At 38.9% G+C, this 144,179-nt stretch overlaps 1 pseudogene; it reads left to right on the top strand.

Annotated features, from left to right (window-relative positions):
- Positions 1-103,628: 103,628 nt before the first annotated feature.
- Positions 103,629-104,614, top strand: LOC108945399 (probable purine permease 10; annotated as a pseudogene).
- The last annotated feature ends 39,565 nt before the right edge of the window (positions 104,615-144,179 follow it).

The raw sequence follows: 144,179 nt of genomic DNA, 5'->3' as shown, positions 1-144,179 counted from the left end.
ACAAGTAAACTGCTTGGAACCACCGTGCCGCACTATGTCTCTAAGGACAAGTAAATGAGGATCGTCATCCTGCCGATCTCTGATGCACTCAAATAAAGAAGACCGAGCGACCGTACAAGCTAGAACACAGCTGGGCTAAGAAATATCTAACCTCACGAACTGGTTGGCCAAGGCTTGAACATCCAATGCAAGCGGTCTCTCACCAACTGGAATATATGCAAGGCTAATCATACTGACCGACTTTCTACTCAAAGCATCGGCCACCACATTCGCCTTCTCGGGATGATACAATATGGTGATATCATAGTCTTTCAATAGCTCCAGCCACCTCATCTGCCTCAAATTGAGTTCCTTCTGCTTGACCAAATACTACAAGCTCCGATGATCAGTGAATACCTCACATGGCATGCCGTAAAGATAGTGCCTCCAAATCTTCAGCGCGTGAATAATGGCTGCCAGCTCTAGATCATGAACATGGTAATTCTTCTCGTGAACCTTCAGATGCCGCAAAGCGTATGCAATAACCTTTCCACCCTGCATCAATACCGCACCCAGACCAATATGAGATACGTCACAATATACTGTATAAGATCCTGAACCTGTGGGTAACACCAATACCAGTGTCGTAGTCGAAGCAGTCTTGAGCTTCTGAAAGCTTACTTCACACTAGTCTGACCACCTGAATGGGGCGTCCCTCTGGGTCAATCTGGTCAACAGGGCTGCTATGGATGAAAACCCCTCTACAAATCGACGGTAATAGCCCGCCAAACCCAAGAAACTACGGATCTCAGTAGCTGATGTGGGTCTAGGCCAGTCTTGAACTGCCTCAATTTCTTAGGATCCACCTGAATACCCTCTATTGATACAACGTGACCTAAGAAAGCAACTAAACTCAACCAAAACTCACATTTTGTGAACTTAACATATAACTGGCTGTCTTTCAGAGTCTGAAGAATGATACGAAGGTGCTGCTCATGCTACTCTCGACTGTGAGAGTAGATCAAGATATCATCAATAAACACAACCATAAAGGAATCTAGGTAGGGTTTGAACACCCGGTTCATCAAATCCATGAATGTTGCTGAGGCATTTGTCAGCCCAAATGACATCACTAGAAACTCATAATGCCCATACCGAGTCTGAAAAGCTATCTTAGGAACATCGGATGCCCTAATCCTCAACTGATGGTAGCCAGATCTCAAATCAAACTTTGAAAACACCTTGGCACCCTGAAGCAGATTAAATCATTAATCCTCGGCAATGGATATTTGTTCTTGATGGTGGCTTTGTTCAACTGCCGATAATCTATACACATCCTCATTGATCTATCTTTCTTTTTCACAAACAACACAGGTGCACCCCAGCGCGAGACACTAGGTCTAATGAAGCCCTTATCAAGCGAATCTTGCAACTGCTTCTTTAATTCTTTCAGCTCTGGCGGGGCCATGCGATATGGCATAATGGAAATAGGCTGAGTGCCCGGAGCCAAATCAATGCAGAAATCAATATCCCTATCGTGTGGCATCCCCGACAGGTTTGCAGGAAACACCTCTGGAAACTCATAAACAACCGGTACCGAATCTATGGAAGGAATCTTCGCACTAGAATCGCGGACATAAGCCAAATAAGCTAGACACCCCTTCTCGACCATATGCCGAGCCTTCACATAAGAGATAACCCTGCTGGCAGAATAGCCAAGATTCCTTCTCCACTTTAATCGAGGCAACCCCTGCAAGGCTAAGGTCACCGTCTTGGTGTGACAATCTAATATAGCATGATAAGGTGATAGCCAATCCATACCCAGTATGACATCAAAATTAACCATGTCGAGAAGTAGGAGATCTACACGAGTCTCAAGACTCCCAAGGGTGACCAAACTCGAACTATAAACACGATCTACCAAAATAGCATCTTCCACTGGTGTGGACACATACACATGAGAACTTAAAGAATCATGGGGCACAACGAAATAGGAAGTAAAATACGATGACACATAGGAGTAACTAGATCCCGGATCAAACAGAACTGAAGCATCTCTACTGCAAACTGAAATAGTACCTGTGATAACAGCGTTAGATGACTCAGCCTCATACCTGGCTGGGAAAGCATAACACCGGGGCTGGGCCACACCACCCTAAACTACGTCCCTGGGACGACCTCTAGCTGGTTGGTCTCCACCTCTAACGGCATGACCTTTATCTCTAATAGTCTGGCCTCTACCTCTGGCTGCCTGACCCCTACCTCTGGCTGCCTGACCCCTGCCTCTAACTGCCTGAGCAGGCGGTGCAGCAACTGGTACTGGAACCATGGCACGAGAACTCTGATGTTGTGAACTTCCCGTTGCCCGAGGGCAAATCTAGCATGGTGCCTCGAATCACCATAAGTATAACATAACTTCGGTTGCTGTGACTGCTGACTTTGAAACTGACCCTATCGACCTGAATAGCCACCCTGATGACTCTGGAGTTGAGGTGCACTAATAGGAGCTGGTGGTACACTGTAGGCTAACTGGTCGGAATAATGCTTCTGAGGGCCACGACCACCTGAGGCACCGTGAGATGCCTGAAGTGCTGAATGAAACGGCCTGGGAGGATGGCTTCTACCAAATGAACTCCTACCTCTAGGTGAGGCACTACTGAACTAACCGGAATGACGAGGTCTCTTGTCAGACCCCTGACCTCCCTGAGTAAGAACCAGTTCGACTCATCTGGCGACATTAGCAACCGCCTGAAAAGAAATCTTACTTCCCATCTCCTTAGCCATCTGCAATCTGATAGGCTGAGCAAGTCCATCAATAAACCTCCTCACCCTCTCTCTCTCTCAGTGGGAAGCAAAAGAATATCATGACGGGCCAAATCCACAAAACGGGTCTCATACTGAGTAACAATCATACTGCCCTACTGGAGACGCTCAAACTGACGGCGATGCTCCTTTCTCAATGTGATAGGCAGAAACTTCTCTATGAAGAGCTGAGAGAACTAGTTCCAAGTAAGAGCAGGCGACCCAGCTGCTTTGGTCAACAAGTAATCTCTCCACCATTTCTTGGCAGAACCAGTCATCTGAAATGCAGTGAAATCGACCCCATTGGTCACCACTATACCCATGTTCCGTAAAACCTCGTGACAGCTATCAAGATACTCCCGGGGATCCTCTGAAGGAGCACCGCTGAAGTGAACAGTAAAGAGCTTGATAAACATATCTAATCTCCATAAGGCCTTAGAAGACATAGCTGGCCCATCTCCAACCTGTGCCGTAATAATCAGCTAAACTAATCTGATTGGTTGAGCTGCTGGTGCTTGATACTGGGGACCTATCTGCTCCAGAGCGAGAGTGGTGGGAGTCTGGGCTCCTCCTCCAGCCTGAGATACTACTGGTACCATGGGAAATGTGCCAGTCTGGGCCACACTCTCCATAAGTCCACCAAACGATGGGGCTGATGTACTGGGGTAGCAATGAACCCCTCCGGAACATGAGTTGGTCCGGCAGGAACAGTCTGGGCTGGAACCTCCTTGTGAAGCTCTATCTGAGGCTCCACTAATGGGGCTGCTATTCGGGCCCTCTGCTGAGCCCTGCCACTGCCTCGGCCTCTAGCACGACCTCGGTCTCGACCTCTACCCCGCGTAGGAGCTGTCATTGGAGGCTCTGAATGCTGCTCGGCTGAGGAAGCGATACGTATTCTCGCCATCTGCGAGGGAATAAGAGTAAAAGAGTCCAATCAGCATTGAGAAAGCAAAATCGCACGACATGGAAGGGAAGAAGTGAAACTTGTTCCTAAACTTCATAGCCTCTAGAAGATAAGCACAGACGTCTTCGTACCGATCCCCCAGACTCTACTAAGCTTGCTCTTGAATCGCGAGACCTAAGCAACCTAGTGCTCTGGACACGCTCTGTCACGATCCAAAATTTCCCACTGATAGGATCGTGATGGCGCTTAACATTTCACTTTCTAGGCAAGCCAACGTTAGAGAATCATTTACCAATTTCTTTTTTCCATTCAGTAATTAACATTAATTTACTACGACAAAATATAATAAGTGCGGAATATCATAAATCTGTATTAACTACTACCACCCGAATCTGGAGTCGCAATTCACGAGCATTCTAGAATTTACTACAAGTAATAGTTTGAAAGAAATACAACTGTCTGAATGAAAGAAAACAGTAAGACATAATGGGTAGACGGGGACTTCAAGGTTTGTAAATGCCGACAGATCTACCTTGAGTCTTCGGACAGCGGACCAGTAGCAAATCTCGATTAACTTGAGCCGGTATCAAAATCTGCACAGAAAGTGCAGAGTGCAGCATCAGTACAACTGACCCCATGTACTGGTAAGTATCGAGCCTAACCTCGGCGAAGTATTGACGAGGCTAGGACAAGACACCCATATATAACCTAAACACTATAATCGTGCAAGTGGCAACAACAGAAAATAAGAAATAAAGCAGAAATAATGGGCAGGGAACATACAATGGGGGAATACAACATAAAGAGTGAGGATAAAGAAAAGACAACATTAAAATGGAAATCCTTAATACTATTGAGCAATTAAGACAACAAGGAAAACTGCACGGCATCACCCTTCGTGCTTTTACTCTCAACCTCACCAAGTAATAATTAAGACTGCACGGCATCACCCTTCGTGCTTTTACTCTCTTCCTCACAATATAAATAAATCATGCACGGCATCACCCTTCGTGCTTTTACTCTCTTCCTCACAATATAAATAAATCATGCACGGCATCACCCTTCGTGCTTTACATGCATGGCATCACCCATCGTGCTTTACACTCTTCCTCACAATTCATAGAATCAATAACAATGGATAGAGAGAAGTTTCACAAGAAATCAATATTTCATCAATTATTTCATTTCACAATTTTATCGACCTTGATGGAATCGGGTACAAGTCTCCCAACATTTCAACAACAACAATAAGCATGGATAACAAGATTTAAGATTACAAATTGCAAGAAAATGGAATTTCACTCGCATGTTATGAATCGACCACAACGTATAGATACTCGTCACCTCAACTATACATCGTATTCAACAACAAAACACGTAGCAATTACTCACACAATACCTATTCCCTCAAGCCAAAGTTAGATATGACACTTACCTCGCTCTGAAGGCCACTTAATTCTCAGTCACAACTTTTCCTTGGGAATTCACCTCCAAACCTCTCGTATCTATTCAAAAATGACTCAACAATATCAAATATTGCTAGAGGAATCAATACATTGCATAAATTTAGATTTCCTAAATTTTCCTCCAAAATTCGAAAATCTACCCCGGGCCCACTTGGTCAAAACCTGAGGTTCAGACCAAAATCCATTTACCCATTCACCCCCGAGCCCGAATATGTAATTAGTTTTGGAATCCGACCTCAAATTGGGGTCTAAATTCTCAAATTTTGAAATTCCTATGTTCTACCCAAAAATCCTAATTTCACCATAAAAATTCTAGATTCTAGGTTGAAATCTTGTTATAAGATGTAAAAGATTGAAAGAAAAGAGTTACCTATGATTTGGGGAAGATTTGGTCTTTGGAAAATCACCCCTTAAGGTTTAAGGTTCGAAAAATTGAAGAATGAAATGAAAAATTCCGTCTAAGTCCAAAGTTATCAGCTGCGGACATCGCATTTGCGACCTGAGCTTCGCAATTGCGAAGCTCGCAAATGCGAAAGAACAATCGCAATTGCGATGCCCTTCACAACCCCGTTGCCTTCGCAAATGCGAGGAAAGTGTAGCATTTGCGACCACTGAACCTCGCAAATGCAAGTAGATGTTCACATTTGCGAACCTGCCCTTCCCAGATTCCTTTCGCATCTGTGAAGGTAACCTTGCAAATGCGATAACTGTTGGCCCAGGCTTCTGATTGCAATTACGATGAAAGCCTCGCAATTGCGGACCCTGTTATGTTCGCATTTGTGATGCATGATCTCGCAATTGCGGGATCAGAGGCCTGCAACAGGTTTAGTTATACCAGAAAAATTTTCTAAGTACAAAACATCCTGTGGCCTATCCGAAACTCACCGGAGCCCTCGGGGCTCTAAACCAAACATGCACACAAGTCTAAAAATATCATCCGAATCACGTTAAATCAACTTTGTTTCTCACCAAATTTCACAAACAAGTCTTAAATATCATAATGAAACTGTACCGGGCTCCAGAACCAAAATACGGACCTGATACCAACAATGCCATGCATCAGTCAATTCTTAAAAACAATAAATTTTCAAACTTTTAATTTTTCTCATAAATTCATAACTTGAGCTAGGGACCTCCGAATTCGATTCTGGGCATACGCCCAGGTCCCATAATTCGATACGGACCTACCGAGACCGTCAAAGCACAGATCCGGGCCCGTTTACCAAAAATGTTAACCGAAGTCAACTAAAATTATCTTTTAAGGCAAAAATTCTTATTTTTATTAGTTTTCAACATAAAAGCTTTCCGGAAACCTGTCCGGACTGTGCACGCAAATCAAGGAGGGTAAAAATGAGATTTGTAAGGCTTAAGAGCGCAGATTCGAGTTCTAAAACATAAGATGACCTTTTGGGTCATCACACGCTCCTAAGTCAAATATCACCATACGAAGCTATTGGAATCTTCAAAATTCTATTTTGGGGTCATATATACATAAGTAAACATCCGGTGAACCTTTTCAACTTAAGTTTCATCTTGGAGACAAAGTGTCTCAATTCATTTTAAAACCTCACCAGACCCGAACCAATTACCCCGACAAGTCATATAACAACTTTAAAGCATAAATTGAGAAGTAAATGGGGGAACAGGGCTGTAATACTCAAAACGACCGGCCGGGTCGTTACATTCTCCCCCACTTAAACATACGATCATCCTTGAACATGCCAAGAGTTGTTCCTAAGCCTTTAAATCACTGTTCCACCTTATCATGCACATACCCGAGGGTGATCCCACGTCACTCTATTCTATGTATGCTTGACAATACAGCATAACTGAAAGTCATTAATTCAACCTCATCCCATAAACCTTGGAATTCAATTTCCAACATTTAGAATTTCTTTTCAATATTAACCTCACAATATAACGTAATAAAATCTGATAGTACCCATTCTACGTCCAATGACCATATATTATTAAACACAACTATCCCACAGACATGCCACACCAATACAACTCAAGCCACAATTGTGCAACCTTGTACCCAAAATGGAAGATGTCTTAAAGAAGAGAACTGTATTGCAAGTTCAACAAGCACCACCACAACTGCAATGCAATAAGCTCAATATATATAGTTGAACCAAGCACAAAAATTTAATAATAGTAACCAGCTCTTTTAGAGCTCACATTAACATCACTCGCACTGACAACTCACATGCTATAGTATCAATATCTGGACGTGCACGGATAACTCATGTACCAATAATATTAGTATATGGATCCGCACGGACAACTCACGTGCCAATAATATAATCTGCCTGGCATGGTCATAGGCCTCTAGTCCAAGCATATCATACATGAGCAATCAAATAAGTACACATGTATATGATAAATGAATTAAGATTCTCATGCTCCTGGACTGGTATAAATAACACGCCACCGAGTAGGTATGTGTAAAGTGTGCTATCACAACTCAATTCAGCAAGTTAACGCATGAATGGAAACTACCAAGGTTATTCAGGGAATTAGCCTCTTTGAAACCGCAAGTTAACGCATGAATGAATACTTGCCCCGATGCCCGCACATGGCTCTAACCTCCCATATGTACGCACACACTCATGGCGCGTAACTATCACAAATAATTAACGCAATTAGTGCCTCCACAGAGTTTAAATAAAATACTCACCTCAACAAGGTCGCAACCCTGAAACAATTTGCTTTTGAGAACTCCCAGTCCCATAAATTCATAGAACACATGAACCACCATAACTGATCACAACGCCAGCACTCGAATGATTATCATATCCTTCATGCATGATCATCCCACTAGGAATACTTCCAAAATTCTTCTATGTTGCATAGCGATAATTGGAATATCAACAGTCTATTACCCATATGAGTATCGCAATACCGATGAACATCCGTAAGTCAAAACATAATGCGCCTTCTGAAATACGCACCCTTCTCAGGGATTACCGAGCAGTTATACTATAAATCTAAATATTTGAAACTGACAATTCTATCCAGAATTCGTGAACTTCCCTTCATGAATAAACTGTCACCTTGTACATATAAATTTTAATCCCGCACAACACACCACATCTATCATGTCATCATGTGACAAGCACGAGAATCTCATTATCAACTCTAAATCACCATCAAATTTCATACCCGGTCAGTTAGAAACCTCCCTCTTTCTTTATTCCAGGAGAAAATCACAATACATAACACGTTCCCCGCAGCAGTAGAAAATATCTGTCTCAAACCATGGTAGAAACCATCAAGAACACTTTGAATTCCATTTGCACATAACTAAACTATCAAAACTGAATTCCTCTAACTTGACCAAGCCACGCAGGTCACAAAATCCAAGAATATTGCCACCAAAACATCTATAAAGTCCACATCATAATTACCCAAAAGAACCAAGCATACCATTACCATATTGGTCTAGCCTACTTCCTAATTGTCCTATTTACTACGAGTTTATTCTGAATTACCCTCAAGTTGACACTTCACCTTGTCAGAACACTACGATCATTACCCAAATCTCACTACTATAATCCTAACATAAAACCATACCGCTCTAAGGCCCATAAGCTATTGTATTCTTCTTAAGCACCACAAAAGTACCACAACCGATACCCCCACATTAAAAAGGCCTTTCGTGTACTTAAAATTGTACCTTTTTACCTTTCTTGCATTGAAATGTAGAATCCAAAGTCATATAAAATTACCGCAAGTCCCGACACCATCCAATGTAAATAACCGATTCTGGCGAAATACAAATTCCGTAAAACATTCAATTGACACATATATATTTTGAATCCATTAGAACCCTTTCGAAAGTCACCCACTATGCTTAAATCTAAATTGCACCACCCAAATGGGGCGAAAGACATATGCCCCATTAGCATAACAACCCCCAAAGTAGTAACCCTGCCTTAATACCACCAATCAAATTTCTACTTCGTGCGCACTACATCCTTAAAAATAACAATTTAATCATTTCATAATTTTTCATATTTTCATAAAGTGCAATATAACCCGCATTCAAGAAATTTTCTTACTCGAGTCATCCCCAATCTCAACCTCTGCAAATCATAACTAATCAACAAGTATGCCTCGAACGAAAACCAATACCACACACAATCGTGCATTACCACAATTACTATGGAATCACTTAATACTTATGAGTTTGAACTCAATAACACAACATGAAAATCTAATTCTCTCCACAATTAAACATCATGATAGATACGCACACTCAAGACCGTACGTCACATCAAAACAGAAATCAATTACCCAATAGCAAACTCTTGAGTCACAAGTAAACTTTAATTTTATCATTCAACACATCGGAACACATCCCTCATTCACATCATACTCATCATATAGTCATTCAACCGCTCATCGAGCCACAAATTCCACTCATAGGGATACTACTGAACGCACAAGTTCTCACAACCAAAACTGCCGAGCTTAAGTTGAGGTCTAACCCCAGCCTCAAGTTCTCCAGAGTGACCCATCACCAAAACACAGAATACTCATCTCAAATTCATGGAATCACAAGTCGGCGATGCACAGATGATACCGAGCGCACACGAATGCATTGAAGGGATTCAAAGAGTTACGTTTCAAGATGAATCAATGCCGTACAATAGAATACAAGAAAGTGAAATTTCCTAAGGGTTCGGCAGCCTCTCAAAGATAAGTACAGACGTCTCTGTACTGATCCGCAAGACTCTACTAAACCTGCTCATGACTCGTGAGACCTATGTAACCTAGGCCCTAATACCAACTTGTCACGACCCAAAATCTCACCTGTTGTGATGGCGCCTATCTCGATAGTAGGCAAGCCGACAACCTCAAAAAACCAAAATTTCTTTTTAAGTTTAAAAAAATATAATATTTAAGGTCAATAGTAAATCTAGTTAACACCGACATAAAACACTCCCAATACCCGGTGTCACTAAGTACATGATTATCTAAATGATAACATAGTCTGACGGATAGAACACTGTCTGAAAATATAGAACATTACAAATAACTAAAAGGAAAGAAAATCAAGGTCTACGGACGCCAAGAAGCTACCTCGATAGTCTCCGCAGATAGAGCTCTGAATAACTAGTAATCACCGTGAACGGAGGTACCTGGATCTGCACACGAGGTGCAGGGTGTAGTATGAGTACAACCAACTCAGCAAGTAACAATACTAAATAAAGAACTGAAGATAGTGACGAGCTTCACAACTAAGTCCAATTACAGTAATTTCCAACAAGAGAAGGTAGGCATGCTTTCCAATTTAACATTTCAAATTAAACAGTAATTTCATATCAAGTTCGACTGAAACAAGAGATAATATCTTTCACAAGTTTTCAAAACAATGATAAATCACAGCTAAAGTGCAACAATAATGAAATAAATGCATCCTCTCAGAACAACAGTCCCTTAGTCCTCCCATTCACTCCAACCTTACAATCACTCTTTCCTCACAATCACTCATTTCTCTCAAGTAATCGGCACTCGCACTAAGTAGGTACATGCTCTCAATGGGTTTGTATAGACTCCGAAGGGGCTCCTTCATCCCAAACGCTATAACAAGCCAATCATGGCATAAACCAATGAAACATGCTGCGACGTGCAACCAGATCCCATAAATATCCTCACAATTAGTCCCTCGGCATCACTCATCCATCATCCTCTCCAGTCTCTCGGGCTCAAGATGTTATGAAAATCAGCCCAAAATGATAATATGATGTATTAATAAATAGCATAAATAGCAACAGAGACTGAGATATGATATGAAATGAATCAGCATGGCTGAGTGTGAAATTATAATTTGAACACATAATTCAACTGTAGAAATGACCTCAGTGGGTACCAATAATAACAACATATGCCTAAGCATGATTTTTAAAACGATTCTCAGCTAAATTTCTCTATCACATGGAGGATACGCGGATAATAACATGATTCTTTAAGTTTACAATTCCACAGAATTTATTTAAGTCACAGTTTCTATGATGCACACCCACACGCTCGTCACCTAGCATGTATGTCACCTCCAACAATTGATATAACACAGAATTCAGGGATTCATACCATCAGGACCAAATTTAAAACGGTTACTTACCTCAAATGATGTAATTCTTTACTTCGCTATGCCTTTGCCTCACGAATCGGCCTACGAACGCCTCAAATCTATTCACAAATAATTAGATTCATTCAATACATATTATAGAAATTAATTCTATATGAAAATACTAATTTTCCAACACAAATCCGAAATTAACTCAAAATTCGTTAGTGGGGGCCACATCTCGAAACCCGACAAAAGTTACAAAATATGAACGTCCATTCAAGCACGAGTCCAACTATATCAAATTTACCAAATTCTGACATCAACTCAACCTCCAAATCCTCAAATCAAATTTTTAAATCCCTACGCCCAAACCTTCGAATTGCACCCCAAAAACAAGTAATCTAGTCAAAATATTCGATGATAATTCCATATTATTGACTAACAATGACCACAAGTGACTTACCTCAAGTTTTCCCATGAATTCTCGCTCAAAAATTGCCCAAATATGAAATTGAAAACTAGGGTATGGAACTTTACCTCATAGATGAAAAACTGGAGGATTTCTTGTTGGATTTCAAGGCTTGGACAAGATTTTGATGAACAAAGCACTTAAGCTTCTTCCTCTCTCTATAACACTCTCACTTCTCTCTAAAATATCAGATATTCCCTTCAAAAATAGTCCCTTACATCTATTTAACGAGATATGGTCGGGTTGTAAAGATAGAAGAATGGACCATCCAAATTCTGGACCAGGCTACAGACCATGCTAGGCACGCTCTGTAGCGAGCTACAGACCAATCTTCACGAGCTCTATAGCGAGCTATAGACCAGGCTTCATGAGGAATATAGAACTCTCTAGCGCACTACAGAACTCGCTTCGCGAGGTATATAGCACGCTACAAACCTAGCTTCGCAAGGTATATAGCATGGTCTAGTGTGCTACAGACCTGGCTTCGCGAGGTCGAAATGATTCAACTCCCCAACGCATTGTTCAACCCAAAAGTCCTAAAATTCAATACAAACTTAGTCGAGGCCTCAAACAGTGTCAAATAACATCGAAATTATGAATCGTGTATCGAATCGAATTATGAGTTTTTAAATCTTCCAACTTCTATATTTTGGGTCGAAACATATCAAATCAAGTCCGATTAACCTCATATTTTGCATACAAGTGATAAACGACATAACTGACCTATAAAAAGTTTTCGAACTAGATTCCGACCCCGATATCAAAAAGTCAACTCCCCGGTCAAACTTCCAAACTTAAATTTCCTACTTTCGTCATTTCAAGCCTAATTTAACTACGGACTTCCAAATACTTTTTTGGACATGCTCCTAAGTCCAAAATCACCATACGAAGCTATTGGAATCATCAAAATTCTATTCCGGGGTCGTTTACACATAAATAAACATCCGGTTAACATTTTTAACGTAAGTTTAATCTTGGAGACTAAGTGTCTCAATTCATTTCAAAACCTCACCGGACTCGAACCAATTACCCCGACAAGTCATATAACAACTTTAAAGCATAATTGAGTAGTAAATGAGGGAACAAGGCTGAAATACTTAAAACAATGGGCCGGATTGTTACACTAACACAAACGATCATATCCCGACATAATCCAGCTACAATGCGTGACCCTATCCAAACAAGGGTCCACATGAAATACCTCAAGATACCATGCTCAAAATCAACAACTACACGCAATTCGACATCAAATACACGAAGTGTATGACCATAACCACATAGAAGCACATAGCAAAATATACCACAATCCAGAGACAACATAACCAAGGCGCAATCAACCATTCAACGCCACAATAACCATCTCGCTCAAATCCCACTACAAGACCCAAAAATAACCGCACCATGTGTGCATATAACCAACGAATCATAACTCCTCGTAGCATAGAGGAGTTACACATAGATCATATCAGGACACGAATAAGATCAACTCTAACCGAATGGCACATCCCCCAACAATAGCAGTACATAGTCGACCAATCCAATCCGGTGTAGAATACATATCCTCGTTGGGCCTAACAATGGGCCCCAATCAACTCTGGTCATACACAAATAGATAAATAATCCTTCGAAAGTCCATAATGACCTAACCAAAACATATACCACCATCTGGCTAGCTTGGCCACATCTTCACAGTCCACAACCACGAAACAATCTGCTTCTAAGAACTCTCGGTCTCCAAATCCACGGAACACATGAATTGCCATATCCGATCCCAGCTCCACCGCCCGAATGTATGACACATCTCTCATACATGATCATCTCATAAGGAATACTTCTATAATTCTTTTGTGCCACATAGCAATATCTGAATATCAACTGTCTATCATTCAGGCGAGTACCGCAATACCAATGAAGCATATGTTAGTCAACACTAGGTGAAACTTATGAAATGTACACTCTTATCAAGTAATACCAAGTAGTAATATCATTCATCTAGTCATCTGATCGTCCATGTTGTCTAATAATTCATGACCTTCCCTTCAAAACTGAACTGTGACTTTGTACATGCAATCTCAATCCTACACAACACATCACATCTATCACGCCATCATACAAAAAGTACGAGAATCTCATAATCAACTCTGAGTCACCAGCATAATAAATTGTCAATTAGTCGGGAACCTTCCATTTGATCTCATCCAAGAAAAAATCGCAACCCGCACCATACTCCCCACGCTAGCAAGAAATATACACCTCGAACCGTGGTAGAAACCATTGAGAACACTTTGAAATCCATTTGCACATAACCAATCCATCATAACTTAATATTTGTAACTCAACCAAGCCGCGCAGGTCACCAAACCTAAGAGTATTGACACCAAAATACTTATAGAGCCTTACCACATCATAAGTACCCAAAGAACCGATTATATCCATTACCGTGTTGATCCAAGCTACTACCAAGCTATCTCATCTCTCTGAGTTCCTTCCGAATTGCCCTCAAGATGACACTTTTCCTTGTTAGAATATCGCGATCCTTACCTAAAGCTCATCACAAGAGATCCCAGAATAAAACCGCATCGCCCTAGGGCTCATAAGCTGTTGTATTCCCTCTCAAGCACCCCAAAAGTACCACAACCGAGACACCCACTCTAAAGAAACCTTATGTGAATCCAAAATCGTTTCCTTCACCCTCCTGATGCTGAAATGTAGAATCCATAATGATATAAAAATGCCACAAGTCTCGATACCATTCAACTTAAATCTCAGATTCTAATTATATACAAATTCGCAAAATTCTCAATTGCTACATATAAATCTTGAATCCATTAGAACCTTCTCAAGAGTCATCCACTTTGCTCAAATCTCAATTGCACCCCCCAAATGGGCCGAATGACATGTGCCTCATTAGCACAACAATGCATAAAGAAGTAACCCCGCCTTAACGTAACCGAGCAAAGTCCTACTCTGTGTGCACTACGTCTTCACAATGACAACTCAATCATTCCATGATCCCCATATACCCAAAAAGTGTGACATAACTTGTATCCAAAAATTTCATTACTCGAGTCATCATTGATATCAACCTCTACAAGTCACATCTGATTCACAAGTATGCCTCAAACCAAAACCAGCACAACACATAACCATGTAATCAAATCGGTGATAGTAGACTCCCCTGCTTGGCTCAAAGACATGGAATAAAACATCTGATAACTCATAATACCCATACTCTATTACTACCATAATCCCGTACCGAATGTCAACTCAATCCTTCATAAGCTCATGTAACACAAACCATCTAATACCTCAAATAATTTATAAATCTGGCATTCATCCTCACGACGGTCAGGTCAACTATTACAACCGATCCAAACTCATATCACACAAGTATAACCCACTGGTAGAAAAGAAAGCCTCCACACAACATCATAAAAATCATACATCTGTAGATTACCCCGCAAGTTATATCCCACTTGCTTAGCCTCAGACTAACATCTCTCTATACCCTTTCACAACCACAACTACTACGCAATCACTTAATCTCCCTAAGTCTAAACTCACAACAAGACATGAAAATCTACTTCGTTCCGCACTTATACAACATGAAAAATCTCTCAACACTCATAACTCGAGACTATACGTCATATCAAGACTGATTTCTAACACCCAATAGTCCTTCTTACATCTTAAGCAAACTATTCTCTCCATAATCAAACCATATGGACATATCCCGCAATCACATCATACTCATCATATTGCCATCCAGCCACTCATTGAGTAATAAATTCCACTCATATGGACGTTGTCGGACATATAAGTCCCAAAAGCACGTTCTCACACAGCCAAAATCCCCGTTCTCAAGCTACGGTCAAAGCATGTCCTCTAGATTGACCCATCATCAGCACACATAAATCACATCTCGCACCTCATCCATGAAATCACAAGCCATCGATGCACAGCCGATACAGAGCACTCACATGCGCATATGAATGCGTGGAAGGAATTCAAAAAGTTACGATTCAAGCTCAATCAATGTTGCATGATAAGGAAATAAAGATGGTAAGTTTATCGTAAATGACCTATATCCTCTCGAAGAGAGGTACAGACGTTATCATACCGATCTGCAAGACTCTGTTAGGAACTTCCTCAAGACTTGTAGAACCTATGATCCTAGAGCTCTAATACCAACATTTCACGACCCAAAATCCACACTGTCGTGATGCCACCTAACCCAACCCGCTAGGCAAGCCAATTAACAAAATAACATAATATAATAACACTAATGTGAATCAAAGATGAGATAACTGAATTTTCTATACAACTCCCCAAGGAATGATAGTACAAATCATGAGCTTCTAAGATTTAGAATTTACAAACCTGGTATGAAATAAAGTTCATCATATGTTTGAACTATACAGGAACAGATTAAAATTCTAAAACTACCAAGATCAAGAGGTAGCTATGAACAGTACACAGGTACATCTTCATATCCAGCTCCCACTGTACGCAGCTACATCATCATCCAACATATGCACGCAAGGTGCAGAAGTGTAGTTGAGTAGCACCAACCTCATGTACTCAATAAGTAATAAACCTAACCTTAGGTTGAAAATAGTAACGAGCTGGAAAAAGGTTCAGAGTCCAACTCCAATAACTAGGAATAGTCATAACAATAATAATAAAATGGTACATGAAAATAACTCAGAGGTAAGATGCTCAACTCGTTCACAGTTACGAAAAGATAGGCATGATTTTCAAGTATAACAGTAAATCCCAAACTTCCACTGAAAATACCAAAAGCATATGAATAAGTTTGAAAATTGTGATTTTTCCCAAAAACCATTCAACAATAAACAAGTTGTTTCATTTTCAAATATCATGAGTAAAATACATCTTTATACCTATATGTCATTAAACATGTGAGATCATGAATGTCACCAAAATCGGGTACCATGAGGAAATGCTTCTTTATGCCTGTAGCTCAAGTACGCATGTCAAATGCAATGCATCTCAAATGATGAACTCATGTACTCACACTCTTAGAGTGCTGAATCTCACTGTCCCATATTTTCACTCATCATGCTAAATACTCGGCACACTCAACCACTCGGCACTGTACAGGGCAAATCTAGCCCAAATATAAATGACAACTCGCACACAGTCACTTAATATTGTATATGGCAATCCAGTACAGGGTATATATATATATATATATATATATATATATATATATATATATATATATATATATATATATATATATAATAACTGACATTGAGTCACTGAGTACTGTACAGGGCCAATCCAGCCTAGGGAAAATCCATCCCTTAATATAAATAATTAGGCAAGATCCATGCCTAGGGAAGATCCACCCCTCAATATAATATCAAATGCGCTCGTTGTGGGTGTGCAGACTCCGGAGGGGCTCCTTCAGCCCAAGCACTATAATGAGCAAAATCTAGGCATAAATCAATAAAATATGTTGCGGCGTGCAGCTCGATCCCATAAACATCACTCACTATCAAGACCTCGTCCACACTTAGTCACAATGTCATGAAACTAGCCCAAAATGATGATATGATGTATCAATAAATAGAAACAGAGACTGAGATCTGATATGCAATGAATGAACATGACTGGGTACGAAATTACAATTTAAACATAAAATTTGATAGTAGAAATGACCTCAATGGGTCCCAATAATATCAGCATTTGCCTAAGCATAATTTCTAACATGAGTCAGGGCTCAGTTTCTCTCACACATGGGAAATACATGGAAAATACAAGTTAAGTGACTACACAGCTCTACAAATTCGACCGAGTCTCAATTTCTACAGTGCACGCCCACACGCCCGTCACCTAGCATGTGCGTCATCTCCAAAAAATATCACATCACACGTATAATCAGGGTACATACCCTCAGCTCCTACTCGCTTCTGTGACCAAGCTTCCGCAGAAGCGGTTGTACCAACAACCCAAACATTCCGTATGAAACTCACCCGAGCAAATCGGGACCTCGTCCGAATATACCAATAAGTCCCGTAACATATCACAGACTTACTCGAGGTCTTAAATTACATCAAACAACGTAGAAATGATGAATCATACCTCAATTTAAATTTGAATGAATTTTGAACGTTCAACTTCCAAAACTCGTGCTGAAAGATATCAAATCAACTCGGAATAAACTCAAATTTTGCACACAAGTCCCAAATGACATAACAAAGCTATTTTAATTATCGGAACCGCAATTCGAGTCCGATATCCATAAAGTCAATTCCAAGTCAAACTTATGAACTTTCCAAACCTTCAAATTTCTAACTTCCGCCAATTAGCGTCGAAACCGTCTGAAAATATCCAAATACAAATCTGGGCATATGCCCGAGTCCAAAATCACCATCCGGACCTAACGCAACCATAAAATCTCCAATCCGAGGTCAAACACCAAAAAGTCAAACTTTTTAGCTCTTCTCTCAAGTCATAATACATCATACCGAGCTACTCATGCACTCAAACTACCGATCGAAGTGCAAATGCTCAAAACGATCGATCGGGTCGTTATGACAACAACTCTCTCACGAAACTGACTTTGAAGATCCCGACATTTACTGCGGTACTCAGTATATTTTTCTTTAAACTTCACAAAGATATCTTTGCACCTTTTCTCCCTTTGGGCGCTCTCAATTTCCAAAATAACCATTTGCAAATCAAAGGAAAAGGTAAGAAATTAGAACAAGCTAAAGCATTAGAAAAGGGTCGTACAACAGTACTTACCCTGAGAGCAAGGCCGTTAATGCCTTTTGACATAGCACTGTTATCTATCTCCTTGAGCATCTTACCCTCGACGTCAGAACAGAGAGGACTGGGGGCAAGGACTACCTCCTCAGTGTTCACCAGCAAATCATGATCCATTAGGATAGTGATGGTCCTCGAACCTCCCTCCAATCTCACCTCGAGCTGGGTGAGTCCCTCATTGAACATTCTCAAGTTATCCAAATCAACATCGAAGCTCGACTCATTACTATCCTTTGCAATGACCTTCCCCCTACACCAGTAGGTGAAGAGACGTCTATAGCCGCTCGAGAGGTCGAAGCTTGCTCTTGCCGCAGAAGTGCGTGGCTGCCATCATAAAGCACCCCCTTAATGATTGCTTCCCCCCTTAGAACATGCCAACATGACCGTATCTACCTCTTCTCATTGTGAGGCCTCGAAATCTACCCCGGGGTTTTCTCCAACATGGATTACGATCATCTCACGGAAAAAAAAGTCTCCCTGCTCAGAATCAACAACCAATGGAACCTCTTCCCCAGCTTCTATGACTCTCCTCTTATGAGCCCGTAGACCCCATCATCAGGGGAGACATCATCGTACTCGTCAATAAATGAGAAGTTTTGAGGAACGGAAGTAGAAGTGGAGAGAAAGTTAGGCTCTTGGACTGTTTTAGCCAAGGCGGGGACATGTGCGGGGGATACGGTAATTACAATGGGGACAGAATCCAAATGCGTAGCAGCCCTCCTCCGAAAAGAAGGCACAGGTGGCCGGCTCCTCTGAGAAGACCCCCTACCTAGGAAACAAAGAGATGGAAGTTATTAAAGCGAGCCGATATATGCAAAATGTAAAACGACCACGGGCAAAGAAAGGAAGTTACCTATTAAATAAAGAGCCACTCTGAACTTCTTAAAAATGCTCGGCCGGTCGTGAATCCCTACAGCATGAGGGAGAACCTGCTCGACCCAATCGGTAATGCCCACGACTAGGTAGGAGGCTGGTTGTTGGCTGCAAGAAAAGGAAAATCATTTAACTCAAAGCAAGCAAAGAAACAAAGAGAAAACCAGGACACTTATGTATATATTTCCAAGCCTCAGGCAAGCCGTCGACCTAAGCCACAATGTCCTCAGTTCTAACATAAAAGAAGTCAAGCCAGAACTGGTGACTGGCCTTGTCGTCAATCATCACCACCAAGCTCTTTCCTCAGCGGTGGCGAAGGTTTAGCATCATTCCCCTATACAAGCTAGGGGAAAATAGGTGCACCAATGTTGCACCGTCAGTTCGACCCCGGCAAAATCAGAAAATTTGGTCGACATTTTGATAACTATGTAGACGTACGGTGCAAGCTGAGCAAGGCAAACGCCTTAATGGCGACAAAAGTTTTCCACCAATGGAAGAAGAGGGAATGAGTAACCGATGAGTAAAGTTTAGTAGTATAAAGCGCAGTACTCGGGATCGAAACAACATCTTAGGATATGTTTGACATACTTTGAGATAATGAAAAAGAATGCAAGAAAGAGAGATTAGGAAATGGTGTAAGGAAATGGAACAGAGAAAGAAGATTCGTAGAAGAAGGCTGATATCTCAAAACTTTAGGAGAGCGAAATTACAAATCCATGTTTAACAACTCTTATTTATAAAAATTGAGGCACCAAAACCCGAAACGTTTTGCCTTAATGGCACCAAACCCGAAACGACTCATCCTAATTGGCGCCGGAATCGAAATAGCATATCCAATCAAAGATCACGCGCAAATAGAAGCAATGCATCAAAAATAGGCATCATCATGATGCATGATGTCATGATGTCATCCCTCCACTTGGACCATATGGCTCCAACAAATCAAACGAAAAATTTAAGGGATTTGAAATATGCGGCCCAAAGAGAGCCATGTTGCCTGATTGCCACAACGACTACGGCCCATAATAGTCTGCTCGATAAGATCGACTACGACTGACATTATTCGCTCATTGAACTCAACTGACATTATTCGCTCATTGAAGGTTTAGCATCGTTACCCTATAGAAGCTAGGGGAGAATAGGTGCACCAAATATTGTAGTGTCAGTTCGACCCCGACCAGCTCAGAATATTTGGTCAACATTCTGATAACTATGTAGACATATGGTGCAAGCTAAGCAAGGCAAACACCGTAATGGAGACAAAATTCCTCCACCAATGGAAGAATAGGGAACTAGTAACCGATGAGTAAGGTGTAGTTGTATAAAGCGCAGTACCCGGGATGATAAACCCGCACCACATCCCTTTCAGCCGGGATCAGTTCGACATGGTTGGGAAGACAAAACTTGGCTTTGAATTCAGTCAACCCTTTGGATACCATCGTTGATAGAAAATTCCCGAGTGTCGCGTCCAGTGATCGGGTGAGATCAGAAGAATCGGGGTTGTGGAGGAGTATCTCCTCCACCGATGGGAAAGCTTTATCCTCAGAAATGGTGGAAACACTTTCCTTACAAATAGGAAACACACCCGCCAAGGGAGCAACGCGACTCCCTTCACCAGCATCTGAGGATATGTATGACATACTTTGAGATAATGAAGAAGAATGCAAGAAAGAGAGATTGGAAAATGGTGTAAGGCAATGGAACAGAGAAAGAAAATGCGGAGAAGAAGGTTGATATCTCAAATCTTTAGGAGAGCGAAATTTGAAATCCAGGTTTAACAACTTCTATTTATAGAAATTAAGGCACCAAAACCCAAAACGTTTTGCCTTAATGGGCACCAAACGCGAAACGGCTCATCCTAATTGGCGCCGGAATCGAAACAGCATATCCAATCAAAGATCATATGCAAATCAAAGAAATGCGTCAGAAATTGGCATCATCATGACGGATGATGTCATGACATCATCCATCCACTTGGAACAGATGGCTCCGACAAATCACCCAAAAAATTTAAGGGATTTGAAATACGCGGCCCATAGAGAGCCATGTTGCCTGCTCGCCGCGACGACTATGACTCGCAATAGTCTGCTCAATATGATCGACCACGACTGATGTAATTCGCTCATTGAACTCGACTGACATTATTCGCTCATTGAAAGTTTAGCATCGTCCCCCTATAGAAGCTAGGGGAAATAGGTGAACCAAATGTTGCAGCGTCAGTTCAACCCCGGCCAGCTCGGAAAATTTGGTCAACATTGTGATAACTATGTAGACGTACATTGCAAGCTGGGCAGGGCAAATGTTGTAATGGCGACAAAACCTTTCCACCAACGGAAGAAGAGGGAACGCGTAACTGATGAGTAAGGTGTAGTAGTATAAAGCGAAGTACCCGAGATGATAAATCTGCACCACGTCCCTTTCAGCCGTGATCAGTTCGACGTGGTTGGGAAGACCAAACTTGACTTTTAATTCAGTCAACCCTTTGGATGCCATCGTTGATTGAAAATTCCCGAGTGTCACGCCTGGTGATCCTGTGAGTTTAGAAGCATCGAGGTTGCGAAGGAGTATCTCCTCCGCCGATGGGAAAGCTTTATCCTCGGCAATGTTGGAAACACTTTCCTTACGAGTAGGAAACACAACCGCCAAGGGAGCAACGCGACTCCTTTCACCAGCATCTGAGGATATGTTTGACATACTTTGAGATAATGAAGAAGAATGCAAGAAAGAGAGATTGAGATATGGTGTAAGGCAATGGAACAAAAAAAGAAGGTTCGGAGAAGAAAGCTAATATCTCAAAACTTTAGGAGAGCGAAATTTCAAACCCAGGTTTAACAACTCTTATATATAGAAATTAAGGCACCAAAACCCGAAATGTTTTGCCTTAATGGCACCAAACATGAAACGACTCATCCTAATTGGCGCCGGAATCGAAACATCATATCCAATCAAAGATCACGCGCAAATAGAAGCAATGCATCAGAAATAGGCATCATCATGACGCATGATGCCATGACATCATACCTCCACTTGGACTAGATGGCTCCAACAAATCACCCGAAAAATTTAAGAGATTTGAAATACGCAGCCTATAGAGAGCCATTTTGCTTGCTCGCCACGATGACTACGTTCCGTAATAGTCTGCTCGATAAGATCGACCATGAATGACATTATTCGCTCGTTTAACTCGACTGGCATTATTCGCCCATTGAAGGTTTAGCATCGTTCCCCTATAGAAGCTAGGGGCGAATAGGTGCACCAAATGTTGCAGCGTCAGTTCGACCCCGACCAGCTCAGAAAATTTGGTCAACATTATGATAACTATGTAGACGTACGGTGCAAGCTGAGTAGGGCAAATGTCGTAATGGAGACAAAACTTTTCCACCAACGGAAGAAGAGGGAACGAGTAACCGATTAGTAAGGTGTAGTAGTGTAAAGCGTAGTACCCGGGATGATAAAACTGCACCACGTCCCTTTCAGCCGGGATGAGTTTGACTTGGTTGGGAAGACCAAACTTGACTTTTAATTCAGTCAACCCTTTGGATGCCATCGTTGATAGAAAATTCCCGAGTGTCACGTCTGGTGATCCTGTGAGTTTAGAAGCATCGGGGTTGCGAAGGAGTATCTTCTCTGCCGATGGGAAAGCTTTATCCTCAGCAAAGTTGGAAACACTTTCCTTACGAGTAGGAAACACAACTGCCAAGGGAGCAACACGACTCCCTTCACCAGCATCTGAGGATATGTTTGACATACTTTGAGATAATAAAGAAGAATGCAAGAAAGTGGGAATGAGATATGGTGTAAGGCAATGGAACAGAGAAAGAAGATTCAGAGAAGAAGGCTAATATCTCAAAACTTTAGAGGAGTCAAATTTCAAATCCAGGTTTAACAACTCCTATTTATAGAAATTAAGGCACCAAAATCCAAAACGTTTTGCCTTAATGGGCACCAAACCCGAAATGGCTCAACCTAATTTGCGCCGGAATCGAAATAACATATCAAATCAATGATCACGTGCAAATCAAAGTAATGCGTCGAAAATAGGCATTATCATGACGCATGATGTCATGATGTCATCCATCCACTTGGCCCAGATGGCTCCAACAAATCACCCGAAAAATTTAAGGGATTTGAAATACGCGGCCCATAGAGAGCCATGTTGTCGGATTGCCACGACGACTACGACCCGTAATAGTCTTCTCTATAAGATTTACCATGACTGACATTATTCGCTCATTGAACTCACCTGCGAGGATGACCTCAACAAGTAGAGAGACTAATTGTATGGGCCAGAAATTATCTTTGATATGATTAAAGTGAATTAGCATTAAGAGGGCCTTCATGGGCTGCCACGTATCGCCGGTATGACTTCGACAAAGGCCTGCCCAAGGTCGAAGCGGTCCCTTAGAAGATGAAGGTCAGAGCCGATGAGTTATTGAAGATCAAGGTCGAGGAGTTGTCGAAGATCAAGATCGAGGTCGAGCGCTTATCATAGACAAAGTAAATAACCGGTAGTTTTAGAATATGATACTAAAAGAATATTCTAGTGGATATTCTCTGAACTTGTATTATTAGGGTTTTTAGGTATATGTTCCCTATAAATAGAAAGAGACAGAATGATAGGGGATATAAGATATTCACTTGTAAGAATAATACATTGACTATCTCTATAGAATCTAACTTTATTGCAAACATACAATATATACCCTTTTTAAGATTCCTACATAACGTTTCCACTCGATCGAAGAACAATCTAAACGTTCGAAGGCTCATCAATAATTCATCATTGTGAGAAAGAATATCCACAGATCTCACCCATTTCGGGTGACTCACATATTCTTATCTATACTATATTAAAAGCACGATGGCACTTAATGAAATATCGTTCGCCTTTTTTACCCTTTTCAAATAGAGTTCACACAAGACAAAATAGTCATTTGATTATTCTCCTATCTAATATTTAGGTGTTTGAATCAAATCAAATTTATTATTTTTAAATCTTTCCTTATTTGAATTAAGTAAGAAGTCTTTATATTTAGGACTTTAAAATAATTAAAATTTTACCTAAAATAAATATCATAAAATACTAAATTAAAACACTTTGTTTCCAAGGCAATACCTTAATTTATTGTAATGCATATTTCCGTCAACTAGATGAAAAGGACTTTTTTTTGGTAAAAAAAATATTTATTACAAAATTTGACTTTAAGAAATAGGAATTAGCTTTAAAGTTTGTGTCATAACTAATAGGATCCATCACAAACCTATAGCTAAATTCTACTTAGAAATGAATATTTGCTTTTTAGCTACATAATTTGTTTGTCATTTTTTAAATTTTCTTTAGTTATTCGGTCAAGAATAGATATTACCTAGACAATTACTTTCATCCGAAGTTAAAACGAAATAAGGATAAATAATAGATTACTAAGCTATCAAAATTATTTTTGCTGACTAAATAAGATCAATATTTGTCATTTTCAAGATCTTATATTTTTTAAAAATTCAAATATATTATTTAATAATATTTATATAATTTATAAAGTTTATATAGGGTACGCGCGCAAAGCGCGTACTCTAAGACTAGTTTACTTAAATGTCATTCATTGCTATTTATTGTTATTTAATGACATTCCCTTCTTTTCGGGTCATTGAATATTGCTAGTGTTGTCAACATTTACTACTACAGTCAAACCTCTCTATAACAGTCTCGTTTGTTCCGATTATTTTTGGATGTTATAGTGAAGTGATGTTATATAGAACATATATTATAACATAACATGAAAATTGATTCCGGAAAATCTTAGCTTTTATAGTGAAGTGTTGTTATATATGAATGTTATTATAGAGAGGTATGATTGTACTTGGATAATATGTGTATCATCCCACTATAAAATCAGTTAATATATCTTTTGGACATTAATATTGGCCAAAATTGACTCTATTTTATTAAATCTAATTGTCCAAGCCCAAATCTAAATTTTGGGTCAAACAATGCATATGAATACCATTCTGAAAACTAATTAGCTGGCCGAAGGTCAAGCCATTGATTTGAGCTGAAAAGAGCAAGAAGAAGGAAAAAGATACAAACGAGGAGATTACGGACACATAGGCGGAGCCATGAAATTTATGGATTCTAATTTTTTTTTACGAAACTCATAGCTCGTCTTAAATATTAGATTCACGATTAAATTTGTATATATATTTAATAAATTTTCTAATACAAATATAATGTTTAAATAAAAGTGACTGGATTCAAATCGAACTCGCACCTAATAGACTAGCTCCGAACATGTATCAGTATAATCACTAAATTTTACCTTATTTTTTGTCACACTAAGGTAATTGAAATGTACCAATTACAATAGTAAATTCACAAAACAACCTTTTATCATATTAAAATAACTGAACTATGTGAAAAGACTCAGAAAATACAAATGACGAGGAGATCAAATTCCCGTCTCAGAGAACGCAAAGACAAAAATAAATAACATCCATCGTGAATAATTTCGAGTACCCACATTTATAGCAATTCACACATAGTATGCAAGTGAAGAGAAATGTAGGTGCTGATGCAGCTGTGGGTTCATGAACTGCTGCATCGGTCATGCTCGGTCCAGTGGCGAAGCTAGAATTTCATCAAGGGGTTCAAATAATAAAAGAATTAAACATAGGGAGAAGCCAAGGAGATTCGACATCTCACATATATACATAACAAATTAACATTATATACACAGTACAATTTCTCGGATAAATCGCCTTCCGCCCCTAGCTCCGCCACTGCTCGGTCCCCAGCAAGGCCGCATGCAAAGGCCTCAAATAAGAACCAAAACTTGATTCATTCAATCAAATACCAACAATAGCCCGGGTCTTAGCTGCAGCAGTTCAAGGAAAAGCAGAACAATCTCCTCACATATATTCCCTCGCACTACAACATTATGCATATACAGCTGTGAAGTGCATCATGGCTAAATATGAAAATTATCGTGGCATTGACACCAATGTGTTTAGGGAGCACAAGGGCGTATGTAGCACGCAAGTGACGAGTTCAATTGAACTCATAACTTTCGATACGGAGCATAAATTTATGTATAAAAATTTACGAAACTTACAACAAATAGTATATATGAACCCATAGCTTTAAGAATATAATGGGTTCAATCCTAAAAATATTAAAGGTTGAACCCATAAAATTTAAATTCTGGATCCGCCTCTGATGGATCAAATGTCTTTTCTAGAATTCAAGGCTGTCAAAAACATTACCCATTCTCAGGTTGGCTTAATTTACTCTCATGCAACTGTTAACATTGGGTTTTAATTAGTCCATTTATATACAGGTTTTTAGTATTGCATGCATACTAGCTCTATTTGAGTTTGAAGTTGAATTTTGGCATAAGTTTGAGTAAGCACATACGATTGGAGACCATATCTTTCAACTTAGCCAAAAGAATGTCTATGTTGGCATGGCATTTGCCATCCCCTTCATAGGCTGCTATTCAATGTTCTCGGGGGCTTCTGAGTAGACCGAAAAATCATACGCCGAAGAGATTAGAGAGTTAGACGCATGCTGGGAGACGAGCATATCTTTGCTCTTGTCTCTAATCATGAATCCGGTCGTTTTGCTGCTCCTTCTAAAGGCTTTGATATTCATGCCATTTGCTGCTCTGATACTGGGAATGTGCTTCTCAATTTATAATTTTTTGCCCGAGAGAGAAAAGAAAGAGGCAAAGGAGTTGAGGAAAACCTCTTCAAACAACAGTGGTTTTGGAAGAAGTTTCTTCCAAAAGATGGCAATGTTGAAGTCGTGTAGCTGTAAGCTATCTTTTTACTGTAAAACTATAATTTACATTGTTTGTTCTTATGTATTCCTGAGATTTTGGGTATATGTTCTTTTATAGGATGGCAGCGGCACTCTACGTATGTGGCATATCGGGAGCTTAATTATGCAGAATAACCAACTGATGGCTTTAGGGAGGTTTCAAGTAACACATTGCTACGGGGAAGCAAATATTTAGTTGATTCCTTGCTATTGTAGGCATAGTTGAAAGACAAGAGGTATTCCTTACATTGATCTACACTCATCTATCTTGTTTATTCGTTAATGTCATGTCAGGGTATAAGATTCGTATAAGAATTATTTCCTTTGAAATATATACATACCCAAGCCGTGGAGGTTGAATTAATATAGGTTTTAATCTTTTCTCCTTCCCAAATTAGCTGCTGGAAAAATATGAGACATATCAAAAGTGGTATCAAGAAAATATTTGAATTGACAAGAATCATGATGATACCACCCATATGCTTTAACGTATAGCCTTGGTAAGTTTCAAACCTCGCACCATTATCATACACCACAAACTTACCTCTACCGTTAGTGTTTTCCAACAATCATGGTAGACATTAAGCAATCTCTTGATCGTGCATTATAGGGAGTACCACAAAAAAAACAATAATAATAATAATAACAATAATAATAATAATAATAATAATAATAATATACGAGAAAAGTCTTTATGTAGGACAAGTGATTCACCATAATATGTTTTTCCATTTTCTAGCACGACAGTTGCTATTATCATTCTATCATGGGTGATAACGCCAAATGTAAGAATCCAAGGTATCTCGTTAGACAAGTAGCATTATTTGGACCATAATTATCAGTAAATGTGGTCACGATAATACCATTCTAATCAGAACAAAAGCACCAGTAGAAATGTATATTATCATCATAAAAGAATTTCACATTAGTAAATAATTAGTTATCTCTATCAAGTGACTTTGATTTTCTTTCCTATTTAATTGGAATCTACTAAACTATTGTACAAAAAGCCTAAAACTTTTCATATAAAATGTTAAATTGGTGTAACGATCCGACTTGTCGTTTTAAGAATTAACGCCTCGTTCAGTGACTTAAGGTCTCGAGCAATTTTGCAATATGTATTATGACCCGCGGGTGTAGTCGAGTTGAATTACTGAAGATTCGGAATTAAATTAAAAGAACAATCCTTATTTAGAAGCTTAAATGTAAAGAGTGAACCAGAGAGTTGACTTTTGAGCAAACTGCTCCGGAATAGAATTTTGATGATGTCAATAGCTCCGTATGGCGATTATGGACTTAAGAGCGTGTCCAAAAAATTATTTGGAGGTCTGTAGTGGAATTAGGCTTGAAATGGCGAAAGATGAAATTTTGAAAAATTTGACCGGGGGTTGACTTTTTGATATTGGGGTCGGAATCTGATTCTAGAAATTGGAATAGCTTTGTTGTGTCATTTTTGACTTGTGTGCAAAATTTGAGGTCATTCAGACGTGGTTTGGGAGGTTTCGGCGTTATTTGTGGAATTCGGAAATTTTTAAGTTCATTAGGCTTGAATCCGTGTGTAATTCGTGTTTTTGGTGTTGTTGAAGGTGATATGAAGGTTCGACTAAGTTCTTATGATGTTATGGGACGCTTTGGTATGTTTGGTTGATGTTCCGAGGACCTCGGGTGTGTTTCGGATCATTTTGGGCTACTTTGGATGCTGATATATGGTGTTGTTCTTCGCGTTCGCGAGGAGCCTCTCGTGTTCGCGAAGAAGGATTTGACTTCTGGGATTTTGTTCTTCGCATTCGCGAAGAAGGAAATCTATGTTGCAATAGTCTAATTTTGGAGGCTCATATCTCGCAAACTATAAAGACTTTGGAGATGATCCAAAAATTAAAGTTGTAGCCCTTTGTGTCTAGTTTTCATAAAGGTAACCATTTGTCATTTGGAGTTGTGTACCAAAAGTTATCCAGGTATTGGAGATATCGGACTCGGACAGAGTTAGAGTAGGATCGCAAGGATTCAAGATAGAGTTGCTTCCATTTTATTGTACTGTTATTTATTATTCAAACAGTATTGAGTATTCGATCCTTGCGATCATTTCATATATTCAGTTAGAGTTCGTGACTCAGTACTACCAGTCTTGGAAGATTTTAAAAATTATTTCCCCTTTTGGTTTCAACACGTGTATTAAATTATATCTTTAAAAAATGGCTTGAATTATGATTATAATCGGCTTACTTAGTCTTAGAGATTAAGTGTCATCACGACGCTTGTGGTGGGATTTTTGGGTCGTGACAAGTTGGTATCAGAGCTCTAGGTTCATAGGTTCTCCGAGTCACGAACTAGTTTAGTAGAGTCTTGCGGATCGGTACAGAGATGTATGTACTTATCTTCGAGAGGCTACAAAATTAGTAGGAAAATGTTTCACTTCTTTCATTCTTTATCGTGCAGCATTTATTCAGCTTGAAGCATATATCTTATGTTCTTTTGCATCCACTCGTGTATAAAATTGCGCACTCGGTATCAACTATGTGCCAACGGTTCGGGATACAACAGAGGGGTTATAAGGGAGCCAAGGTTGCTCAACCATTATTACGACGTGTCATCCAGATCGAGGATGCGAAAGTATTGAGAGATCATTTAGTTGAGCACATTAGGGTGCAACGGGTTCTGACATCTGGTTGATAAGTATGATATAAGGACGGTTTAATTAATTGCCTTATCATCACAATTGTGGTAGGGTCACGAGGTGGATGTAGATCTGAAATAGTTGGTGGTATTAGAGACTAAGTAGTTCGTATGGGATTTCTATTTAGCGAAGGGTACATACTGGTAGCCAAGGCACTGGAGAAAGTGATTTTAACTGTCACGAGGGTTACATGCATCAAATAAATGGCTTGAGGTGTCTTATGACCGGTAAAGGTTAGTATTATGGATCATCGGCATGTGTCTTATGGCTTCGCGCCAAGTGAGGGGAGTCCACTATCAACGATCAGATTGCGGGGTCATGTGTTATATCAGTTTTGGCCTGAGATGTATTTACGTGGTAATGAAAGGTTCTCTGAAACTTGTATATGATTATGGGGTGAGATTTGTGTGGGATGATACTGGGGCTTACGGTATTCCTGCGTCCTTAATAATTCTACATTTCAGTACCAGCGGGGTCACAACAACAATTTCAAAATATTCGTGGTGCTACAGTAAGTTCTTTTAATGCACCATCAGCACAGGGTTCTTACAGTGGTTATTCCAGTTAATACTCCACGTGCATGGTCAGTTAGGGGTGGAGGACAACCAGGTAGATGGTGCCTAAGAGGTGGAGGCCCGACCCGTTGATATAATCGCTATGTTTTTGGTTGAGGCTAATACACGAGATGGTGTCATTACATGTACGATCATATGATGACCCAAAATATCATCTTTGTATTTAATAAGTAATTCTGTGTTCTAAGACCTCTAAAAGCACCATTTATCATTTCTCGACTTGCGTGCTCAGTCCGTACAATTTTTCGAAAAGTGTTCATGTGAAAAATAAATTAAAATGTGAAATAGAGTTTTAAAATTCAAGTGAGTTGACTTTGGTCAACATTTTTAGCAAATGGACCCGGATCAGAGTTTTGACAGTTTCGGTAGCTCCATATCGTGATTTGGGACTTGGGCGTATGCCCGGAATTTAATTTGGAGGTCACTAGCTCAAGTTATGACCATTTAATGGAACTAGCAATTTAAAGGCTAAATATTCCAAGTTTGACCACGGGGTAGACTTTTTGATATCGGACCCGGAATCAGATTCTAGAAATTTGAACAGCTCTATTATGTCATTTATGACTTGTGTGCCAAATTTGATATCATTCCGGATTCAATTAATATGTTTTGGCACGAGATTTGCAAATTGAAAGTTTAAAACTCCAAGTTCGAATCGGGGTGTGAATTATAATTTCAGTGTTGTTTGACGTGATTTTAGACCCCGAGTCAGTCTGTATTATGTTACGGGACTTGTTGGTATATTCTAATGGGGTCCCGAGTATCCCGACAGTGAAACAGATCGAAATCGGAACAAGAAATAGACTTAAGCAAAATCTGAAATTTTGGGTTCTGGTGTAACCGCACCTGCGGAATTTTGACCGCAGGTGCAAGCTCGCAGAAGCGAGACTTCCATCGCAGGTGCGGTCTTCGCAGGTGAGGCCCTTTTGCGCAGAAGCGGACGTCGCAGGTGCGATATTTTTGTCCACAAATGTGAAGCCTCGCCTGGCAGCCCACTTCGCAAATGCGAGCTTTGTCTCGCAAATGCGAGACCGCAGGTGCAAAATTATAGCCTGCAGATGCGAAAATGTTGGGCAGAATACATAAAATCGGGTCTTAGCCATTTTTACTCATTTTTGAGTTTTGAGTCTCGGATTTGCGCGATTTCAAGGGGGATTTTCACGACTTTGGATTGGGTAAGTGTTCTATAACCAAAAGTGATTATGTTTCACAAATCCATATCTATATTCATCATTTATTTCGGATTTAGATGGATGAAATTGAAATTTTTGTAAAACTTTCCAAGAACAAAAAATTAAGATTTGAAGGTCCATTTGACATCGGAATTGGACAAATTTGGTATGGTTGAACTCGTATCGGGACGGGTGTTCGGATTTCGTGAGTTTTTTCGGGGGTTTGAGACGTGACTCCCACCGCCGAATATTTTAATAAATTTCGGATTTTTATCCGAAATTTTTTTAAATTCATATGGAATTAATTCCTATGATTCGTATTGAATATATCGAATTGTTTGTGAATAGATTTATAGCTTTTGGAGGCAAATTTAAAAGGAAAAATTGTGGTTGAATAATTGATTGGAATTTGCAAAGCGAAGTAAGTGTCATGGTTAACCTTGACTTGAGGGAATAGAACCCTTAAATTATTTGTTATGTGAATTGCATGTGAACGACGTATAGGCGAGGTGACGAGTGTCTATACGTCATCAAATTAATTATTTTCCTGCTTACTTGAAAAATCATAAATTATTTTTAATCATAAATTAGTTATTATAATAATTGTTTCTCTCTTATTCTTTGTCAAATATTAATACTTAAAATCCTGCATTAATTGTTACTTGCTATTTGAATTATGTGCCTTAATTGTTATTTGACATTTAGCATATTAAATATTAAACTGCCTATTTTCTCCCTGATTTTCATAATAAATTGCTATTTGTTATTGTTTGCTTCATAATTAAATCATAATTATTGTATGCTTGTTGTCTTATAATTTTATATTAATTGTTATAATTATTGGGAAAATTCCTTCTATAAGAATTGGTAAATGAATATGTTGGAGGAGCGGGTTGCATGCCGCAACATGATTGATTATAATGAATATATTGGAGGATCGGGTTGCACGTCGCAACAGATTTATTAAAAGTTAATATTGTGGATCGGGTTGCACGCCGCAACAGACTTATTAAAAGTCAATATTGTGGATCGTGTTGCACGCCGCAACAGACTTACTAAAAATTCAATATTGGAGGATCGGGTTGCACGTCGCAACAGACTTATTAAAAGTCGATATTGGAGCATCGGGTTGCACGCCGCAATAGACTTGATTAAAATGAATATATTGGAGGAGCGGGTTGCATGCCGCAACAGAACCGAATGTGAATATATTGTGAGAGTGGGTTGAACGTTGCAACAGAACTGAATGTGAATATATTGTGAGAGCGGGTTGCACTCTTTAACAGAATTAATGGAAATGATAATTGATTATGACTGCTGTGTTGGTTTCAATTATAATAAATGAGTTACCTAATTTAATTCTATTATTTTTGGTTGTTATTAATACTGCGTGCAGGTTAATGTAAGTGAACCACCTTAGGCTCGTCACTACTTCATCGAGGTTACGCTCAGCACTTACCAGTACATGGGGTCGGTTGTACTAATACTACACTCTGCACTTCTTATGCTGATTTTGGAGTTGGTCCCAGCAGTGTACCATAGACTTGCTCGGATTATAGCAACCAGAGGAGACTTGAGGTATAACTGCATGGCATCCGCAGTTCTGAAGTCCCCGTCTATTTTAATTTGGCTGTGTGTTTATTTCCAGACGGCTTTACTTTATTTAGACCTTTATTTGTATTTATTCTAGAAGCTCGTGCACTTGTGACACCAATTCTGGGATGGTATTTAGACACCGTTGTTTTTTTATGGATTATTCACTATATTTCAAACTTTGCTTTAGCATTTGTTTCCTTGTTATTAATAAATTTAAAATTGTTTTGAAATGGATAATATTGTTCTAACGTTGGCTTGCCTAGCAAGTGAAATGTTAGGCGCCATCACGGTCCGAAGGTGGGAATTTCGGGTCGTGACAGTTGGTATCATAGCACTAGATTACATAGGTCTCACGAGTCACGAGCAAACTTAGTAGAGTCTCAAGGATCGGTACGGAGACGTCTCTACTTATCTCTCAGAGGCTATGAAGTTTAGGAACAATATCACTTCTTTCTTATTTTGCCATGCGATTTTATTCTATCATCGATGATTGAACTATTCTACTCTTATTCTCTCGCAGATGGTGAGAACACGTAATACCTCTACCGATGGACAGGGTCCAGAACCCCCGGTGGCAACTATGGCCAGGGGTAGAGGTCGAAGCCAAGGTCGTGCTAGAGGCCGAGGCAGAGGCCAAGGTAGAGCTCAGTCCAGAGCTCGATCAGCTGCACCTGTTGTAGAACCTCAGTTAGGCCTTCAGGAGGAGGTCCCAGTTCATAATGTACCAGTTGGACCAGTTCAGGTCCCGGAAGGATTCATAGCCACTCTAGTGCTTCAGGACGTCTAGTCCGATTGGTGAGTTTTATGGAGCGCGTGGCCCAGAATGGCACATTTCCAGTGGCACCAGCCATCTCACAGGCTGGGGGAGGAGCACAAACTCTCACTACTCCCGCTCTGGAGCAGATGGCTCCGCAGAAATAGGATCCAGTAGCCCCGCCAGTTGGGGTAGTTCAGCCAATTATTGCATCACATATCGGTGATAGGCCTGCCATGTCTTTTGAGGCCTTATTGAGACTGGATAAGTTCACTAAGCTCTTTCTAGTGCACATTAGTGGTACACCTTCTGAGGACCCACGGGATTACCTTGAACGCTGCCATGAGGTGTTGCGGAACATGGGTATAATTGAGACCAATGGGGTTGATTTTGCTGTATTTCAGATAACGGGTTCCGCCAAGAGGTGGTGGAGAGATTATACATTGACCCGACCAGTCGGATTGCCTACACTTACCTGGGAGCAGTTCTCTTAGCTATTTCTGGAGAAGTTCCTCCCTATCACACTGAGAGAGGAATTCCGCAAGAAATTTGAGCGTCTACAGTAGGGCAGTATGATTGTTACTTAGTATGAGTCCCGTTTTGTGGATTTGGCCTGTCATGCTCGCCTTCTACTACCTACGGAGGGAGAGAGAGTGAGGAGGTTTATTGAGGGACTCACTTACCCTATCAGACTTCAGATGGCCAAGGAGACCGGAAATGAGATTACTTTTCAGGCGGCTGCTAATGTCGCCAGGAGAATTACTGAAGATTCGGAATTAAATTAAAAGAACAATCCTTATTTAGAAGCTTAAATGTAAAGAGTGGACCGGAGAATTAACTTTTGAGTAAACTGTTCCGGAATGAAATTTTGATGATGTCAATATCTTCATACGGCGATTATGGACTTAGGAGCATGTCTGAAAAATTATTTGGAGGTCTGTAGTGGAATTAGGCTTGAAATGGTGAAAGATGAATTTTTTGGAAGTTTGACCGGGGGTTGACTTTTTGATATCGGGGTCGGAATCCAATTCTAGAAATTGGAATAGCTTTGTTGTGTCATTTTTGACTTGTGTGCAAAATTTGAGGTCATTCAGACGTGGTTTGGGAGGTTTCGGCATCATTTGTGGAATTCGGAAATTTCTAAGTTCATTAGGCTTGAATCCGTGTGTAATTTGTGTTTTTGGTGTTGTTGAAGGTGATATGAAGGTTCGACTAAGTTCTTATGATGTTATGGGACGCTTTGGTATGTTTGGTTGATGTTCCGAGGACCTCGGGTGTGTTTCGGATCATTTTGGGCTACTTTGGATGCTGATTTGAGGATATCTGGTGTTGTTCTTCATGTTCGCGAGGAGCCTCTCGCGTTCGCGAAGAAGGATTTGACTTCTGTGATTCTGTTCATCGCACTCGCGAAGAAGGAAATCTCTGTTGCAATAGTCTGACTTTGGAGGCTCATATCTCGCAAACTATAAGGAATTTGGAGATGATCCAAAAATTAAAGTTGTAGACCTTTGTATCTAGATTTCATAAAGGTAAACCATTTGTCATTCGGAGTTGTGTACCAAAAGTTATGGTGGATACACTACAGGCTATCCGTAAAGAGTTTGGAAATCTCTGTTGCACAGGGCTGACTTTAGAAGTTTATATCTCTCAATATATAGGGAATGTGGAGATGAGCAACAAATGAAAGTTATATCCCTTTAAGTCTAGTTTCCAGAAAGTTAAATCATTTATCATTTGGAGTTTTGTACAAAACGTTATGACTATTATACTAGAGATTGTCTGAGAAGAGTTTGAAAATAGTTGTTGGAGAATTTGTTCATCGCGAACGCGAGGGAAGGGTCGCGAACGCGAAGAACAAATCCCTAGGCAGCAGAATAAAGTCCAAATGTGTCACATTCTTCCATATTTGGACCAAGGAAGCTCGGGTGAGGCGATTTTCGAGAGTTTTTCAAGAAAAATATTGGGGTAAGAATTCCTAACTTGATTTTGTTTAAATTACATGAATCTAGTGTTGTTTGTATCACTAAATTAGTGAATTGGGTTGAAAATGGTAGAAATCCTCTAGACTTTAATTTAAGATTTGAAGGGCGATCCGTCATCGGAATTTGATAATTTTGTTATGGTTGAACTCGTATCGGAATAGGTGTTCGGATTTCGTAAATATTTTGTCGGGTTCCGAGGGGCGGGTCCCGCGGTGACTTTTTAGAATAAAATTTTAAGCTGGTGTTTTATTATCCGAAATTATTTCTGATGAATTTTAATGAAGTGGTATAATTAATTTGGATAGATTTGAGCTGTCCGGAGGTCAATTCAAGCAAGAAGGCGACTTTGGAATATCGGCATAACTTTAATAAGGTAAGTATCTTGTTTAACCTCGAGTGGGGGAATTACTCCTTAGGCATTGAGTCTTATGTGGAAATTGTGTGATTTGAAAGCCGTGTACACAAGGTGACGAGTACGTACTAAGGCTTATATGTGCAAATTTAATTGGTTTAAAGTTTTAGGCATTCTTATGTATTAAATTAGATAATTGTTGGCATTAGTAAATCCTTGAATTATCATGCCTCATTCCTTATTTATCAAGTTTGTATTTTATATAATAACTTGGTGTTATTGTCATTTGGATTTTATGTGAATTATGTGTGTTTGTTGATTTGATATTTTTCTTGGAATTAAATTCATGATGGAATCCTTATCTGCAAATATATAATAAATAAGTTTAAATTGAGGACTTAATATAATTATCAAGAATTTGGATTGATGAAGGTGTTGCTCTATACTGAGTATTTTTTACCTCTATTGATTGTTTTGAGGTTTTATATACGTTTTGTGGAGCCTTGGGCTATTTGTTGAAGAATTTATTGATTCTGCTATATATTTGGAAAATATTTTTGGTCAGTGGAAAATTGTGATATGAATTGTTGTATTGTGTTGTAGTTTAAACACTCTCCTTGATGTTATTTATGCTTCCTACCTTGCTTGTTAATGATATACATGTGCTTGGTAAGGAAGAGTGTAATGCACGAAGGGTGATGCCGTTCCATTTGAACTATATTATCATGTGAGGGAGAATGTAAAGTACGAAGGGTGATGCCGTGCCATTTGAGAGTGTAAAGCACGAAGGGTGATGCCGTGCTATTTTATTTATATTATCAGGTGAGGATGAGAGTAAAAGCACGAAGGGTGATGCCGTGCAATTATTTTTATATTATCATATATTCATGGCACGAAGGGTATTTCTGTGCAGGCGAGGACAAGAGACATACATTATATTGTGATATCATTTTGTTGTGTATACATTTATGCCTTTATCTTGAGATGTTATTGTGCACCTTTATTTTTTATATGACTTGTAGTCGTTGTTGCTTCCTATGTGCCTCCACTTTATTTCTTTTATTGTTATTGGCATTTCTCTCTCCTAGTTGATACTGTTATATTTATGCACGGTGAGAAAGATATAAATTCACGAAGGGTGTTACCGTGCCAATTGATTTGATCTACATATATGTATTAGGTGAGAATGAGACAAGTGCATGAAGGTATTGCCGTGCCATTTGATGTGATACGTTGAATATATTTCTCATGCCATGAAAGTTAAATGAGGTGTCACAAGGTGACTTTTATTTGAAAGAATTATATTTAAAGGATATTTACTTGAAAGAATTATATTTGAAGGATATTTACTTGAAAGAATTATATTAGAAGGATATTTATTTGAAAGAATTATTTTAGAAAGATATTTTCTTGAAAGAAATATATTTGAAAGATATTTACTTGAAAGAATTATATTGGAAAGATATTTACTTAAAAGAATTATATTAGAAAGATATTTATTTGAAAGAAGTATATTAGAAAGATAATTACTTGAAAGAAGTATATTTGAAAGATATTTATTTGAAAGAATTATATTTGAAAGATATTTACTTGAAAGAATTATATTCGAAAGATATTTACTTGAAAGAATTATAATGGATATTTGAAGGAGGTATATTCGAAATATATTTATTAAAAAGGATTATATCCTAGAGACTTTTATTGAAAAACTTATAGATAAAAGATATATATTAAAAGACTTGATTAAATGGTTGTACCTGTGTTTATTATTCGTTTGAGTAATATTTTACGGTATTCCTGTTGCCTTGTTGTTTAAATCACTAGTTGATTTGTGTTGCTATCACTGCTGTTTGTTTTCTATTATTTTGTATATCATATTGCACAGTTATTAGATTAGTGAGTGTCTTGACTGTACCTCGTCTCTACTCCACTGAGGTTAGTCTTGATACTTACTGTGTACCGACCGTGGTGTACTCATACTACACTTCTGTACATTTTTATGCATAACCAGGTATTGGAGATATCGGACTCGGACAGAGTTAGAGTGGGATCGCAAAGATTCAAGGTAGAGTTGTTTGGTCGTCGCAATTCCTTGGAGTCTTTCCATTTTATTGTACTGTTATTTATTATTCAAACAGTATTGAGTATTCGATCCTTGCGATCATTTCATGTATTCAGTTAGAGTTCGTGACTCCGTACTACCAGTCTTGGGAGAGTTTTAAAATTATTTTTACTTTTGGTTTCGACACATGTATTAAATTATATCTTTATAAAAAAAATGGCTTGAATTATGATTATAATCGACTTATTTAGTCTTAGAGATTAAGTGCCATCACGATGCTTGTAGTGCAATTTTTGGGTCGTGAAAATTGGAATACGAAAAATCCCATAAGATTTTTACAATAGAGATGAAGGAAAAAACTCTTATTAAATAGCCTACATCCCTCCCTTTCATGTTTTACAGCAGGGGAATTGCCATTATATATTATCAAATTAAGAGAGGGGGGAGTAGAGTTTTTTCTTTATGTAATTTTACTACCTAAATCCCATAAGCTGTTTACAATAGAGATGATATACTAACGCCGTGAAGATGAAACTGTTGGGTTTTGTAAGCTTAAATGTAGCTTAAAAGAGGGCGAATGGGATATGGAAGAAATTAAAAATATTTGAGTTTCCCTCCTTGACAAAGGGATATTGTCCCATATTGGAAGAGGAAAAGATTTTTATGGGTATATATATACAATTACACTTCTTCTAGCTCTTAAAGAGTTAAGAAGAAGGCAAGCCTCGCGCCGTCGTCGCTCGCTCGCTCGGCTTCGGCTTCGGATTTTTGTAAACGGAATATTAATATTAAATCCAAACGTAATAGTATATGCCCTTCGCTTTTTGTAAAAGATATTTACAAAATAGTTTGCACCTCTTCAGATTTGAAGAACAGTTTGCACCTTTTCAGATTTGAAGAGTTGAAGAACAGTTTGCACCTCTTCAGTTTGAGCTCAACATTGGCTATAAATACCAGTCCATTCTCTCAGATTTTCCATACGAATTTATGACTTCTCCTCCTTTCTTCTGCATTATTTTAACTACAAGCAAAGTATCAGTATGTGTGATTTGCTACCGATCTTTGTGTTCGCTGAAACATTGATGCTTGAAGTATCGCTACACCAGTGTGTAATTCGTTCTATCCTAGGAGGAAATAATTAACAACCTTGGATACTAGGAGGGGATTAAATTCCTTAAGGAAACACTGTGAATTCAGTGGGCTCGGATTAAATTCTGTTTCTTTTACATTTCTGTTTATATGTTATTTTATCTTCTCCATAATTATTTTACAAATACAGATTTATAACAGAAACTGTATGTAATTTAACAAACAGTCGCAACCAATCGTTTACCCAATTTGAAAAAAAAAAAATGAAAAATCACCTTATAACTACACAGCAACGCACATAAACTGGGCAGCAAGAGAGAAGATTCAAAAGACAGGAAAGTTGGAGAGGAATTGAATAAATCGGAAAACATGGATAAAGAGCCTAGAGGCGTTCCTTTTTAGGGATATACGCGTCAAAAGACTCAGAACCGAAGAAACTACGAATTCCACCTATGTTAAAAAAAAGTTGCAGTTTTCCCAAAATGCCCCTGACGACCCCAAGCTCCTCAATTGTCCCTTATTAATAAGAGGAATATACCATGTTGACATCTCTATAGACAAAGATAGACGTATTATCCAAAGAAATCAGGATTAGCGTTTACCAAATCTATATATATATATATATATATATATATATATATATATATATATAAGAGGGACAAAAGAAGATGAGGTGGCACCTCTTAGAAACTAGGATTGCTATTTTGCTCTTTTCTTAAATTTTTGCCCTGCTCCTTTTTTAAGTGTTCTGTTAAAAAATTGAAACGTCACTTTTAAAACCCCTCTTTAATAAATTGAAACGTCACTTTTAAAAACCCTCTTTACTGAAAAGCCACTTTTAGTAGTCATCTTAAATATGCCTCATCCTTTTCCCTTTCTTCCTTCCACGTTAGAGGCCCGGTGTGTTGTTTTTTTTTTTTTTTGGGTAACGTTCTCTTCCTGTTATATCTCCAATTGCTAGAGGTAAATTCCTTCCTTTTTGTTTTGAGATTAATCAGTTCTCTTTCATGTTATGTTGATGTTTAATCTGATCACTTCTATTTTTTTTATATCAAATTGTTTTTATTTTTATTTTTCCTATCAATTTTTTGATTTACATCCTTCTCATTGTCAAGTAGTGAGACTAGATTTATGCCAGTATGTCTTAGTTTGTGCATTAAAGGATTTTCACCACCAATAAAACTTATGCAACGACAAGCAATATTATTATTGGTTAACCATTGCAAAAATTTCTCCTCGAAAGGTTTTCACTGCACCATAAGTATTCTTTTATTTCCCTTTTACACTAAAACAAATTTTAGAGTAATAGCATGATAGTATGAACACAATGATTTCTTCTTCTTGTAGTACCTTTTTGTGTGTTGGGAAATTAAGATGCTAAATGATATTATTTATGTTGGTAGTATTACAATTGTTCAGCAGTGAAAATAATTCTTTATAAAGCCATATTAGACTTCAGATATTACAAGTTCATTTTGCATAAGAGTTTTCTGAAGACAACTTTCATTGAAATATAAAAATACTATAGAGTACTATTACGTTTTGCAAATTCAAATGTATTCCAACTTGCTCTTGGAGATGCTAGAAATTTCCGGTGATGAATGTAAAAATTAGATTTTGGGGGAGAACATGAAGCAGAAATAACCAATGGTAAAAATCAGGTTTTCTATGCACTTGTCAAGGCTGGCGAAAAGAGTACATGGTTTTTGATAAAAAAAAGCATTATTACCATCCCTTTTTAATTTCTTCGTGTTAAAAATTAAATTTTATTGCCTATACATTTCCGGTGATAAATTTAAAAATCTGATTTTGGGGGAGAACATGAAGCAAAAATAACCAAAGATAAAAATCAATTTTCTATGCGCTTGCCAAGGCTGACGAAAAGAGTACATGATTTTTAATAAAAAGTATTATTACCATCCCTTTTTACTTACTTCGTGTTAAAAAATAAATTTTATTGCTTAAACATGATTTTCTTTATAATATAATTATTAACATAAAAGAAATATGGTAAACTATCCTCAAAGTATTCTCATACTTTGTTGTCCTCGAATATTTTTATTTTTATTATTTTTCTATAATTGAGCAGATAAATGTGATGATAAATTTAAGCTATCACTACTTACAAGTTAAATCGCAAAATCATGAGTTTTGAAATTATATATTAGAAAATATTTTACTCAAACGATTATGCAAAAGGAAAAAAAATAATGTGAAATATGTTTCTACAATAGAAAAAGAACAAGAAGGAATCTCCCATTTTTATGACAAATGTGTGCATGGAATATTTTTTTCCTACTTTTTTCCGGTTTCTTTGCTTTTAGGATGGTACTTGGATCTGTTTTCTCTTTTGAATGGTTATTTTGCTCAATATACAAGATGGGTGATGGGAATATTGAAATAGATAGACGATTTATTTGTTATATTTTATTAGGAGAAAAAATGAAGCATTGCAATTTACAAGCATTAAAAGGAGAGTTAAGCTTTGGATTAGCAGGAAAGTGGGAGAAAAGGGAAAGAAATAACCAAAAAAGAAAAAGAAAAAAGGTTGGAAGTAGCGGTAGGAAAGAAAGTTTTTTAACCTTTTCATTTCACGAAGTGTCTGAAAGACAAAAGGTCGATTATTTAATGAAAGAACGAAAATCAAATACCTTGTATGTATTTAATGTATATTGGACTAAGAGATCATGTATTAAAATCCCCTACACATATATTTAAAAGCGTAAAAAATAAAAGTTCTTTTTATTCTTAAATTTTTAAAGAAAATCTAAATAATAAAAACACAATTCATCTAAAGAAAATACAATTTTTTTGTTTCATAAAAGGAACTATTATTAAATCTTTTGATGTCTTATAATCGCGTGAAGCGCAAAAAATTCACTAGTTATATTATAAAATAGAATCGATATTGAAAGAACAATAGTGGACGTGCCGGAGTGGTTATTGGGATCATGTGGGCTTTTGCCCGCGCAGGTTCTCGAATCCTGCCGTCCACGTTAAATTTTTCAGCTATAATTAATGAGAATTTAAGTTATATATTCCACATGATTGACTTGATTGTGGTATTAATTTCATTAAACTATTTTCCTAATAAAAAGAGTTCCTCAAAGTATCATAAAAGTCAATAAATTATTTTTTCAGCTAAAACCTGCTCAACTTTGACTCAAGGATGTTTGGATTGGTTTTTAAGTACTCTAAAAGCCAAAAGCCTAAATCCAACTTTTGATTTTTGGCTTATTTTTTATATTTTTCATGCCTAAAAGTAAATATTTTTAAGCATTTTTTATTATTGTCAAACACCACAAAAACTATAATAGTGATTAAAAACCAATAATCACTTAAAATAAGCCAATTCAAACATCCTTTAACTAATAATAAAGTTACTAAGAGGAGACAAATGGGATACTCTACCTAGAAGACTGGAGATCCCAAGATCTAGGTTCAAGGAGATCAAACAAAGTCATTAATGACGGTTCAACATTGTCAAATAAAATTTTAGTCTGTTCTCGTGATGAGACAATGTTCAGTACCAAGGATAAAGTATTAAGGCTTTTTAATGATTTTTAAATTTGATACGGGGTATATCAAATAGTGTATCTACAGGATGACACGTTTAGGAATCACCTATGTAAGTGTAAAGTGTTAGCCGCTTCAAGGAGAACTTTGTAAGGCCAGTTCTCTACGCACTTATGAAACCAGGCGGTGTTCATGGCTGAAACGAACACAACAATGAGAACCAAAGACGGTTAAGGGTTGATTGTGTGACTTATGATTGTCTAAGTATACACCAAAGATCGACGGTTCAAAGATATCAAATCTACCGATTGACCGAGTATATCCGACATAAGTTTACTACGGAAAGTTCAAAGGGAAACCTACTTATTCAGATGCGATTAATCCTTGCTTGTAAATCACACAGTTTTTCCATGCATACTTCCGTGATATAGCCATTCCCCATTCATGTGGGAGATTGTTGAGGTTTTGTTTTTTTAAAATGAAATAGTCTTAAAATGAGGGTGAATGGGAAATGGAGGGAAAATAAAATTTTGAGTAAAATTTTAAGTTTTCCCCTCTTGACAATGAGACATTGTCCCATATTGGAAGAGGAAAAGATTTTTGGTGGGTATATATATAATTGCTCTTCTTGTAACTCTTAAAGAGTTAAGAAGAAAGCAAGCCTCACGCCTCACGCCGTCGTCGTCGTCGCTCGCTCGGCTCGGCTCGGCTCGGCTTCGGCTTCGGATTCGGATTTGGATTTGGATTTGGTCAAATGATCGATTGATTGATACCAATCCGTGTATTGACTATTTGGCAGCCGCCTAATGCTCTTCCCACCATGAATGTGCTTGCTCCACAAACATGAATGTGCTTGCTCCACCATGGAGGGTGGACGTTTGGTCTTCTTCAACACTGGCTGCTATATATATGTGCAGCAGATGTTGAAGAAAGACACTCAACACTCAATACTCAACACACAAACTGAAATCCTGAAATCGCTCAACAGATTTGGCTATACATTGCACTCCTTCCTCTCAGCATTTTCATACGATTTTTTGAGTTTCTACTCCCTCGTTCTGCATTGTTTTTAACTTCAAACAAAGCAACTGTAAGTGTGATTTGCTACCGAACTTTGTGTTCGCTTAAACACTGGGGTTTGAAGTACCGCTACACCAGTGTGTGATTCGTTCTATCCTGGGAGGAAATAATCCATTACCTTGGGTACTAGGAGGGGATTAAATTCCTTAAGGAAACACTGTGAATTCAGTGGGCTCGAATTAATTACTGTTTCATTACGATAACTTTTATTTTGCAGAATTATTATTTACAAATACAGCAATATTGGCGGGAATAACAGTTTTCGGATTGGTAATTGAAAAATAGTCATTATTTTGCTGCAACACGGACCGGTCCAACATAATATACCGGAGATTGGTGCATCTGTGTATGAACTTCCAGCATATTATGGTGGAACTCCAACACGCGAAAAGTTCCAGCATAATTTTCTAGAGATTGGAGAACCTGTGTATGAACTTCTAGCATATTATGCTGGACCGCTAAGTCCAGTATAATATGCTGGAATATTTTTCGGATTTCGAACAATGTTTTCGTTCATATTTATCTTTACATGAAAAGTGATTAAATTTCGATTATTTTTGAAACTGTGGTTATTTTTCAATTACCACTTGTAAATCTGGCTATTTTTGAATTTCTCCCTATAACATCGGGTTCATCTGAACCCAGTTGTTTCAACATGGTATAAGTTAATGCGTGAAAATTCACTTAGATTGCAACAAATAGTAGGTTTGAACCCATAATTTTCAAAATTTAATAGGTAGAACTTTTAAAGGCTGAATTCATAAAATAAGTTTAGCTCATCCGCACTTTATTTATAAAAGTTTAGCTTTTACAAACTGACTATACAAAAGAATTTTTATACTATCAAATAAAATAATTGACCTATGATAAGTGAGATATCTGAAAAATAAGAACATGTTAAAATACATGGATGCTATAAAAATCCTTTATATTGCCAATAAAACTTAAATCTTATACATATTACAGATAATTCGGATACCAGAAAACCACTGTCTACAACTACGCTGCTGAAATAGAGACCATCAAGCTTGTTAAGAATGGTAATGATTTAGTGCTTAAAATATCATGGCTCGTAATCAATGAAGTGTCGTCAGCACCAACTAGTGGTGGCAAAATAGATAAAAGAAAGCTATCCATTCACTCATATTATCCATTAAAATGAGTCGGATAATAAACTTTTTAAAAACGGATCAAATATGGATAAAAAATCATATTGTCCACTTAACCAATGGATAACTAATGGATTTAACTTTTACATTTGTGAAACTTTAAATTGGGGGTTCCTTAATTTTGGGAGACTAGGGATTCTCCCAAAAGTGATCATATTCAAGAAGTTATGGATAATTATATTATCCGTCATTAATCCATTTTTTTACCCGCATTAAATATGGCTCGGATCGGATAATTTATCCGTTTTTGCATTATCCATTTTCGATCCATCCCATAACTGACCCGACCCGATCGTTTGCCACCCCTAGCACCAACATATGGTCCCTCAAATGATTTACAACCATCATTAATTTAGAGGTGGCAAATGAGTTGTTTGGGTTGAATTTGGGTTGGTCAAGATGGCTGCTCTAATAAATGGGTCAATGTCCAACCCAAAGTTTGCTTGGGTCAAGATAGGCCGGGTAAAGATTAACTAAATAATGGGTCATAGCTCAACCCCCAACTTAACCCAAATATTTACAATGTTATCAACTTTGCATTTATTCCATGTAAAAGGAAATTATAATATTTTCACAAATTGATTTGCCTGATATAAATATAAAAGTTGAAATAGAATAAGATAGCAAAATCAAAAAGCATAGGACTATTTTTACAGCTATTATCATCCTGCATAGGAATTCAGGCAGTACGAAATTGCTTATTTTATGAAAAATGAAGAATGAAAAGGTGTATTAAAACTTAGGCGGTAAAATATTAAAGTTTCATTTTGCAATATTAAAGCATGGTTCTGCACTTCTGGTATAAGCATGTGTTGACATGATGAAATAACTCAAAAGGAAAACTAAGCCGATGAAGTAAAATGAACCAAGAAATTGACTGTAAGAACAAAAAAAGTTCAAAACCCAAACAGAAGACAGTAACCTAAATTTCATGATTCAGTTAAGAGCCATCCTCTTGTCTTTCAAACATATTCTCACATGTAATAACGCAGATGAACAATCTCTTGAACAATGTTAAAATGAAGCTGAGAAATAACACCTTGATAAGAGTTATTGTCCTTGAGACAATTTTATCCAAACATCAGTCAAACTAGTGAACTACTATAACAAGATTTTCTTTGAAACTAACAGAAAAAATACACTCATTTCATAGCTGACAACTACTAAGCAAAGATTCAAGCCAATATCTTCTTCAACACAAACTTTTCCTTTTTCTCTTTCTAGCACCAAAGTTATCCTGACAAAGCATCACTCAACAGAAGTAAAATGAGAAATCACAATTTTGGAAGGTGTGGATAAATGGAGAACTTAAATATACAATCAAGTGAAAAATCTGAATCATACCAAGATTCAAACTTTTTGAAAGTGTAGCGGCAATTTTCTCCACATCTATTGCAATGTCCTCCTCTTTAGAATTATTGCAAGCTAAAAATTAGAAAATTTAAAAAAATTATCAAACTATAAGAAAGTTCATAAAATAAAATACACGTGATATTGATTATAATGTAACTTGATGCCCATAAAATTTAATCTATAGAACACAACTTAGCTTCTGCATTCTTCGGTAGAATAGAACTTTGGAATTTGCCAATAACTTGACCACCAACACTAAAAATCGACTCAGATGCACTGTGCTGATAGGTATACTTAACAGGTCACGAGCCATCAATGAGAGTTCAGGATACTTACTCCTATTATCTTTCCAAAACGTAAGCACTTCAAAATTTTCATTTCCTTTGCTAACTAATACAAGCTCTTCCAAGTATAAATCTAACTGTGTCTTTTCTGAACTATACTCAGACAAACTTTCAAACATGTCAAATTCATCCATTTCGTCCATTATTCCATCATAGAATCCATGACTACTACTTCCAACAATTCCAACATCTGATATTTTCATGTATGCTTTAAACAAATTAAGAAAATTATCTTCAACAATCCTAACTTTTCATTGCAAGTCAAAGGATCAAGTTTTGAAAAGCAAAACTTTACCAATTTTAACTTATATCGAGGATCAAGGACGACTGCCATAGAAGCAATTGGATTGTAGTCGTCTTGCCAATATTTTGTAAACTCTTCTCCATTTCTATAGCCATCGCCTTGATAGTAGAATCCTCACTACCTGTCTCTTCCCTTATCAACATATTATTTTTCCAAACTTTATGAAAATATAAATTGGTGGTATAATAATGGCTCCCAGAAAATAGTGTAGTGATTTCATAAAAAGGCCTTATAAACTTAGTAATCGTTTCAGCTTTAACTCGATCCTCATCTGAAGGGCAACATGTAAAATCTTTGCCAAGTATCTTGAAGTCTGAAAATGCTCAACGATAAGGAAAAGTTGTATCAAGCATCAACTATGTATAGTTCCACCTTGTAGACACATCTCGGGCGCACTTTTTCCGTCAACTTTAAACCAAGATTCTTGATCCACTCAACAAATTTTACAATCGTTGACTCAAAACCTTTAATATATCTTATACTTTCTCTAATGTAAAAAGTAACACTTTCTATTATTTTCAACCCCGTTTTAACAATCAAATTCTAAATATGATTTGCACTCCTGATATGGACTAAGTGTCCATCAGAAAGCAAAGAATTCATTAGCTTAAAATGCTAAAACAAGCAACACTACTAAAAAAAAGAAGAAGAGAAAGTCGATTACCAAAATCGACCGATGTTGGTTGGTGATTGGCAAAAATCGACCGACAATCGACTGATTTGTGGAGGTCGGTAGAGCCAATCGACCGATTTTAATCGGTCAATTAAATTTCACAAACGACCAAAAAAGAAAAAATTACCAAAAAACCGATAGAAGTCAGTCGATATTTTCAATTATATAATTAAAAAATACACCATCCGAGAATCGAACCGGGGTCTATACTATGGCAGGATACTACTCTACCACTAGAACATTAGTTTATTTTGGTTTAAGACTTTCTTTTATTTTATTTATACTCTTTAATTGTATTTTCGCGCGAAAATAACCGACCGATTTTACTAAAAAAATAAAATTACCGACCTAAATCGATCGTTTTTTTGAATATTAATTTTAATTTATTTTAAATGAAAAACCGACCAAAGTTGATCGGTTTCTTGAAAAATAAATTTTGCGGAACTCAAAAATAATTTCCTGCATTTTTTGGCCAAAAACATCGACCGAGGTTGGTAGGTTTTGTAAATTAAAAAAAATATATTTTAAACATCGACAGAAGTCGGTCGGTTGGTCGCGGTCGGCTTTGGCCGAATTTCTAATAGTGCAACCTACAACACTATCATTATAACTTGCATTATCTAAAGTTATAGAAAATATTTTCTTTTTAATTCCCTATTCTTTCAACAGATTAATTAACTTTGGACCCAAACTAGCACCACTGTGAGGAGGAGGCAATGATGAAAGATTAGAACTCTCTTTTGTAAAATTCAATCCAAATCAACATAGTGTGCAGTAACAGAAATATATTCATTTGATGTGATTGATGACCATTGTAACGACCCGACCGGTCGTTTTGAACTCTTGCACTTCGCTTGATAGTTTACAGGCGTGAGTAGCTCCGTATGATATATTTTGACTTGTGTGAATCGTCGGTTTTGGTTTTCAGGTTATTCGGGATTGATTTGGAAGAATGATTCTCAACTAGGGAGCTTTAAATTTAAATGAGTTGACCAAGTTTAATTTTTTAGCATTTGACCTCGGATTGGAATTTTGATGATTTCAGTAGCTCCGTATGATGATTTTGGACTTAGGAGCGTGTCCAAAAAATTATTTGGAGATCCGTAGTGGAATTAGGCTTGAAATGACGAAAATTAAATTTTGGAAAGTTTGACCGAGGGGTTGACTTTTTGATATCGGGATTGAAATATGATTCTGGAAATTGAAATAGGTCCGTAATGTAAAATGTGACTTGTGTGCAAAATTTGAAGTCAATCGAACGAGATTTGATATGTTTCGGCATCAGTTGTGGAAGTTTGAAGTTCAAAGTTCGATTTAAGGTGCGATTCGTCGTTTTGATGTTGTTATGCATGATTTGAGGCCTCGAGTAGGTTCGTGTTATGTTATTGGACTTTCTGGTATATTCGTACGGAGTTCCGAGTGGCTCGAATGAGTTTCGGACGAGGTTTGGATCACTTTCGTTGCATAATGCATTGCTGAAGGCTGCTGGTTCTAGTGTGATCGCACCTACGGCTGGTTTTGCGCAGGTGCGATGGCCACAGAAGTGACAAAGGCATTGCAGATGCGAGATGAGAGCTGGATGAGGAGGCCCGTAGAAGCGGAGAAAAGGGCGCAGGTGCGGATGCGCAGGTGCGTTGAGTGGAAGCGCATGTGCGAGAGTCTCCGCAGAAGCGGAATTTGATATATGTAAGTGTGGGGGTTGCTGGGCAAGGCTATTTTTGTAGAAGCGTAGTTTTTACCACAGAAGCGGTGGTTGCAGATGCGATGAATTGTCCGCAAATGCGGAGTCGCTGGGCAGAATGTTATAAGTTCGAGGAAATTGGGGGGTTTTGGTCTAAAGTTTCATAATATGAATGTTTGAGTTTTGAACATTTAATTGGGGTCGGATTTGAATGAAACTAGTATGGTTGGAATCGTAATTAAATGGGTTGTTGAATTTTGTAAATTTTGTCGAGTTTCGAGGTACGGACCCGTGTTGGGATTTTGGCCGATTTTGGGTTTTTGATTCACGAGTTGATCTTTTTCAATCGGGATTGGTTCCTTTAACATTGTTTGATGTATTTGAGTTATTTTAGGTTAGTTTCGAGCCATTCGGAGGTTGCTACGTATGTGATGGCATCTTTGGAGCATCACTTGGCTTGCTCGGCATTGGTGTTGGCTTGTTCGAGGTAAGTAACGCTTCTAATCTTGGAGCTGAGTGTATGAAACCTCAAAAATACGTGTTATGTGATTTGTGTTGAGGAGACGCACATGCTAGGTGACAGGCGTGTGGGTGTGTACCATGTGAATTAGGACTTTGTTGCTCCTATGGCACTATATAATGGCCCTATTTTGTTGATATCCGTATTTTCACCATATGATAAAGTAATTGAGTTGTCAATCATGCTTAGATATCATGTTTAGGCTTTATGCCGATACTGTTGGGACCGTAGTGGTCGTTTCTTGCTGTCATTTCACTGATTTTATTGATATTTCATACTCAGTCATATTCATGCATTCATATCATATCTTAGTCTCAGTTGTTATTTATTGATACATCATATCATTGTTGTCAGGCTAGTTTCATGATATTGTGAGCCCGTGAATGAGACTGGAGAGATTGATGACTGAGTGAGGCCGAGAGCCTGATTATGAGTGACAGACATGGGATCGGGCTGCACGCCGCAGCATGCTATATTGATTTATGCTTGGATCTGGCTTATGATAGTGCTTGGGCTGTAGGAGCCCCTCGGTATAGGGCCGTATTGGCCTTCCTCGGTACTGAGTGACTGATGGTCAATGATGTATATATATTCTGGGATGGATCTTCCCTGGGCCGTATGGGCCATATACAGTACCGAGTGGTTGAGCATGGTGAGTGAAAAGTGTGAGACAGTGAGATTGAGTACTCTGAGAGTGTGGGTACATGATTCATCTCTGAGATACATGGCATTGGCATGCACACATGACATACAAGCATAGAGATGCTTTTTTTTCTCATGATGTACGATATCACGTCATTCATAATTTTTTTCCACACATTGATATGTGGGCATAGAGAGGTATTTCACACTTGCTATTTGGAAAGAAAATGAAATATTTTATTTATTGTGGAAAGAATATTTGGAAAAATTACAGTTTTCAAACTTACTCGTATTTTTGGCACTTTTGGTAAAAGATTTGGGTTTTCAGTAAGGTATTTGAAAAGCATGATTATTTTCTAGAACTGTGAACGAGCTGGGAATTTTACTTCTGAGATACATCTCTTATTACCTTTATTTTACTGTTATGAACTGTTGTGGAGTATTGGTATTGTACCCGACCTTGTGTTAGCTCCTCACTACTTTCAGCCTAAGGTTAGGTTTATTACTTATTGAGTACATGGGGTCGGTTGTACTCATACTATACTTTTGCACCTTGCGTGCAGATGTTGGTTGCTGATGTTGCTATGTTCGATGGGAGCTGGATTGAAGATATACCTGCGTCCCGGTTGTAGCTTCCTCTTGTTTGTGGTAGCTTTAGATCTATAAAACTCTGTTTATGCACTTTTCAAACAGACTATGTATTTATTTCATTTCGGCTTTGTAAATTCTATTCTTAGAAGCTCATGATTTGTACTACCAGTTCTTGGGGAATATATTAGATTCAGATATTTATTTACTTAATTACTTTATTAAATTATTATTGGAATTGGTTAGTGGTTAATTGGCTTACCTAGCGGGTTGGGTTAGGTGCCATCACGACTAGTCGGATTTTGGGCCGTGACAAGGTGGTATCAGAGCTCTAGGTTCATAGGTTCTACAAGTCATGAGCAAGTGCCTAGTAGAGTCTTGTGGATCGGTATGATGACGTCCATACCTATCTTCGAGAGGCTACAAGACATTTAAGACATACTTCCTATCTTTCTTTCCTTATCGTGCGATATTAATTCAGCTTGAAGCGTAACTCTTTGAATTCCTTCGACGCATTCGTATGCGCACATGATCGCTCGGTATCGGCTGTGCGCCGGTGACTTGTGATTCCATGGTTGAGGTACGAGATGTGATTTTGGCATGCTAATGATGGGCCAGTCTGGAGGACTTGAGGCCGGGTTTTGACTGTAGCTTGAGCACGGATATTTTGATTGTGTGAGCACGTGCTTTTGGAATTATACGTCTAGTAATGTCCTTATGAGTGGAATTTGTGGCTCGATGAGCGGTAGAATGACTATGTAGTGAGTATGATGTGACTGCGAGATGTGTTCAGATTGTTCGAATGTGACGAGAAGAGTTTACTTGAGATGTAGCAATGACTATGGGGTGTTTGATTTCTGTCTTGATTTGGCGTATGGTCTCGAGTCATGGGTGTGTTGAGGGATCTCTCATATTATTTAGTTGTGGAGTAAAGTAGATTCTCATGTCTTGTTGATGAGTTCAGAATCAAGAAGATTAAGTGATTGCGTAGTAGTCGTGACTGTGGAAGGGTATAAAGAGATGTCAGTTTGAGGCAGAGCAGGTGGGTCATCTCCTGCGAGGTGTCCTGAGGTTGTGTTGTCCTTATGATGTTTTGTAGAGAGTTCTCTTTTACCGGTGAATGATATATGTTGCAATTTGAGTTTGGATCGCTTATGAAAGTTGGCTTGACTATTACAAGGGTGAATGCGAGATTTGTAGATAATGTGAAGTATTAGATGGTTTGCGTTATAGGAGCTCAGGAAGGATTTGGTTGAATCTCACTGCGGTATTATGGCAGTAATAGAGTATGGGCATTGTGAGTTGTGTGTTTTGATCTATGGCTTTGAGCCAAGCGGGGGAGTCTGCTATCGACAAGTTGATTGTATGATTATGTGTTTTATTGGTTTCGGTTTGAGGTATACTAGCGAATCATCTATGACTGCAGGGGTTGAGATTGAGGATGACTCGAGTAAGGGAATTTCTAGATACGGGTTGTATTACACTCTATGGGTATATGATAATTATGGAATGATTGAGTGATCAGTCGTGAAAGATGTAGTGTGCATGGAGTAGGAATTTGCTTGGTTGCGTTAAGGTGGGGTTACTCCTTTGGGTGTCGTCATGCCAATGGGGCACCAGTCGTTTGGCCCGTTTGGGGTGGTGCAATTGAGATTTGAGCAGAGTGTATGACTCTCGAGAAGGTGCTAATGGATTCAAAAACGTATAAGTGGCAATTGAAATTTTTTTGAATTCGTATATCGCTAGAATCGGTTATTTACATATGGTGTCGGGACTTGCGGTAATTCTGTATGACTATGGATTCTACATTTTAGTATAAGAAAGGAAAGGGGGACAATTTTAAATTTACATAAGGTCTTTCAGAGTGGATGCCTCGGTTGTGGTGCTTTTGTGGTACTTAATAGGGCATTCAACGACTTATGGGCCTTAGGGCGTTGTGGTTCTATGCTAGGGTTCGTGGGGTGAGTTATGGTTAAAGATCGTGGTGTTTTAGCAAGGAGAAGTATCAATTTGAAGACAAATTCGGAAGGGACTCGGAGGAATAGGACATCTTGGTGGTAGGTTTGATTAGTATGGTAATGGATATGATCGGTTCTTTGGGTGCTTATGATGTGGGGGTTTTCTACAGGTGCTTTGTGGCAATACTCTTGGGTTTGGTAACCTGTGTGGCTTGGTCGAGTTAGAGAGATTCAGTTCCGATGGATTGATTATATGCAAATGGACTCCAAAGCATTCTCGAGGATTTCTACTACGGTTTGAGATGGATATTTCCTACCGGCCTGAGGAACATGTTGAGTATTGTGATTTTCTACCGGATGGGATCAAATGGAAGGCTTCTGGATGATCAGATATGTATTCTACTTATGACCCAGAATGATTATGAGGTTCTCGTATTTTTCATATGATGGCATGGTAGATGCAATATGTTGTGTGGGATTAAGGTTTGCATGTGTAAGGTCACAGTTTAGTTTTGAAAGGGAGGTCATAAATTCTTAGAGGGCATGGACGGTTTTTTTCGAAGTTTAGATGAATGCTAACTATTTGGTATTGCGTGAGTAGAGTGTACATTTTAGTAGGCGCACTATGTTTTGAATCATGGATATTTCATAGGTATTGCGGCACTGTCCTAGTTGTTAGACTGCTAATATTCAAATTATTTCTATGTGGCACGGAAGAATTACGAAAATATTTCGAGTGGGATGATCGTGCATGAAGGAAGTGATAGTCACTCGGGCAGTGGAGATTGGATCAGAAATGGTGATTCGCGTGTTCTAGGGATTGGGAGACTGGGAGTTGTCAAGAGTAGATTGTTTCATGGTTGCGGACTGTGAAGTCATGGCCGAAGCTAGCCAGATAATAGTATGTATTATGACTTAGTCGTTGTGGATTTTCGAAGGATTATTTATCTATTTGTGGGTGACTAGAGTTGATTTGGGGGTCCATTGGTAGCCTAATTAGGATGTATATTCTACAACGAGTTGGATTGGTTAGCTCCATACTGCTACTGTTGAGGGATGTGCCATTTGGTTGATGTTGAGCTTATTCGTGTCCTGAAATGATATGTGAGTTACTCTTCTATGCTACGAGGAGTTATGATTCATTGATTATATTCTTTCGGGTTTTGTATGGCATTGTGTCATTTGCTTCTCCGTAGTTATGGTAATGTACTTTGGGTGCTTGATATCGAATTTCACGTGGTTATTGATTTTGAGCAGGGTGGCTCGAGGTATATAATATGGACCAGTATTTGGATGGGGTCACGCGTTGCAACAGAGTTATGTTAAGGTATGAACTTTGTGTTAGAATCGTGTGATGGTTTTACGGCGTGTGATGGAATTTTAGCATTTCATTGTGGCGGTACTTGTTAATCTTGCAGGATAGTTCTCTCATTTGAGTCATTTTCCATGACTAAGTACATTTGAATTGTTGCGTATTGGCACACGAACGGTACGGTTTGTGGCTCTGAGTTATATTTGTGTGGCATGTCTGTGGGATAGTTGTGTTTAATAATATAAGGTCATTGGACCTAGAATGGGTACTATCAGGTTTGATGTCGGTATATTCGGGAATATAATAGTGAAAGTCGGCTTAGAAAGTGATTATGGTTCTTGTTGGAGCGAGAGAGCTCCATGACTTATTGATCTGATAAGGGGTTACGAGATTCTGCATGTTTCTTTTATTATCAACAGTGTACGAAGGTTTTGGGATGATGTTTGGCTTGATATATGGTTTAATACTAGTACTTGGTTGGTTTGAAGTAGTTACTGCGATCAGGAATGGTGCTACGGGCATGCGAGTTGTGTAATATGCTGGGTGATTATATCCGTGGTTATAGTTATAGCTCGATGCAGCTTGTTCAGACTTATAGAGTGTGTAAATGTAAGATTCATGTCTTGAAAAGAAATTTCTGAAGGTTGGAAATTGAATTCCAAGGTTTTGGGGCTAAGGTTAAATTAAGGATTTTCAGTTGTATTGTGTTGTGAGGCCTATATGGAATATGGTGACGTGGGATCACCCCTGGGTACGTGCGTAGTAATATGGAATAGTGATGTTGTGGCTTGGAAACAACTCTTGGCACGTTCGAGGACGAACGTATGTTTAAGTGGGGGAGGATGTAACGACCCGACTGGTCGTTTTGAGCTCTTGCACTTCGCTCGGTAGTTTGCGGGTGTGAGTAGCTTCGTATGATGTATTTTAACTTGTGTGAATTGTCAGATTTGTTTTTTAGGTTATTCGGTACTGATTTGGAAGAATGATTCTCAACTAGGGAGCTTTAAATTTGAAAGAGTTGACCAAGTTTGACTTTTTAGCATTTGACCTCGGATTGGAATTTTGATGATTCCAGTAGCTCTGTATGGTGATTTTGGACTTAGGAGCGTGTCCGAAAAATTATTTGGAAGTCCGTAGTGGAATTAGGCTTGAAATGGCAAAAATTAAATTTTGGAAAATTTGACCAAGGGGTTGACTTTTTGATATCGGGGTCGAAATACGATTTTGGAAATTGGAAGAGGTCCGTAATGTGAAATGTGACTTGTGTGCTAAATTTGAAGTCAATCTGACGAGATTTGATAGGTTTCAGCATCGGTTGTGGAAGTTTGAAGTTCAAAGTTCATTAAGTTCGATTTGTAGTTTTGATGTTGTTATGCATGATTTGAGGACTTGAGTAGGTCCATGTTATGTTATTGGACTTGTTGGTATATTCAGACGGAGTCCCAAGTGGCTCGGATGAGTTTTGGACGAGGTTCAGATCACTTTCATTGCATAGTGCATTTCTAAAGGTTGCTGGTTCTGGTGTAATCGCACTTGCGACTGGTTTTGCGCAGGTGCGATGGTCGCAGAAGAGACAAAGGCGTCACAGATGCCAGATGAGAGCTGGATGAGGAGGCCCGCAAAAGCGGAGAAAAGGGCACAGGTGCGTCGAGTGGAAGCGCAGGTGCGAGAGTCTTCGCAGAAGAGGAATTTGATATCCGCAGGTGCGAGGGTTGCTGGGCAAGTCTATTTTTGCAGAAGCGTAGTTTTTACCGCAGAAGCGGTGGTCGCAGATGCAACGAATTGTCCGCAAATGCGGAGTCGCTGGGCAGAATGTTATAAGTTCGAGGGTTTTGGTTCTTTCTTCATTTTGGGAGCTATGGAGCTCAGATTAAGGCGATTCTTGAGGTAATTTTTACCATATTAATTGGGATAAGTGTTCTCTACTCGATTTTGGTTTTATTCTAAGAATCTATCATCGATTTTAGCTTTTGGTTGATGAATTTTAAAGAGGAAATTGGGGGGTTTTGGCCTAAAGTTTCATCATATAAATTTTTGAGTTTTGAACATCGAATTAGGGTCGGATTTGAGTGAAACTAGTATGGTTGAACTCGTAATTAAATGGGTTGTTGAATTTTGTAAATTTTGTCGAGTTCCGAGGTGCGGGCCCGATTTGGACTTTTGGCCAATTTTGGGCTTTTGATTCAAGATTTGATCTTTTTTGATCGGGATTGGTTCCTTTAGCATTGTTTGATGTATTTAAGTTATTTTTGGTTAGTTTCGAGTCGCTCGGAGGTCGCTACGCGCGTGATGGCATCTTTGGAGCATCGCTTGGCTTGCTCGCCAATGGTATTAGCTTGTTCGAGGTAAGTAACTCTTCTAATCTAGGAGCTGAGGGTATGAAATCCCGAAAATACGTGTTATGTGATTTGTGTTGAGGTGACAAACATGCTAGGTGACAGGTATGTGGACGTACACCATGTGAATTGGGACTATATTGCTTCTATGGCACTGTATAGTGGCCTTATTTTGTTGATATCCATGGTTTCACCATGTGATAAAGTAATTGAGCTGTCAATCATGTTAGATATCATGTTTAGGCTTTATGCCGATATTGTTGGGACCCGTAGTGGTCATTTCTTGCTGTCATTTCACTGATTTCATTGATATTTTGTACTCATTCATATTCATGCATTCATATCATATCTCAGTCTCAGTTGTTATTTATTGATACATCATATCATTGTTGTCGGGCTAGTGTTATGATATTGTGATCCCGTAAGTGAGACTGGAGAGATTGATGACTGAGTGAGGTGGAGAGCCTGATTATGAGTGACAGTTTTGGGATCGGGCTGCACGCCGCAACATGCTATATTGATTTATGCCTAGATCTGGCTTATGATAGCGCTTGGGCTGTAGGAGCCCCTTTGGAGTCTGTACACACCCCAGTGAGCGCGGTTGATTATATTGAAGGATGGATCTTCCCTGGACATGAATCTTGTCCGAAGCATTTATATACCTAGAGATGGATCTTCTCCATGGGGCCGGATTGGCCTTCCTTGGTACTGAGTGACTGATGGTCAGTGATGTATATATTTCGGGATGGATCTTCCCTGGGCCGTATGGGCCATATACAGTACCGAGTGGTTGAGCATGATGATTGGAAGTATGAGAAAGTGAGATTGAGTACTCTGAGAGTGTTGGTACATGATTCATCTCTGAGATACATGGCATTGGCATGCACACATGACATACAAGTATAAAGATGCATTTTTCCTTATGCTGTATGGTATCACGTCATTCATGTTTTTTTTCCACACATTGATATGTGGGCATAGAGAGGTATTTCACACTTGCTTTCTGAAAATAAAATGAAATATTTTATTTATTGTGTAAAGGATATTTGGAAAAATTATAGTTTTCAAACTTACTCGTATTTTTGGTATTTTCGGTAAAAGATTTGGATTTTCACTAAGGTATTTGAAAAGCATGATTATTTTTTGGAACTGTGAACGAGCTGGACATTTTACTTCTAAGATACATTTCTTATTACCTGTATTTTACTGTTATGAACTGTTGTGGTGTATTGGTATTGTACCCGACCTTGTGTTAGCTCATCACTACTTTCAGCCTAAGGTTAGGTATGTTACTTATTGAGTACATGGGGTCGGTTGTACTCATACTACACTTTTGCACCTTGCGTGCAGATGTTGCTGTGTTCGATGGGAGCTGGATTGAAGATGTACCTCCGTCCCGGTTGTAGCTGCCTCTTGTTCGTGGTAGCTTTAGATCTATAAAACTCTGTTTATGTACTTTTCAAACAGACTATGTATTTATTTCATTTCAGCTGTGTAAACTCTATTCTTAGAAGCTCATCATTTGTATTACCAGTTTTTGGGGAATGTATTAGATTCAGATATTTCTTTACTTAATTGCTTTATTAAATTGTTATTGGAATTTGTTAGTGGTTAATTAGTTTACCTAGCAGGTTGGGTTAGGTTCCATCACGACTAGTCGGATTTTGGGTCGTGACAACCATAAATCAGATGTCAAACTGATTCTTTTCGGAATAGCTTTAAGCTCATTCTTTACCTTCTCTTTGTTATTATGATATAATTTAAGCATATCAACTTTTGCGGTATTTCTTGAAATGATTTTAACCGTAGGATTCAAGAAGGCATGCACTTCTCTAACCCCTTCATATTTTACATAACTAAATGGGAGGTTATGTTTAGCTATAACCTTGGCTACAACTTTATGATATTTTTTATGATCAATTGGCATACCTTGCTTTGATGCTTCAATCTCATGCTTAGCTAGATGTCGCTTTAAATTTGTAGTGCCAGCTCTTGAGTTTGCCAAAAATAATATCCCGCATATCTTACATTTAGACCTAAGTCTATTATCAGGATCCGTATCCAATGGCATCTACTCATAAAAATTCCACATTACAGACGTAGTTTTACGTCGTTTTAATGAACTTAAAACACTTATTTCATTGGATTCTACATCATCATGCTCTATCGACATCTTCTTACACAATGAGATCCTACAATAGATTAAAAAACAAAGCTCAATACTTTATTGATCGTATCAACTATCAGTTACAAATACAAAAAAGAACTGTGCAATAAGGCAAAATTACAATAAATCATTCTTTCTTCCCGAGGAGTAAGGTTAAGAATTCGATATCACATTCACATGGAGTAATCAGTTATATATACATAAGGCATTAGCTAAAGATAAAAAATAAATAAAATAGAGTACATATTATATAATCAACGTGATAATTCATAAGCCCTCCCTCATTCCCAACCTATTTTAAAAAGAGAGAAAAGATACACTGGTCTTAGCCAAAACCAATAAAGTTTCACAAACAGTGAAGTTCATAATACAATGCATATCGATATACTTGAGCAACAATGATGAAATTTCACATATTACAAGAAAAAAAGGGGGAAGATGAGCAACGCACTTACTTATTTGATAGCCAAAATTTGATATCTAGAGAAAGCCCCAACAAAGAGTTCACCGGAGATAAAGAAGTCGCAGGAGAAAAGAAAGTCACCAGAGAAACGCAGTGCACCGGAGAGAAGAAGCTCATTTTTAAAGTTTAGAGAGTGCACAGAGAGAAAACATATTTCTTGTTTATATCGCGTGTTCTAATTGTGTTTAGGTTTTGAGTGTTTGACCTTAGTAAGGTAATCTTATAACCCTAATTAAACTCTTATAAAATCAATTACAACCAACGTCAGTAAACTATTGTTACAGGCTACTAGGTGTTGCTTTTATTATTGTATACCTCTATGTTGTCATGTGGGAAAAATAAGAGTAACAAGAGAAACAACAACATATCTCCATCAAATGAACGATACCAACATATGAAAAAATAGTTGGCGGCGCGCGCATGGTAATTTATGAAGAAAAAGATGAGAAATAAGATTGTGCACGTGCTTTGCATGTATAATTTACATGAAATGGTACTAGTTTTTGTGCACGTGATTTGCACGTATAAAGTATTTATTCTTTCAATTCATATTTATCTACCGTGTACATCAAATTATAATTACAAATTCATTTATCTTGGCATAACATTTATAATGATTTTCACAGAGTGTTACTAGTTTTTGTGCACGTGTTTTGCACGTATAATTCTGATGACAAGTACAAATCTGCTCGATTTCACTTACTGTTTCAATGCTAATTCTTCCTCCATCTTTTCTATTTTTTTCCTCTTTAGTAATTGATAATCCAATAGTGAAGTGAAGACGTGATAGCAACCACAGTTGAAAGCCACCATATCTGATCAAAATTTAGAATTTGCGAGATGACAATTTCTATTACTCCAAAAATAATCATGTAAGGTGTGCTAGAAACTTGGAAAGAAGCTTGAACACCATGTTGATGGAAACAATTAGATCTTTTAAGTGACATCATGCTAATTGAAGATGCAATGGTGTATCCAATAGTAACTCCATAAAGATTGACATATTGAACCCATCCAAATTTTTTAACTTGGAGCCCACCAAGATTGGCTCGGATTGGATCCATGTAGGTATAGTTCCTTGTGTCGGAAATAGGATCGTCGGTGTAGTAACAACCGGCAAGATGAGTTGAGGTGTAATAAGTAACAACCAAGAAAAATAGCAAAGTACTAGGACCAACAATCCAACCAAGTTGAGGCACCGCCCAAGTTAAAGATAAAACACATGAACCAATCACACCTGTGATAATATGAGCACTTGTTGTCCAATCAGTTATTCATAGTTCATATTTGTCGTGATCCAAAATCCCCTAAAGGCCGTGATGGCGCCCAACATCGCTGTCAGGCAAGCCAATGGTGAATTATCGACTTAATTACTCATTTTAAAAATTCTGAAGTCATAAATTCCATTAAATAAATAAAATAAACATCGGGTACTCGTAGGAGCGCATGAATTCTCTTTATAAATTTCCTTATAAAGTATAAATTACAAGGTAAAATGATAATAATTACGTGAACTACAATAATGAAGATCAAGTAGGAACCCCCAAAACCCGGTATCACAAGTGCATGAGCATCTACCGAGAAATATAATAAAATACAACATTTGTCTAAAATACAAGTAAGACAGGAGAATGTAAATAACTCTGATGGAGACTCTGTATGCTGCAGATCGTAAAATGGAATGCAGATCACCATAAAGTCTCCGCAATAGCCGCGCCTCTACGCCCAAAAGACCACCAGAAATATATATACATACCTACACAAAAAGTCCAGCAAGTGTAGCATGAGTACGTAAATCAACGCGTACTCAGTAAGTATCTAGCCTAACCTCGGAGAAGTAGTGACGAGTGGTCGACATCGACACTTACTAGTGTTCCAATAAATTAATTACAACAGACAGTAAACAAGTATGAGGCATGGTAAAAATAGTGTAAATAAATTTTAGCACATGATACGATCCTCTTCTGAACAATAAGCGCAAGCCCTCAATTATTGGTCACCTACTCAATCGGAGTGGATATGGCAAATGGTCCCCACTAGATAGATCGTCACAACTTAAATCAGGAAAACTCACGGATATGATGGCTTCTTGCTAAATATTATGCACAACTCTGCCGAGGCGAACGACCCGATCCCATAAGAGTATTTATAGAAATGCCGAGGTGTACGACCCAATCCCAAACTAATGTGTGCACTGCCGAGGGGTCGAACGACACGAACCACAGATGCATCTATTTTACTGTCGAGGCGAACGACCCACTCCCATGAGAATATGATACTTTAACGGGTCCTTGAACTTACTCACGAAGATACGTGTGAGTTATAAAATTTAAAGAAACTCTTCAATGAAAACGCACAACGCGAGAGGAATTCGTAAGGGAGACACAATTTTTTCGCGACTAATCAAGTAGCTCATCAAATCTTTACAATATTGAGTCTATCACTTTACGCAAGCCTAGTCTCAGGTTGCAACATGAAATAAGGGAATTATACGAGCAAAGATGACTCAAATAGTATAATTATAGCATGGCGTTAACCTAAGTCTACTCGGACATAATCAGGAATTCTAGCATACGCACGAATACTCGTCATCTCATACGTGCATAGCTCCCACAACATGTAGCATATAATAATATAATACCTACGGAGTAAATTCCCCCTCACAGGGTTAGACAGAAGACTTACCTCGCTCTGAAGTTCCACAACCGATTCCAACGCCACTCTAACACCTCAAACCTATGCTCGTCGCTCCAAAACTAGTCAAACAATGTGCAAACCAATAAAAATATACTCTAATACTCGTAATAAATTAATTTATAATAATTTTTAACTCCGCTCAAAAAGTCAAAAAAGTCAACCCCAGGCCCACATGCATGGAACCCGACAAAACTCACAAAATCCGACAATCAATTCAACTACGAGTCCAACCATACTAGTTTCACTCAAATTCGACTCCGAATCGACGTCTAAAACTAAAATATTCGCTCTATGAAACTTTAGACAAAACCCCTCAATTTCTCTTTTTAAATAATCAACCAAATGCCAAAAACAAGGATAGATTCATGAAATATAATCAAAATCGAGTAGAAAACACTTACCCCAATCCATATGGAGAAAATCGCTTTAAAAATCACTTCAATCCGATTGCGTAAAATGCTTCGCGATCGCGTAGCACAACGTTTCTCAGCTCAAAATTGCCCTTCGCGATCACGGAAGCCCAATTGCAATCGCGAAGAACAAGCTGCCCAACTCCTCCAGATAGCCTCTAGTATAATGGTCATAACGTTTTCTACATAACTCCAAATGAAAAATTGTTTGACTTTCCGAATACTAGACACCAAGGGCCACAACTTTTATTTTTGGATCATCTCCAAATTCTTTATAGATTGCAAGATATGAGCTTCCAAAGTTAGCCATGTGGAGCAGAAATTTCTTCTTCACGAACGCGATTAACAGACCCCTTTCTCCTATTTTGCTCTTCGCGAACGCGATCCAATGTCCGCGATCATGATGCACACTGCTGTAGCAAAAAAACCAGCAATTTAAAATGGCCTAAAAATGATCCGAAACCACCTCGAAACTCACCCGAGCCCCTTGGGACCCTGTCCGAACATATCAACAAGTCCCAATACCTTATACAAACTTATCCAAAGGCTCAAAACGCCACAAATAACATACAAATCATGAATCGACGATAAAATCTTTCTTTCAACTTTCAAACTTCCAAACTTCGACGAACGCATCCGAGTCATAACAAAACATTCCGGAATAATGCCAAATTTTATGCACAAGTCACAAATCACGATACGAACCTATTCAAAGGCTCGGAACCCCAAACGGATATCGATATCACCAAAGTCCACCTCAAACCAAACTTAGGAAATTCTAAAACCTGCAAAATGCCAACTTTCCACAATAAGCGTCGGAATGCTCCCGGACCACCCGATATTCAACCCGAACATACGCCCAAGTCCGAAATCATCATACGAACCTATTGGAACCTTCAAATCCCGATTCTGAGGTCGTTTACTTAGAAGTCAAACTTTGGTCAACTCTTCCAACTTAAAGCTTCCGAATTTAGAATTTTCTTTGCAAATCAACTCCGAACTTCCCGAGATTCAATGCCGACCACACGTACAAGTCATAATACTCGAAGTGAAACTACTCAAGGCCTCAAATTGCTGAACGACGTGCTAGAGCTCAAAACAACCGGTCGGGTCGTTATATTCTCCCCCACTTAAACATACATTCATTCTTGAACGTGCCAAGAACTATTTTGGAGTTGTCCAAGATCACTGTTTAACACCTCGTGCACCTACCTGTGCCATCACAACCCATGTGAGCACATTAGTTCTAGCTAGACTGAAGATCCTCCTTTTTATTTAGTCAATAAGCCTTAGAACCAAATTCCAACATCCAGAATTCTCTACATGACCTGATTCTAACATACTAACAGCGTATCAATCCCTACATACTGTACCAAAACCTTATCATGCACATATACTGAGATCACACCATGCATCGCATAAATTGTTTGCCCATAATAACATCCTCCGACTACAATAGCTGCAATTTCACGAATCTGAAGCCCATAATACACCTCATAACACATATAAGCCTTGTTCCAACTCTCGCAATACTGCCACGATGAAAGAGATGTGTAGAAACTCATAACCACCCATTAAATCAATAACTCACGGAGTTCCTCCGCTCGACAAGAACTATTACCTCATTCTGAACTGAATAGTGACATTTTCCTTTTAATATACCTTACATAAATCTGATCGCACCGATTTCAGGTCCAATAAACTCGTCTCACCCAGTACAAGCTGCTCAGGAAATAAGTTACCTCAACCACTAACCAAGATCTCATATGACACAATCAATGCGCCAACAAGCTACAACCCGAATACAACACATAATGGAGAGCAGACTCTGGAAAAAGAACTACCCGGCTGGCATAACGAATAAAATGACTGAAGAGATGCTATGAACCTTTCTCATAGAATGAGAAACAAATACAAAAAAATAAGTATAGGGAACCATACTCAACATCTCACTGTTGCGGAGTACAATCCGATCCACACATGATACCGTTATGGCGTGCAACCCGATCCAAACAACGTACCCGTGATGGCGTTCCACCCTATCCAAACAATATACCTGTGGAGGTGTTACACCCTATCCACCAAAACAACTAACAAGGAAACACCCATCAACCGTAATGCTTATACTTATAAAATGCCCAAATATCGACCACAAACATGCCAAGTGCATAATACAACCCTGGGGAGATGGATAGCGCCATATGCTACAAAACCCAAGCACGACTAAGGTGCAATAAATGACCTATATCTCGAGAACCATCCTGCTCATATAACACCACAAGCTATATGGGATCATAACACACGTGCGAATAATCAAGTCGTCCCACAAACTACATGGCACAATAGAGTATTACATGGAATATTTGGTGACGGGAATAACATCCAATGCCCGAAGACTCCTCCGTAAGCAATGCTATGCCGAATGAACACATCTGACTTGACGTAGAGCACACATTCACATTAGACCCACCAACGGACCTCAAGCCAATTATGATCATACCATACTGGGCCACAACCTTCCAAGGATCCACAATGGCCTTATTCATGACACACATGAGTAGCCGTCAGATCCAGAACAAACCCCCACAGTCCACAACCAAGGAATAGAGTGCCTTCAAGGCATAAACTCTCACATTAGCGATAGTACCATGATCTCCATACTTGGTTTCCATCCTTAACAATCCAGTGACTAACATGTTACACTTATACAGTCTTCCCGTGGGTTATACTTCCACGACCTTCCGCACCAGGTAGCATAGTCTGCACATCCACACCTCCAATCGTACAAATTCTGTAGTGCAAATCAAGAATCCACAAATTAATACATAATGCCTCTTCCACAAAACACCATTCTCAGGCGACACTGAGATAATGCCAGCTTACTCTGAACACCTTAATTCTCCCCTGCCCATCCGAGCTTGTGACATTTCTGTCAACACCGAGCCGCAACCTTGATCCTCAACTTCCAATTCCCATGCCGCTCACTTCACCTATCATGCCGCTATGCGAGAGTACAAGAATTCATCATAACCCCTAAACTACTCGTAGAATAAAAACTTAATTGGCTAGAAACCTTTCACGTAACTCATTTCAGAAGAACCGCATAAAATACAAACCCCAAATCGTGGTCTAAACTGCCATAACTCTTCCGGGATCCATTTACACATAACAAGGCCATTTGAATCAAATGCCTCCAAAATCATATGGTGGCTGTCGAGCCCGCGGATACAACCACAAACCACATGCATAACTTAACACACCGAACGAACTGATCATTGCCACAATCATACTGATTCAAACCATTATTAACCAACCCTACTTCTTCCAATTTACTCTTGACTTGCCTTAGAATAAAAATAGCTCCATTCAAAAACATACAAAACTCAACAACACTCATGCCGAGTGACCCAATTCGCGAGACCACATCATCTCGATATCCACGAACCATCTTATACCCTCCTCACGCGCACATTAGCATCTCCAACTGGTATACCCATTCTAAAAGATCTTCCGCGAATCCGAAACTGTTTCTCCCATTTCTCTAATACTATCCCGCAGACCCGATAATAACATAGGAAATTCCCCAAATATTCTTCACACTCTGTTGCATAATCCTGGTCTTTAGCCACACAATGAACCCAAAATCACTAGACACTGCGCTTACATCCTCGAACCCACCGGAATCACTATTGAGAGTCACCCACTCTGACCTGGTCCCGAATATAATCAAAATCCATCGCTTTGCTAGCACATGAACACCTCCAAAGAAGCAACCAGATGAATTTCTTTCCTTGTACAACACATCCACAAGAAGCATAAACTATGAGTCTTTCTAAAACCTGCACCTGAATCGATAAGGCAAAATATTACACACATTTATCAAGTTCTTTGCTTGAATTAGCCCGGATGTTTTCTTTTCTTAGTCATAAATAATCCACCAATGCACCGATAACCAAAAACCGCACAAGTAGACAACCATGCCATCCAATCGTAGACGGTGGGCTCCCCCACTTAACTTTAAGATACCATCACATAAATGTATAACCCACAAGGATTCCTCCTTCTTAATTACCATGATCTCGCACCATCAACCCGCCATATTTCTCGTGGTCTCTTGTTAAAATTTTTATAAACATTCTGAATTATTAGCCACAATCGCATATTCGACCTTCTATCGGGTAGTAAGTAGAAATCTTCGTAGAAACTTCATCAAAATCACGCAACCGCTAACCTGCTCACAAGAGATAACCCACATGTGGAATTCCTTACCGACATCTTTCAACTGTTGATATCCAATTTTACCCTCATATTTTCTTGAATAGTATATATACCTTCAAAATATCATTTTTGCATCAATATTTAACTTACAAATCTATACAAGCATTTTCTAAACTTTTTCATAATTTTTAGAGTTTTTAAATTAATTTTCCTGTACTTAAATTATAATTATTAATTACTCCTTCAAATTATTTTATGATGACTTAGTTACGTAAAATTATTATTTGCACCTATAATACATATTTCAAATATTTTTACTTCATTTTATATAATTACATTAGCGGTTTTTAAGCTATTTGCATAATTTTGCAGTAATAGCCTATACTCATCCATAATTACTCTTTATTTATGTTATTTATGTCAAAATAATATTTTATATTTTTATAATGCTAAATCATTATTTTTAAACATTTTAGTGCATAAATAATATTTTTATTTATTTATTAATCATTTTTTATAAATTATTTTTAAATAAATTTTGCATATTTAAATAGTAGCCCAGATTTAAACCAGTTTTCGGACCAAAATGGCCCAGCACTTTAGCCCAATAGACCCCAAGCCCAAACCAGGTGACCCTTGTAACTAACCCAGTCGCGACCCGCTTAATAACCCGCCCTGCTTCCCCATTCGATCGTTGATCTTAAATGATCAATGGTCCATAATTAACCTACCCTTTCCTTATATCCCCATTACCCCAAACCTTAGATACAAATCTCCACCCCGACGCCTTTGTATCCTCACACATTCTTATCTCTCAAACCTAAACCCTAGCCGTTCTCACTCAAATCTCAGACCCAATCCGACATTACATGGAAATCATCCATCATTCCTTTCCTTTCTTGCATACGCGGGGTTACTTATCATCTTTTGAACGCTACAAGTACCGGTTACTTGATTATTTATGGAAGATGAGTCATTGTATTCGTTTGATTCCGATTCTATATGATCTTCATGTTTCTAATCTGATACACTAACTATCAAACACCTTGGCTTCGATTCAATGAGAATTTTGCCATTTTTGTTCCTCGTCTAAACTAGGGTTTCCAGGATATGGCCTAGAACTGATTCTAATTGATTTTTCATGCCATATTTTCCTTATTTTGTGTTTAATTTACTGTATTTCCTTATTTTATGTGTTAATATTTAACTACTATATAAACCCCTCCCCATTCTCTTTTGAAGGAGACCTTTTAATCGTGAGATCCACTAAAATTGAGGCTATTACTTTATTGTTCTTTCATTCTCTGTTCTATACTTTGCTTCTTGGCCGGCTGAAAGCCAAGGCCACCGGAATTCGATTCTTCAACCTTTGTTGGTGCGAGCACTGCCCGAGGTTCATTTGAAGTTCTTGGGAACTTTGGCGCACTAAGATTCTGGGTTCTTGCTCTTTGTTGATATTCAAAATATTGTGGAATTTGTTCTTTCTTGTTGTTTGTTTAACTGGTAAGTCTCTTGGCTTTACAATTTTATTCTTTTGTGTTTATGCCCTGCATATTCATGCCTCTGAACTTCATGACTTAATATGTTAGCATTTGAACCTGTTTTGTAATCTGAACTTTCCTAACACTTGAGTTTACCTAATGCTGCCAGTTCTGAGACATGTTTATGCCTAATTTGGACTCTCTTAAGTTTGTTTAGCTAATGGGGTTTGGGCTACTTCTGTGTGTAACCTTGTTAGTTTTACACTTGTTTTGAACCTCTTTAGTATTTATTTTTACTTAAAGCAGCCAGTTCTGAGGTATGTTATTTGTTTATGCCTAATTTGGATAATTTGGACCTCTTAAGTTAGTTTAGCTAATGTATTGGTGCCTGAATATTCACATTTGTTGTTGGGCTTGAATATGGTTTCCTGCTTTGTTCTGAATCCCTGTAATGAATGTCTCACATCTGTAATGTGTTATATCCTATGACTTTCTCCCCTGTTAGTATGTCCCTCAGCATGTCTTTGGCTCACTTGATTCCATATCCCTTTAGTGATTACTTGAGACTTTACGGTAGTTATCATAATTTGTGTTTCCCTACCATGTTTGATACTGTTTTATTTCATGATATGAGTTAACATGCCTTTCTTTTGATACTGGGATGGATACTTAGCATAATTTAGACCTTTAATATTTAAAACTTTTAAGTTAGTGCCCTACTTAAACTTGTTTGGTATTATGCACCTTTGTATGATAATCTTGTTAATCTTGCAAACCTGTTTCTCCCCTAACTCTTTCAATATGTTTCTGCCAATGTGTTATTTTTTTAAGTGTTGAACCTGCTTCTAAGTCTTGTTGACCTTCTTGATTAGCTGTTCTGTGTTGTCAACTTTGCTATGTCTTCTTTTAAACTATAAGTGTATTTTCTCAACTTCTGTCCCATAACCATTGTCCACTCACTCTCATTTGTTACCTATGCTATTACGAACCTATCATTCTTGGTCGGCTGAAAGCTAAGGCCACCAAGACTCTTACTATTGACCTCTTTAGTGTGAGCACTGCTCGGGGTCTATTTGAGACCCTTGTGAACTCTAACACACTAGGACTTGGGGTCTTTTGGCCTCTCTCTTTAGTTATAATACATGAGCTATCTCTGACACTCAATTCTTCCCCCATTATATCTATTGAAGATGCAAGTTGTTTTGTTTAAATGATTTCTGGGTAACTTGATGTTTGATCATGTGGTCAATCTGTGGTTGTCTTTTTTTGGCTTGGGTTCCTCTGTGATTTCTGGGTTGTGCTGATGGATATAGTTCCCTGTTAATCTGGGTGCGCTAAATTGGCGAAGAAAGAGTTTTGTTGAAGGCCCAAGCAATGCTGGGTATTTCTTTTGGGCCTGTTATAGGTCCACTGTTATTGTTTGTATAATCCCTTATAATTACATTCATTACTGGGCCTGTAATAACTTTGTAATGAACAATTAGGGGTGTTAGTAAAAAAAATGGGGGAAACGGGTATACTTAATGTTTGCATGAAAGGGTAGCAAGCATGCTTATAAGATTCATATGATTTACTTGTTATCTAACCTGCTATATATGCTTTTCAATTTCTATGTGCACTGTTAGAAATCATGTCATTAGGAGAATCACACACACACACTACTCGTCTACCATCAAAGCATGAGTTCAAATGCTTCATTTATTTCTATGTCTACTGCTACGTGACATCAGGCCTATAGGAAGAAAATGCCAATGAACTTTCTTTCAATTTTTTTAACTACAACATATTCATTAGAGACCATGCTTATATGACTATACTAGCTTATGTTTTACTTATCCTCGCTTAGAAATCATATCTATAGGACCTTAATTAACCAATTAGCTACTATTATCATTATTATATTGCTTCGCTTAGATAACATGCTCATACGGATACAATTTTATAAGATCAGGTTCGATGTCAATTGCTAGAGATCCTGCCTATAGGATATTGTCACTCGCTTAATCTTGTTTATGAGATCAATTTATCAAGGTTGGGTTCCCAGAACTGTTTTCATTATTTAACTATGCCATTATTAGAAATCATGCCTATAGGACAATGTGACTTTTCTAAAACTGGTATCTACAAAACCATCGTTAATAGCTCTAAAAGTTCGTAAATGGTCTACTGCCTTTTCACTAAGAGTAATCATGTTACTGGAATACAGAATCACGTAGAAACTATGCCTACAGGGCTTAATGGCTTTAATTTGTCTCAAGTTCTGAAATTGCCTAATGCTCAATGCGAAAACCTATTTTGCGTACATTTATTGTCTAAGCGTGGAGGCTAACTTGAGCCCTTAACTGCCTTTACATGAAGTCCTATGTGTTTTTATGTCGCCTAGTTTTGACATTTTTGAGCAACCTAAGTAAGGTCTAGAACCACCCAAATAGAGGTCCAATACCTCCTAGATCATAGGTATGGGATGGGTAGTGCACGCATAGGGCACGACTTATAATTGAATTAGAGCGCTTAAGTAAACAACATTAAACATAGTAATCGGGTTGCTGGAGATGATAGTCTGTGCCCGCTGAATAGTATGAGTAATTCCCCACCTCAAGGGAGTTGCGAAGTATTATTTATGTTGCACGGGGTGATCCTTTAGGCTAAAAAACTTAGGACCCCCTCTCTTCTTTATACATTTAGCCGTCTAACATAGATCGTCATAGTTATATCCTTGTAATCCTTATTTCTCATTGTGTTATAATAAAATTCTTTGACCCTTACTCTCTTTGTTTATCTTGCCTAGTTATAATCCACATAGTTTTAAGTTCGGTCGGTACCCATAGTTGTGGACCTCAAAGAGTGCCTAAAACCTTCTCTTTGAGGTAATTTGAGCCCTTACCCGATCTTTGGTGATGCTGATTAGTCAAAATAGAGTTACTTGCAAATAGGTGCCCTAACGCACCTTAAAAATTGTTAGGTGGCAACTCTTCTTCTTTTAACACCCTATCTTCTATCCAAAAGAGTTGTCACACATCGAGGACCGCTTTTCGCTAGAAAGAGGGGAACGACACCAACGGCGCTGCACTAGGTAAAACTACCACGAAATCAGTAAACCCTCCTGAGCCCATGCTCGTCCACTAGTTGTACAAGTCTGTTCATTCCCCATTGGCATCCACTGAAAGTCCGACAACAACAATAAAAATAATAATAACGACCTAGTGAAATCCCACTATTGGGGTTTGGGGAGGGTAGTGTGTACGCAGACCTTATCCCTACCCCGAGGGAGTAGAGAGGCTGTTTCCGAAAGACCATCGGCTCAATAAGGCGAAAAGTCCGACACTATATTCCAAACTCGAAGTCATGTTGTATCCAAAAATGATAATCAAGTTTTCACACCCCTTCAAGCAAATTTTTTTTAGTCTTATTAAACCTTCCTCAGTACAGTAGCCACCATCCCAAATGAATTTTATAGACTTAGTCATTGTCCACCATGATTCTCAAATCGCTCTAAACTTTTCTCAAGGCATATGGCTACCCTAGCACAGAATCCATATGCTACTCTGCCACTCCTACTTCGGTGAAACCATCTCCTTTAAGCAACTTCTCGACCTATACTTTTCATACTTGACCTGCTAGCAATTCAACCACCGTGAGATACCTCCCGCCATGTCCTTCCTCATCCTTCGCTACCCAAATGTTGCATCAAATCAAAATCCATCTCTGTAGCACCTGAACTAATAAATTGCTTCCAACTCTAAGCCTCCTCGAAGGTCATCTTTCTCGAGCCATCAACATTCAAAACACTGATTCAATTCTGAAACCGCTACACACCGCCATCTCTGACAACCGCTTCTTAGACACTATTTTACCACACCCTGCCCCGAAGGAAAATCAAGAAGACCATAACACCGGCGAGCCTTAATGCGTTCAACAAGGACGACGATACCACATCACAATAGAGAATTCCACCACGCTCAAAAATATCAAGTCTCGTTACTCCATCAACCAAACCCTAAACATCCATAGTTTGATTGCCTCTTCTTCGCTGGAATTAAATGCCGAAGCTCTAAACCATACACTGAAAAATCCTCCTTACGAGTTATTCACTGCCTCGACACATAAACAAGCACCCTACCATCAAACTAACAGTGCGCGATAATAACTCATGAACATCATAGCAATCTGTGGATAACCTCAAAATCATAGGCAATACTAATACATGGCTGAAACAACAGAACACCCTTCCACAGGACAATGAAAATAACTCATTCGAATACATAAGGGGATACATCATGCACTACATCTATATTACCACAACAACTTTTTGATGCCCCAATGATAACAAGCAACATCGTGTAAGAGTGAGTGGGAAGGAAATGAAGACAAAAGCCTCGATGGAATCAAATCGCACGATGAGGAATCAAGAAGGGAAGTGCCCTAACAGTCCTGTAGCCTCTCGAAGATAAGTACAGACGTCTCCATACTGATCCGCAAGACTCTACTAGACTTGCTCATGACTCTTGAGACCCACGTGAACCTAGAGCTCTAATACCAAGCAGTCACGATCCAAAATACCCTAAAGGCCGTGATGGCGCACAACATCACTGTCAGGCAATCCAACGGTGAATTATCGACTTAATTACTCATTTTAAAAATTCTGAAGTCATAAATCCCATCAACTAAATAAAATAAACATCGAGTACTTGTAGGAGCCCGTGAATTCTCTTTATAAATTTTTGTATAAAGAATAAATTACAAGGTAAAATGATAATAATTATTTGAACTACAATAATGAACATCCATTAGGAACCCCCAAAATCCGATATCACAAGTGCATGAGCATCAACCGAGAAATATAATAAAATATAATATATGTCTAGAATACAAGTTAGACAGGAGAATGTAAATAAATCTGATGGAGACTTTGTATGTTGCGGATCATAAGATAGAATGCAACTCACCATAAATTTCCCGCAATAGCCGCGCCTCTGCGCCCAAAAGACCATCAGAAATATATATATACATACCCGCACAAAAAGTGCAACAAGTATAGCATGACTATGTAAATCAACATGTACCCAGTAAGTATCTAGCCTAACCCCTGAGAAGTAGTGACGAGTGGTCGACATCGACACTTACTAGTGGTCTAATAAATCAAGTACAACAGAAAGTAAACAAGTATGAGGCATGGTAAAAACAATGTAAATAAATTTTAGCACATGGTAAGATCCTCCTCTTAACAGTAAACACAAGCCCTCAATTATCGGTCACTTCCTCAACCGGAGTGGATATGGAAAATGGTTCCACCAGATAGATCATCACAACTCAAATCAGGAAAACTCACGGATATGATGGCTTCTTGCCAAATATTACGCACGACGCTGCCGAGGCGAATGACTGATCTGATAAGAGTATTTATAGAAATGTTGAGGCGTACGACCCGATCCCAAAATAATGTGTGCACTGCCGAGGGTCGAACGACACGAACCATAGATGCATCTATTATACTATCGAGGTGAACGGCCCGCTCCCATGAGAATATGATACCTAAATGAGTCCTTGACCCTACTCATGAAGATACGTGTGAGTTATGAAATTTAAAGAAGCTCTACAATGAAAACGCATAACGCGAGAGGAATTCATAAATGAGACACAATTTTTCCGCGACTAATTAAGTAACTCGTCAAATCTTTACAATAACGAGTCTATCACTCTACGCAAGCCTAGTCTCAGGTAGCAACGCGAAATAAGGAAATTATACGAGCAAAAATGACTCAAATAGTATAATTATAGCATGGCGTGAACCTAAGTCTACCCGGACATAATAAGAAATTCTAGCATACGCACGGACACTCGTCACCTCATACGTGCGTAGCTCCCACAAAATGTAGCACATAAGAATATAACACCTATGGAGTAAATTCTCCCACATAGGGTTAGACAAGAGACTTACCTCGTACCGAAGTTCCATAATCGGCTCCAACGCCACTCTAACACCTCAAACCAATGCTCGCCGCCTCAAAACTAGTCAAACATGTACAAACAAATAAAAATATATTCTAATACTCGTAATAAATCAATTTATAACAATTCCCAACTCCTCTCAAAAAGTCAATAAAGTCAACCCTCGATCCCACATACCCGAAAGCAAACAAAACTCACAAAATTCGACAACCCATTCAATTGTTAGTCCAACCATACTAGTTTCAGTCAAATCCGACTTTGAATCGACGTTCCAAACTCAAACATTTACTCTATAAGACTTTAGACAAAAACTCCCAATTTCTCTTTTTAAATCGTCAACCAAATGCCAAGAACGAGGATAGATTCATAAAATATAATCAAAACCGAGTAGAGAATACTTACCCCAATCCTTATGGCGAAAATTGCTTCAATTCGAGCTCTATAGCTCCAAATATGATAAAATGACCGAAACCCCGAAATATAGCTTCTGCCAAGGTATTTTCCCTTCACGACCGCAGAAAATGCTTCGCGATCGTGAAACACAACTTTTCTCAGCTCAAAATTGCCCTTCGCGATAGCGGAAAACTAATCGTGATCGCGACGAACAAGCTGCCCAAGTCCTCCAGACATCCTCTAGTATAATGATCATAACGTTTTATACATAACTCCAAATAACAAATGGGTTGACTTTCTGAAAACTAGATACCAAGGGCTACAACTTTCAGTTTTGGATCATCTCCAAATTCCTTATAGATTACAAGATATGAGCTTCCAAAGTTAGCCCTGTGAAGCAGAAATTTCTTCTTCGTGAACGCGAATCTGCCTCCGCGAACGCAATTCACAGACCCCTTCTCCCATTTTGCTCTTCAGGAACGCGATTCAATGTCCGCGATCGCGATGCAAACTGATGTAGCCAAAAACCAGCAATTAAAAATGGCCTAGAAATGGTCCGAAATTACTCCAAAACTCACCCGAGCCCCTCGGGACCTCGTTCGAACATACCAACAAGTCCCAATACCTTATACAAACTTATCCAAAGGCTCGAAATGCCACAAATAACATAAAAATAATGAATCGATGATAAAAATCTTTCTTTCAACTTTCAAACTTCGACGAACGCGTCCGAATCATATCAAAATATTCCGGAATGATGCCAAACTTATGCACAAGTCACAAATCACGATACGAACCTATTTCAAGGCTCGGAACCCCAAACGGATATCGATATCACCAAAGTCCACCTCAAACCAAACTTAGAAAATTTTAAAACCTTCAAAATGCCGACTTTTTACAATAAGCACCGAAATACTCCCGGACCACACGATACTCAACCCGAACATACGCCCAAGTCCGAAATCATCATACGAACCTATTGGAACCTTCAAATTCCGATTTCGAGATTGTTTACTCAGAAGTCAAACCCTGGTCAACTCTTCCAACTTAAAGCTTCCGAATTTAGAATTTTCTTTCCAAATCAACTCTGAACTTCCCGAAATTCAATGCCGACCACTCGTACAAGTCATAATACCTAAAGTGAAGCTACTCAAGGCCTCAAACCGCTGAACGATGCGCTATAGCTTAAAACGACCGGTCAGGTCGTTACAATATTGGAGAGAATAACAGACACCAACATGTTATGTAGATACGTTTTCTTAGTTGATAAAAAACTAGGTTTTGTTTCATCCCTTTCATATCTCCTGAGAGGTGTAGTTTTCTGAGCGATGGACACATTGAACTTTTTGTCCCTCCAGTACACGGGTGCATTTTTGCACAAAAACTAGTATCATTTTGTGTAAGTTATTATCTAAAATGATGTAGATATTTATAAGTGAAATAACTCAAAAAATGTTAGCTGATAATTTCATCAAGTAGAGTGACAATTTAAGAAATTAACTCTTCAAACCTCTTTTCAAAAAGAAAAAGGAATTGTATTTATTTTTCTCTTTTGCTCTCTTCCTTTCCTCTCTCGTAGTTATTGTTTCTTTTAACTCTGCATAATTGATTTTTTTGTGTGTGGTAAATATGATAATTTTATTTATGCTACGTAGTATCATTACATAAATTAGATGTCCCGTTTGATCATTGTTCCTAAAACTAGAATTGTTATTTGCAACATAACATGACATAGTAGCGTGCTTCTTTAAGCACATAGGTTTCTAAAGGTAGACATATTGTTACAAATATCTTCAGATAAATTTTTTATAGAAAAAGACCTCGACTTGCCAGCTAGGATAGCTGGCTTCGTGAAGCAAGGTGGAGCTGCAAAATGGAGTTTCATATCTGCTTTGTCCAACTTTGATCCTTCTGTTGGTTAAAGATGTAACATTGTGTTACCTTCCCTAAATGTATGTCGAACTACTGGGTTCTGTAGGACTTGCATTAACAACCCGCAGTCATATAAGATAGAGTTATCAATAGGAAAATTACTTATTTTCTATTAGTAAAAGGACCTCTCTCGAGTCGGTTTCAATCTCCAACGACAGTATTTATTGATCTAGTGCTAGCTGAAGACTAAATTTAAGTGTAGGGAGTTCAACATGAGTGCAACTTCCTCGGCCTCTACCCCGGCCCCGCCTCTCGCGGCTCTAGTAGGTTGCGCGATTGTCTGGTCATCTGATCCAGCTGTACGTGTCTTCACCATCTGTGAGAGAATAGAAAGACAGAAGTTTAGAATTCGGAAGTCAACAATTTCGCACGACAAGGAATCAAAGAAGTGTAGCTTTTCCTAACAGTTCCATAGCCTCCCGAAGATAAGTACGGAGGTCTCCGTACCGATCCGCGAGACTCTACTAAACCTGCTTGTGACTCATAATACCTATGAACCTAGAACTCTGATACCAACTTGTCATGACCCCAATTGACAGCACCTAGTCTTTAAGACTTAGTAAGCCTAACAAGCACGCAGAATAACTGAAATAATAATCTAATAGCTCAAAACGTCAACAACTATATAAAGTAAACACTGCAACTCAAAGTATATACAATTCCCAAAACCCGATAAGAAATAAGTCACAAGCTCTAGATACAAAGTTGCACAATCCTATACATCACTCTCTATCAAGAACATAAAGAAACAAGGAAAAAACGGGATAGAAGGGGATTTCGAGGCTTGCGGACGCGGGCAAGTATACCTTGTCTCCAAGCAGCAACGCAACACTCTTATATCGAGGCTGATAGAATATACCTGGATCTGCACAAAATATGTGCAGAAGCGTAATATGAGTACACCATAATGGTACCCAATAAGTGCCAAGCTTAACCTCGGTAAAGTAGTGACGAGGTCAAGTCAGGGCCCTACTGGAGATAATAAGAACAAGGCAGAAGATATAATGATATAATGAGAATGATAGGGAAATAAAATAATTAAGAATTTACGGAAAACAGCAACACGGAATCAAGAAACAACAAATACAATACGAAAGGAAACAAGAATTTTACATGTTGAGGAAAACAAGAACCAAACAATACAACAAACAAAGAACATCAACAGAGCACTCCCGAGGTACCGCCTCGTAGTCCCAAATCGTAAAAATAAATCACAGTCTTTCCTTATATCACCGCGAGAGCATTTATATTTGTTTATTTTTTGAAAATTATTTTTTCGAAATAGCATCTCGCGTTTTAGCCCTCCTTATCGCACCGCATGGCTTCTAGTAGTTCCCCTAGTAACCACGCGTATCAAGCCCACCTTATCTCACCGCATGCGTTTCAACACCCAGATCTTATACCACCACACACCTATCAATAATCACAATGGCACGATAGAAACCTCGTGCAAACAATAAAAACCGCACGGAAGAAACCTTGTGAAATAATAACAACGGCACAATAGAAACCTCGTGTAAACAACCAAACAATCACCTCAACAATAACACGAAAGCCAAAACGCAACAGCTGAATAAATGATATTCCAAGGATGGCAGTTTCAAGTAAAGAATTCTCACAGTTAAGTAATGAATACGGAAATCAAGAAAGGCAAGTAATTCAACTAAACATGTGATACAAGTTGCATATAGGAGATAAGACAAGTAGACATGTGAAATTTGGCTAAACACGATGACTATAACATGCTAAAATAACTCAATTAAGGCACGGAAAGGAAACTACGTAGCAAAAACCAGAATTTCAATATTTAGCCCGTGTACGCACTCGTCACCTTGAGTACACGGCCTTCACATATCACAAATTGTCACCAAAATACCAAATCCTAAGGGGAATTCCCCCCCCCCCCCAATAAGGTTAGACAAGTCACTTACCTCAAATCACGCTCAATCAATCAATAAGAAAGCCTTTTCCTTGATTTTCCGACTCTGAACGGCTCAAATCTAGCCAAAACCAGTTACATACTGTAAATATAACTGTAGAAAACTAATCTAAATATGAAAATATGATTTTTGCAAAGAAATGGAAAATCGCCCCAAAACGTCTACTTGGGCCCACGTCTCGGAACCTGACCAAAATTATAAAATCTGAATACCCATTCGATATTGAGTCCAACCATACAAGAATTACCCAAATTCGAACTCATTTACCCTTTTAAACTCAAGAATTCGGTCTAAGAACTTTTACACCTTTTCCCAAATTTTTAAACCAAAATCCTTAATTAAATGAAGAAATCGATGATATATTAGTGGAATTCAGACAAAAAACGAGCTAGGAACTCTTACCCCAATAATTCCTCTAAAAATTCCTCAAAATATCGCCTTAATCCGAGCTCTATATCTCAAAATATGAAGAAAATGGCAAACCCTCGATTTTAACCTCTCTGCCCAGCATTTTTCACATTTGCGGACAAAGATTCGCACCTGCGCTCTCGCTTTTGCGAGTAAAATCTCGCATCTGCAGCCCTCACTTAGCAGCCCAGCCTTCGCACCTGCAAGCTTCCCATCGCTGCGATGCCACAGAAGCACCACATGAAACGCAGAAACGAAGTCAACTGGAGCCTTGGACTCGCACCTGTGATAGGCCTACCGCAGATGCGGCCACGCACCTGCGTTAATAATTACGCAGAAGCGGAACTGCAGCCCAGATCCAACATCGCAACAACGTCTATACTAACACAGAAGCGGCTCCGCACCTACACTCCAAAATACGCAAGTGCGACGCACCAGAACCAACCCAGCATCAGCAATCCTATAAGTCCAAAATAATTATACGATAACGATCCGAATCACACCCGAGGCCCCCAGGACTAGGGGTGTCAATGGATATTTAAAAATGGACTAAACTGACCGAACCGTACCGCACCAAACCGATTTTTAGGTTTCTTTTAATAAAACCGTAGATTTTTATATAAATCTATAACCATACCAATAATTAGGATAGATTTTTTATTTTATGAAAATAAACCGAAAAAATACCAAACCGTACCGAATAAATTTACATGAAAAACATATATTTATATATTAAGTTTGAAAATAATAAAGCATTTAATTTTTCCTTGGGCCTTGGAATTATGAAAACGGTTATAAGGAAACAAGTAATTAAATTCAAAATCCTAATTCCCAAACCTATTATACTACTCCTATTGAAAGTAAACTATTTCCAACATATTCACTAGCAAGACACAATGTATTCTAGCGATTATGAGTAGCAAACTATAATGTATTGAATATGTTTCCTTTCATATGATTTAAATTTATATTTTTGAATATTTATTCTTCTATAGACTGTATTCTTGAGTCCCAACTTGCTTAATATCTTTCCACTCGTGTCATTTATTCTTGAGTCCCAGTTTTACTAAGTCCTATAAAAGTACGTATGTTATTGCATTCTGTTTCTACTAATGGCTTTTAAATGACATTTTAAAAAAATACCGAAAATTAATCGAACTATACTGATACCGAAGAGAAACTGACATGATTGGTACGGTTTCTAAAAGTCTAATTTTGGGTATACATAATAAAATAACCGAAAAATTGATATGGTACAAATTTTATAAAATAACTCGCCGAACCGGACCATTGACACCCCTAGCCGGGACCTCAACCAAATATACCAACAAGTTCTAAAACATCATACGAACTTAGTCGAGCATTCAAATCACATCAAAAAACGCTAAAACCACGAATTGCGCATCGATTCAAGCCTAATGAACTTTTGAACATCTAACTTCCACATTTGATGTTGAAACCTATCAAATCAAGTCCGATTGACCTCAATTTTTGCACACAAGTCCTAAATAACATACAGACCTATTCCAACTTCCGGAATCGAAATCCGACCCCGATATCAAAAAGTCCACTCCCGGTCAAACTTCTCAAAATTCTACCAATTTTCAACTTTCGCCAATTAACGCCGAAACGACCTACGGACCTCCAAATCAATGTCCGGACACGCTCCTAAGACCAAAATCATCATACGGAGCTATTGGAATGGTCAAAACTCTATTCCGGACTCGTCTTCACACTAGTCAAACTACGGTCAACTCTTACGACTTAAACTTCCAATTTAGGGACTATGTGTCCCATTACACTCCGAAACTCTCCCGAACCCAACACCAGACATCCCGAGAAGTCACGTAACCACAAAATAAAATAGAGGGAGCAATAAATAGGGGATCGAGGCTAATACTCTCAAAATGACCGGCCGGGTCGTTACAATTTATTTTACATAAACAATATTCTCTAATGTTTCACTGGAACATATTTTGATTTAGTTTCCTGGAAATTCAAGCTAACTTTTTACAATTTCTTTTCCTCACTATTCAAGTTTTAAATCATGTTAATTTCTTTTACTTACATGGTTATACAAAGTGAATTGGATCTAAACATTCTCGGCCATTAAGTTACAACTTCTAAGTTATTAAATTTGATTCCTAATCAACAAATTATAGCAATGGGCCAAATATACGATTTATAATTATGCTAACAATAATCAAATTTTATTTTCGGTCTTATAATGCATTTATTGATTTTAATTTCCTAATCGACGAAGTTTTGAATTTTACTGACTGATATACAATTGAATTTAACCTGTATACAACAATAATGTGATATACAATATATCACACTACAATTGTTAAGTCAATATCATGCTTCTGGAGAACAGGGGGAAAATCACAAAGTAAGATCCAACATTGTTTCCGTGAGGCTAATCAAGTAGCATATGCTCTTGCTAAATGGGGCATTGAGGAGAATGAATCAATTTTCCTCAATCCTAGGGATCTGCCCAGGTGTGCCGCTAGACCCTATTTGATGGACAAGGCTCAAATGGCTTCAGTAAGGCATAAGAAATGGAGGAACATATTGTCATAAGTTTTTTTTTTGTTTTTGGCACATGTTTGTCTTGGATAAATTGGATGTACAAGGGTACTAATCTTGTATAGGATCATAGAAGTGTTTATAACTTTCATGACCCGGAAATTCCACCTTCGGTCACGCTATGACACCAAACATTTCACTTGCTAAGCAAGCTAACGTAAGAATAATTTATCCATTTTTAACAGTTAAATAAGAAACTGAAATAACTGAAATAAATTATGAAGTAAGGAGCGGAAAACATAACAACTGAAATCTCTACTATAGCCCAAAACAAGTTTCACAAGAACACGAGCTACTAGAATACTACAGATAAAGGTCAGAATAAAAGTAAAGTTGTTTGAAAGGAAAATACACAACTAAGATAAAGTGGGAGGGGATTTCAGGGCTTCGAACTCCAAGTAACTGTACCTCAAGTCTCCCCGTTGATAGTCAACCCGAGCATGCTACTGACCGCCGCTGGGATCGACTCCAAAATCTGCACAAGAAGTGCAGAGTGTAGTATGAGTACAACCGACCCCATGTACTCTGTAAGTGCCGAGCCTAACCTCGACGAAGTAGTAACGAGGCTAAGGTGGGTCACTTACAATATAACCTGTACGCAGTATAAAATAATGACAGGAAAGGAAAATACAGAAACAAAATAAGGCAGTTAACCTAAAAAAATAACTCAATCCTCTACGAAACCCAATGAATGCCAGAAATACCAATCCTTAGAGTCTCATATGAATGTAGCGAAGCTAACACAACACAAAAAGGAATAGAACACATAATCTGTTGCGGCGCGCAACCCTATCCCACCGTACAACACAATCCTCCCTTATTCCACCATATAAATATCAATAATAATAAATAAATATATGTTGCGGCGCAACCCGACCCCACCATATAATCAGAATCAACATCATAATTCACCCTTATTTCACCATATCAATCCACCCTTATTTCACCTATTACGGCACGCAACCCGATCGCACCGTATAAATTTAAATTCACCCTTATTTCACATGTTGTGGCGTGCAACCCGATCCCACCGTACAATATGAATAAATCAATAAGTGCATTTAATTTAACAATTTAAATCACAAGAGTCCTCTATGATTAATGGATATGAAGCAGATTTAGAAAGGGAATCTCGTCTCAAATTAAGAATCTACCGTAATGAATACTAAACAGCAAGACATTTCAAGCAAATGACAACTAAGGGTACAAATAAGTCATTTCAAGCAGTAGCAGTAAATCATGGAAGCACGAGAAAATCTAACATTCTTAACATGAGAATAATAAGTGACAAGTAGCAAATAAGGCATGGGAAGCAATTAAAACATGTAACAGTTAAGACATTTATGAAATAATTCATGAAATGCGGGACGAAAAGGGAAACAAGTATTTTGGTGACGTATATACACTCGTCACCTCACATATACGCTGCAACATATGAATTTCACATAGCACATAACTCAAGGGTTGTTAATTCTCTCAAATCAAGGTTAAACCCGATACTTACCTCACTCCGCAATCAACTCAAAATTCAATCACGGTCTTGCCTTTCGAACAAGCCTCTGAACCAATCAGATCTTGCAAATTATTAACCAAACGATTCAAATTAAGCTTTAGAAACTACTCACGAATGAAAGGGGTTCAATTTAGATCATTATTGAAAAGTCAACAAAAGTCAACCCCCAGGTCCTCTTGGTCAAAACCCGAGGTTCGGACCTAAACTCGATCACCCATTCACCCCGGACCCGGTTATGCAATTTGTTTCGAAATCCGACCTCAATTCGAGGTCTAAATTCTAATTTTAAAAAAATTCATAATTCAGCCTAAATTCCCAATTTCTACCATGAAAGTCCTAAATTTAAGGTTGAAATCTTATAAAATATAGTGGGTAATTGAAATAAAGTAGGTTAGAATCACTTACCAATGAATTGAGGAAGAAAAGTTCTTGAAAAAATAGCCTCTAGGTGTTTAGGGTTGAGAATTTGAGAGAATGAGCAAAAATCCCGTCTATCTCAGCTTTTGACCAGGCGCAGATGTCGCAATTGCGAACCCCGCAAATGCAAGACATACTTCGCAAATGCGAAGAAGCTCCATCTATGTTGTCATCACATTTGCGATGATTTGTTCGCAAATGCGAACTATGGTCCTTCGCAAATGCGACCCTTTTGATCGCTAATGTGACCTCATCTGACCTAACCCCTCTTCGCAAATGCCAAGATTTTCTTCGCAATTGCGAACATGACAGTAATTTGTTTTTTGCAAATGCAAACACTAACCTCGTAGTTGCGAGGTCATAGACCTGCACCAGAACATATTTTCCACCAGCAATTTTCTAAGTTTAAAACCACTTCGAACCCTATCCGAAACTCACCCGAGTCCACGGGGCTCCAAACCAAACATGTACACAAGTCCAAAAATATAATACGAATTCACTCGTGGGATCAAAATACTAAAATAATATCTAGAACTACGAATCGGACACCAAACGAATGAAATTTTCAATAAAACTTAAGAACTTTCATTTTAACAATCAGACGTCCGAATCACGTCAAATCAACTCTGTTTTACACCAAAATTTGCAGACATGTCATAATTACAGTAATGAACCTATACCAATCGCTGAAATCAAAATCCGGACCCAGTAGCAATAAAGTCAAACTGCAGTCAAATTTATAAATTCTTTAAACCTTTAAACTTTAATTTTTCAATAAATTACGATAACTCGATCTAGGGACCTCCGTATTCGATTTCGGGTGTACGCCCAAATTCCAAATCATGATACGGACCCATAGGGACAGTCAAAATACAGATCCGGGTCCGTTTACTTAAAACATTGGCAGAAGTCAACTGAAATAAATTTTTAAGGCACAAATTCACATTTTAATCAATTTTTCACATAAGAGCCTTCCAGAAAAAGACATGGACTGCGCACACAAATCGAGGAAGGCTAAAAGGAACTATTTAAGGTTTTGAAACATAGAATTAAGGGTTAGAACTCTAGATGACCTATCGGGTCATCACATTCTCCACCTCTAAAACAAACGTTCGTCCTCGAACGGACATAGAAAAGTACCTAGACTGGTGAAAAGGTGTGGATATCTGCTTCGCATGTCCGACTCGGACTCCCAGGTGGCTGCCTCGATCGGCTGACCTCTCCAATACACTCGAACTGAAGGATAACTCTTTGATCTCAATCGTCGGACCTGCCGGGCTAGAATAGCCATGTGCTCCTCCTCATAAGTCAAATCCTTGTCCAATTGGACTAAGCTGAAATCTAACACATGGGACAGATCACCGTGATACTTCCGGAGCATGGACACATGGACTACCAAATGGACTGCTGATAAACTAGGTGGCAATGCGAGCCTGTAGGCCACCTTAACCACTCTCTCAAGCATCTCAAAGGGCCCGATATACCTAGGACTCAACTTGCCCTTCTTTCTGAACCTCATCACACCCTTTATGGGTGAAACCCGGTACAACACCCTCTCTCCAACCATGAATGCAACATCATGAACTCTATGGTTGGCATAACTCTTCTTCCTAGACTGAGAAGTGCGAAGTCGATCCTGAATAATCTTCGCCTTATCCAAGGCATCCTGTACCAAGTCTGTACCCAACAACGGAGCCTCCCCCGACTCGAACCATCCAATTGGAAAACGGTACCGCCTCCCATATAACGCCTCATAGGGAGCCATCTGAATGCTCGACTGGTAGCTGTTGTTGTAGGCAAACTCCGCAAGTGGCAAGAACTGGTCCCAAGGACCCCCGAAATCCATAACACAAGTACGAAGCATGTCCTTTAATATCTGAATAGTGCGCTTGGACTGTCCGTCTGTCTGGGGATGAAATGATGTGCTCAACTCAACCTGCATGCCCAACTCATGTTGTACTGCCCTCTAGAAGTGCAAGGTGAACTGCATACCTCGATAAAAAATGATAGACATGGGCACACCGTGAAGACGGACGATCTCGCAGATGTAGATCTCAGCTAACCGCTCTGAAGAATAGGTAACTGCCACTAGAATGAAATGTGCTGACTTGGTCAACCTGTCCACAATGACCCATACAACGTCGAACTTCCTATGAGTCCGTGGGAGTCCAACAACAAAATCCATAGTGATATGCTCCCACTTCCACTCAGGAATCTCTAACTTCTTCATCCTTCTCCACCAATAATGTTGTCGCAAGTCCTAATACATCTTTGTGGCATCCATATGAATAGAATACCAGGAAATGTAGGCCTTCTCAAGGATCAACTCATGAAGTCTATCCACATTGGGCACACAAATACGACCCTGCATCCTCAAAACCCATCATCTCCCACAGTAACCTACTTGGCACTGTAGTGCCGCACCATGTCCCTAAAGATCGAGCGACTGTACAGGCTAGAACACGACCGGGCTCTGAAACATCTAACCTTATAAACTGATTGGCAAAAGCCTGAACATCTGATGCAAGCAGTCTCTCTACAACTGGAATGTACACAAGGCTGCCCGTACTCACTGCCTTTCTACTCAAGGCATCGGCCACCACATTGGCCTTCTAGGGGTGATACAAAATGGTGATGTCATAGTCGTTCAACAGCTCCAACCACCTCCTCTACCTCAAGTTGAGATCCTTTTGCTTGAACAAATACTGTAGACTCTGATGATCCGTAAATACCTCGCATGACATGCTGTAAAGATAGTGCCTCCAAATCTTCAGCGCATGAACAATGGCTGCCAACTCTAAGTCACGAACATGGTAATTCTTCTCATGAACCTTGAACTGCCGCGACGCATATGCAATCACCTTGCCATCCTGCATCAATACCGCTCCGAGCCCAATATGAGATACATCACAATACACCATGTAAGATCCTGAATTAGTGGGCAACACCAACATTGGCGTCGTAGTCAAAACAGTCTTGAGCTTCTGAAAGCTCAACTCATACTCGTCCGACCATCTGAATGGGGCACCCTTCTAGGTCAACCTGGTCAGTGGGGCTGCTATGGAAGAAAACTCCTCCACGAACCGGTGGTAATAACCCGCCAAACCCAGGAAACTCTGGATCTCTGTAGCTGAAGTATGTCTAGGCCAGTTCTGAATTGCCTCAATCTTCTTAGGATCCACTTTTAGGCTCTCGCCAATACAACGTGCCCTAAAAAGGTGACTAAGTCTAACCAAAACTCATACTTTGAAAACTTGACATATAACTGGCTATCTCTTAGAGTCTGAAGTATAATCCGAAGATGCTGCTCGTGCTCCTCTTGACTGCTGGAGTAGATCAAGATGTCATCAATGAATATAATCACAAAAGAATCCAAATAGGGTTTGAACACCCGGTTTATCAAATCCATAAATGCAGCTGGGGCATTTATCAACCCAAATGACATCACTAGAAACTCATAATGCCCATACCAAGTCTGAAAAGCCGTCTTAGGGACGTCGGAGGCCCTAATCCTCAACTGATGGCAGCCAAACCTCAAATCAATCTTCAAAAATACTTTGGCACCCTGAAGCTGATCAAATAAGTCATCAGTCCTCAGCAACGGATAATTGTTATTGATAGTGACTTTGTTCAACTGTTGATAGTCTATTCACATCCTCATCGACCTATCTTTCTTCTTCACGAACAATGTAGGCGCACCCCAGGGCGAGACACTAGGTCTAATGAAGCCCTTATCAAGAAAATCTTGCAACTGTTCCTTCAACTCCTTCAACTCCGGCTGGGCCATAAAGTATAGTGGAATAGAAATGGACTGAGTGCCCGGAGCCAAATCAATACAGAAATCAATATCCCTATCGGGTGGCATCCCAGGAAGGTCTGCAGGAAACACCTTTGGAAACTCATAAACAACTGGCACTAAATCCATGGATGGAACCTCCGCACTAGAATCACGAACAAAGGCCAAATAGGCTAAGCACCCCTTCTCGACCATACATCGAGCCTACACATAAGAAATAACTCTACTGGTAGAGTGGCCAGGAGTCCCCCCCTCAACTGTAATCGAGGCAACCCCGACATGGCTAAGGTCACCGTCTTGGCATGACAGTCTAATATAGCATGATAAGGTGATAACCAATCCATACCCAAGATGACATCAAAATCTACCATATCAAGAAGTAGAAGGTCTACACTAGTCTCAAGACCCCCAATAGTAACCACACACGAGTGATAGATACGATCTACGATAATAGAATCTTCCACAGGTGAGGACACATATAAAGGAACACTCAAAGAATCACAAGGCACAACCAGATATACAGCAAAATAGGATGACACATAGAAGTAAGTAGATCCCAGATCAAATAGAATTGAAGCATCTCTATGGAAAATAGGAACAATACTTGTGATAACGGCGCCAGATGACTTATCCTAAGTCCTAGCAGGGAAAGCATAACATCGGAGTTCCCCCCCTCCCCCACACTCTAAACTACATCTCTGGGACAACCTCTAGCTGGAGGGACTCCACCTCTAATGGCCTGACCTCCATCTCTAATAACCTGACCCCCACCTCTAGCTGCCTGACCCCTGCCCCTAACTGGCTGAGCGAGCGGTGGAGCAACAGGTGCCGGAACCATGGCACGAGAAATCTGCTGTGGCATGCCACCCAATTACCTCGGACATGACCTCCGGATGTGCCAAAAACTATAACACTTAAAACACCCATCCTGTTGCTGTGGTTGCTGGAACTGAAGCTGACCCAAATGGGCCATATAACCACAGTGATAGCTCTGTATCGGTGGTGCACTGATAGGAGCTGATGGTGCGCTACAGGCTGGCTGCCCAGAATAAGGAACATAAGGACCACGACCCCCAGAAGCATTGTGAGATGCCTAAAGCGTTGAATGAAATGGCTTGGGAGGATGACCTCTACAAAAAGCACCCCTTCCTCCAGATGAGGCACCACTGAAACCACCGGAATGATGGGGCCTCTTATCTAATACCGGCCCTCTCTCCTGAGCACGAATTAACTCAATACGTCTGGCAATATCAACGACCGTCTGGAAGGAAATATCACTCCCTGTCTCTTTGGCCATCTGAAGCCTGAGAGTGTAAGTGAGCCCATCAATAAATCTCCTCACCCGCTCCTTCTCAGTAGGAAGTAGGATAGTGGCATGGCGAGCTGTGTCCACAAATCGAGTCTTGTACAGGGTGACAGTCATACTACCCTGCTAGAGACGCTCAATCTGCTTGCGGTAATCCTCCCTCAGTGTGACAGGGAGGAACTTCTCTAGAAATAGCTGTGAGAACTGATCCCAAGTAAGTGCAGGTGACCCAGCTAGTCCGGTCAACATATAATCTCTCCACCACCTCTTGGCGGAACCCGTCATATGAAACACAACAAAATCGACCCTATTGGTCCCAACTATACCCATGTTCCGCATCACCTCGTGGCAGCGGTCAAGATAATCCCGTGTGTCCTTAGAACGTGCACCACTGAAGTGAATCGGAAAGAGCTTAGTAAACTTGTCCAATCTTAATAAAGCCTCAGAAAACATGGCGGGCCTATCACCGACATGTACCTGAACAACTGGCTGAACTACCCTAACTGTCGGGGCAGCTGGAGTCTGATACTGGGGAGCTATCTTCTCTAGGGTGTGAGTAGCGGGAGTCTGTGCTCTTTCCCCAACCCGAGAGACGGCTGGTGCCACCGAAAAAGTACTGGTCTGGGACACACACTCCATAAGGCCCACCAAACGGACCAGAGTGTCCTGCAGTACTGGAGTGGCTATGAACCCCTCCAGGACCTGAGCTGGTCCAACAGGTACAGTCTGAGCTGGAACCTCCTCATCGAAATCTACTTGAGGCTCCACTCCCGGTGCTGCTGCTCTAGCTCTAGGCTGAGCTATGCCTCTGCGTCGACCTCGACATCTGCCCCTAGTTATAGTTGCCATAGGATGCTTCGGCTCTTGTCCGACGGTAGATGTAGTGCGTGTTCTCGCCATCTGCGAGAGAACAAGAATAGAAAGGTTAAGTCATCAATGATAGAATAAAATTGCACGATAGAGTAAGAAGAAATGACATGTTTCCTAAAATCCATAGCCTCCGGAAGATAAGTACAGACGTCCCCGTACCGATCCTCCAGACTCTACTAAGCCTGCTCGTGACTCGTGAGACCTAGGAAACTAGTGATCTGTTACCAACTTGTCACGACCCGAAAATCCAACCCTCAAGACCGTGGTGACGCCTAATATTTCACTTGCTAGGCAAGACAACGTTAGAATAATTTATCCATTTTTAACAGTTCAACTTAAATAATAAATAAGAAACCGAAATAATTGAAATACATTCTGAAGTAAGGAGCAGAATATATAACAACTGAAATCTCTACTACAGACCGAATCTGGTATGACAAGTACACGAGCTACTAGAATACTACAGATAAAGTTCTGAATAAAAGTAAAGTTGTTTGAAAGGTAAATACACAACTAAGATAATGTGGGAGGGGACTTCAGGGCTGCGAACGCCGAGCAGCTTTACCTCAAGTCTCCCCACTGATAGTCAACCCGAGCACGCTACTGACCGCCGCTGGGGCCGACTCCAAAATCTGCACAAGAAGTGTAGAATGTAGTATGAGTACAACCGATGTACTCTATAAGTGTCGAGCCTAACCTTGACGATATAGTGACAAGGCGAAGGTGGGTCACTTATAATATAACCTGTACGCAGTATAAAGTAATGACAGGAAAGGAAAATACGGAAATGAAATAAGGCAGTTAACTTAAGAAAATAACTCAATCCTCTACGAAACCCAGTGAATGCCAAAAATACCAATTCTTAGAGTCTCATATGAAAGTACCGAAGCCAACACAACACAATAAGGAATAAAACACATAATCTGTTGCAGCGCGCAACCTGATCCCACAGTACAACAAAGTCCTCCCTTATTCCACCATATAAATATCAATAATAATAAATAAATATATGTTGCGGCGCGCAACCCGATCCTACCATATAATCAGAATCAATATCATAATTCACCTTATTTCACCATATCAATCCACCCTTATTTCACCTGTTGCGGAGCGCAACCCGATCCCACCATATCAATATAAATTCACCCTTATTTCACCATATTAATCCACTCTTATTTCACCTGTTACGGCGCGCAACCCGATTCCACTGTACAATATAAATAAATTGATAAGTGCATTTAATTTAACAATTTAAATCACAAGAGTCCTCTATGATTATTGGATATGAAGCGGAAACAGAAAAGGAATTTGTAATGACCCGACTGGTCGTTTCGAGAGTTATAGCCTCGTTTCCTCCATTTCTACTTCTTTTTGTGCTCTTCAGCTATATTATGATATGTCGAGTTAGTTGGTTTGGGTTCGGAATGGTTTTCGGAGTGAATTGAGACACTTAGTCTCCTTATTAGAAGCTTAAGTTGGAAAAATCAACTGGATGTTGACTTATGTATAAACGATGTCAGATTTGAATTTTGATGGTTTCGTTTGCTCCGTTAGGGGATTTTGGACTTAGGAGCGCGTCCGGAATGTGATTTGGAGGTCCGTAGTAGAATTAGGCTTGAATTGGCGAAAATTAAAAATTTGGCGATTTTGGTCGGCAGTGGAAAATTTGATATCGGGGTCGGAATGGGTTTCCGGAAGTGGGAGTAGGTTTGTGGTGTCATTTGTTACATGTGTGTAAAATTTGAGGTCATTCGAATATTGTTTGGTAAGTTTCAACATCCGTTGTGGAATTCAAAAATTTAGAAGTTCTTATGCTTGAATCCGAGGGTAATTTGGTGTTTCGATGTAGTTTTGAGTGATTCAAAGTTTCGATTAAGTTCATATGAGGTTATATGACTTGTTGGCATATTTGGTGGAGGTCCCGAGGGCCTCGGGGGTGATTCTGGATGGCTAACGGGAGGTTTGGAGTTTGGAAATGAAGCTGAACTGCTGCTGCTGGTGTCTTTCAGCAGCTTGGGGGGCCGCAGAGGTGAAGTTAGAGGACCTGGGCTGGAATCATAGGTGCGTAAGAGGGGTCACATCCGCGAGCCCACAGATGCGAGGCTGAGTCGCAGATGCGGAAGTGAGGAGATTGGCCTTTTTCGCAGAAGTGGAGGGAGATGCGCAGGTGCGCAACCGCAGGTGCGAGAGGTTGGTCGCAGATGCGGAGCCTGGAGTATTAAGTGAGTTCCGCACCTTTAGCCAAATTTTATTGTGGCTTGATTGTGTTGTATTACTTGTGGCTAGATTCAGAACATTTGGAGGCCGATTTGAGAGGCAAAGGAATCACGGAGTAAGATTTTGCTCGGATCGAGGTAAGTAACAGTCTTAAATCTGGTTTTGAGGGTATGAAACCCAGAGAATTTGTATAATGTGATATTTGGAGGTGACACACATGCTAGGTGACGGGAGTGTGAGCGTGCACCATGAGGGATTGTGACTTGGTCCATCCCGTGAGACTGTAAAGTCGAATAACCATTGTTATTACTTATGTTTCCTTGTCTTTGAGCAATTGACTGCTTTTCATGTTAGAAACCATGCTTAGGCCATATGATATCACCATTGGGACCCACAGTGGTCGTATACTTGTTGAATTGACTGCTAATTGTTGTCTTGTACTTGTTGGGTTTGTTATTATGATATTCCGTGAGCCCGAGGGGCTGGAGAGGTTAGTGACTGAGATAGGGCCTGAGTGCCGGGTTGAGAGCTATGTGAGATATATTGGATCGAGCTGTACGCCGCAGCAATACTGGATCGGGTTGCACGCCGCAACAAGCCTTCAGGACATATATCGGATCGAGCTGCACGCCGCAGCAATACTTAGATCGGGCTGCACGCTGCATCAATATATGGATCGGAGTGCACACTACAGTAGTATTGGGTCGGGCTGCACGCCGCAATAATATATAGCGCTTGGGTTGTAGGATCCCCTCCGGAGTCTGTACACCCACAGTAAGCGAAAGTACCTTTGATTGTGAGTATTGAGGCTAAGAGCCGAGTGATTGAGCTGTTGCGATAGATGAGTGATAGTAGCCGTGTGAGGCTGTACTTGCTCTTAATTGTTGTTGCACTTCGTTGCTAATTGTAGTTGTGAAATTTTATGGAGGGCTTATACTGTTGTACCTCAGCTCGAAATGTGTTGATTTAATACATCGAATTGAAAGCATGCCTATTTTTCTTACTGAAATTACTGAAATGAACTGCATTTGTGTAGCTCGTCACTGCTTCTCAGTTCCTTATTTAATTTTGTTACTTACTGAGTTTGAAGTACTCACGTTACTCCCTACATCTTCTGTGCAGATTCAGGTGAGACCGTTCGTAGATATCGTTGAGTCCGTGCACTTGTGGTTGTCGGAGACATACGAGGTAGTTGCCGCCGTCCGCAACCCTTGATTCTCCTATATTATTATCTTCTCTTTCTGTTTGGGTATTATTGGAACATTTTAAACTCTGATTTTAGTCTGGTTTAGATGCTCATGACTTAATGTCCCCCCGATGTCGGGCTATCTTTTCCGCATTTCTATTTTGAGTTGAACTCTTTTATGAAGATTTTATTATGAAAAGATTTGACTTATCTTTTAAATGAAATATCTCTGTGTTTTGAAAATGTGTCGGCTTGCCTAGTACCACGATAGGCGCCATCACAACGGGTTAGACTTTGGACCATGACAAGTTGGTATCAGAGCCTAGGTTATATAGGTCTCACGAGTCATGAGCGGGTTTAGTAGAGTCTTGCAGATCGGTACGGAGACATCTGTACTTATCTTTGAGAGGCTGCAGAACCCTTAGAAAAATCCATATTCTTGAATTGTTGTCGTGCAAATCTATTGATTCTAGTAACTAAACATTTGTTGTTTCATTCTCTCACAGATGGTGAGAACTCGTGCTACCGGTCAGGAGGGCCAGCCAGCAGTACCACCAGCTAGGGCCGCAAGAGGCCGAGGCCATGGTAGAGGCCATGGTAGGGGCAGAGGTGCAGCCTGCACAATAGCTGGGGCAGTACCTACAGATCCACCAGTTTCCCCAGATCAGGACCAGATTCCAATTGTTGATGCACCCGCTCAGGCACCACTTGTTCCTATTATGATTCTAGGCCTTCAGGAGGCCTTAGCTCAGATTCTGACCTTGTGCACCAGCCTTGCTCAAGCGGTCTCTGTTCCGGCCGCAGTAGCCATTTCTCAGGCTGGGGGAGGTGCTCAGACTCCTGATGCTCGCACACCAGAGTAGGCGGTACAGGGATTCCAGACACCGGGGGAACCACCAGCCCAGTAGCTTATAGCTGCTCAGGACTATGTGGTTCCTTCTATGCCTGAGGATGAGCAGCGTAGATTGGAGAGGTTTAGGAGACTCTAGCCTCCATCTTTCAGTGGTGCAGAGGGAGAGGATGCACAGGGTTTCTTGAATAAGTGTCAGAGGATACTCCGTACAGCAGGTATTCTGGAGACCAGTGGGGTCTCCTTCACTACCTTTCAGTTCTCTGGGGCTGTATTCAGTTGGTGGGAGGCTTACGAGAGGCATAGGCTAGTCGGCGCAGTGCCCCTTACTTGGTAGCAGTTCTGCGTTGTCTTTCTGGAGAAGTTCGTGCCTCAGTCTCGTAGAGAGGAGCTGCACAGACAGTTGGAGCAGCTTCGTCAGGGTGATATGTCTGTTACGCAGTATGAGATGCGATGGACCGTCATGCTATCTGGTTGGTTCCCACAGACAGGGAGAGGATCAGGTGGTTTATAGATGGCCTCACTTATCAGTTGCGATTGCTTATGACAAGAGAGAGAGAGTGTCTAGTGCTACTTTTGATGAGGTTGTCGACATTGCTCGGCAGATTGAGATAGATCGCGGTCAGGAGAGGGTTGAGAGAGAGGCCTCGTTGATAGGGTGAATTTAGTGGTACTCCTTCTGGGGGTCATTTCCAGCATGGTAGAGGTCATCCATTCAAACATGCTCCGACGGCTCGCCCAGTTCACCGTGGTGCATCATTTGGCCACGGTTCTCACAGTTATCAGCATGGCCATTCATCTCTTGGTGCCCTTCCAGTGCAGAGTTCTTCGCGTGCTTCATCGAGTCAGGGTTCATCTATGTCAGGTCTTTCTGCTAGTTATCCCAATGCTCGAGGCTCCCTTCAGTCCCCAGCACCAGCATCGGGGTATTGCTATGAGTGTTGGGAGTTTGGTCACATGAGGAGAGAGTGTCCCCATCTAGTAGGAGGTCCCTCTCCGTAGAGGAGTTAGTCTATGTCATCAGCATCAGTTCCTCCACCACCCGCCCAGTCAGCTAGGGGTGGAGTCCAGTCAGCTAGGGGTCGCCCGAGAGGGGGAGGCAGATCAGGGGGTGGCCAAGCCCGTTTCTATGCCCTCCCTGCCAGACCAGATGCTATTGCTTCAGATGCTGTGATTACAGGTATTGTCTCAGTTTGTCATAGAGATGCCTCTATATTATTTGACCCTAGTTCGACTTATTCATATGTTTTCTCGTATTTTGCTTATTTTCTGGATATGCCATGTGAGTCTTTAGCTTCATATGTTCATGTATCTACTCCTGTGAGTGATACGATTATTGTGGACCGCGTATATCGGTCATGTGTGGTGACTATTGGGGTTTGGAGACCCAAGTAGACCTTTTGTTGCTCAGTATGGTTGACTTCAATATGATATTGGGTATGGATTGGTTGTCTCCATGCCATGCCGTTCTAGATTGTAACGCTAAGACGGTGACATTGGCGATGCCGGATTTGCCGAAGGTTGAGTGGAGCGGTTCCATAGACTATGTACCTAGTAGGGTGATCTCATATTTGAAGGCTCAATGGATGGTTGAGAAGGGTTGTCTGTCTTATTTGGCTTTTGTGAGGGATGTTAGTGCAGAGACTCCTGCCATTGTTTTTGTTCCGGTGGTACGTGATTTTCCGGATGTGTTTCCTGCAGACCTACCGGGCATGCCGCCTGACAGAGATATTGACTTCGGTATTGATTTGGTGCCGGGCACTCAGCCCATTTCTATTCCACCGTATCGTATGGCACCAGCAGAGTTGAAGGAGTTGAAAGAACAACTTCAGGAACTCCTTGATAAGGGATTTATTCGGCCTAGCGTGTCACCTTGGGGTGCACCGGCTCTATTTGTGAAGAATATGGATGGTTCCATGAGGATGTGCATTGATTACAAGCAGTTGAACAAGGTCACAGTAAAAAACAAGTATCCTTTGCCTCGTATTGATGATTTGTTTGACCAGCTTCAGGGAGCGAGGGTGTTCTCCAAGATTGATTTGAGGTCAGGGTATCACGAGATGAAGATTCGGGATTCGGATATTCTTAAGACAGCTTTCAGGACCTGATATGGCCATTATGAGTTCTTAGTGATGTCTTTTGGGCTGACCAATGCCCCAATAGCGTTCATCCATTTGATGAACAACGTATTCTAGCCCTATTTGGACTCATTCATTATTGTATTCATTGATAACATCCTGGTGTACTCTCATAGCCAGGAGGAGCATGCTCAACATCTGAGGATTGAACTACAGAGATTGAGGGAGGAGAAGTTTTATGCAAAGTTCTCCAAGTGTGAGTTTGGCTCGGTTCAGTAGCATTCTTGGGGCACGTGGTGTCCAATGAAGGTATTCAGGTGGATCCGAAGAATATAGAGGCGGTGCAGAGTTGGCCTAGACCGTCCTTAGCCACGGAGATTAGGAGCTTTATTGGTTTGGCGGGCTATTACGGTCGCTTTGTGGAGGGATTTTCATCTATTGCATCGCCCTTGACCAAATTGACCCAAAAAAGTTCTCCATTCAGGTGGTCGGATGAGTGTGAGGAGAGCTTTCAGAAGCTCAAGACTGCTTTGACCACAGCTCCAGTGTTTGTTCTGCCATCAGCTTCAGGTTCTTACACCGTGTATTGTGATGCCTCAAGGGTAGGTATTGGATGTGTTCTGATGCAGGAGGGTAAGGTGATTGCCTATGCCTCGCGCTAGTTAAAGAATCATGAGAAGAACTATCCTGTCTATGATCTTGAGTTAGCAGCTATTGTTCACGCCTTCAAGATTTGGCGGTATTATTTATACGGGGTTCATTGTGAGATTTATACTGATCATCGGAGTTTTGCAGCATCTGTTAAAGTGGAAGGATCTTAATTTGTGCCAGCGGAGATGGTTGGAGCTTCTCAAGGACTATAATATCACTATTTTGTACCATCTGGGGAAGGCCAATGTGGTGGCCGATGCTTTGAGTCACCGGGCAGAGAGTTTGGGCAGTTTAGCATATCTTCCAGCAGTAGAGAGACCCTTGGCATTGTATGTCCAGGCCTTAGCGGGCCAGCTTGTTAAATTGGATATTTTGGACCCGAGTCGGGTATTGGCTTATGTGTTCTCCAGGTCTTCTCTTTATGACCGTATCAGGGAGCGTCAGTATGATGACCCCCACCTGCTCGTTCTTCAGGATAGGGTTCAGCGAGGTGATGCTAGGGATGTGACTATTGGTGATGATGGCGTGTTGAGGATACATGGACGGATATGTGTGCCTAATATAGATGGGCTCTGGGAGTTGATTCTTGAGGAGGCCCACAGCTCGCGATATTCCATCCATCCAGGTGCCGCAAAGATGTACCAAGATTTGAGACAGCACTATTGGTGGAAGCGAATGAAGAAGTATATAGTTGGTTTGTGACTCGATGTCTCAACTGTCAGCAGGTTAAGTATGAGCATCAGAGACCGGGTGGCTTGCTTCAGAGGTTAGAGATCCCAGAGTGGAAGTGGGAGTGGATCACCATGAACTTCGTAGTTGTGCTCCCACGGACTTTGAGGAAGTTCGATGCTATTTGGGTGATTGTGGATCGGCTGACCAAGTCCGCGTACTTCATTCCAGTTGGAACTACTTACACTTCAGAGCGGTTGGCTGAGATTTATATCCTAGAGATTGTTCGCCTGCATGGTGTCCCACTTTCCATCATTTCAGATAGGGGCACTCAGTTTACATCGCAGTTTTGGAGGGCCGTGCAACGAGAGTTGGGTATTCAGGTTGATTTGAGCATAACCTTTCACCCTCAGACAGACGGACAGTCCGAGCGCACTATCCAGATATTAGAGGACATGTTACGCGTTGTGTCATTGACTTTGGGGCTTTATGGGACCAGTTTCTGCCGCTCGCAGAGTTTGCATATAACAACAATTATCAGTCGAGCATTCAGATGGCTCCGTATGAGGCTTTATATGAGAGGAGGTGTAGATCTCTAGTGGGATGGTTCGAGCCGGGTGAGGCTAGGCTCTTGGATACATACTTGGTCTAGGATGCATTAGACAGGGTGAAATCGATTCAGGAGCGACTTCGCACGGCGCAGTCTAGGCAGAAGAGCTGTGCGGACAGGAAGGTCCCTGATGTGTCTTTCATGGTTGGGAAGAAGGTGTTGCTGAAGGTATCACCCATGAAGGGTGTTATGAGGTTTGGGAAGAGGGGCAAGTTGAGCCCCCGGTTCATTGGGCCTTTTGAGGTGCTTCGGAGGATAGGGGAGGTGGCTTACAAGCTTGCCTTGCCACCTAAATTTTCGAGTGTGCATCTAGTGTTTCACGTTTCTATGCTCCGGAAGTATATTGGAGATCCGTCCCATGTTTTGGATTTCAGCACGATTCAGTTGGATGGTGATATGACTTATGATGTGGAGCCGGTGGCCATTTTGGATTGGCAGGTTCGAAAGTTGAGGTCAAAGGATATAGCTTCAGTGAAGGTGCAGTGGAGAGGTCAGCCTGTGGAGGAGGCCACCTGGAAGACCGAGCGGGAGATGCGAAGCAGATATCCACACCTATTTGAGACTCCAAGTATGTTTCTAGACCCGTTTAAGGATGAACGATTGTGTAAGAGGGGGAGGATGTAACGACCCGACCGATCGTTTCGAGAGTTATAGTCCCGTTTCCCGCATTTTTGCTTCTTTTTGTGTTCTTCATCTATATTATGATATGTCGGGTTAGTTGGTTCGGGTCCGGAGTGGTTTCAGAGTGAATTGAGACACTTAGTCTCCTTATTAGAAGCTTAAGTTGGAAAGTGTCAACCGGATGTTGACTAATGTGTAAACGATCTCATATTTAAATTTTGATGGTTCTGTTAGCTCCGTTAGGGGATTATGGACTTATGAGCACGTCTGAAATGTGATTTGGAGGCCCGTAGTGGAATTAGGCTTGAATTGGCAAAAATTGAAAATTTGGCAATTTTGGTCGGCAGTGGAAAATTTGATATCGGGGTCGGAATGGGTTTCCTGAAGTTGGAGTAGGTTTGTGGTGTCATTTGTGACGTGTGTGTAAAATTTGAGGTCATTCGTACGTGGCTTGGTAAGTTTCGACATCGGTTGTGGAATTCAGAAATTAAGAAGTTCTTAGGCTTGAATCTGAGGGTAATTTGGTGTTTTGATGTTGTTTTGAGTTATTCAAAGGTTCAATTAAGTTCGTATAAGGTTATATGACTTGTTGTCATGTTTGGTTATGGTCCCGAGGGCCTCGGGGTGATTCCGGATGACTAGCTAGAGGTTTGGATTTGGAAATGCAGCTGAACTGCTGCTGCTGGTGTCTTTCTGCACCTGCAAAGGGGGTGCCGCATGTGAGCTTGGGGAGCCGCAGATGCGGAGTTAGAGGACCTGGGCTAGAACCGCAGGTGCGTAAGAGTGGTAGCATTTACGAGCCCGCAGATGCGAGGATGAGTCGCGGATGTGAAAGTGAGGAGATTGGCCTTTTCCGCAGAAGCGGAGGGAGATGCGCAGGTGCGCAACCGTAGGTGCGCAACCGCAGGTGCGAGAGGTTGGTCGCAGATGCGGAACCTGGAGTATTAAGTGAGTTTTGCACCTACGATGGAAATTCCGCAGGTGCGGTTTCGCTGGGCAGAAGGTATAAAAAGGGGACTTCGTGATTTTTGCTCATTTCCACCATTTTCAAGTTGGACCTTGGAGATTTTGGAGTGATTTTTGAATGGGATTCAAGGGTTTCCATAGAGCTAAGTTGCTCGAGCTCTAATACTCCTAGCTATGGTGTTTTCCCGTTGTTTTCTCATCTAATTAGTGGGGTTTTGAAGTGAAAATTGGGGGTTAGGGCTTGGGATTTTGGAGAGTGACTTTGCGGTTTTGGAGGGGAAAATGAGGTCGGATTTGGATAAATTTCATATGGTTAGACTCGTGAGTGAATGGGCTTGCGGGTTTTGAGACTTTTTTTCGGATTTCGAGACGTGAGCTCAGGGGGCAGTTTGAGCCGATTTCAGATTTTGGGCTATATTTTAGTAGTTTTCTTGTGGAATTAATCCCTTTAGCCTTTATTGATTGTGTTGTATTACTTGTAGCTAGATTCGTAATGTTTGGAGGCCGATTTGAGAGGCAAAGGCATCATAGAGTAGGATTTTGCTCGGATCGAGGTAAGTAACAGTCTTAAATCTGCTTTTGAGGGTATGAAACCTCGAGAATTTATATAATGTGATATTTGGAGGTGACGCACATGCTAGGTGACGGGCGTGCGAGCGTGCACCATGAGGGATTGTGACTTGGTCCATCCCGTGAGACTGTAAAGTCTAATAGCCATTGTTATTACTTGTTTTTCCTTGTCTTTGAGCAATTGACTGCCTTTCATGTTAGTGACTGAGATAGGGCCTGAGTGTCGGGTTGAGAGCTATGTGAGATATATTGGATCGAGCTGTACGCCGCAACAATATTGGATCGGGTTGCACGCCACAACAAGCCTTCGGGCCAAATATCGGATCGGGCTGCGCGCCGTAACAGTACTTGGATCGGGCTGCACGCCGCAGCAATATATGGATCGGGTTGCACGCCGCAGTAGTATTGGGTCGGGCTGCACGCCGCTGCAATATATAGCGCTTTGGCTGTAGGAGCCCCTCCGGAGTCTGTACACCCCCAGTGAGCGCATGTACCTTTGATTGTGAGTATTGAGGCTGAGAGCCGAGTGATTGAGATGTTGAGATAGATGAGTGACAGTAGCCCTGTAAGGCTATACTTGCTCTTAATTTTTGTTGCACTTCGTTGCTAATTGTAGTTGTGAAATTTTCTTGAGGGCTTATACTATTGTACCTGAGCTCAAAATGTTTTGATTTAATACACCGAATTGAAAGCATGCCTACTTTTCTTGCTCAAATTACCGAAATGAACTGGATTTGTGTAGCTCGTCACTGCTTCTCAGTTCCTTATTTAATTTTGTTACTTACTGAGTTGGAAGTACTCACGTTACTCCCTGCACCTTGTGTGCAGATTCGGGTGAGACCGTTCGCAGAGATCGTTGAGTCCGTGCACTTGTGGTTGTCGGAGACATATGAGGTAGCTGCCGGTGTCCGCAGCCCTTGATTCTCCTCTATTATTATCTTCTCATTTTGTTTGAGTATTATTGAACATTGTAAACTCTGATTTTAGTCTCGTTTAGATGCTCATGACTTAGTGACACCCCGATGTCGGGCTATCTTTTACGCATTTCTATTTGAGTTGAACTCTTTGAAGAAGATTTTATTATGAAAAGCTTTGACTTAACTTTTAAATGAAATATCGATGTGTTTTGGAAATGTGTCGGCTTGCCTAGTACCACGATAAGCGCCATCAGGACAGATTAGGTTTTGGGTCGTGACAGAATCTCATCTCAAATTAAGAATCTACCATAATGAATACTAAACATCACGACAGTTCAAATAAATGACAACTAAGGGTACAAATAAGTCATTTCAAGCAGTAGCAATAAATCATGGAAGCACGGGAAAATCTAACATTCTTAATATGAGAAAAATAAGTGACAAGTAGCAAATAAGGCATGGGAAGCAATTAAAACATGTAACAGTTAAGGCATGTAATGAAATAATTCATGAAATGCGGGACAAACAGGGAAATAAGTATTTTGGCGACGTGTATACACTTCTCACCTCGCATATATGCCGCAACACATGAATTTCATATAGCACATAATTCAAGGGTTCCTAATTCCCTCAAATCAAGGTTAAACCCGACACTTACCTCACTCCGCAATCAACCCAAAATTCAATCACGGCCTTGCCTTTCGAACAAGCCTCCGAACTAACCAAATCTAGCAAATTATTAACTAAACGATTCAAGTTAAGCTTTAGAAACTACTCACGAATAAAAGAGGTTCAATTTAGATCATTATTGAAAAAGTCAACAAAAGTTAACCCCCAAGCCCGCTTCGTCAAAACCCGAGGTTCGGACCAAAATTCGATCACCCATTCACCCCCGAGCTCGGTTATGCAATTTGTTTTGAAATCCAACCTCAATTCAAGATCTAAATTCTAATTTTACAAAAATCCCTAATTCTACTTAAATCCCCAATTTCTACCGTGGAAGTCCTAAATTTAAGGTTGAAATCTTATGAAATGTAGTGTGTAATTGAAAGAAAGTAGGTTAGAGTCACTTACCAATGAATTGAGGAAGAAAAGCTCTTGAAAAAATTGCCTCTAGGTGTTTAGGGTTGAGAATTTGAGAAAATGAGCTAAAATCCCATTTATCTCAGCTTTTGACCAGGCGCAGATGTCGTAAATGTGAGACATACTTTGCAAATGCGAAGAAGCTCCATCTCTGCTATCATCGCATTTGCGATTCTTCGCAAATGCGAACTATGGTCCTTCGCAAATGCGACTCTTTTGATCGCAAATGCGACCTCAGCTAACCTAACCTCTCTTCGCAAATGCGAAGATTTTCTACGCAATTGCGAACATGAAAGCAATTTGTTTTTTTGCAAATGTGAACACTGACCTTGCAATTTGCGAAGTCAGAGACCTGCACCAGAACAAATTTTTCACCATCTCTTTTCTAAGTCTAAAACCACTCTGAAGCCTATCCGAAACTCACCCGAGCACTCGGGGATCCAAACCAAACATGCACATAAGTTTAAAAATATCATACGAACTCGCTCGCGTAATTGAAACACCAAAAATAACAGTTAGAACTACAAATGGGACACCAATATGAATGAAATATTAAATAAAACTTAAGAACTTTTATTTTAACAACCGAATGTCCGAATCACGTCAAATCAATTCCGTTTTGCACCAAATTTTGCAGGCAAGTCATAATTACAATAATGAACCTATATCAAGCTCCGAAAAAAATCCAGACCCGGAAGCAATAAAGTAAAACTGCGATTAAATTTATAAATTCTTTAAACCTTTAAACTTCAAATTTTTAACAAATTGCGATAACTCTAGTTAGGGACCTCTGAATTCAATTTCAGGCATGTGTCCAAGTCCCAAATCATGATACGGACCCACCAGTACCGTCAAAATACAGATCCGGGTCCATTTGCTCCAAATATTGACCGAAGTCAACTCACATGAATTTTTAAGATACGAATTCACATTTTAATCAATTTTTCAAATAAAAACCTTCCGGAAAAAGACACGGACTACGCATGCAAATCGAGGAAGGTTAAAAGGAACTATTTGAGGTTTTAAAATACAAAATTAAGGGTTAAAATTCTAGATGACCTATCGGGTCATCACAATAACTTAGATTATGGATATATGTACTTCTATACGACCCTGGTTATTATTACATGTGTTTTTTTGTTGAACAAAGGCTAGGTTGATGCCCTCCTCTGTGTTATGCTGTAGGGGTACTTTTGATGCAACAAGTCTTTCTATTTCGAATCAACACAATTAGGGTGTTATTACTATAAGAACAATTCATCATGCTACCAAAACAATTACTCCAAAAGAATTTATAAAACTATCAATTCACGGTCCTTAAAGGCAGGGACACCATGCCCGTTAATCGTTATCCTATTCATCTAAATCAATGTCACATAAGCTCAGTCAATGATCTGAGGGATTTAAACCATTAGTTTTGAACAAGTTACGAATTCTTGTGGAGTAAAGGCCCGAGATATTGAAACTGAACAAGAGGTGACTGTGGCTATTCTACCATTCTATTTTGTAGCTCAAACAACTCATTTCTTCATATTGAAACATCTGAAACTTTACAAAATGACCTTATGTATATAGTTTTTTTCTTTATATCTCATTTTACTATTTGAATTATCAAAGGATGATCAATGAAACATTCTGCAATTCTCATGTTATTATATGTTAACAGCAGCAGGTGAAGAAGCTAGAAAGGAAGAGACTTCAAATAATGAAAATAAGTCTAAAGCAGTTCCTAGCTTTGTATAATATAAATGGTGGATCCAAATTTCTATTTATTCAACCTTTGTTCTATCTGACCAAGCAATTGGTACACTATTAGGAAAACAATATTTTAATAAAGGAGGAAATAGCATATGGTTAGCTTCATTAGTACAAAATATTGGCTTCCCAATTCTCATCCCTTTCCTCTTAATACCATCATCAAATAATAGCGAAAAAAATAGAGATGTTAATATAAAGAAACCTTCTATTTTTGTTCTTGTTCCTCTTCATACTTCCCTTGGTTTATTTTTAGCAGGAAATTGTATGCTTTACTCTATAGGGCAATTATATATACCTGTTACCACTCATACACTTATTTGTACTAGCCAATTAGGATTCAATTCCCTGTTTTCATACTTTTTAAACAAACAAAAATTCACACCTTATATAGTGAACTCTTTAGTACTTCTCACAATTTCATCTTCACTCCTTCTGCTCCAAAATGACGATGATTCTGGAAATTCCAATAAGAAATACTCTAAGAAAAAGAATATAATTGGTTTTTTATGTACCTTAACTGCATCTGCGGGTTATGGATTAATGCTTTCTATCACACAGCTAGCTTTTCAGAAAATCTTTAAGAGGAAAAATTTTTGATTAATCATAGAGATGACAATTTAGCAGTCCTTAGTCGCGACATTGGGTGTTATTTGCAAGTGGAGAGTGGAAAATCTTGAACAAAGAGATGAATGAGTTTGAACTTTGGGAAGAAATCATATGTTTTGAATTTGATTGGAACTGTTGTTTTTTGGCAGGCTTTCACAGTTGGTTTAACTGGGCTGAGTTTTAAGGATTCTTCACTATTTTCCAATGTGATTAACATTCTTGGTGTGCCAATGGCTCCTGTTTTCTCTGTGTTATTTCTTCATGAGAAAATGAATGGTGTGAAGGTGATATCAATGGTGTTGGCTATGTGGGGTTTCTTGTCATATATGTATCAGCATTACCTTGATGATTTGAAGAAAAAGTCATAAAAGAATGTTTCAATGTCTCTGAGATTTCTCTCAATGAAAGAAGTTCGTTAAAAAAAAGGGTTCTAATTGTTTTTAGGTTTTGAGTGTTTGACCTTAGTAAGGTAATGTTATAAACCTAATTAAAACTCTTATAAAATCGATTACAACCAACATTAGTAAACTATTTTTAGGTGTTGCCTTTATTATTGTATGCCTCTATGTTGTCATGTGGTGAAAATGAGAATAACAAGAGCAAGAACAACGTACCTCCATCAAATGAGCGACATCAAAATATGAACAAACAGTTGGCGTCGCTTGCGTGATTTATGAAGAAAAAGATGAGAAATAAGATTGTGCACGTGCTTTGCACGTATAATTTACATGAAATGGTACTAGTTTTTGTGCACGTGATTTGCACGTATAAAGTATTTATTCTTTCAATTCATATTTATCTATCGTGTACATCAAATTATAATTACAAATTCATTTATCTTGGCATAACATTTTTAATGATTTTCACAGAGTGTTACTACTTTTTGTGAACGTGTTTTGCACGTATAGTTCTTATGACAAGTACAGACCTACTCGATTTCACTGACTGTTTCAATGCTAATTCTTCCTCCATATTTCTATTTTTGTTTTTCCAATTTAGTAATTGCTAAGCCAATACCAATAGTGAAAGTGAAGGACGTGATAGCAACCACAGTTAAAAGCCACCATATCTGATCAAAATTTAGAATCTGTGAGATGACTTTCTATTACTCCAAAAATAATCATGTAAGGAATGCTTGAAACTTGGCAAGAAGCATGAACACCATGTTGATGGAAGCAATTAGATCTTTTAATTGCCATCATGCTAATTGAAGATGCAATGGTGTATCCAATAGTAACTCCATGAAGGTTGACATACTAAACCCATCCAAGATGCAATGGTGTATCCAATAGTAACTCCATGAAGGTTGACATACTGAACCCATCCAAAATTTTTAACTTGGAGCCCACCAAGATTAGCTCGGATAGCATCCATATAGGTATAGTTCCTTGTTCCCGAAATAGGATCGTCGATACAGTAACAATCGGCAAGATGAGTAGAGGTGTAATAAGTAACAACCAAGAACAATAGCAAAGTACTAGGACCAACAATCCAACTAAGTCGAGGCACCGCTCAAGCTAAAGATAAAACACCTGAACCAATCACAACTGTGATAATATGAGCATTTGTTGTCCAAAAAGTTCTTCATAGTTCATATTGGAGAGAATAACAGACACCAACATGTTATGTCGATATGCTTTCTTTGTTGATAAAAAGCTAGGTTTTGTTTAATCCTTTTCATATCTCTGTGGAGGTATAGTTTTCTTAACGGTGGCACTACTAGAAATTCGGCAAAAACCGACCTACAAATTTTTTTTTTTTTAACGAAACCGACCAACTTTTGTTGGTTTTCTTTGGCGCAAAAATGCGGGAAACTATTTTTGAGTCCCGCAAAATTTATGTTTCAAGAAACCGACCAACTTTGGTCGGTTTTTTAATTAAAATAAATAAAAATTAATATTAAAAAAACCGACCAAAATTGATCGGTTAATTCGGCGGGTCATTTAAAAAAACCGACCAACTTTGGTCGGTAATTTTACTTTTTAATAAAATCGACCAACTTTGGTCGGTTATTTTCGTACGAAAATACAATTAAAGAGTATAAATCAAATAAAAGACAGTCTTAAAATAAAATGTACCAATGGTCTAGTGGTAGAATAGTATCCTGCCACAGTACAGACCCCGGTTCGATTCCCAGATGGTGAATCTTTTTATTACATAATTAAAATACCGACCAACTTTGGTCGGAAAAAACCGACCAACTTTGGTCGGGTTTTTTTTGCAATATTTTTCTTTTTGAATTTAATTGACCGACCAAAGTTGGTCGGTAATTTCCGACCAACTTTGGTCGGTATTCCTTTCCGACCATAAAAATACCGTCCACACATAAATGGTCGCGTTTTGGTCGGTTTTTGGCCATTACCGACCAACGTTGGTCGGTTTTTTTGGTCGGTTTTTACCGGATTTCTAGTAGTGATGGACACATTGGACTTTTTCTCCCTCAAATACACGGGTGCATTTTTGCACAAAAACTAATATCGTTTTGTGTAAGTTATATATACTATATTAAAGGCAAGAAAGCCCTTAGCGAAATATCGTTCGCCTTTTTTTACCCTTTAAAATAGATTTTACATTGGATAAAATCATAATTTAATAATTTTTCAAATATTTAGGACTTGTATATCGACTAAAATTTTACTTATTAAATATTTTCTTATTTAAATTATCCTAATATTTAGGACCTTATAATGGTAAAATATTACCTTATATAAATCATTCTCTTATTTTAGCAAAGAAACATAATTTTAACTCTATTGTGTTAGCAACAACGGCGTTCAAAAGTTATTCATATACTTCTACCAAAACTCGCGTAGCATGTTTGAGATTTATTTTCCGAATAAATAAAAAAGAGTTTGAGATATATTTGATAGAACCTTTTATTTCCATAATTAAATAGAAGATCATTTATGTTCAATGTATTAACATATACCATTTCTCAAAAAAGAAATAAACATATAAGAATATACCAAAATGACTAATCATTTAAAATATCAAAACGCTAAGAGACCTAAACCATAACCTTAAACTATTAAAAAAATCTGTTATTCCTAAAGATAATTTGGACAATACCACGTGTCACGACCCAAAATTCCACCACATGCGTCATGATGACACTTAATCTCTAAGACTAGGTAAGCGGAGTATAATTACATTTCGAGCCATTTTTTTCGAAACATAAAATTTAATACAAGTGTCGAAACCAAAAGCGGAAACAATTATAACAACCTCCCAAGACTGGTAATACTGAGTCACGAACTCTAACTGAATATATGAAATGATCTCGAGGATCGAATATACAATACTGTTCGAATAAGAGTTGACAACATAATAAAATGAAAAGACTACAAGGGATTGCGACGACCAAGCAGCTCTACATTGAATCCTTGTGATCACACTCTAATCTCCGATATCTTCAATACCTGGACTTGCACAAAAATATGCAGAAGTATAGTATGAGTACACCACAGTCAGTACCCAGTAAGTATCAAGACTAACCTCGGTGGGGTAGTGACGAGATACAGTCAAGACATTCACTAGTCATATAACATGTGCAATATAGCAATATACAATAGTACTGAAAAATAACTAGCTATTATAGCAACAAAATCAGCCAGTGATATAAATATCAAGGCAACAAGAACACTATAATTATTGCTCAAATGAATAAGGAACACAAGTACAACCAATTAATCAAGTTCTTCAAATATAAATCTTCCACGTATAATTCTTTTCAAATAACTATCTTTCGAATATACTTCTTTCAAATAAATATCATTCGAATATAATTCTTTCAAATAAATATCTTTCGAGTATACTTCTTTCAAATAAATATCTTTCGAATATAATCTAATCAACATAGTGTGCAGTAACACAAATATTTCTACTTGATGTGATTGATGACCATAAATCAAATGTCAAACTGATTCTATTCGTGTAACGACCCCACCGGTCGTTTTGAGGTTTAGCGCATCGTTCGGAGGTTTGAGGCCTTGAGTAGCTTCACTTTAGGTATTATGACTTGTACGTGTGGTCGGAATTGAATTTTGAAAAGTTCGGAGTTGATTCGGATGGAAAATTCTCAATTCGGAAGCTTCAAGTTGGAAGAGTTGACCAATGTTTTACTTTTGAATAAAACAACCTCGAAATCAGGATTTGAAGCCTCCAATAGGTTTGTATGATGATTTTGGATTTGGACGTATGTTCAGATTGAGTATCAGGTGGTCCGAGAGGATTTCAGCGCTTATAATGAAAGTTGGCATTTTGAAAGTTTAAGAATTTTTTAACTTTGATTTGAAGTGGATTTTGGTGTTATCGATGTTCGTTTGGGGTTTCGAGTCTTGAAATAGGTTCGTATCGTAATTTGTGACTTGTGCGTAAAGTTTGGCGTCATTCCAGACTATTTAAGTATGAATCGGAGACGTTGTCGAAGTTTGATTGTTTGAAAGTTTAAAGAAAGGTTTCGATCGCCGATTCGTAGTTTTGATGTTGTTTGGTATGATTTAAGGACTCGATCAGGTTCATGTCATGTTTTAGGACTGGTTGGTGGGATTGGGCGGGGTCCTGAGGGGCTCGGGTGTGTTTCGGAATGGTTTCGGACAAGGTTTGGGTGATTTGCAGTTGTTGGTGCCTGTGTCTGGTTTTGTCCTTCGCAAACGCGAAGGGTCTCACGCATTCGCAAAGAAGGATTTTGGGATGCGGATTTTTTTTCAACGCGAATGCGACATAGGGGTCGCAAATGCAGAAGAGAACCTGGGGAAACCTACGCGAACGTAGTGTGGAGGTCGCGAACGCGAGGAAGGAAGGGGAGTTGGGGGACTGGAGCAGTTAAGCCTTCGCGAACGCGATGCCTACACCGCGAATGCGAAGCAGTGGGATCTGAAGGCTTTGCAAACGCGGACCGGTGGTCGTGAACGCATAGGGAAATTTTTTGTGGCAGTGATTTTAAGCCTTCGCGATCGCGGAGATGCTCCCGCGATCGTGAAGAAGAACGGGTCTAGGCAGACTTGATTTTATATGGGATTTTGGCCCATTTCTTTCAATTTCACTTGGTTGGGGCGATTTTTGGAGAGCCTCAAGGGGAAATGTTTGTCATCTACGGCAGTTTAAGTAATTTTCACATAATGTTAGTAAAATACATGGATTATATGTGGATTTAAATATGAAAATTAGTAGAAATTGTGAGATTTTGAAAGAAACCTAGAAATTGGTATTTTGGATTTTGACCACGATGTTGGAAGTGAAATTAGAAATAAATCATATATTTGAGTTCGTAATGTTATGGGTAAAGTTTGTCTTAAACACTTTTCGGAATCCGGACACGTGGGCCCGATGGTTGACTTTATTGACTTTTCGAGCGGAGTTAAAAATTGTTATAAATTGATTAATTATAAGCATTTTGATTGAATTGCACATTGTTTGACTAGTTTCAGATCTTTTGGCTTAGAGTCGAGAAGTTAAAAGAGGCATTGGAGTCGGTTATGGAACTTCGGAGCGAGGTAAGTTTCCTATCTAACCTTGTGAGGGGGGAAATTACCCCATAGGTGTTATTTTGATACATGCTACATGTTGTGGGAGCTACGCACGTACGAGGTGACGAGTGTCCGTGCGTATGCTAGAATTCTTGATTATGTCCGGGTAGACTAAGATCTACGCCATGTTTTAAATGTGCTATTTGAGATATCCTTGCCTATTCAATCACTTTATTTCGTATTACGACCAGAGATTAGACTTGCGTAGAGTAATGGACTCGTTATTTTAAAAATTGGACGAGATACTTGATTAGCTGTGGAAATTTGTGCTTCCCCTTACAAATTTCTCTCACGTTGTGCGTCGAGTCACTTTTTAGTTATAAAAAATAGTTTAGTGACTTCCGTGATACTTAGGTAAAGTTGAGCAATTTTTTTTGTTACAAAAAATAATTTAATGATAGTGCTAGAAATGAGAAATTAAGCAACCATAAGGTGATATTAGCCTCTCAGTGTAAATATCTTTTACGCCGTCAATAAAATTTAAACTCATTGTCTTTTAATGCAAATGTATCAAAAAACTTATACTATCTGGTTATGGTTATATCACAAAATAGTTTACCATTATTTACGGCACTATTGTCTTTGATTTTTTTTTTTAAGTCTTAAAATTGCATTTTGCCGCTGTATTCGTGCGTTAAAGAGAAAGTGCGTTCGTGCATTTTGAATTTCTTGAGCAAACTATGTATTATATTCCTATTTTACTGAATAAATAATTTTACAGCTTGATCCATTATTCAATGACCATATGACATGATTTGTCGAGTCATAGACTCAAGAATATTGTTGAACGAATGGAACTAATGTTTCATTTTGAAAAGATCAATCTAATTGATCTTGACATGCAAACACTAATAATGTGTTTTAGTCTGTGAATTAAAGCATTTTTACTCTTCAAGAGAGGAGAGAAATAGACGTAGCTTTAATGAGAAAATAAAAGAAATCGAGGAAACATGATGGGAAAAGAAAATTAAAACCTCTTTAATTCCCAATGAGGAAAATGAAACGACTTCGAAAAACATCACTTGACTTCTTTGTTTCGTACATTTCCCATACATGAATTGATCACTTTTTTCACTGCCTCATGGCATTCATTTGCCGACAATATTTTTTTCCTGTTTTCATAATCCCATAGAAGAAAGAAGAGGTAATTAAATCAAAAGGTACTTAAATATACACTTTTTAATTTTTTTCCTTCTATATTCTTGCATGTGTAAATGTAAGATTTTCTTACGTTTTGGTGGCCCAATAAATTTAAGGCCCATAATTAATATTTAATTAATGAGCAAATCGCATCCGTCCGATCGGTTACTTGATGGATGTACCAGATTAAATGAGAACCTCTATAAATTGGTCCTCTTCCCACCCATTAGGGTTACCGTATTTTATTTTCTCTCTTCCATCACTAAAGCCGGCGGTAACGAAAGCTAGGGCAAAGGACGAGAAACCAATTTGAATTAACGCTTCCACTTCACGATGATGGCTTACGATTCAGGTATGTTTTCTGTACGATTTTGTGTAAGATTATTCTGTTCAAGATCCTGGTATGCAATTGAAGTTTATGTTTACATGTGGTATCACGAGCCTGGGATTTGAATTGATAACCTTCGCAAAAGAGTATAAAGTTATACATACACCCTTACGGATTACGGCATTGTTATAAAAACACCATTATAGATGACTTCTCTATGATGTAAGATTATTCCTCTGTTAATGTTTATAAAAACCCAATAATAGTATGTGTTACGAATCAAAATTGTCTTTGAGTTTGTACGAAAATTGACTGTATTGATCTATTATTCTAGATCCTTATTTCCCTTAAATCACTTTTGGCATAATGAAGAATCCTCGAAGGCGGCCGATCATGAATGTATGAAATCAATGCCTATAAAGTTCTTGCATGTTCTAAGTAATTAAGTTTTCTTCAACCTAATTATTATTTTATCATTAAAATATATATATAAACATATAGCATGTCTATGTAAAGCTATTACAGGAAGTTTCAAACTATTATGTTTTGGACTAAAATATTTGGTTTTGATATTTAAACTTTCTGGACCATTAAAGTGATAATGTTTTATTCCAAAATTTCGGGAATACACACGCAAATTTCACATGCAACATTGATTGGGATTTGGTTCTTACATTGTGAAATAATTAATGTATGTGTTTATAGTTATATAGTTTGTTAGTCACCAAAGTGATCAAACTAGAATGTCTAAAATATTTATTTTATGTGTGCATTTATGTTCATATAGTTTGTTAGTCGCCAAAGTGGCCAAACTAGTATGTTTATGAAATTACACATATATAAAATTTTAGTGTATCCATAAAATTAATGAAATGTCTATAATTGAAAAATAAATGGATAAATTAATTTTCACTATTGCTAGAACTTAAGGATTTACCGAGAGGTGGATCAATTATTCTATGAATAGTGAATATGATGAGGTAAATTAAATATTCTTTAGTCAAATATATATTGTCTGTCCAAAGAAGTCATATATATATTTGGCTAATAATATTTAATAACCTATTAAAGACTAAATGGCATTTAAATTATGATAGTGTGTCGTAGTATTTACCCAAAGGAGAATTGCGATATGCTTTAACTGTTTTGTTGAATCCATATTGATTTGTGAGCATGTATTATCTATTTTGCAGCTATTCCTTTTCATTCGCTTGCTTCGTCTGTTACTATGTTCAACGGATTGAACTTCTCTGAATGGCGTGAACAAGTCCAATTCTACTTAGGTGTGATGGATCTTGACTTGGCTCTGCTGAATGATAAGCCCGCTGCCATTACTGATTCGAGCAGTGCGGATGAGAAGTCTTTTCATAAAGCATGAGAACGCTCTAACAGGCTAAGCCTTATGTTTATGCGAATGAATATTTTCAACAACATTAAGAATACTATTCCACAAACAGAAAGTGCCAAGGAATACCTGAAGTTTGTGGAAGAACGTTTTCGCTCTGCAGATAAGTCTCTCGTTGGTACACTAATGGCTGAACTTATGACCATGAAGTTTGATGGGTCGCGTAGTATGCAAAATCATATCATCGAGATGACTAACATTGCAGCAAAGCTTCAGACCTTGGGGATGAAATAGGATGATTCCTTCTTGGTTCAGTTTATTTTGAACTCGTTGCCTCTAGAGTATGGACCTTTTCAAATTAACTATAACACTATTAAGGTGTCACGACCCAATTTCACCTATAAGTCGTGATGGCGCCCAACACTACAGCTAGGCAAGCCAACTAATAAATTAAGCATACAATGATAAAATTTAAAACCAAGAAAATTAAATAAAATCCAAACTCTACCAATGTGTGTGCCAAAACTTGGTGTCACAAGTGTATGAGCATCTAGTAGATTATACAAACCCTCAAACGCTGTCCGAAATAAAAATAGACAGAATTAAAATACAAAGAGAGAGAGACTAGTAGCTGCAGAATGGATCAGAGAAACAGCTCACCACTATGTCCCTGATTAACGTGGGTGTAAGATGATAGGTCTCCCACTAGTACTTGCCTCAGTTCCTATATAAAAAGTGCAGCAAGTGTAGTATGAGTATGTAAACAACGTGTACCCAGTAAGTATCAAGCCTAATCCCGAAGTGGTAGAGACGAGATGGCCGACTTTGACACTCACTATGGGTCAATAATAATAATTGAAATACAACTAGGATATTTAAATCAACATGATTTACAGAATTTACAATAATTTATTTAATCAAAGGAAATAATCAAAATTCTTCAAATGCAACAATTTTCAATATATTAATTGAATTCCTTAAATTCAAATAATCTCCAATTTATCAATTAAATATCATTTTCAAGAATAACAATTAATTCTTTAACAAGCAAGAATAATAATTCATTATATTTCAAGTATTTTTTTTCCAATCTATAAATTAGTTTCGCAAGCTGAAATAAACGATTAAAGTATCGTGTAATTATTATTAAGCACGATTTCTGCGGAGGACGTACAGCCCTATCCAGAGTATCGTGTACACTACCGAGGAATGTGCGGCGCAATCCATAGATGCATCTATCCTGCCGAGGCGTTCGGCCCGCTCCACAAGAAAGGAGGACATTTTCTTATGTAGCTCCGGAAGGAGAATATATTTATTATGAGATAAATTTGGGAGGAAGAACAATTTCTTTTAATAATTAATTAATTTAAACAGAAAAATCAAGCATATATAGTAGCTATGCAGGGACTCTCGTCATCTAACAATTCACAATATATTCATATATATATATATATATATATATATATATCAATTTAATATTAATTAATCAGGGAATATATTTTACACAAATAATTCATGCTTTGAGTCCTAAACTACCCGGACTTTAGCATTTATAGTATCTACGCAGGGACTCTCGTCACCACGTGCGTACGTAGCCCTCGCAATTAGCAATAATTATTCAATTTAATCCCTATGGGGTAATTTTTCCCTCACAAGATTAGACAAGAGACTTACCTCGTCTCAAAGTCCACTTTCCGATTATCGCGTCGCGTAAAATTCTCGATTCAATGCCGAAAAATCAGAAACTATTCAAAAGTTATATAAAATAATTAATATATGTTCAATATTTCGAAATTCATCTATTAAATAAATTACTCTATCCAAAATGATAAAATTTCTAAAATTCATCCCGGGCCCACGTGCCCGGATTCTGGAAATATTTGGATGGAAACGTTACCCATAATCTCAAGAACCCAAATATATAATTTCTACCCAATTCCATAACTATTTTCGTGGTTAAAACCTCATTTTCATAAAAATCTAGGTTTTTTACCTAAACCTTTAATTTCTAAGATTTACTAGTTATAATCTACTTATAATCTATGTATTTAACTCAAGATGTGTAGAATTAACTTACCTCCAAATTGATAATTGAAATCTCCTCTCAAAAAGCTCTGAAATCGCCCAAACATGGAAGAATAATGGGCAAAAATGGTGAAATCTCATTCTTTTAAGCCTTATGCCAAATAGGTTTTTCGCACCTGCGGACAGATTACCGCACCTGCGGAAAATTCTCGCAGGTGCGAGTTTCACTTGCCTGGCCAATTTTCGCATTTGCAGACAAAAGCTTCGCACCTGCGCGTTCGCAGGTACGCAAATCGTCCACATCTGCGGTGGATTGCCCCTTCCCTTCTTCCGCTTCTGCGCTCAAAATCTCGCATATGTGAGGGTCACGCCTGCGAGCTTCTGTCGCATCTGCGAATGTCGCACCTACAACTGGCCAAGCGCAGGTGCGATTCTGACAGTAGCTGGGAGCTTGAATTTTGGCTCCCAACTTCCAACATGGTTTGAGCCTCGTCCGATTGACACTCGGGGTCCCCGGGACCCCGCCCAAACATACCAATAGGTTTGAAATCATAAAACGGACTTTATCGAACCCATGGAACGTGTAAAACAACATCAAATCTAAGAATCATACCCCAAACCAAATTGAATCAAACTTAAGAACTTCAAGTTCTTCAATTTACTTCCAATACACCGAAACGTACTTAAACTACCCGGAATGACACGAAATTTTGCGTGCAAGTCTTAAATCACTATACAGAACTATTCCCAAACTCGGAATTCCAAACGGACTTCAATTTCTCAAAAACCTACTCCAAATCAAATTTAAAGAACTTTAAACCTTCAAATAGTTGATTTTTACTATTGAGCGCCAAAATGCTCCCGGTTTATCTAAAACCCAATTCGAACATACGCTCAAGTCCAAAATCATCATACGAACCTATTGAAACCGTCAAATCCCAATTACGGGGTTGTTTTCTCAAAATATTGACCGAAGTCAAACTTGGCCTTTTAAAACTAACTTTAAGGAACCAAGTGTTCCGATTTTAACCCAAACGCTTTCAAATCCCGAACCAACAATCCCCGCAAGTCATAAATTAATAAAAGCATGTTCGGAGAATTTTATTTTAGGGAACGGGGTTCTAAAGTTAAAATGACCGTTGGGTCATTACATAAGGATAAGTGGAATGTTAGTGAATTGTCGAGTATGCTTACTCAAAAGGAGTCAAGACTTATAAAACAAGGGAGTCGTTCAATTAACCTCATGGGTCAAGGAGCTGGTAAAGGACTTAAAGTGAATCCCAACAAGTTCAATAAGAAGAGAGCACCTGCTAAAGCTCCACATGATGCTAAGAAGGAACATAAGGCATATACGTGTCGTTTCTGTAACAAGGAAGGACACTATCAGAAAGACTGCCTGAAACGTAAAGCTTGGTTCGAAAAGAAAGGTACAATTAGTGCTTTTGTATGTTTCGAATCAAATTTAATAGAATTTCCTAATAATACTTGGTGGCTTGATTCTGGTGCAACTGCTCATGTATCTACTACGTTGCATGGATTCCTTACGATCCAAACTAAAAATCCAAATAAGGATTTCTTGTTCATGGAAAATCATATGAAGGCTCCAATTGAAGGCATAGGGATGTATCGTTTGATCATGGAGACTGGACGTCACCTTGATCTATTACAGACTCTTTATGTACCTTTAGTTTCTAGGAGTTTGATTTCTCTTTCAAGACTTGATGTTTCTGGATTTGATTTAAAGTTTGGAAATGGATGTTTTAATTTATATAAGAATTCTATTTTTATGGTTTTGGTTTTCTTAGTGATGGTTTATATAAATTGAAACTCGATATTGGTTTTTCTGAATCCCTTCTTAATATTCAACATAATGTTGGAATTAAACGTAGATCACTAGATGAAAGTTCTGCTTACTTGTGGCATAGACGTTCGGGTCATATATCAAAAGAAAGGTTAGAAAGATTAGTAAAGAATGAAATTCTTCCGAATCTAAATTTTACTGATCTTACTATATGTTTGGATTGCATTAAAGGAAAGCAAACCAAGCATAGTAAGAAAGGCGCCACAAGAAGTACCCAGCTTCTTGAAATTATACACATCGATATTTGTGGACCCTTTGATGTTTCATATTTTGGTGGGGAGAAATATTTTATCACTTTTATCGATGATTTTTCATGTTATGGATACATCTATTTACTGAAAGAAAAATCTCAAGCAACATATGCTCTTAAGGTGTTTGTTAATGAGGTTGAAAGGCAATTAGATAAAAAGGTAAAAATTATTAGGTCGGATAGAGGTGGTGAATATTATGGAAAATATAATGAATCGGGACAATGTCCAGGTCCATTTGCAAAGTTCCTCGAGGAACATGGCATATGTACACAGTATACTATGCTGGGAATACCTCAACAAAATGGTGTTGCAGAAAGGCGTAATTGAACACTTATGGATATGGTTAGGAGAATGATGAGTAATTACTCATTACCTAAATCATTATGGATGTATGATCTTAAAACCGTTGTATATTTATTAAACAGGGTTCCTAGTAAGGCATTTCCAAAGACCCCTTTTGAACTGTGGACATGAAGGAAACCTAGTTTAAGGCACCTGTATGTTTGGGGTTGCCCAGCGGAAGTTGGAGTTTATAATCCACAAGAAAAGAAAGTAGATTCTCGAACAGTAATTGGTTACTTTATTGGTTACCCAGAGAAATATAAACGGTATGTATTTTACTGTCCAAACCATAGCTCGAGAATTATTAAAACTGGTAATGCAAGATTCATTGAGAATGGTAAAGTTAGTGGGAGTGTTGAAAAGCAAAGTATGGAAATAAAAGAGGTGAGGGTCAATATTCTATTACCCATGAATGTGCTTACTTCCACACAAATACCAAATATTATTCCAGTTGTTAAAGAACACTTTGACAACACCGAGCAACATTTGGATGAAACACTTCATGAAGAAACTTACTCGCAAATATCTGACACAAATGAACCACAAGGAATGCCATTAAGAAAATCTCAAAGAGTTAGAAAATTGGCTATTTCGGATGATTACGTGGTTTATTTGCAAGAGTCAGATTTTGACATTGGTCTTAATAAGGATCCAGTTTCATTTTCACAAGCCATAGAAAGTAATGAGTCTGACAAATGGATTGATGCCATGAAGGAAGAGCTAAAATCCATGGAATACAATAAAGTCTGGGATCTCGTTGAATTGCCAGAAAGTTCTAAAAGAATCGTGTGTAGATGGGTCTTTAAGACCAAACGTGATTCAAATGGCAATATTGAATTATACAAAGCCAGACTTGTTGCCAAGGGTTATACTCAGAAAGGAGGCATTGATTATAAAGAGACCTTTTCACCGGTCTCAAAGAAATACTCGTTAAGAATTATTATGGTTTTGGTGGCTCATTATGATTTAGAGTTACACCAAATGAATGTGAAAACTTCCTTTCTTAATGGAGACCTCGAAGAGGAAGTTTATATGGACCAACCAGAGGGTTTCGAAACTAAAGGAAAAGGTCAAATGGTGTGCAAACTGAAAAAGTCAATATATGGACTTAAACAAGCCTCACGACAATGGTATATAAAGTTTAATGATACCATAACATTTTTTGGATTTGTGGAAAATACCGTTGATCGGTGTATATATCAAAAGATCAGTGGGAGAAAGTTTATATTTTTAGTCATATATGTTGATGATATTCTACTTGCTGCTAATGATTTAGGTATATTACGTGAGACTAAAGATTTTCTCTCTAAGAATTTTGTAATGAAAGATATAGGTGAGGCATCCTATGTGATAGGAATAGAAATATTCCGTGATAGATCATAAGGATTATTGGGATTGTCTCAGAAAGGCTATATCGAAAGAATTCTAGATAGATTTAATATGAATAATTGTTCAGCAGGAATTGTTCCAATTCAAAAAGGGGACAAATTTAGTCTCGCAATGCCCTAAGAATGATGTAGAACGAAAGGAAATGGAATCAATTCCTTACTCTTCTATTGTTGGTACTCTGATGTACGCTCAGACTTGCCCAAGACTGGATATTAGTTTTGCGGTCGAAATGCTAGGAAGATATCAGAGTAACCCAGGAATTGATCACTAGAAAGCTGCAAAGAAAGTTTTGAGGTACCTAAAAGGAACGAAGAATTACATGCTCATGTATATGAGATCCAAGCATTTGGAAGTTGTTGGATACTCGGATTCAGATTTCGCTGGATGTATTGACACTAGAAAATCCACGTTTGGTTATTTGTTCTAATTAACTGAAGGAGCAATATAGTGAAAGAGTGCCAAACAGTCTGCCATTGCTACATCCACGATGGAAGTAGAATTTGTTGCATGTTTTGAAGCCACAATTCATGCATTATGGTTGCGAAATTTTATTTCAGGACTTGGGGTTGTCAACACCATTACCAAGCCGCTAAAAATTTACTGTGATAATTCTGCAGCAGTATTCTTCTCCAAGAATGATAAGTACTCCAAAGGTGCCAAGCATTTGGAATTAAAGTACGTTATCATCAAGGAGGAAGTTCAGAAACAAAGAGTGTCACTTGAGCATATTAGAACTGATCTCATGATTGCAGATCCGTTAACGAAAGGTTTACAGCCAAAGACATTTAAGGAACATGTACATAGAATGGGTCTTGGCTATATTTATAATTTTTGACACTCTGAGCTCATTTACGTGTTTCTGATATACATTAATAATTTCCTGTTTCTCATAATGGTGTACACATTATTATTTTGAGATATTGCAGGATAAGTCTCAATGAGACATTATTGTGGACCATAATATTTTATAGCTTATAAACGTGGTATGATAAATTACTAATGTTGTAGTATATGGAAGGGAGTATGTAGACAAATTATATATAACCGTCATAACTCACATTTACTAGTTTATCGTATTGTGGTATTTATGGTGGACATTATAGAAGAGATTTGTTTATGCGCAACTAATGTTCCTATATTAAATATTAATATTATGTGATTATTGGGGCAAGTGGGAGAATGTAAGATTTTCTTACGTTTTGGTGGCCCAATAAGTTTAAGGCCCATAATTAATATTTAATTAATGAGAAAATTCTATCCGTCTGATCGGTTACTTGATGGACATACTAGATTAAATGAGAACCTCTATAAATTTGTCCTCTACCCATCCATTAGGGTTACCGTATTTTATTTTCTCTCTTCCATCACTAAAGTCGGCGGCAACGAAAGCTAGGGCAAGGGGCGAGAAACTAATTTGAATTAACGCTTCCGCTTCACGATGATGGCTTACGATTCAGGTATGTTATCTGTACGATTTTGTGTAAAATTATCATGTTCAAGATCCTGATATGCAATTAAATTTTATGTTTACAGTAAAATATTGGAGTAATGAGGATGGTGTTTGTTTTTATCTCTAGGGAAGATGAAAACTACTACAAGGGAGAAAGCATTTCAAGGGTTGATAGATTTGGTGTTTTCTTGGTCTTTAGGGGATGTGTTGAACAAAGATCTTTACAAAGACAAGGTTTAATTCTTTCTTGTTGTCCATATGCATGCTTAGAAATTTGTTCTATAAAACTCTTAATTTAACTTTAAATTTTTATTTTATCCTTGATGAGATGTTCTTCAGCCACAAACATGACGGCATGGTTGAAAACACAAGTTTAAATGTTACTTTTGATAAGTGACAAAGTGGTTATTTCTTTATTAAACTCCATACCTAGTCAAACACCATCACATAAAATAAAATAAGGTATAAGGAGTATATAAGTAAATCTTTGATAAAAAAAGGTCACTAAATTGTTATCACATATTAAACTATATTGATAGTGTAAGAAAGCATTTTGTGTGTTTCTTGCAGAATCATACATAGTAGATTAGTAGCTTGGAATGAAGCTACATGTCTTAAAGGGTGACCACCCTTCGTGGGAAAATTATACTGTTTATATAGGAAAAAGATTAGGATATAGAGGTATATAACATATATTGAACACTCTTTGTCGGAGAATGTTTTTCACTTATTTCAAGTTTAAAAAACTTTGAGTAAATTCCTAGCTTCACTATTGTTAGTAGTATATAACATAAGGCAGTTTCTGGAGCTACAGTACGTTGGTTCAGAATGAGTATCATTAGTATACACATACATTTTCTTTTTATAGGATGTTTGAGCCAACACATACCTCAACTTGTTTGGGGATGAGGCGTTGTTATTGTTGTTGTTGTTGTTGTTGTTCCTTTGTATGTGATTTGCCAAGTGATTAGTCCTATTCTAATGTTTTAGGTTAAAGAAATTCCAGATCAACTGATCATTACTTGAAATCATTCATTACTCCACTTATTGAAGAAACACATGCTGATTTGCTCTCAAGCATGTTCACAGTTTCAAAAGACGCTGCTCTTGAGGTTCTTGGCGTCAAGGAATCAAAAAGTTTTAAGCCTCCAAAAGGTTTATATTACGAGATTTTGTTGAAGAGAGCATTAGAGGGAGAGAAAATTGAAGCAAAATATAAACCATAGAATGGAGATTTGATTACACTAACAGATGTGAGGCCAAGAAGAATTGAAGATTTGAACATGCCTAAGAGATCTTATCACATTGCCATAGTTCAAGGGATTGAAGATGAAGACTCATATTGTATACCTATCCTGTCTTCGAAGCCTATTTCATTTCATAAACAAGACATTGAGAAGGGTGAACGAGGGGACAAGCTTTTTGTTGTGATTCTTTCTAATTTGAAGACAAATATGCGAATATGGAATGCTTTGAATTTAGACCAGGAAAATGCAAACCTGAAGATCATTAAGACTCTGCTGACAATCGATCCAAATATTGTAAGTAAACCTCTTTCCTCAGCTACGATTTTGTGCAAGCTGTGTAGGCCTATATTTACTATACTTTGTATCATTTTCAAGTAGTGTCGGTCTATTTTGTGTGTGTGTATGTATGTGTATATGTATGTGTATATGTGTGTATGTATGTATGCATGTGTGTGAGAGTGTGTATTTTTGTTGATTCTTAAAAAATATATTATTTACACGCATAAAAAAGGGCAGCCCGGTGCACTAATCTTTGGATATGGCGGTGGCCAGATGAAAGGGGTCTATTTGTTGGCCCACGTAAAGGATAGTTTTGAAGATTGACAAAGGAACTCAAGGATGAACCAGGTCCATCACTGGTAGGCATAGACACGGGCATATTCAAAGCAAGTGAGATGCATAATGGATAAGGAGAAGGACTCCTTACTCAACGAGAACATTATCCAAGATAAGGAATGAGTTAGGAGTTGAGATTAACTAGAACTCTTCCACCAAGGAAGAGTAGCAATAGAACTCTAGTTATTTCTTCATCTACTAACTCTATATATTGCAGGATGTTCTCACTCTAAAGGTAACGTACAAAAGCAGAAGTTAAACGTGAATTGAGAGCAAAAAAGCAAGGCATTTTGCAAGAAGTTCGTGTGTGATTCAAGTGTGCGAACCTGAAGCTACATGATCCATATAGAAGAACCAGCTCCAAGTGTCTGTTTTTTATTCTAATTCAATTGTAGTAGGTATTTTCATATTGTATCTTTCAGCTTTATCTAGAGGCAATAGTAATAGGTACTCAGAGTATTCAAGTTAGAGTTAACTCGAAATTGTCGCAACAGTTAAAGGCTAGTTGCAACAACGGGATTAGAGTTAATCCTAGGTTTACAAAAGTATTTTGTAAATGCAGTTTTTGGCTCAGTGATTTAGATGAGGGTTTGGGCAAATCCTACTGGGAAGTAGGTCGTGATTTTTTCACCTTTTGAGCCAGGTGTTTTCCACGTAAAATACTTGTGTTCTTTAATTTCTGTATTTATTATTCCGCAACAGTAGTATAAGGAACACATAGAAGAACCAGGTCCTTCTATAATCTGTGCACGCGAAAAATTGGACACCACACAAATCACGCCCCTCTTGTGTGGTATTCAGTTAAAACATCAATTGGTATCAGAGCAGGTTATCCTTGAAGAGGCTAACACCTTAGGAGAAGATCAAGATGAGTGCACCACTTGAAAATTGGGAAGGGCAATCCACTGCTAGGCCACCATTCTTCAACGACCAGTATTACTCTTGGTGGAAAAACAGGATGAGAGATCACATCATAGGAGAAGACTATGAGATATGGGACATTGTCACAGATGGTCTACTGGCTACCATGAAGATAAATGCCTAAGGAGAAGAGGTGCCAAAAACAAGAGCTGACTGCACTGCTGACGACTTGAGGAAATGGTAGAAGAATGCTAAAGCCAAAAAATGGATTGTTTGTGGACTCGGTCCAGATGAGTACAGTAAAATCCAAAGTTGTACCACTGCTAAGGAAATCTGGGACACTTTGCGAGTGGCCCATAAAGGAACACCTCAAGTGAAGAGGTCCAGAGGAACACTACTATATTCTCAATATGAGAATTTCACCATGAAGGAAGGGGAACCCATTCAAGAGATGTATACAAGGTTCACCATACTGACAAATGAACTTAAGTCTCTTGGAAGGATTATTTATGAAGAAGACAGAGTTGAGAAGATTCTGACAAGGGTTCTGCTAGTTACTTGGGAGAGCAAAATCACTGTCATTCAGGAATCAAAGAACATTGACACTCTTAGGTTGGATTAGCTAATTGGAAATATCACTGCTTATAAACTTAGAAGGCAAACCATGAAGATGGATGTACCCAAGAAGGAAAGGAGCCTAGCACTCAGAATCACTGAAGGTTCTGATCTAGATGATGATGAAATGGCTATGATCACAAAGGACTTAAAGAAGTACCTAATGAGAGGAAAGGGTTCTTCAATAAGTGGAAGCTACAACAAACCAATCGTTCCTGAAAAACAGACCAATGAGGGCTGTTACAAGTGTGGGAAGACTGATCACCACATCAAAAACTGCCCTCAATGGGAAATTGAATGGAAGAAGGAAAGAGCTGAACGAAGAAACAGAAATAATGAATAGGTTCATCCCAAGAAGAACAAAGAATCAACAAAGGCTATGGTTGCTTCTTGGGGAGAAAGCTCAGATGAGGACTCAGATAATGAAGATGAAGATAAACAAGCACTTATGGCAATTGGAGAATCCGGTGAGGAATCTGAAGTAAGTATAATCCAACTAAAAGACAAGATTAAGTTTTTGTCTAAAGATAGGCTATATGAGTTACTTCTACATTTCATTGATGAATCTAAGGATATAAACAATGAAAAGAAACAACTGTCTAAGGAATGTGTGATTTTAAAAGAAAAGTGTAAGACCTAGAACTTAGAGTTAGTGAGACTGTAAGTGAAAATACTGCACTAAAGAACCAGGTTCATGCATTTGAATCAAATGTCCTAGAACTTAGATATGAAAACCTAAAACTGAAATTAGGAACAAGTAAGAAGACAGTTGATTGCACACAACTCACTCTAGAAGAAAATGTAGGTAAAATAAAAGATGAGTTGTATAAGAAGGATAAGCAGGTAAGAATTTTGACAAAGGATCTAGGCAAGGTCAAACATGAACTAGACAGAACTTGTAAATGGAACAGGTCCTCCAATGCATTGTCATGGTTACAGGAACATCACAGTAGCAATAGAAGAGGAATTGGCTTTGGGAATCTGCCACCTAAATGGGATCCCAAAAGCAAGTATCTCACATTTCCTGAGAACAAAATTTGCACACACTGTGGTAAGACTAGTCACTATAAAAGTGAATGCACTACAAAAGAAAAGACTAGTCAAAAGAATAAAAAGTTTGTTCAAGGGAAAAATAAGCTTCCAGGTTGGGCTAAAGAGAATTTGATTCATCCTTTTTCCTATAGAAAGGGACACAAACTAGTTTGGGTTCCTAAGACTAACCCCTGTTTTCCTTTTACCGGTCCAAGTGAAGGGGAGAAGCCAAATATGGTACATGGATAGTGGCTGCTCAAAGCACATGACAGGAAGCAAGAACCAGTTCCTTTCACTTGAGGACCTCAAAGGAGGTAATGTCTCCTTTGGAAATGGGAAGAAAGGTGAGATCATTGGAGTTGGTAAGACTGACTCTCACTTGATTGAGAATGTCTATTTGATAGACGGTCAAAAATACAGTCTAATTAGTGTATCACAACTGTGTGATAGAGGTAACTTGGTAGCATTCACCTCTACAAAATGCTTTGTGATTAATCTTACCACTGACAAGATTGTTTTGCAGGGAAAAAGAGTGAACAATATATATATTGTAGATCTGTCTACACTATCAGAAAATGAACTCACTTGCTTAAGTTTGTTGGACAATGATCCCCTCATTTGGCACAAGAGATTTGGACATGCAAGTCTGAGTCAACTCAACAAATTAGTCTCCAAGGACCTAGTGATAGGGCTGCCTAACATCAAGTTCAAGGAAGACAAAGTTTGTGAGGCTTGTGCAAAGGGGAAGCAGGTAAGATCCTCTTTTAAATGCAAGAAAGTGGTAAGCACCACCAGGACGATGGAACTGGTCCATATTGATCTCTATGGTCTAATGAGAACATTAAGCAGAGGTGGCAAAAGATATGTGATGGTGCTTGTTGATGATTACTCTAGGTTTACTTGGACATTGTTTTTAACATCTAAAGATGAAGCATTTCACATGTTCATTTCTTTTGTTAGAAAAACTCAGAAACAACTAGGTAATCAACTTGCATCAATTAGGTCTTATCATGGCACTGAATTTGAAAATGCTAAATTTGCTGAATTTTGTGATGAGCATGGCATAGATCATAATTTTTCTTCTCCTAGGATTCCACAACAAAATGGAGTAGTTGAAAGAAAGAATAGGACACTTGAAGATATGGCTAGGACTATGCTTCTTTCTAGTAAACTACCTCATAGCTTCTGGGCAGAAGCTGTAAATACTGCATGCTACATCATAAATAGGTGCATGACTAGACCTCTTATAGAGAAGACTCCCTATGAGTTAATTAAAGGGAGAAAGCCAAATATATCCCATCTTAGGGCATTTGGATGCAAGTGCTTTGTGCACAACAATGGTAAAGACTCCCTAAGCAAGTTTGATCCCAAAAGTAACGAGGGAGTATTTTTGGGATATTCTTCACATAGTAAAGCTTATAAGGTCTATAACAAAAGAACTATGTGTGTTGAGGAAAGTGTTCATGTGGTTTTTGATGAAACTAACATTATTTCTGAGAGATAGGAATATGATGATGAAGCAATTAGGCTGGTGAGAAACCTAAATGAAACCATAACCCAGACTGAAGCAACACTTGAAAAAGGAACAGATGATGGAACAGGTCCTTCTACCCAGGGCAACCTGACAGGGGGAATAGAACAAAGAGGAAATGATCCCCAAAACCTCAATGGAACCTGTCCATGAACTTGTTCCACAGCAACAAAACACTGAAGGAATATCAAGGGGAAACCAATTGGTTGTTAAACCTTACAAGTATCAAAGTTCTCATCCCATTGAGAACATAATTACTGATCCAACATCTGGAATGAAAACCAGATCTTCATTAAAGAATCTTTGTGCTTTTGATGCTTTCTTATCTCTTATTGAACCTAAAAATGTTATTGAGGCTTTGCAGGATGCAAACTGGGTAAATGCAATGCAAGATGAACTCAACCAATTTTAAAGGAGTCAAGTTTGGCATCTCGTACCAAGACCCTTGGACAGATCAGTAATTGGCACAAAATGGGTCTTCAGCAATAAACTTGATGAAGATGGAACTGTTACAAGGAACAAGGTAAGATTGGTGGTTCAAGGATATAGCCAGGAGGAGGGCATAGACTATGATGAAACGTTTGCTCCAGTTTCAAGGTTGAAAGTAATAAGACTCCTTATAGCCTTTGCTGCTTACATGGAATTCACCCTTCACCTGATGGATGTCAAGAGTGCCTTCCTCAATGGCTAACTAAAGGAAGAAGTGTTTGTCAAGCAACCTCCGGGGTTTGAAAGCAAGGAGAGTCATGATCATGTGTACAAACTTGACAAAGCACTTTATGGGTTCAAGCAGGCACCAAGAGCATGGTATGAAAGATTATCAAAGTTTTTGCTTGAGCATGACTACAAAAGAGGTAAAATTGACAATACTTTGTTCTTGAAAGAAAAAGGTAAAGATCTCTTGGTAGTTCAGATATATGTTGATGATATAATCTTTGGAGCAACTACTGATAAGTTAAGTAAATAATTTGCTAAACTAATGGGGAGTGAATTTGAAATGAACATGATGGGTGAGATAAATTTCTTTTTTGGCTTACAAATTAAACAAAATTCAAATGAAACTATGATCCATCAACAGAAGTATGTAAAAGAGTTGCTTAAAAGGTTGAAAATGGAAGACTCCAAAAAAATTGACACTCTTGTTACAACAGCTACAAAGTTGGATATAGATGAACCTGGTTCATCTGTTGATCAGAAATTGTATAGGGGAATGATTGGCTCATTGTTGTATCTCACTCCTAGTAGACCTGACATTGTTTTCAGTGTAGGCCTTTGTGCAAGATTTCAGGCAAATCCGAAGGAGTCTCACTTGACGGTTGTCAAGAGAATTTTGAGATATCTAAAAGGCACCACTGATCTTTGTCTTTGGTATCCAAAAGGTAGTAATTTCAATCTTGTGGGATATGCTGATGCTGACTGTACAGGTTTTCTTGCGGATAGAAAGAGTACCTCAGGTATGGCACACTTTCTTGGCTCATGTCTTGTGTCTTGGGCCACCAAAAAGCAAAATTCAGTGACCTTATCTACTGCTGAAGCTGAGTATATTGTTGTTGCCTCATGTTGTGCTCAATTATTATGGATCAAACAACAATTAATGGATTTTAGAATTGATGTTAGTTGTATCCCCATATTTTGTGATAACACTAGTGCAATTAGTATGATCAAGAACCCGGTTCATCACAAGAGAACTAAGAACATAGATGTTAGGCATCACTTTTTGAGGGATAACTACGAAAATGGGTTGATCACTGTGGAATTTTGTGCTTATGACAAGGAAATAGCTGACATATTCACAAAAGCCTTAAGTAGAGATCACTTTGAAAGGAACATGTTAGAATTAGGGATGATTAAGTTCACCTAACATGACCAGTTCAGAATTCACAAAGAAAAAAAAATTGGTTAGAAAATCTGGAAATTGGGTAAATAACTAGATTAATGTTTGCTTAGTCTCATACTACAAATAGTATACTCTTGTGCCATGTGTTAAAATGACTCATTAATCTCTAATGATATTTTCTCTATTTTGGCAAATTTAGACATGCACAAGAGGATTTTCAGCGAAGAACTTGGTTCATCAAACAATGTTGGTTCATCTAGATAACACGGTATGTTTTCTACACTATACACATTTTGAAATAATAATATTTGAATCATGATTAGAGTTCTACCCAAGTTTAAATTTCTCTTAAACTTATCCAATTAAATTGAACCGGTTCCGTTCAAAGAGAATCCTAACCAAATTAAAACACCTAGATTCTAGGGAAAACTCCACCATCTATTCAAAACTAACATTTCAGTTTGATTAGACTTCTAATTACCACCTTAGTTCTAATGAGCCTACCACTACCCATTAATTAACCCCCTTTCTTTAAATTGATCATCATCTTCTCTACCTTCTCTTCATAATTCTCAAACCGTCGAAAATTCTTTCCATCTTCTTTCATTCTCCAAATTTCAATCTACCTCTCTTCCTTCTTCCAGAACCAAGCACAAAATAACTAACCCTTCTGATAACCCTGGTACACCCCCACCATGCTCCTCATCTTCAACCACCCCTCAGCCTAAGAAAAGAAGAGTAAAAATGCTTGCTCGCAAGACTATGGCTGAAAGTGCGTTATCAAATAAATTAAACGCACAACTAAAAGCTAGCCAAAACCAAGAACACTAGAACTCTAATGACTCTTTCAAGTCTGTGACTGCGGGGAAGAAATTGGTCTTCTGATATTAAACAGGTAACCTCTAGCCCAAATACTACTACTGTGGTCATTTCTGAGTTGGCTGAAAATCTGGAGAATAGGTTTATTTTGGTTGGATCTGTGGTGGATGTAGAAACTTCTGAGTCCAGAAGGAGAGGTGATAAAAATAAAAAAGAAAAAGAAAAAGAGAGTGAGGGTGCTTGTAGTGAAGAAAGGGGAATGGGTAAAAGGGTGGTTGATTTTTCACCCACTCCTGATACAGATAGAATGGCTATTTGTGGAGTAGATAAATTGGAGGAAAGTGTCAAGAAAATAGGGGAAAGTGTGTCTGGAGAAGCCGCTGAAGGGCTGGTTCAACTTGGGAAAAATGTAGATGAACCTGATTCATCAGTTGAATAGACCCTCGTAAAACTATTGAAGAAATTAGGAGACAATTACAATCCCAAGAAGAAGAGAACTTCCAAGGTTAAGACCCTAGGGCTAACAAGAAAAGGAAGGCTACCCCTTCCGACACTGTGGAGAGTCCTCCCTCACAAGGAAGATCCACCAGAAGTCAACTAAACCAGAGTGAGGAGGAGTTGCACAAAGCTTTAGATGAAAGTAAGAAGAAAAGGATGGACAAAGGGAAAGAAAAAGTGGATGAGATGGACCTGGTCCATCAAGGTGAACAAGTGACTATTGAGGTAGAGGTTCATACCCCTAAGTTAAAGAAAGCCAAGAATTCTTCTAAGAAGTCTACATATGTACCCAAGTCTGTTGAACCATCTACCTTGGCCAAAAGGACCAGGTCTACAGTGAAAACCAAACAAGTTAAAATTGCTGAAGAAAAATAATGTAGTGAAGAAGAGGAGGATGAGTCAGACAGTGACAAGGACAAGCTAGACAAGTTTGGCTCCTGAAGGATTTGGAGGAAGAGGGGATGGTCATGCTTCTGGAAAAGTTAGAGGTGCAAGGGTGGAAGGACATAGTCCTTTATATAGATGGAAGACTGGCAAGGAATGAAACTATTGAATTCATGGCCAATGCTGAGGTAAAGGACGGAAGAGTCACCAGCCTGGTGAAAGGGGTACATATTTCTTTTAATGCAAAGGAGCTGGGTGACATGCCACATGTACCTTCTGAAGGATACAATGATCACACAAGGCAGAAATGGCCAAGCCTAGACACCCTTCCTAAAACCCTGACCATCACCAAGAATTTATGTTATAATGAAGAAGAAAGTGAGCCCAAGGTTGTCTACAAAAGTGAAATGAACCCCCCCCCCCCACAAGGTATTGTTTGAATTCATCAACAAGTGCGTTCTGCCTCGGCAGGAAAGGAGGCATATTGCCAACTTCATGGACTTTGTTTTGATGGAATGTCTGGATAGTGGGAGGCAGATCAATTGGCCTGAATTTATTATCCAAATTCTTGATAGGGTTATCAATGGCTCCAAAGCCCATGCAATTCCCTATGGATTCATTTTCACTATTGTTCTTGCTCATTTTAAGGTGACACTAAAGTGGTGGGAGATGGCTACAAGCAAAGACCATTTTGGGGTTAACACCTTGCTCGCTTGCGATTATGAGGTCCATATCACTCCCAATGAACATGGTTCATCTGAAAGGACACCAATAAATAGCAAGGTCAGAGCTTTAGTGCATGAGAGTGGGGCAAAGGATGCTGAGATAGCAAAGCTAAAGACACGATTGGCTAAGGTTGTCACGCCCCGAAATTCTCACATTCGGACCGTGATGGTGCCTAACATTTTACTTGCTAGGCAAGCCAACGTTAGAATAATATTAAATAATTTTTAAATTATTAATAATCAAGGAAACAAAAGCGGAAGCAAAGTTTGAAATATAGTGAAATAATCTATAAAAATAACGGTGTCTAAATACCATCCTAGAATTGGTGTCACAAGTGCACGAGCTTCTAGAATAAATACAAATAAAGGTCTGAATAAAATAAAGTTGTCTGGAAACAAACACACAGCTAAAGTAAAGTAGACTTGGACTTTAGAACTGCGAACGCCGTGCAGTTATACCTCAAGTATCCTCTGAATAACTGAAATTCGAGCAAGTCTACGGTACGCCGCTGGGACCAACTCCAAAATGTGCACAAGAAGTGCAAAGTGTAGTATCAGTACAACCGACTCCATGTACTGGTAAGTGCTGAGCCTAACCTTGACGAAGTAGTGACGAGGCTAAGGCGGTTCACTTACAGTAACCTGTACGCAGTATTAATAACAACCACAAATACTAGAAATAAATCAGGTAACTCCATTATTATAATTGAAGCCAACCCAGCATTTATAATCAATTATCATTTCCATCAATTCTGTTGCATTGTGCAACCCTCTCTCACAATATATTCACATTCAGTTCTGTTGCGGCGTGCAACCCGCTCCTCCAATATATTTATTTTAATCAAGTCTATTACGGCGTGCAACCCAATCCACAATATTGACTTTTAATAAGTATATTGCGGCATGCAACCCGATCCTCAAATATTGACTTTTTAATAAGTCTGTTGCGGCGTGCAACCCGATCCACAATATTTACTTTTAATAAGTCTGTTGTGGCGTGCAACCCGATCCTCCAATATTGACTTATTAATAAGTCTGTTTGCGGCGTGTGACCCGATCCTCCAATATATTCATTATAATCAATCATGTTGCGGCGTGCAACCCGCTCCTCCAACATATTCATTTACCAATTCTTATAGAAGAAAGTTTCCCAATAAATGTAACAGTTAATAAAAAATTATAAGACAACAAGCATACAATAATTATGGTTTAATTATGAAGCAAACAATGACAAATAGTGAATTATTATGGAAATCAGGGAGCAAATAGGCAATTTAATATTTAATATGCTAAATGTCAAATAACAATTAAGGCACATAATTCAAATAGCATGTAACAATTAATGCAGAAATTCAAGAATTAACATTTGACAAAGAATATGAGAGAAACGATTATTATAATAATTAATTTATGATTAAAAATAATTTATGATTTTTTTCAAGTAAGCAGGCAACAATTAATTTGACGACGTATAGACACTCGGCACCTCGCCTATACGTCGTTCACATGCAATTCATATAACAAATAATTTAAAGGTTCTATTTCCTCAAGTCAAGGTTAACCACGACACTTACCTTGCTTTGAAAATTTCAATCAATTACTCAACCACAGCTTTTCCTTTTAAATTTGCCTGTGAAAGCTTCAAATCAATTCACAAACAATTCGATATATTCAATACGAATCATAGGAATTAATTCCATATGAATTTATAAATTTTTCGAATAAAATCCGAAATTTATTAAAATATTTGGCAGTGGGACCCACGTCTCGAATCCCGAAAAAACTTATGAAATCCGAACACCCGTTCCGATACGAGTTTCACCATACAAAATTTGTTTAATTCCGATATCAAATGGACCCTCAAATCTTAATTTTTCGTTTTTGGAAAGTTTTACAAAAATTCCAATTTCTTCCATCTAAATCCGAAATAAATGATGAATATAGAAATGGATTTGTGAAATATAATCACTTTTGGTTAAAGAACACTTACCCAATTCAAAGTCGTGAAATTTCCCTTGGAAATCACCCAAATCCGAGACTTAAAACTCAAAAATGAGTAAAAATGGCGACTTCCGAATTTATGGGTTCTGCCAAGTCATTTCGCATCTGCGGATAAAACATCCACATTTGCGAACTCGCATTTGCGAGACAAAGCTCGCATTTGTGATGCCAGGCTGTCAGGTGAAGTTCCGCATCTACGGACACCCCTGTTGCACCTGCGACATCCGCATCTACGCAAAAAGGCCGCACCTGCAAAAATCCCAGGCCAGACCATTCCCGCATCTGCGATGGAAGGCTCGCTTCTGCGAGCTCGCACCTGCGATCAAAAATCCGCAGGTGCGATTACACCAGAACCCAAAATTTCAGATTTTGCTTAAGTCCAATTCTTGTTTCGATTTCGATTCTAATCACACTCGAGGTACTCGGGACCCCGTCCGAATATACCAACAAATCCTGTAACATAATACGGACTGTCTCAGGGTCTAAAATCACGTCAAACAACACTGAAATTACAATTCATGCCCCGATTCGAACTTTGAATTTTAAACTTTCAATTTGCAAATCTCGTGCCAAAACATATTAAATGAATCCGGAATGACTTCAAATTTGGCACACAAGTCATAAATGACATAACGGAGCTGTTCAAATTTCCAGAATCGGATTCCGGCTCCGATATCAAAAGGTCAACCCTGTGGTCAAACTTGGAAATCTTTAGCCTTTAAATTACTAGTTTCCGTTCAATAGCATAACTTGAGCTAGGGACCTCTAAATTAAATTTCAGGTATACGCCCAAGTCCCAAATCACGATACGGAGATACCGGAACTATCAAAACACTGATCCGGGTCCGTTTGCTCAAAATGTTGACCAAAGTCAACTCAGTTGAGTTTTAAGTCTCTATTTCACATTTTAATCCATTTTTCACATGAAAACTTCCCGGAAAATTCTACGAACTGCGCACGTAAGTCGAGGAATAATAAATGGTGATTTTCGAGGTCTTAGAATATAGAATTATTTATTAAATTTAAAGATGACATTTTGGGTCATCACATTCTCCACCTCTAAAACAAACGTTCGTCCTCGAACGGAGTTAGAAAAAGTACCTGAGCTGGAGAAAAGGTGTGGATATTTACTCCACATGTACGACTCGGACTCCTAGGTAGATGCCTCTACTGGCTGACCTCTCCATTGCACCCGAACTGAAGGGTAACACTTAGACCTCAATTGTCGGACCTGCCGGGCTAGAATAGCCACCGGCTCCTCCTAGCGGTCAAATCTTTGTCCAATTGGAATGAGCTGAAATCTAACACATGGGACGGATCACCATGATATTTACGGAGCATAGACCAACTTCACCCACCCTTTCAAGAATTTTAAAGGGTCCGATATACCTAGGGCTCAACTTGCCCTTTTTTCTGAACCTCATTCCACCTTTCATAGGTGAAACCCAGAGCAATATTCTTTCTCCAACCATGAATGCAATATCACGAACTTTACGGTCGGCATAACTCTTTTGCCTAGACTGAGCTGCGCGAAGTCGATCCTGAATAATCTTGACCTTATCCAAGGTATCTTGTACCAAATCGGTACCCAACAACCGAGACTCTCCCGGTTCAAACTAACTAACTGGCGATCGGCATCGCCTTCTGTATAATGCCTCATATGGAGCCATCTGAATGCTCGACTGGTAGCTTTTATTATAAGCAAACTCCGCAAGTGGCAATAAATGATCCCAAGAACCTCCAAAGTCTGTAACACAAGCGCGGAGTACCTGTTACTCGCCAATCTAGGGCAATCTAGGGCAATACATCCTGATGTGACCAATGTTCCCACACTCATAACACCCATCCTGATGCTATGGCTGCTGAAGCTAAAGCTGACCCAAATGGGGCAGATAACCACTATAGTAACTCCGGAGTGGTGATGCACTAATAGGAGCTGAATGTGCACTGAATAGTGGCTGCCTAGAGTAAGGCATACCGTGACTCCATGATGCATCGGGAGACGCATGAAGTGCTGAATGAAACGGTCTGGGAGGATGACCCCTACCAAAATTACCCCTGCCTCCAGACGAGGCACCACTGAAACTACCGAACTGACGAGGCCTCTTATCGGACCTCTACCCTCTTTCCTTTGCAAGAACCATATCGATCCTCCTTGCGACATTAGCAACTGCCTGAAAAGAAATCTCACTTCTGGTCTCCTTGGCCATCTGAAGTTGTCACGACCCGAAATCCAACTAGTCGTGATGGCACCTAACCCATCCCTTTAGGTAAGCCAATTTCCAACTAACTAATTTCAAGAATAATTATTAAAGAAAATTAAATGAATAATGATCCTGATCTTATACAATCCCCAAGAACTGGTAGTACAAATCATGAGCTTCTAAGAATAGAGTATACAAAGCGGAAATGAAATAAATACATAGTCTGTTTGAATAATACATAAACAGAGCTTTTATAAATCTAAGGCTACCCTGAACAAAAGGCAGCTACAACAGGAACGCAGGTACATCTTCAAGTCCCGCAACAATCGAGAACAGCAACAACAACAGCCAACATCTACACGCAATGTGCAGAAGTGTAGTATCAGTACAACCGATCCCATGTATTGAGTAAGTAACAAACCTAGTCGTAGGTTGAAAGTAGTGACGAGCTTCTACCAAGGTCGGGTCCAAAACCAATAGTCCACAACAGTCCATAATAGCATAAAGCAAATAATACCAGAAATAACTCAGAGATAAAATGCTCAGCCAATCATGATTTCAAAAATAATAGTTCTTCCTTTCAAATACATCAGTGAAAACCCAAATCGTTTGCCGGATTTGCCAAAAATATGAATAGTTTGAAAACAATAAATTTCTCCCAAAATCTTGTTAATAATAAATAAGATGTTTCATTTTCCTTCGGGATAACCCGTGTAAAAACAAATGCATTGCTATGCCCATCTGTCAAAAATGTGTGATAAATCATGAATGATGTGATGTTGTACAACATGAGAAAAATACATCTCTATGCATGTATGTCATGTGTGCATGCCAATACGATGCAACTCAATAATAAAATCATAAACAGCCCCTCGGGCAAAACATCACTCATATACAGCCCCTCGGGTAAACCTCACAGTCACTCGTGCCACTCGGGTATACCTCACAATAAATCTTGCCACTCGGGCATACCTCACAATCATTCATGCCTCCCAGTCACTCAGCACTCAGCACTCGCACTCAGTAGGTACCTACGATCACTGGGGGGTATACAGACTCCGAAAGGGCTCCTTCATCCCAAGAGCTATAATCTGCACGGACAACTCATGTGCTATAATAATAAAGTATAGTGCAGGCGAGCAGCCCCGATCCACACTCATCCTCACAAATCAGGCCCTCGGCCGATATCAAACATGTTGTGGCGTGTAGCCCGATCCCATAAATATACAACATGTTGTGGCGTGCAGTCCGATCCCATAAATATGCAACAAAAATCAGGCCCACGGCCTCACTCAGTCATAAACTTCTCAAGCCACTCGGGCATTTCAGTAAAACAGGGCATTCGGCCCAAAATATTTATATGCATCAAAATAGTCATAAAATTAAGTTATGATATGAAATGAAATGAATATGACTGGGTATGAATTTTTAATTTAACACAGTAATTTACAGCAATATGACCTCTGTGGGTCCCAATAATACTGGCACATAGCCTCAACATGATTTTGAATATGCTTTTCAGCTCAATTTCTTTAACACATAAAACCGCTTGGAAAAATGTCAAGGTTATTTAACTATAAAATTTCACATAAACAATTATGTCACAATTTCTATAGTGCACGCCCACACGACCGTCACCTAGCATGTGCGTCACCTCCCAACAATTCACAAAAATACATATATTCAGGGTTCATACCCTCAACTCCAAGATTAGAAGAGTTACTTACCTCGAACAAGCCGAATCAAATGTCGAGCAAGCTAAACAATGCTCCAGAAATCCCATTATGCACATATCAACTCCCGAACGGCACGAATCTACCACAATTAATTTGATTCAGTCCACATAATTCATAGGAATTAATTCCATATCAAAATGCTAATATTTTTTCAAAATCTGAAATTACGCCCCAAAACTCACCCGTGGGGCCCACGTCTCGGAATCCGACGAAAGTTACAAAATATTAACGCCCATTCAACCACGAGTCCAACCATATATATTTTACTCAAATCCGACATCTACTCGACCCTCAAATCTCCAAATTAGACCAAGAGGACTTTCACAATATTTTCAACTTAATTCACCAATTACATGTTAAAAACAACCATGAATTCGGGTAATTTAACCAATATTGAGTTAAGAACACTTACCCTATTGTTTTCCTTGAAAATATCCCAAACATCGCCTCTTCCCGAGCTCCAATTCGTCAAAAATGGAAAATGGGACAAAGTCCCATTTTCTGAACTTAAACTTTCTATCCAGACCTCTCTTCTTCGCGAACGCGACACGTCCCTCGCGTTCGCGAAGCACAAAATGTGCTTCCCCATATTTTCTCTTCGCGAACACGATACACTGCTCACAAACGCGATGCTTTACGGAGCCCTTCTTCGTGAACGCGAAGGCAAAAACCAGTACCCACTATGATTTCCCTTCGCGAACGCGATACCCCATACGCGAACGCGATGCACAACCCAGCTAGTCTTCAAGAACGCGAGACCCCCTCGCGAATGCGAAGAGTAAATCCTGTCTGCCATAAATTCCTCTTCGCGAACGCGAAAGAGAAAATCCAAAAAATGCAGCAACAGATATCAGCAATATCACCAAGGCCAAAAATGATCTGTTAACCATCCAAAACTCACCTGAGCCCCTCAGGAACTCAACCAAATATACCAACAAGTCCTAAAACATCATACGGACTTAGTCGAAACCTCAAATCACCTCAAACAATGCTAAAACCATGAATTACACCATAATTCAAGCCTAATGAACTTTGAAATTTCTAGTTTCTACAAACGACTCCGGAACCTATCAAATCACGTCCTATTGACCTCAAATTTTGCACATAAGTCACATTTCAAATTACGGACCTATTCCATTTTCCAGAATTGGATTCCGACCTTGATATCAAAAAGTCAATCCTCCGGTCAAACTTCCCAAAAATTCAACTTTCGGCAATTCAAGCCAAATTCCATTACGGACTTCCAAATAATTTTTCGGACACGCTCCTAAGTCCAAAATCACCATACAGAGCTATTGGAATCATCAAAATTTGAATCCGAGGTCGTTTACACATAAGTCGATATCCGGTCACTATTTTAACTTAAGCTTTAAACCTTGAAATTAAGTGTTCCAATTCATTCCAAAACCTCACCGGACCCAAACCATTTGCCCCGGCAAGTCACACAATAAATGTAAAGCCCAATTTTAGCAGTAAAAGGGGAAGCAAGGTTGTAATACTCAAAATGATCGGTCGGGTCGTTACATTCTCCCCCACTTAAACATACGTTCGTCCTCGAACATGCCTAGAGTTATTTCCAAACCATCAAATCACCGTTCCAGCTTACCATACATGTACCCGGGGGTGAACCCACGTCACCCTATCCCACATAGGCTTGACTACACAATACAACTGAAAATCATTAATTTAACCTTATCCCATAAACCTTGGAGTTTAATTTCCAACCTTTAGAATTTCTTTCAAGACACCAATCTTACATTTACACACCGTATAAGTCCGAACAAGTTGCATCGAGCTATAACTATAACCACAGATATAATCAACCAACATATTACACAACTCGCCTGCTCGTAGCACCATTCTTGATCGCAGTGACTACTCCAAAACCAACTACATACTAGTATTAAACCTATATCGATCCAAACATCATCCCAAAACCTTCGTACACTATTGATAATAAAAGAAACACGCGAAATCTCGTAATCCCTTATCAGACCAGCAAGTCATGGAGATCTCTCGCCCCAATTGGAACCATAATCCTCATGAATATACCATAATCAAGCCTGATAGTACCCATTCTAGGTCCAATGATCTTATTTTACTAAACACAACTATTCCACAGACATGCCGCACCAATAATACTCAGATCCACAACGCATGCCATCTAAGCAACAATTCAAATGTGCTCAAATGAGAGAACTGCCCCCCAAGATTAACAAGTACCGCCACAACGAAATGCTGAAAATTCATCATACACCGTAGAACCATCACCCGATTCTAACACAAGGTTCATACCTTAACATAACTCCACTGCAATGCGTGACCCCATCCAAACACCAGTCCATAATATATACCTCGAACCACCCCGCTCGAAACCAATAACCACAGAGAGGCAAATGACAAAAATGCCACACAAAACCTGAAAGAATATAACTATTACGCAATCGATCATGCAATACCCAAATACTCTCAAATTCCTCTATAAAGCTTGAATAGAACCGCACCATCTGTGCACATAACCAATGAATCACAACTCCTCGTAGCATAAGGGAGTAACTCACAGATCATCTCAGAACACGAATAAGCTCAACATCAACCGAATGACACATCCCTCAACAATAGCAGTATGGAGCCAACCATTCCGGTTCGGTGTAGAATACACATCTTAATTGGGCATACCTATGGACCCCCAAATCAACTCGGATTACCCACAAATAGATATAAAATCTTCCGAAAATCCATAATGACTGAATCATAACACATTCTATCATCTGGCTAGCTCCGGCCACAACTTCACAGTCCACAACCATGAAACAATCCGCTCCTGAGAACTCCCAATCTCCAAATCCATAGAACACGCGAATCACCATATTTGATTCCATCTCCACCACCCTAATGCCTAACACTTGTCTCATACACGATCTTCCCACGAGAAATACTTTAAAAGTTCTTCCATGCCAATTGACAAAATTTGAATATCAGCAGTCTATCAACCATGTGAGTACCGCAATACTAATTTATACCTCCGTAAGTCAAAATACAATGCGCCTTCTGAAGTTTGCCCATTTCTCATACAACACCAAGTAGTAATAGTATTCATCTAGTTATTTGAAACCGTCCATGTTGTCCAACATTCGTTACCTTCTTTTCAAGATTGTACTACCACCTTGTACATAAAAATCTAGCTTTCGTACAACCCATAACATCTATCTTGCCATCATGTGAAAAGCACAAGAATCTTATTATCAACTTTGAGTCACTAATAATTTACATACTATTTTATTTAGAAACCTTTCTCTTGCTTCTTTCCAGGAGAAAATCACAACTCATAACACGTTCTCCACACCGGTAGAAACCATCAAGAATACTTTGGAATCCATTTGCACGTAATCAAGCCCTTAAAACTAAATTCCTCTAATCGACCAAGCCACGCAAGTCGCCAAGTCCAGTGTATTTCCACAAGCACCTGTATAAAAACCCCATATCATATACACCTAAGGACCCGATCTTATCCATTACCATATTGATCCAACCTACTACCTAGTTGTCCTATTTTTCTCCGAGTCCCTTCCGAATTTATCTTCAGATTGACACTTCTTCTTGCTAAAATACCATGATCTTTAACCATAACTCCCTTCCGCCCATAAGCCAATGTATTCTCCTTAAGCACCTCCATAAATACCACAACTGTAACACTCACTCTGAAAATACCTTATGCGAATCTAAAATTATTCCTCATTTCTTTCTTATACTGGAATGTAGAATTCATAGTCAAACAGAATTACCGCACATCCCGATACCATCCAATATAAGTAACTGATTCTAGTGATATACAAAGTCAAAAAATTTTCAATTTCCATATATACATTTGAATCCATTAATACCCTCTCGAGAATCATCCGCTATTTTCACCTCTGTAAGTCATAACTAACCCACAAGTATGCCTCAAACCAAAACTAAAATTTGACATATATCCATGATACTAAATTGTCAATAGCAGACTCCCCCACTTGGCTCAAAGCCATAGAACAAAACATTCCATAATTCACAATACGCATACCCTATTACTGTCATAATACCGTAGTCAGTGCCATAAAATTCTTCTCAAGCTCATGCAATGCCAACCATAAAACTACCCCAAATCATCTGCTAAGATCGCAATCATTCTCTTGATACTCAGGTCGACTTTCTCAGCCAAATTCGAATTCGAATTCAAATTTCCACACATACGCCCCACTGGCAGAAAAGAAACCCTCTACTCACATTATAAGGAACACACCTACGTAGATTACTTTCCAGAATATAACCTACCTCCCTAGCCTCAATTGGCATCTTGTTATGTATTGTCGCAACCCCAATTTCTACGCAATCACTAAATCTTTCCAAGTCCAAACTTATTAACAAGACACAATAATTCAGTCTGTCCCAAAATTTAACAATCGTGAAAGATCCTTCAAAACATTCACACTCGGGACTGTACGCCACATAGAAACGAAAAATCAAGCACCCAGTGACCTTTCCTATACATATGAAGGAAACACTTCTCGTTATGTTCAAATCGTCTTAACACATCCCACGGTCATAGAATACCCATCATACCGCCATTCCGCCGCTCATCGAGCCACAAATTTCACTGTAAGTTCATCATCGGACATACGAGTCCAATTATACAAATTACAACTGAAGCTACCAAGCTTAAGTTGCGGCCTAATCATGGCCTCAATTTCTCCAGACTGGCCCACCACCAAAACACAGAATACATATCTTGAACCTCGTTCATAAGATCACAAGCCGGCAATGCACAACTGATACCGAGCGCTCATGTGCGCATACGAATACGTGGAAGGAATTCAAAGAGTTATGTCTCAAGCTGAATCAATCTCGCACGATAAGGAAAGAAAGATGGGAAATATATATCCTAAATGCCATGTAGCCTCTCGAAGATAAGTATGGACGTCATCATACCGATCCACAAGACTCTACTAGACACTTTCTCATGACTTGTAGAACCTATAAACCTAGTGCTCTGATACCACCTTGTCAAGATCCAAAATCCAACTAGTCGTGATGGCACCTAACCCATCCCATTAGGTAAGACAATTTCCAAATAACCAATTTCAAGAATAATTATTAAAGAAAATTAAATGAATAATGATCCTGATCTTATACAATCCCCAAGAACTCGTAGTACAAATCTTGAGCTTCTAAGAATAGAGTATACAAAGCGAAAATAAAATAAATACATAGTCTGTTTGAATAATACATCAACAAAGCTTTTATAAATCTAAGGCTACCCTGAACAAAAGGCAGCTACAACAGGAACGTGGGTACATCTTCAAGTCCCGCAACAATCGAGAACAGCAACAACAACAGCCAACATCTACACGCAATGTGCAGAAGTGTAGTATCAGTACAACCGACCCCATGTATTGAGTAAGTAACAAACCTAGCCGTAGGTTGAAAGTAGTGACGAGCTTCTACCAAGGTCTGGTCCAAAACCAATAGTCCACAACAGTCCATAATAGCATAAAGCAAATAATACCAGAAGTAACTCAGAGATAAAATGTTCAGCCAAATCATGATTTCAAAAATAATAGTTCTTCCTTTCAAATACATCAGTAAAAACCCAAATCGTTTGCCGGAGTTGCCAAAAATATGAATAGTTTGAAAACAATAAAGTTCTCCCAAAATCTTGTCAATAATAAATAAGATGTTTTATTTTCCTTCCGGATAACCCGTGTAAAAACAAATGCATCGCTATGCCCATCTGTCAAGAATGTGTGATAAATCATGAATGATGTAATGTTGTACAACATGAGAAAAATATATCTCTATGCATGTATGTCATGTGTGCATGCCAATCCGATACAACTCAATGATAAAATCATAAACAGCCCCTCGGGCAGAACATCACTCATATACAACCCCTCGGGTAAACCTCACAGTCACTCGTGGCACTCAGGCATACCTCACAATCACTCTTGCCACTCGAGCATACCTCGCAATCACTCATGCCTCCCAGTCACTCAGCACTCGGCACTCGCACTCAGTAGGTACCTACTCTCACTGGGGGTATGTACAGACTCCGGAGGGGCTACTTCATCCCAAGCGCTATAATCTGCACGGATAACTCACGTGCTATAATAATAAAGTATGCTGCAAGCGGGCAGCCCCGATCCACACTCATCCTCACAAATCAGGCCCTCGGCCTCACTCAGGTATGCTGCATGCGGGAAGCCCCGATCCACACTCATCCACACAAATCAGGCCCTCGGCCGATATCAAACATGATGCGGCGTGCAGCCCGATCCCATAAATATGCAACATGTTGCGACGTGTAGCCCGATCCCATAAATATGCAACAAAAATCAGGCCCTCGGCCTCACTCAGTCATAAACCTCTCAAGCCACTCGGGCATTTCAGTAAAACAGGGCATTCAGCCCAAAATATTTATATGCATCAAAATAGAGTCATAAAATTAAGTTATGATATGCAATGAAATGAATATGACTGAGTATGAATTTTCAATTTAACACAATAATTCACAGCAATATGACCTATGTGGGTCCCAATAATACTTGCACATAACCTCAACATGATTTTGAATATGCTTTTCAGCTCAATTTCTTTAACACATAAAACTGCTTGGAAAAATGCCAAGGTTATTTAACTATAAAATTCCACATAAATAATTATGTCACAATTTCTATAGTGCACGCCCACACGACCGTCACCTAGCATGTGCGTAACCTCCCAACAATTCACAAAAATATATATATTCAGGGTTCATACCCTCAACTCCAAGATTAGAAGAGTTACTTACCTCGAACAAGCCGAATCCAATATCGAGCAAGCTAAACAATGCTCCAGAAATACCATTATGCGCGTATCAACTCCCGAACGGCTCGAATCTACCACAATTAATTTGATTCAGTCCACATAATTCATAGAAATTAATTCCATATCAAAATGCTAATATTTTCACAAAATTCGAAATTACGCTCCAAAAATCACCTGTGGGGCCCACGTCTCAGAATCTGGCAAAAGTTACAAAATATTAACGTCCATTCAACCACGAGTCCACCCATATAAATTTTACTCAAATCCGACATCCACTCGACCCTCAAATCTCCAAATTAGACCAAGAGGATTTTCATAATTTTTCCAACTTAATTCACCAATTACATGTTAAAAACAACCATGAATTCGGGTAATTAACCAATATTGAGTTAAGAACACTTACCCCATTATTTTCCTTGAAAATATCCCAAATATCGCCTCTTTCCAAGCTCCAATCCGTCAAAAATGGAAAATGGGATGAAGTCCCATTTTCTGAACTTATTTTCTGATCTACACCAAAATCCTTTTACCCATTCACCCCCGAGCCCGAATATGTAATTATTTTTGAAATCCGACCTCAAATTGGGGTCTAAATCCTCAAATTTCTGAAATCTCTAGTTTCTACCCTAACCCCCAATTCTACCATGAAAACTCTTGAGTTCTGGTTGAAAATACTAGAAATGTAATGGGTAATTGAAAGAAAATGGTTTAGAATCACTTACCAACAATTTGGGGAAGAAATGGGCTTGTCGCATTCGCACAGGGTAATGCCTCCATCGCTTCATGTTCACGACCAAGATTTCGCGTTCGCGAAGAAGAAATCTCCAGCTGCCCAGTTTACTCTTCGCGTTCGCGAGAGTACCTTAGTGAACGCGAAGAAGGACATGCCAGAACACCTCATGCAGCAAAATATCAGATTTCCAAAATCCAAAACATCCCGTGGCCTATCCGAAACTTACCCGAGCCCTCGGGGCTCCAAACCAAACATGCACACAAGTCTAAAAACATCATACGAAATCGCCAAAATAACACCTAGAACTATGAATTTAGCACCAATTCAAATGAAATTCTCAAGAACACTTTAAAATTTCTTTTTTCTCAACTGGATGTCTGAATCACGTCAAATCAACTCCGTTTCTCACCAAATTTCACAGACAAGTCCTAAATATCATAATGAACCTGTACCGGGCTCCGGAACCAGAATACGGACCCGACACTAATAATGCCAAACATCAATCAATTCTTAAAAATAATTAATTTTCAATTAACTAAAATTAATTTTTAAGGCATAATAAATTCTTATTTTCATCAATTTTCAACATAAAAGCT

The sequence above is a fragment of the Nicotiana tomentosiformis genome, chromosome 9 (assembly GCF_000390325.3).
Source record: "Nicotiana tomentosiformis chromosome 9, ASM39032v3, whole genome shotgun sequence".
Classification (NCBI taxonomy): Eukaryota; Viridiplantae; Streptophyta; class Magnoliopsida; order Solanales; family Solanaceae; genus Nicotiana; species Nicotiana tomentosiformis.
This window is presented reverse-complemented; position numbering and strand designations above follow the sequence as displayed.